Source organism: Pectinophora gossypiella, chromosome 12, assembly GCF_024362695.1.
Source record: "Pectinophora gossypiella chromosome 12, ilPecGoss1.1, whole genome shotgun sequence".
Lineage (NCBI taxonomy): Eukaryota > Metazoa > Arthropoda > Insecta > Lepidoptera > Gelechiidae > Pectinophora > Pectinophora gossypiella.
Genome location: NC_065415.1, coordinates 7,213,214 through 7,357,392, shown reverse-complemented (window position 1 = coordinate 7,357,392; position 144,179 = coordinate 7,213,214). Strand labels below are relative to the sequence as shown.

The 144,179-nt window shown below is 36.1% G+C and overlaps 7 protein-coding genes and 1 long non-coding RNA gene across 9 annotated transcripts; 5 read left to right on the top strand and 3 right to left on the bottom strand.

Moving 5' to 3' along the window:
• Positions 1 to 10,891: 10,891 nt before the first annotated feature.
• On the top strand, positions 10,892 to 12,280 carry LOC126371598 (uncharacterized). The gene is made up of 2 exons (XM_050016916.1): positions 10,892 to 10,962; positions 11,049 to 12,280. Exon 2 carries the CDS (start codon positions 11,132 to 11,134, stop codon positions 12,278 to 12,280), a length of 1,149 nt encoding a protein of 382 aa, XP_049872873.1. The 5' UTR covers positions 10,892 to 10,962; positions 11,049 to 11,131.
• Positions 12,281 to 21,217: 8,937 nt separating this feature from the next.
• Positions 21,218 to 38,276, bottom strand: LOC126371104 (circadian clock-controlled protein daywake-like). Its single transcript, XM_050016313.1, has 5 exons — positions 38,098 to 38,276; positions 28,480 to 28,702; positions 24,629 to 24,759; positions 22,727 to 22,882; positions 21,218 to 21,435 (listed from the first exon to the last, which is right to left on the bottom strand). Exons 1-5 carry the CDS (start codon positions 38,174 to 38,176, stop codon positions 21,269 to 21,271), a joined length of 756 nt encoding a protein of 251 aa, XP_049872270.1. The 5' UTR covers positions 38,177 to 38,276; the 3' UTR covers positions 21,218 to 21,268.
• Positions 38,277 to 42,397: 4,121 nt separating this feature from the next.
• Positions 42,398 to 59,327, bottom strand: LOC126371105 (circadian clock-controlled protein daywake-like). The gene is made up of 5 exons (XM_050016314.1): positions 58,979 to 59,327; positions 48,991 to 49,210; positions 45,608 to 45,738; positions 44,174 to 44,329; positions 42,398 to 43,512 (listed from the first exon to the last, which is right to left on the bottom strand). Exons 1-5 carry the CDS (start codon positions 59,055 to 59,057, stop codon positions 43,346 to 43,348), a joined length of 753 nt encoding a protein of 250 aa, XP_049872271.1. The 5' UTR covers positions 59,058 to 59,327; the 3' UTR covers positions 42,398 to 43,345.
• A 22,096-nt stretch (positions 59,328 to 81,423) lies between these two features.
• LOC126371597 (uncharacterized) lies at positions 81,424 to 98,261 on the top strand. The gene is made up of 10 exons (XM_050016915.1): positions 81,424 to 81,520; positions 82,367 to 82,592; positions 84,387 to 84,538; positions 85,935 to 86,090; positions 86,578 to 86,751; positions 91,401 to 91,523; positions 93,038 to 93,263; positions 95,191 to 95,342; positions 95,992 to 96,147; positions 97,919 to 98,261. The coding sequence occupies exons 1-10, from the start codon at positions 81,457 to 81,459 to the stop codon at positions 98,098 to 98,100; spliced, it is 1,611 nt and encodes a 536-aa protein (XP_049872872.1). The 5' UTR covers positions 81,424 to 81,456; the 3' UTR covers positions 98,101 to 98,261.
• A 2,695-nt stretch (positions 98,262 to 100,956) lies between these two features.
• LOC126371103 (uncharacterized) lies at positions 100,957 to 107,380 on the top strand. Its single transcript, XM_050016312.1, has 5 exons — positions 100,957 to 101,093; positions 101,240 to 101,462; positions 103,275 to 103,420; positions 105,563 to 105,724; positions 106,351 to 107,380. Exons 1-5 carry the CDS (start codon positions 101,027 to 101,029, stop codon positions 106,518 to 106,520), a joined length of 768 nt encoding a protein of 255 aa, XP_049872269.1. The 5' UTR covers positions 100,957 to 101,026; the 3' UTR covers positions 106,521 to 107,380.
• Positions 107,381 to 108,104: 724 nt separating this feature from the next.
• LOC126371102 (uncharacterized) lies at positions 108,105 to 121,272 on the top strand. The gene is made up of 5 exons (XM_050016311.1): positions 108,105 to 108,266; positions 108,832 to 109,063; positions 119,031 to 119,182; positions 120,145 to 120,300; positions 120,801 to 121,272. The coding sequence occupies exons 1-5, from the start codon at positions 108,203 to 108,205 to the stop codon at positions 120,974 to 120,976; spliced, it is 780 nt and encodes a 259-aa protein (XP_049872268.1). The 5' UTR covers positions 108,105 to 108,202; the 3' UTR covers positions 120,977 to 121,272.
• A 2,414-nt stretch (positions 121,273 to 123,686) lies between these two features.
• Positions 123,687 to 131,831, top strand: LOC126371101 (circadian clock-controlled protein daywake-like). 2 transcript variants are annotated; one of them, XM_050016309.1, is made up of 6 exons: positions 123,687 to 124,570; positions 125,834 to 125,959; positions 126,251 to 126,488; positions 128,762 to 128,892; positions 129,245 to 129,394; positions 131,648 to 131,831. In XM_050016309.1, exons 2-6 carry the CDS (start codon positions 125,887 to 125,889, stop codon positions 131,797 to 131,799), a joined length of 744 nt encoding a protein of 247 aa, XP_049872266.1. In that variant the 5' UTR covers positions 123,687 to 124,570; positions 125,834 to 125,886; the 3' UTR covers positions 131,800 to 131,831. The 2 variants fall into 2 exon arrangements, with proteins under 2 accessions (XP_049872266.1, XP_049872265.1); XM_050016308.1 differs by lacking the exon at positions 123,687 to 124,570 and adding an exon at positions 124,596 to 125,513.
• A 6,970-nt stretch (positions 131,832 to 138,801) lies between these two features.
• LOC126371130 (uncharacterized) lies at positions 138,802 to 139,659 on the bottom strand. Its single transcript, XR_007566963.1, has 3 exons — positions 139,592 to 139,659; positions 139,190 to 139,323; positions 138,802 to 138,921 (listed from the first exon to the last, which is right to left on the bottom strand). It is a non-coding gene; the product is annotated as an uncharacterized LOC126371130 (long non-coding RNA).
• Between the last annotated feature and the right edge of the window lie 4,520 nt (positions 139,660 to 144,179).

Here is a 144,179-nt window from a genome sequence, read left to right as displayed (position 1 = left end):
TCTAAATGTGATTTTGGGTACCTCCTAGCAGATCATTGTTTCAATCAGCAGATTCCTGACATATCTCAATCGAAGCATCTTAGCGAGTTGATGTTTCTAAACCCGTGGGGGGTTTTGAAGCTAAATTTACCAATTAGGTAATCTTTTTATACATACTAATAAAACTTCTTATAAAGTATCTGTTGGAAGCTGGGGTCTTAGACAATTACAGTAATTGTCCTTTTTCTTTAAAACTAACCGCTACCAGACTAAACAATACATTTTCATTCATCAGATGTAGTCATTGATAAAAAAGTATACCTTTTCTCTCTTAACCAACATTTCATTTGCTGATAGAAGTCTTTACTTCTATAGCCCAGTTTAATAGGTAAGTACTCTCATCTCGTTGCCCGGGGTATTGACGGAGCGTGTTTCCGAACATGGGGCCTAATTAAGAAGTCAAATAGCAGGACCCACCGCAAGAACTGGATTTAATTAATTCACTGAGACTTTCCCGACCTCACGCTTCCTGTAAATCCACTGACACTCACCATTGTACCTATCCACTTGAGTCATATATGTTTATATCTATTAACTTCTACCTATCGCTTTTGTTTAGTATGCACTTAACTAATTTGGGGTTTGATGCTTATGCGCAATAAATAAATTGATTTCGCACAAAGTAATAAGTACGTATTTTTTCAATAAGTTAATTAATTCTATAATTTTGAAGTCGGTGAGAAGTAAATGCTACAACAACCCTACTACAATATCAAATTACTATGTACACACAATATTGTTAAATACCTATATCAAAGCAATTACAAAACCATGTCAAACAAAAAATTACAAAACAATCAGTATTTGAAAAACATAATATGAATCGGTACCTCGTTGTAGCATTTACTTGGCACCCCGACTTCAAATTTAAAAAAATAAATATACGGTCGATTTGAGAATGTTCTCTTTTTTTAAGTTGGTAATTATCCTTATTCTACATCACAAAGAGGACCTGTAATGGGCTCTCTCTTGACACTCGTTCTTAATTCAATCAGCCAGTGAGTGAATCAAGAATGAGTCAGAAGTTTCCCTTTCAGAAAACTTGCCATGTTACAAGCATTTAACGTAGGTAACCTAAATAGGTGTACGAAGCTCTATTAAACTTAGTCATAATTTAGTTTTGATTTGAACAATTTTGTTGCATAATGGAAACCTAAGGAATATTATGTTGCGCATAAATTACGTATTCACTTTCAAGTAGGTATGTCCACGGGTCGAGACTGAGTGAACTGAATATTAAAGGGGTCAAGAACGTCAAGACGTTACGAGTTATAAATGGCCCTTTTAGGGGACAGAATTGAAGCTTGTGTTCACAAATCACTGTCCTTAGTTACGGTTTTCGATAGCCGAAACCATACCTACACATGGATTTGGCCCTTTTATGGAGTTTAGTGCTTTACTTTGGGAAGGGTTTACCTTACACTCTTTAGAATGTAAATCTCTTTCAATGAAGGCATTTTTTTAATATATAGTTTTCGTGATTTATGTGTTCCAAGGGATCTATTTCATTAAGAAAACAAAGTGTATGCAGTTATTTAAAGGGTTACCTACCTTACTATGTTACCGGCCAACGAATCCCGAATAATTTCCCGCACAGGTTGAAATAACAGTTTTTGCAATTATTTCAGTAAGCTTTAGTTGAAAATTAACAATAATTATGGATATTTTGTCTTCTAGTCGAATACATCGCGACGTACATAACTCTGTTGCCTGCCAACAACTATATAGCAAAAACGTACACAAAAGGTTAAACCCGGTGTCAATAACAAGGCGAGTTTCATTGAATTCCAACTTTGAAGGTGTACGCTTACCTATAATAGGATTAGAGGGAACAAACAAGAGCGAAAGAAGATCTACGGTTGTGTCTGCCCCGAGGGGATGGAGTAATGAGTTTCACGAATTACGGTGACAAAGTTGTCTAATAACGACTCCAGTGATAATCGGAATATTCCTTCGAGAGTCGTATTTTGGTGCGACAAGATTGCCAATATATTTTTACAGGCGTTAGGATTTGTTTTTGATTTTTCGAGTTATTGAGGTATCATAAATTCGCTTACCCTCAAGGGACAGTTAGAGAAAGAAAGAGGGCAAGTTTCAAGGGAGAGAGCCTTCACAGATCGACATTTTGTTTACTTAATACTACATCAGTCGCTGTATGGAAATTGCGATACGTTTTATAACACAATCATTGAAAACATCTGGAATATCGTTTCATCTGCAGACTCGAAAATTATTGCATTGATGGATAAAAGTAAATATTGAAATTACCGTTTCTCATTAAGTAATAGCACTGATGATTCATAGCTTTATTTGGCGAGAGGACTTTATACAGCCAGGCAAAAAACTTTACCAAATTATGATTATAATATAATCATAACATAGAATAATTGAAATAAGAAGCTTACCGCCATCATTATCTCCGTAACATTATCCTGTTTTTCACAGGGTCCGCGTACCTAACCTGAAGATTTGACAGGTTCGGTTTTTTACAGAAGCGACTGCCTGTCTGACCTTCCAACCCGCGAAGGGAAAACCAGCGAGGTTAGGTCACATACTTCCGAAAATGCATTTCTCGGGAATGTGGGTTTCCTCGTGATGTTTTCCTTCACCGCTGAGCATGTGTTAATCATTTATGATCCAAACATGAATTTGAAAACAAATTCGACAATCATTGGCCTGTGCTGGATTCGAACCTGCGATCTCAAAGTAAGAGGCAAGAGTTTGAACCTACCACGGCTCCCCTATCGAAAAAGAAGCTTACCGCCATATTAATAACTATATAATATAATATAATATAATATTGCTTCGATCGTATAGATGAAGTCAAGCGCTTCGGTCGCGTGGTTTTTCAAGAGCTTATCATTCTACTTCGTCATACTGTATACACTACACTGTATACTGTACCTACACTTTGTACTATACTTCCTTAATTTCTCACTCATTCACTGGACGTGGCGAGCCAACAAAGTCCGCCAAAATGTATTTTCCAGTAAACATTTTTCCTCTAGTTACCTACAACGGAATCCGTCGGGAATGGAGTTGTAACTAAATTGTAAAACTGCGGCCGACCGCTTGCCAATTCCATTATTTCACTCCATAGAAGCTTTACCTTCCGTTTCTCGCAATATAGTTTTATTTGAAGCGAAATTAAACAAGATACCTATCCAGTATCAGAATGAATCTTCGCGGGATAGGATTCCCGCTTAGATAAAGTGTACTGTTTAAAACATGGTTTAAAATAAGAACGTAGTGGATAGTAAGGACATAATTATTATTAACAAATCTCAAACTTCTTAGATAAGTAGGTTAATTTATGTGGAAAAAGCTAGTATCAATATCGAAGGCAAATGGAAATCCAGAGTATTTACTTACCCTCCTTGATGGCGAGAAGATAATATAACACACATGCATTTATTTTTGTGTGAAAAAAAAAAACAAAAACAATGTAATTACAGGACAAAAAACAGAGTCAATAAACCTTACATTTTATTTCCTTGAATTATACATAAGCAATAAATAATTCTTATCTCTATTAACATACAATACATACTTCAACCATATGAGAAAAAATAATAATAAGTGTAATAATAAGATAAAATTAATGATTAGATTAAAATGTCTTAAGGGGCGTTTACGTGTTGGCTTCAGCCTCACACACGCCTTCCAAAAGTCCAGGCCTCTATAGGTCCGCGATATGGAAACGACATACAAATAATAATAATAATTGTTATTGTACATTAAATTATTGTATGTACCTCACATGGACCTACAGAGGTCAGTGTTACGATTAGTGATTTGTGGCTGTTTACACTGGCTGCTTTTCCTTTTCAAATTGTACGTATCAGATCAGTATCATACTATCGATACTAATATTAGCAGGGTATCGGTTAATATCGATATCGATACTATAACGACACTAGTTACAACACTAGTTTATGCGAGAAAAATAAAATAAGATTTTACTTCTTAAAACGCATTCAAAGTTTCCTGTTATTTATAGCGTACGCTGAGATCATTATCTTTATAACAATGTATTATTATTAGTTGCTCAAGGTTCATTCAAATATCTTATTAGTTGTAAGTATACCTAGACTGTAGTTTTGCCCATGTTCCCTTACTATTTTTTTAATATTTAGCCAATAACATAATTAAAAGAAAATCTTTTCGCTAGTTTTTATTGTTTCGTTTTCTAATACCTAAGAACCTATTTAAGTATGTTTGTGAATCGGTACTATCACCTAAAATCTATTTATTTACCTATTATCAAAGAAAAACTACGTACGGTCACGAGCATTAATATGTATTCACTTTGGTACCATGTCACAATAACTTTTTTGACTAATTGAACTGTAAGTCTCACTAAATGTCAAATATGTTAGTGCGACAGAGTCCTAAAGTGAGTACATTATATTGCTCATGACTGTACAGAACGGTAACTCTCCGCTCCGCTCCCCGCCAGCGGCTAAGCTAGATTTACTTCACCCCTCTCGGTCTTACTTTAGCCTTCAATCGTATGGGCGTTAGACGTCTAACACACACAGATGCGCGTGTACGATTACGCCATTATGAAATGAAAACGAGGCGTTTTGTATGAAGTGTCTGGTACGTTGCATATTGGTGACCCATAAATAAAACCTTCTGCTAATCGCTATCGCAACTATGGTTTTGGGTATAGTAGGTACGTATATACTTATGCATTGTACGTGTATAGTTTGAGCCGCAAGCTAATTAATTAGAAAATCCACTGGCCCGTGTGATTCCATCCTCAATATGCGACAGACACTTAATGATTTTCCAATGTAATTGCATCTTCAAAGCTACTCCGAAAGGCGTCTCCCTCAATTTCCTATGAAAAAGTGCGGTTTCTTCAAGCCAAGGGCCCTTGAGATTGGTTCACGTATGACTCTCATTAGGCTAGACGTTGATAGAACGGGAATATCATACGTCAAAGCTCGGTTCGAGGGAAAATTGACGTTAATAGAATTCTTATGTGGGGGTGGGCGAACGCTTGAATAAGTAGGCTCCACTTCAGTGCTCTGTAGAGGAGGGTTCATTATCGGTAGTAATTTATTAGTCCATGTTTATTTCTTCATAAATGGTAGTGAATCGGACTGAATGAAGTCGATTCTAGGTATAGTTTTGTACCGAGACGGGACGTTATTACTAAATTTGGCTGAAAATCGGCGTTGTATTGCTTCCCACGTGGGTCGATACGACATCAGCCGAGCTTTTAAGTTTTAAATTTCAAACATGCCCAAATTTTAATATTAACAAGTTTATGTAACGTCTTAAACATAAATAAAGATTTTATCTATCTACTGTCTGCGTTGTTTATCTACCCGCCAGTCTTTTCGTCCGCTTTATCTAACAGAACATCGACTATATTCCTGATTGGGTCATCGCAAGATGAACTGAGTACCGTCGTTTTATCGAGCTTTGTGTTAGACCAATGTGATGAAGGCCGTATAGTAGTCTATGGTAATTAATGGCCTAGGGTAAGAGAAATTAATAATTCATTGGTGCAGGTCCAGCAACCGGGGATCGAAGCAGCGTTCTCCATTTATTGAGAAGCAAGCCGGTGACACACAGGATCACAGTAGTCCACTTTGCCTACCTTTTAATACTGATAAGGTAATCATTTTAAATTAAATCAAAGAGGGAGTCAAAAAACAAATGGAGGGAGGCATTAGCCCAGCAGTGGGACACTTCAGACCAGATAAGACAAGAAAAGAAAAAGAGAAAAGATTTTCATTCGTTGTCGCTCAGAACGAGGCTTGACAGACGAACAGATAGTCAGACAGATAGTCAGACAGATAGTCAGACAGATGGTCAGACAGATAGTCAGACAGATAGTCAGACAGATAGTCAGACAGATAGTCAGACAGATAGACGGAACGGACAACAAAAATGTTTTGTTCTTAAAGTACGGTATCTTAAAACAACATAGCAACCAAAAAAAAAAATGATTTTCATCAGATCCAACCGCAGAGATTTTTCACAGGGAAGAATACTAAATACTGGGAGCCATTTTGCAAAAAAATTCTTCATGCATTGCTAACAAGATTAGGCTGCCATTAACATAATTGAACTGACTAATTTTATCCTTGTTTTCCTCGTTTGACACGGTGTCTGGGCAAAAATTACAAAATAAGGATAAGTGCCCAAAATTTGGTAAAATACATTTTGCAATGGAAGATTCTTTTGGTAGTGGCACGTGGAGGTTAGTGTTGGCTTAGCTGTAAACTAATGGAATTGAGTCGGAAATACTCTGTTTTGTCAGAAAACATACTGTTAGCATAGTCATGATGTTGGTTTTAAAGAAACAAGGTCGACAAGTTAAGTCATACAATCACGTTATGAGGGTCTTGGAACTCATGTACAAACAATAACGCTTTTGTTAGATGGAGAAAAACTAAGTATTTACAAGATTTTCCTCAATTATGAGCGTGCAAAACATATTCGGTAGATATCCTAGCATTGTCCAAATTTTTTTAGGTCTGTGTTTACCATTGCCTAAAATCTCATTATTCGGTTGGAATTCAAATCCCGGTCCCTCTCGGATCTCATTACCCTTTATGTGAAGTCACGTAAGATTGTTCTGTTCATTAGTTTCATCTGGAACAATTTTAATTGTTTCGAAATGTAAATGAACCGCCTACATTAATGACGCGGCCAAACGAAATTTGTCTATTACATGAAATATGAGCATTTCATGAAATGGTCGAGCGAATCATGAAGTAATCGGTTCCAAGTTCTGATCACGACATATGTATAAATATTATGTATGCTTGTAAACACTATCTACCTTCTCCTCGTTAATCTTTCACCCTCACAAGCCTACTGGAAGAAATTTCTGTTAGAAATAAGTTGTGCTTTTTGTCCCTCTTCATGTTGCCATATTGTGTTTCTATGTTATGGTGTCTACAATAAATTATTCAAATAAACAAAATGAAACTATAATCATTTCGCTTGGAACATTATTCTGTGATGTTCGTACATCAATTACATCCACATTCAGCTCAGAAACGTTGACGTTAATCACCGTGTCTCGAACAACTTGGCACGTTTAGTTGTGAAAAGGCCATTACTGACACATAGTAGGAAGTTGTGTTGACTAATATTACGACTAATCAAGTTAAAACTTCCAGGAGGGCGAACCCGGCGTTAAGGTCTTAATCGAGTTTGCTAGAGGTCTGTGTAGATGCGAGGACATAATTTGTAGCCAAAATGTAAGGGACATACAGACTGGTACATAAAAAACAAATACATGCCGCTGTATTTAATAAAGAACAGGTTGTAATTAGGAAAAGCTCGTGGCGTTTTTGTAGCTACAGGAAGAATTGGGTTCTGAATAAAGTCTACCTTTTCAAAAGTAAAAAGCAGCCATAAACCTGGAAACAAGCTGTAAATGTGATCATTCTTCTTGATGGCATACTTAAGTTGACTAGCTGATAAGGTAAAAGGATTCGCCAATCTACGTAGGTTGTTTGTGCAGATTGGCAGCACCTGAGGAATACTTTGCACCTTAAAGGCAAATATGGCACTGATAAATTTTTCATGACGCGACATTTAGATGCGCAGTAAAGCGTAGTCATAACGTTGTTAAGCACAACTTTGTGTCATAATACTAAATAAGTATATAAAGGGAAATAATATTAAGAGAACTTCATTAAAACAATTGCGCAACTTAATTTACTAAAGCACTCGGACAATACAGCAATGTTAGGCCAGTTGTGCCAAGTTGAGGCGTACTTGGACCAACAAGTTTAACTCGGACGCCTTGAGAGTTGTTCCTGGACTGTCCTCAGAATGTCCCCGGTTCATTGTGGCTTAGACTTGATGCAGTTTGCTGTCTGAGGATAGTTGGGTGGATTCCTAGTAAAAAAACATGTTACGACTTGAAAGGAATTACATCACGCTTATTTCCCATTGTAGTACACGTCACGGACTCCCACCACCATGACTGGTCTTTGGAACCAATATTTTAGCTATATAAAGTTTACTCCAGTCATCAATAAGACAATGCTTCTTCTTCTTTTATCGTGTGGGTTGTGAGGTGAATTACCAACCTCATAAACCCTGGAGTCAGTGTTACTATTGAGCCGCCAAAGGCCCCTGACATGACTCATATAACGACTACGTACTTACATAAGTAAGTAGTAACCGGGACCAACGGCTTTACGTGCCTTCCGAAGCACGGATCGTCTTACTTTCGGACAATCAGGTGATCAGTCTGTAATGTCCTAACCAAAATAGGGACCACAAAGTATTTTTTGTGATATGTCCCCACCAACAATGCAATGAAAATGCTGATACCAATCTTGATATTCTTTGTAATTGTACATCATTTAGGAAAACGTGTGGCCACACGAAAATTACATATAAGTCGGTATAAGCATGAGAAAATTATTATAAGTATGAGTTAATATAATAAAACAAATATTAGTTATCGTGAACGCACCTTTTAAAAAACTTCAAATATAAACTCACGACTATTATCTCATTGGGGTAGTCAGAGGTACCTACATTCATTGCACATAGATCTATAAGGTACCTCTATGGTTATGTTAGACATGATAGCTATGTTAGACAATAATTAAATCATTTTCTCAGTTAACAGGAACTATTGGATGGAAAGTGTGTAAATTTCTTATTCGACTTTTGCGATATTTTCTTTAGTATTGTTATACTGTTATCTAGACAACTTGAGATCAAACCATCGTGAGACCATCCAGAGTGCAGAGAACGTTTGCTTTTTTGTTTTTTTTTTATCATGCCATAAATTATTAATGCATCTTTTTTAAGCTTAGAAACTTTTTATAGCTAAGCCATTAAGCTGGTTTTTCTTAATTTTTAACACACGTTTTAGGTTTAATACGCATAAATTATAAAGAGTTTGACGTCATCAAATCGAAATGTCAAGGTTTCAATTTTGTGCACGACGTATTTTTTCTTTTTTGACTTCTAAAATATCTTTGACGAAATTTCACTAACTCCCAAGAAATGGGGATTTTAAGACAACATACCTGAGGGTTTTTGGAGCAAAGAAGTGTATGAGATATTTATGAAGTCCATTCATAATTCTCCTCCGTATCAGACTTCCAGACATAATAGTTAAACAATGGGGTTTGAATTTTAGAAAGAGTTTTTAAATCCTTACCATAATCGCCTTCAAAATCACCTTTCAGAATAGGCAAAGCCACAATGCCAGTCAGAAAAAAACAACACGGGAAAATTTCCAGAGTTAAGAAATATTGTGGCCAGCCAGGTTAAGAAACATACTTAGTCCTGTATCTTGTCCATGATTTCATGTCCAAGGCTCGTTACCAACTGACTGTATTTAAACAGCAGGTTAGCTGTAAAATAGCAACAGCAGCAGTTTTTAAGTGGTTAGCATAACTGCAAACCGACTGTTATCCAAGAGTTACACACATACATACATAAACTCACGCCTATTTCCCACAGGGGTAAGCAGAGACTATGGAATTCCGTTTACTTCGATCCTGACACACTTCTCTAGCTTCCTCCACATTCATCAATCGTTTCATACACGCACGCCGACTCAGAGTACAATAATCCAAGAGTTCGTATGATGTATCATCGTTCGTCTTTTGTTTTTTTGATATAGATGAAAAGACAAACAACAGATGACTAACGCCAACTTACAATACGCACACCATGGTTCAGGTAAATAAGTTTATGAAGTATTTTACACAATTTTTCACACGAACTGGCGTTAATCTTGGTATTGAAACAGAGTTTGAATTAGACGATTTTGAGCATACCTATAGGTAACAGATTGTCGGATAATTTATCATCAGTAAATATCCTTTAAAAGATCTTTTAATTGAAAAAAAAAAATGCGAACTAAAAAAAGGATTGTGTCAGCAGAAACCAAAAATTACAGTTACAATTCAGTGCTTTTTGTCCGAATGATAAGTACTTAGTCAGCTCTGTTCTGACTATTAAAGGATTCTTAACGGCCTCTGTAGTCCAGTGGTTGAGCGTTGGGGTCATGTTCCTGAGGTTCCGGGTTTGAATCCCAGTGGGGATTCAGCGAACATTCATATAAGTCGCCACCTCGTTTGTTTTTTATGTGTGAATTCTCCAAATGCTCAAGGTTATTTCTAAAGTCGTTGCGTGCTTTGCCACCGGTGCAGGTGCCATCTAGAGCAACTAGTTTCGAGTGCCATTGGGCACTAGATTGGCAACATTCGCAATAATTAAGATAATCTGCTGATTTAATAACATACTTGACCCTTACCAAACAACATTTTTATAGTTGCTCTATACCTTTAATAAATTGATCGTTAAGATAGGTCAGTTCATTGGCGAAATCGGTCATGAAGTAATGAAAGCCGTACGAAGTCTTACGAGTAAGTTAGTACATACATACATACATAAACTCACGCCCGTAATCCCTAATGGGGTGGGCAGAGCCACAAGTAATCAAAGACAACTTGCAGCCACTGTTGATACGATACGACGAGTAAGTTAGTAATGTTGATAAAGATAAGAGAAGCATTTGCAGCCGAATATTTTCGTTGTAAGAAAAGAAAATTCAAAGAAAAAGTTTATAAATATGGAGTCGGTCTACATTTTTGTAAAGACCAAAATATAAAACTATAAAAAATTCGAATGCATAATAAATTAATATTTAAAAAAACTTAAATTATTTTCTAAATATACAGAATTATACGTCTCACGGGATTCATGCATATGTAAAGAGATTAAATCTCTTTAAATAATCTCCTTGAAATTGCCGCTGGCTGTAACGCAATAATTGTTTTGTTTTTTTTTTTTCAAGTGTCAAAGTTGACATCTGACACTTGATTATTTTAAGTTACGTAGACTAATTTGTATTTTATATAATATTTCTAACTGGCTTAAAAATAAGCATAAATGTCGTTTCTTTGATTACAGGTATGTTCTTAGTTAGCATGTTTAATTATTAAGTGTATTTTGTTATGATAACATTATAGTAAAGAAATAAAATTCTTTGATTACAGAGCAACACATAATCTTATTATATTAGCCAAAATCCATATAAATCTTATAAAACGACATATTTATATACAAAAGTCGCTTAGAAATGGAGAAATTACGATTTGAATTTACATTACTGCCATCAGAAGACCGAAAATCAAATATTTTGTGCATAACCTCAATCACTACAAGTGAGAACAAAATATATGCTATACCGCTGGAACTTCAAGCTGCTGCTTATCATAAAGAAATAACAAAAACAACTGCTTATGCTAAAATTAAAAACAGTTTGGCAAAAAGACATCAGATAAGAAGAGTTTGGATAACAATGACGGAAGAACTAAGTAAGATTTATATGGATGAAGACGGTAATTTACAGTTTGGAAATCAGTATTTAGAAGAACTGGACCATCAAGAAAAAATTGCTGTCTCACATCAAGAAGGAACGAGTACATTAGAAAAGTTATTAGAGAAATTTATGGAAAAAACACAGGAAAGTAAACATCAAAGCTTAAAACATATTGCAGAAAAGTTTGTAATTGAAAAATTTACAAGCAAAAATTCAAATGCAAACCTGTGGATCGATACTTTTGAAAAAGAATGTGAACGTTTCGAAGTAACAACAGATGAGAAGAAGATTGAGATATTGAGATTATTTATGGACAAGAGTTGTGCAGACTGGTACAGTTCCATGCTAATAAGATTTACAATGAATGCAGAATGGTCAATGTGGAAAGCAAAATTTTGTGAAACATTTACAAACAAAGGATGGAACCCAGTAACATATGCACTATTATTTAAATATAAAGATGGATCATTGTTGGATTATGCTATAAGGAAAGAAAAACTTTTACTGGATATGAGAAGAACAATAGATACTGGTACCTTGGTGGATCTTATTGCAACTGGTTTACCAGAATTTATACTAAACAAGATTAATAGAGAAGCAATTAAAGACACCATTGATTTATTCAATGAGGTAAGCAAGTATGAAAACATGATAAATAAACAGAGTTATGTTGTAAAAAGAAGGTATGGATATGCCAGCCAAAGCCAAAATCTAGCAGAGAAAATTGAGGAGAAAAAAGCATGTAAAATATGTGAGAAACTTAACAAAGGCACACGTTATCATCCTGAAGCTATATGTTGGTTTAAAACAAGAGAAAATGAAAAGATAAAAAAGAACTTCATTAAACACGTAAACAATTCGGTGATAGAAGCGGAATTAAATGAAACTGAACAAAAAAACGAATAATAACACCATTAATTAAAATCAAACTGCTATTAGAAGATAAATTAGAAATATATGGAATTTACGATTCAGGCTCAAACGTTTCTCTCATAAATTCCAAGTTATTGAAATTAAAACGAACAGAAAATAATTTAAACATAGCGGATTTAGTAACGATTAATGGTGTTAAAAAGACAAGTGGTTTGACGAAATTAAAAATAAAAATATTTGAGGTAGAAGAAACAGTTGATGTATATATTATCGAAGAACAAAATTTCAAATATGATTTTTTGATAGGATTGGACATGATAAAAATGTTTAAACTGACCCAAAATGAAGACTTAAAAATTACCCAGAAACAGTACCAAAAGGACCAAAACGAAAACGAAGCGGAAGAAAAACATACGAAAATAGAAACAGTACATACAGAAATTAAAAATCTGGAAAATAAAAACAAGTCAATAAAGGAGTACAGAATAAATTTTAATGAACATTTTAAAGAAGAAGATTTTGAAATAAAAATAAGACATTTAAATGGACATCAAAAAGCAGAAATAGATACGCTGGTTAACAAATATAAAACAGTGTTTGCAAAACATAAATATGACGTGGGCACAGTGAATGGATATGAAGCGAGGATAGATTTAATGGTTGACAAATATTGCAGTAAGAGACCGTACAGGTGTACTATGGAAGATAAAAAAGAGATAGAAGAACAAGTAGCAAAATTACTAGACCATCAGTTGATAGAAGAATCCTGTAGTCCATTTGCAGCACCAGTCACTTTGGCTTTTAAAAAAGAAGATAACAGAAAATCTCGATTATGTATAGACTTCAGAAACTTGAATAAAATAGTAGTTCCTCAAGCGCAACCATTCCCTTTAATTGAAGACCTAATGACGAAAACCAGAAAATGCAAATACTTTTCAACTTTGGATATAAATTCAGCATTTTGGTCTATTCCCTTAAGAATAGAAGATAGACAAAAGACAGGATTCGTAACACAAGAAGGGCACTTTCAATGGACTTGTCTGCCTTTTGGACTTAAAACTTCACCGGCAATTTTTCAAAGGATATTAAGCAATATATTGAGAAAGTATAAACTTACTAATTTTGCCGTGAATTATATTGATGACATTCTTATATTTTCAAGAACGTTTGAAGAACACATTGAGCATTTAACAAGGTTGCTAGAAGCCATCAAAGTAGAAGGTTTTAGATTGAAATTCACGAAATGCACATTTGCAACAAATTTAGTAAAATATCTAGGGCATATAATTCAAAATAATACAGTTCAACCATTAAAAGATAATTTGATTTCAATAAAAAATTTCCCAGTTCCGAAAACACAGAAGAATGTTAGACAATTTCTAGGAAAAATCAACTTCTATCATGAGTACATACCAAAGAGTGCAATAATTTTAGATCCATTGCATAATTTACTCAGGAAAAATCAAAAATTCATTTGGTCTGATGAATGTCAAAAAGCATTTGAAATGATAAAAAGCTTGTTGTGCTCCCAACCAATCCTAGAAATTTATGATCCTGATTTACCAATTAATATTTATACAGATGCCTCTATAGAAGGAATTGGAGCCATCTTGAAACAAACACAGACAGACGGAAAAGAAAAACCTGTGGCATATTTTTCAAAAAAATTAAATGAGACCCAAAAAAAGAAAAAAGCAATATACTTGGAATGTATAGCTATTAAAGAAGCGGTAAAATACTGGCAATACTGGTTAATTGGTAAATCATTTACAGTATATTCTGACCACAAACCATTGGAAAATATGAACCTAAAATCAAGAACCGATGAAGAACTGGGTGATCTAACTTACTATTTATCACAATACGATTTTAAGATAAAATATGCACCAGGAAAACAAAATTTAGAAGCAGATTGCCTAAGCAGGAACCCAGTATTGGAATCAAATGAAAATACTGATGAACAATTAAAAGTTGTTAATATAATAAAACTGGAAGACATTATAAAAGATCAAAATGAAAACGAAGAAATACAGAGAAATAAAAACAAATTAATAAGAAGACACAATTTATACTTTAAAAAATACAAAAATAAAGAAAAAATAATCTTATCAGAAACATTTAGCAAAAAAATAATAAAAACTATACATGAAGATTTATGTCATATTGGCATTAGACAAATGCAGAAGACGATTAGTCCGTTCTATACATCAGAATGTTTGATAAAAAATATAAAAAAAGTTTGTAGAAACTGTGAAACTTGTATAAAAAACAAATCTAGAGGACATCACAAGTATGGTCTAATGTCCTATCTCGGTCCAGCTACAAAACCTTGGGATATTATCTCTATAGATACAATTGGAGGTTTCGGAGGTTCAAGATCAACAAAGAAATATTTACATTTATTGGTAGACCACTTTACTAGATACGCATTTATATTAACATCTAAGACACAAAATGCAGATGATTTTATAAAGTTGGTTAAAAACATAACAGACACGGAAGGCGCAGACATTGGAATGGTTCTGACAGATCAATACCCAGGGATTAATTCGAAAGAATTCAAAAAATTCTTGAGTCAAAAGCATATACCAATTATATTTACAGCAGTAAATGCACCATTCTCAAATGGATTGAATGAGAGGCTAAATCAAACTATAGTGAACAAAATAAGATGCAAAGTAAATGAGACAGGAAAAAAGAAGGCCTGGACAAAAATAGCTCAAGAGTGTGTAAAGGTTTATAACCAAACAATTCACACATCTACTGGTTTTTCACCAGGATATCTTTTATATGGTACAGATGACACGGTTTTACCAAAAGAACTAAAACAGGAAAAAATACTCAATAATTGGATCACAGACAGAAAAACAGCACTTATAAGATCAATTAGAACACACAATTACAACAAAACACTATTTGACAAAAACAGAAAATGCTACGAATTTAATATAGGAGATATGGTATATGTGGAAAATGGAAACAAGCTAAATAGAAGGAAATTAGATGAACTCAAAATTGGTCCCTATGAGATAATGGAAAAAATTTCAAACACAATATACAGAATAAACACAGGTCACAAGAAGACGGAATCAAATCTTTTCCATGTTACAAAACTTATTCCAGTCCCAGCATCAGAAGGACTTCAAGATGAAATAAATATAATGGAAGAAAATTAAAATGTAAATTTTCTTCTCCTTAAGGGGGGAGATGTAAAGAGATTAAATCTCTTTAAATAATCTCCTTGAAATTGCCGCTGGCTGTAACGCAATAATTGTTTTGTTTTTTTTTTTTTCAAGTGTCAAAGTTGACATCTGACACTTGATTATTTTAAGTTACGTAGACTAATTTGTATTTTATATAATATTTCTAACTGGCTTAAAAATAAGCATAAATGTCGTTTCTTTGATTACAGGTATGTTCTTAGTTAGCATGTTTAATTATTAAGTGTATTTTGTTATGATAACATTATAGTAAAGAAATAAAATTCTTTGATTACAGAGCAACACATAATCTTATTATATTAGCCAAAATCCATATAAATCTTATACATACATTAATATTTTATTACATCTACACTTATTATTTATGATTTTATTATAATTAATCTCAGAGGAATGACGCAAGGAGTAACTTTAATATAATACCTAAAAAATTCTGAACCCAGAATTAAGTTTTTATAATAATTATATCCATAAATAAAATCATTGCCACATTTTATTAAAATGTTTATAAACATAATCTTGTCTTGTTATTTTTTATAACATGCACTTAAACATGTTTTAAGTGGAGTATACGTAGTCATAAAATATCCGGGAGCGTTATGGAATTGTTTCATATGTCTCAATTCCCGATACAAATCCTCTAGGTATCACTTAAACCTAGGTATAATGACATTGGCCCCGATTCCTGCAGACACATCCTAATTTTATTTTAAGTTATACCTGTCATTTTCTTATCCACTAGAAAGGAAAGGAGCGAATTGACAACTCTTAATATAAAATGAATGAGAGACGTGGGCGAATAAAATAAGCATTACGCTCATAAATGCAACCCGTTTGACGTGTGCTGTCAACTTAATTCTGTCGGGTTATTGGCAAATATAAAATATTGGAAGGGTATTTTTAAATTTCTGCCTAAAATTGACGTGTGTTCCGTAAATTTTATGCCTGTCGATTACCCGTTTCTTTCTTTTTCAGCGGATAAGAAAATTAGAGGTATAACTTAAAATAAAATTAGATGTTGTGTACTGGAATCGGCACCATTGTGCTTATATCGTAGTAGGACGATTGTAGGCTGTTTGTGTTTTATATAATGTACTTACGTGCAAATAGGTAATTTTAATGGCCAATAAAATCAGTCTATTTATTCTGCTATAATAAGCCTTAGGCTGTAACTTGTTGAGTTCTTGACTCTTCTCCTTCACCTTTAAGTGCATACAATTTTGATTGCAGTAACATTAGGTGTTATTTAACATAAATATGCTAATGTTTGCAAACATTTACTTATAATTTAAATTCTTACCTAGTATACTGGAAAATTCTCAGACCTTTAAAATGACCGGTTGATGGCAATATTGTTTTTCAATACAAATTAAAAAACACACGATAAGAAGAAGAAGAATGTTTTCTAGGTATTTAAAATTTCAGGCATTAGAAATGATTTTACATGGATATTTCTATCTCTAAATCGTCTATATACGTATACCACAAGTATGGAATTAGAAATAATGCTACGTATAGAACAGCAACGCTCCGCCCCCCACCAGCGGCTGAGCTAGGTTTACCTCACCACTCCCCCTCAGTCTTACTTTAGTCTTTAATCTTATGCGCGTCAGACGTCACACACACAGATGCGCGTGTACGATAACGTCAATGCGTAGTGTCTGTGTAAAACGAAGTGTTTTATATGAAGCGTTCAGGACGTGTCACGAGTATGATAAATGCTTCGAAGTGGCTAGGTACGCGGTAATCCATAACAAATAAGAAATTGTATACTTAATCTCGACTTAGAATTGGTGATTTAACAAAAAAAATAATTCACAAAGCCACTGTGCGTAAATGACATGTAGCTCAGTATTTCATTTGAACGAATGTCATATCGAGATTATTTAAAGAGTTCGCGGATCGTCAAAATCGGGATGTCGTAAAAATCAGATGTCAGAAATAATAAGCGTTCGTGTCAGATTGACGAAGACGTGGCAAAGGCGTAACCGACTCCCTGACTAACAAAGATAAATGATTGTACGTGCTACATGAGATTTTCCACCATCCCCTATCTTATGCGAATGACTGAAGGATACATTTTTATTGTTAGCCGTGTAAAAGTAGTTTTGTTTTCCGCACTGGGGATGTACGGAATAATGGTAGAAGCAATTGTCGGGAAGCGTAAACGATCGAGTCTATAGTGTTTCTTTTTTGTTTTTAAATCCAACGTTATAGATTACACAAACTTAATATATTATAAGCTGGCATACGTTACTATGACTCCTTGCCCCGCATCCGCAAATGAGTTGAATTGACTTGCAAAAAAAACTGTCCACACATGGCTGTTAAGAATTCAAACGCAATCAAAACGATAGCACACAATAAAGAATAATATTACGTACAGAATGGACACTCTCCGCTCCGCACCAATTCGTATCGGGCGCTATAGATTTACCTCACCCCCTCTGGGTCTTACTTTAGTCTAAATGGCCGTAAGCCGCTAAGGAGTAAGGGGGAGCGCACGTGGATTCTCTATCTCGCTCGCATTTAAGCGGTAAAGCGGTACATGGTAAGAATGGGATTTTTGTACGTAGTGTGCGGGGTGGAACTATAGGAAGAAAAATACTGATGTCCGTGGTCCCTACCAGAGTAGGCAGAGCAGTTGAGTAAGGTGCCTAAAGTAAACATTCTCTCATCCACAGCTGACTAGATCACCATCGAATAACACCCGGGTTGCGGTGAACCTAAGAGCGCTTCCCTCTATGTCTGTCTTGTTTTTTTTTTAAATAACACAAGTATTGAAAAAAATATATTAAAGAGTGTATCTTTAGATTCATATGTAACCTACTTGTATTTTTTTCAGCCAGATCTGACAAAAGAACCCTAACACTTTCTATACCGTATTCATAAACTACAATGTCTAATTTAGAACCACCACAAGGTTAACATTGACAATAAAGTTTTATAGCTAAACAAAACCCAACCGTATTTCAGACCCTTTTTCGTATTTACAAAATAGTAATATTAATATATTAGCTTGATTATAAAACAAGATAATTGTTGTACGTGTAAATTATCTCGTATCACACAGAAAATGACACTGTATTTTCAATGCTGAAATCATTAAAATTTTATAATCAAGCTGCAATAATTATTACATATTATATTAATTTTAATAATATATTATATTTTTTTTTTAAGAAGAGAAGAAGAATTTTATCAGTAAGAAAACAGTTTCTGGTTTGTTATTATCCTTTGATGAAAAAAACAATGTAACATAAGGTGTTAAATACTGAAACACGAGTATTATTAACTGTTATTATTGTTATTATACAACGTTACTTACGAGGTACTTGTTACTTTAATAACTACGTAATATGTGTTCTTTTATAAAGTTAAATACTTATGTAATGAATAAATACCATACCAACTTACCTACCCACCTTGTGCAAGGATTTTTTATAAAAGTATGTTTTATCACTCCGTCCAGAATATAATAACATATATTTATGAATTTTGTGTCGGGAAATAATATGACCGGACGAGCACTCAGCGCTCCCCATTTTATTGAGTCCTGGTCAATCTGGTGACCGTATTCTGATGCAAATCTAAAATCGAGTCAAAAAGTCTCATTGAATATAAAATAATTATGTGCCTGCAGGGCGTGCATGACAAGCACGCCGCGCATCACCAACTTAAGAACCACGCTCTTGTCGGTGTAGCATTCTCCATGCTACTTTTTAGAGAAAAATAGGGCAGTGGTTTCCCTCTTGCCTTACGACCCACAGTACTCAGTCTGACGCGAGTGGGATGGCGCCCAGAGTAGTTTATTTCAAAGCCGTACTAGGACTCCTGTCCTCCGCCTCTTAATAGTACTGACAGTTACTGCTACCCTCTGTCAGCTTCCAGGTTACAGTTCCTGTGACTCGTCTCTTCCGTCCTGCATTACCATTCTGCAAGCGTTGAGGTCTTCACCCGTATCCCTGGGCAAGGGTTCTACGTTATACCACGTAGGTCTGGGCCCCTATCCGAAGTTAGCCACCATCTCACTCTGGCCCACTGAAGTAAGAACCACCCACCCCCGCTGTAAGGACGCGCTGAACAGGAATTGCCATAGCGGAGGGCAGAGAAAGCGGGTTAATGATCTTGTGTGAAACCAAAACTATAGGATTCAACGAATAAACGCAGTGAATGCTATCTACATAGATAGACGTCGAACGGCTATTGGTCGAAGCTCTCGATATAATTCGCGCGGTTGTCATGCTATGTAGGCTAATATTTTGTATTAAGGACGGCTCGGTTACAATGTCGTGAGAATAGCCTGTCAAATGGAAAACACTGCCTATACTTATCTATCTAAAGTAGGTAGGTATTCAATAAATTGAACATGCGTTTGTTCGAACTCGTTTTGTTACTATGAAAGAATTTACCGTACATTCTAGAAGATTAAGTTTCGTCATATATAACTCTTATAACAACCTAATCAGGTAGGCATTATACCAATTTTTATATTGCGAAAAGACGTAATAGAAAATTAGTAATATTAAATATTGAGAAATACCATTCATGGTATTATCGTTCACGCACGATCATTGAAAGAAATAACGCCCGGACTCTACTAGAGGCGAAATTTATAACATTTATAAACATAATAAACTCACGCTTGCCATTCGTAATAGGGTGAGCAGATACCCAAGTCTAAGTAATCAGAATTTTACGCTTGTGTGTATCAATTATATTCCTCTACCTATTTATGAAGGGTGGACCAACAAAGGCATATATCTACCTACCTATAATTAATGTATCTCTGACACCAGAGTTGATGAGGTTGGTAATTCACCACACAACCCAAACGATAGAAGAAGAATGTATCCGACCATAATTTGTTTCCTTCCATGCTCTATACTCCCGATCAATTAACTCGTGCTTACCAAAAGTTGTTTTTAAACAAACATTGCAAAATTGCCAAGGTTCTTTCTAGAATAGCTTATTAAAATTCATTATATCAATCAAATGGTAAAAATATTTTTGTTCATTTATGACCATTTATATTAAGTTTGTAAAATTCCATTATTAGTTGATGGTTAATTTTGTATCTTAATATTGAATCACAAATTCACAATACAATCCAGTTATTTTTAGTTGAGTGTATTTATCGTAAGTTTTTTTTGTAGAGATGCACGTTAAATAGTTGTAGTAACATACTTACGTCTAATAGCAACAAGGTAAAAATTATATTTTAATTCCAATATATATTGTGCTTTGCCAAAATGCATGTAAAATCTTGAAAAGTACAGAAAAGCGTAAGTAGTTATAAGTCACTTTCGGGTTACTTAAGTGCAGGTGCTAGATAGTCAATCATGAAAAGGCGTTTTATAAAATGCTTACCACGATCTAGCCAATTGTACTTTGTTTAGTGACAAACACTATACTATCCCGGTGGGGGTATATCACAAAAATTACTTTGTGAACCCTAGTTTGGTTAGGACATTACAGGCTGATCACCTGATTGTCCGAAAGTAAGATGATCCGTGCTTCGTAAGGCACGTTAAGCCGTTGGTCCTGGTTACTTGTTACTAATGTACGTATGTAGTCGTTACATGAACCATGTCAGGGGTTTTTGGCGGCTCAATAATAATAATGAGGTTGGTTATCCACCACACAACCCACACGATAGAAGAAGAAGAAGTGACAGACACTAGTGACACTTTCTGTTTGTAGGAAACTTTTACCCTAATCCGGAGAAGAGAGAAAAAAAGAAACACAATAAAACTAAATAACAATTTATTGTAACATAACCTAGGTTGTTCATGTAGGTTCAGAATTTAGGTATAGGGATGTTAACCAGTTCCTCATAAGGCACCGCTAGGAAGAATTTCTCGATTGTTTTTATAGCTAAATCTACAGCATAATCTACGATGGGCTTCCCAAACTCCTCGGCCACTGTTCTCCAATTTTCATTCAGGAAAGCTAATACTGTGTCACCTGAAAAGAAAAATAAATTTTACTGCATTATAGACGTCACATTTTTTAAGTGATAAATAGATTTCACTTTAGTCCTGTGGTTTACCGGTTTGTTTTTCAAAATGAGAGCGGAGGTTCGAACCTCGGTACCATACTTGCACCAATGAGTTATTAATTTATCTTAAGTACCTACAGTTTTCACTAACACAGTTGGCTCGACCATTATACAGACGTGATTTATTGTAGATTTTCCTCAAATGACATTAACTACTTGGCCGGAAAAATGGGCAGCGCTGAGGGCTCTTACCCGGTACAAAATTTAAGACAACAGGCCTGAGGGTGCCCAGATGGGTACGAACCGAAACGCACGACATCTAACGTTGGCTTTATCAGAAAGCTCGGAGACATTAAGTTAGTTTAGACTTGGTACTTAGTTCATATTGCGATGGATGTACCTCTTACTACCCTAATTGGGTCTAATCGTGAGTTTATTATGATATAAATCAATTTGAAAAAAAATATAGACTCAGAAAAAATAACTTTACTTACTCTAAATTTTGTATCTCGTACTTTTGAAGGCCAATATCAAAAATGTACTTTGCCATAATTTTAATAGCCACAACATTCAAATTATGCAATCAAATATCTATCTATTAAAGTATGATAAAATATCGAAATAACTCGAAAATAATGTTTAAATATGTAATCAGAATTATCGTTGGCCGCGACTCGATTAAGTAATCGTTCAAATTATATTCACAGTCTGTGGGAATTCGATAATTAGGTATAACCTACCTATACTAAAATTTTATGCGTGCATACGTTCGTTTAGTAATAATATTACCTATACTTATATACAAATTAATAGCATTTGACACAAACAAAAATATTCGCCGTGAATATTTTTGTCTACAAAATACAATTTCATCTCGTCTTACTAGGCGGAGTTGTGAATATTTTTATAAAGTAAAGGAAGCATTAACCATGGCGATGATGTCGTCTTTGACACCATCGTCGATGGTATGTAGGAAAGGAACTGCTCATAATGCACAAGTCGTCAAAAAACATCTTGCAGAGCGTGTCTAAAGCTTAATGTATTCTTTGATTGATGGTAACTAGGTCGCTTACAAATAAATCTGTCGCGTGAAGGCAGCCTATAGGCGTTTACAGACTAACGACGATGCCCTGTAAGCGTACTATGATCTTTATTAGTGATACGTAGATCTATAGTCTCTGACAGGTATAATATTAAGCATAGAGGAAAAGATTCTCTAAATGTTTCGAAACTTTTTATATATAAGTAAATACTTACTGAGCTGTTTGTTCTCTTTGAATAGATTCTTCAAGTCGAAAGACACTCTGTCACCGTAGTCAAACGTGTACTTGTAATTTCTAAGCGCGAAGTGGTTCACTCCATCGTTATCCTTGATGTATTTTGTGTTGATATCCACTTTCATTCTGAGGTTAGCTGAAAATAAAAAAAATAGATTAAATCTTGCTTCAATACTGCATTGGAAGCAATTGGGAGCGAATAAAATCATACAACTAGTGAATTCTCAAAGTATAAACGTTCTTGTTGTAAAAGTAACCTCTGTCTTTAATAGTAAGGATACTGGCTGCATTTTCTTTTCAAATTGTTTTTTCTTGTACTCCGATTATATCTGCCTAAAGGCTAGGTTATAAGGCTCTGAATCAGAATCACTTTTTCAATGTAATTATCATGGATAAACTTGTTGAAGGTCACTATAACATTTTTGTATTTACGTCATTTCGCAAGGTGTTATGGCAAATGACATTAAGAAGAAATGACAAGAAACTGCAACAGCAACACATCTTTTAAAAACCAATGAGGGTATACTATACATTACAAGTTATTTAATAACTAGAGGAACACATTCAATACCAGACATTTTTATCATTTAGGTAGTCATTAATCTTAAAATAAGTATTTTTACATAAAGTAAGCTTCACATGAACTTTAAATTTATTTTCTGACTTTAAAATATTATCTGGTATTTTATTGTAAAAACGTATACATAACCCCAAAAAAGATGAATTTAATTTACTTATTAATCTAGAATTTTGAATAGCAATTTTATTTTTATTTCTTGTATTGTATGTATGCCTTTTCACATAGTTTCTATAGGCTAGCTCTTTTTACATAGTTTTTACGCCTTTTTTACTGCCGGGAATTTTTCGACTTTGGGAACACACATGACTGCATAGACCATGTTCAGGTGCTTACCTTCCTGGGTCAAACTCAACAAAGATATGTGTTCTAATAACATAACATAAATAGCCTATTATACCTCACGCTGCTAGGCACAGGCGTCTCCTCAATCAGCCGGAAGGGTTATGAAGCATACTTCACCACGCTGCTCCACCTCAGGTTGGTGGAGTTCTTTAGCCTTTGGGCCCAAGCCCAACGACTTAATGTGCCTTCCAAAGCGTATTATCTAATACGTTTGACCAATATGAATGGCCGATACTACAATATTAGGGATTATTACAAAATTTCTCGCTACTTGAACTCTCCCGGTTTCGCCTCTGTGTACAGTGGCCTTTAAATAAATTATGACGGCTTTAATCGGAATCAGACTAGTCTAATCTACATACACTTGAGGACATCCGTATCTTAAGCAATCAATTATGCATTTTAATCAGCATATTTATGTCTTTTTTGATTCGTTAATATAATCTATAAATTATACCGCTATTTTGACCTTTAATTTTTTCCATATACATCTATTCTAAATTTAATTGCAAATATTAATGATTTCTAGAATTCACTCAGAGACTCTATAACTAGAGTTACGGAACATAACCCCCCCTCCGGTTGATTGAGGGGAGGCCTGTGCCCAGCAGTGGGACGTATATAGGCAGTTTATGTTTATGTTATGTTACGGAACATAGCAACATCTATATTCAATCGGATATTAAGAAGCTGACTTCGAATACCTTATCGTAGTAAGCAGACATCGAGATCAACACTTTTTTTAGATGTTTTGCTTCAATTTCCCCTTTTTAATCTCTAAGTTATCCCTTTTTCCGTTTAACACGTGGAAACTAGGTTTGCAGGTAAATCTTCTTCTTTGCGAGTCGATGGCGATCGAAACTAAATTTTTGCTGACCAATAATTGGCTACGCTTACGGCATTGTCAGTGGCTTCGTAAAGGTCGCAGGTAAATGATAACAAAAAGGAAGCAATTCTTACTGAGTTTGACTTTGGCGTCGCCCTCTCCGTTAATGGGGAAGAGCAGGACTTGTCCAACAGCGTCATACTGCCCCCTGATGGTCAGGTTGCAATGGAACTCCAGTACGAAGTGGCGTTTCTCCAATTCAGAACTGAAACAGATGACAATCGTGAGTCACGAAGATACCGGTCATTCACCTCATAGCATTCGTATTTTAATTACAATTACACCTACTTAAATCGTATGCTTTATTTTACAATAGGCGCTAGTGTATATAGTGGTTTAAGGACTATTTATTTAAGAACATATTTACGTAGTCGTTACATGAACCATATCAAGTACACATGGTTAGTATACGGTTTTTTTTTAATTTTTATTTTAACACTTTGTGCCTTCCCACTTTTAATGACTTCTCATACCATGCGGTTGGCTGGAAAAGATCTCTATTAGAGATAACTCCATTTGTAAGTACCTATTTTTTTTTGTCACTAATTTAATTATTATGTACAATGAAGAGTTTAATACTAATCAAGAGGCTCTGACGGCTCAACAACTCCGAATAACCCTGTTGCTAAGGTAAATGAGGTCATAATCCACTATAGACCTAGTTAAAGATTTAAAAGGGAGACCTCTTTATATATTAGGTACATAACTTGAAGCCCGCCGAAGAATGTTAGAAATGTAGTTTTAGGATTTGAAGGTAAAGTAACGTTTACGTAAAGCAAGTATAGTTTTTCTTGCAATTAGAAAAATCATCACTAATTAAGTAATTAGCCATTATATATATGGTAGTCCAGTTGATAGAACGCTTGCCTCTCACTTTGAGGTCGCAGGTTCGAATTCAGCACAAGCCTAAACCAATAATTGTCGATTTTTTTTCCAATTCATGTTTGGATCATAAATGATATTATCACGTGCATAACATCGTGAGGAAACCCACATTCCCGAGAAATGTATTTCGGAGGTATTTGACCTAACATGTATTGGACTGGTTTTCCCTTCGCGGGTTGGAAGGTCAGACAGGCAGTCGCTTCTGTAAAAAACCGAACCTGTCAAATCTTCAGGTTAGGTAAACGGACCCTGTGAAAAACAGGACAACGGAACAGAAGAAACTGGAAAATATTTAAGCAAGAACCTAGAATTGCAAATTGCAAAGAAACACGGATTAAGGACATTTCCTGGAAGAGAATAATTCTTGTTACTAACATAACAATTATGTATGTTGATCATGTGAAACAGGTATGATGGGAGGTCAGAACTAATTACCGTCTTATTGCTAATCGATTTGGACATCGCATCACGATATGGAAAATATTGTCTTCGTGACAAATGGCAGTATAATTTTAGACAGTAATTTAATAGTCGTTGGGACGGATATCTTCAATGGCAGCGTCTATTATCTAACAAACACGTGATGAAAATTCATAGTTCGTTAACGCGTTTTGGCTGAAACGGAAACGCTAGCAATTTTGATTTGCATTTATGTCGGTTCTTCGAGTTTGTACTTTATGTGATTCAAATTAAGTAACTACTCATTGCTACATTTACATATAAACCACATAACTGTCAAAAGACTGAGATAATGTATGTATAATAAGAATTAATAATAAGAATTATACATACACGTATAAATATATAATAGTTTATTTATTTATTGCAAAGCCACAGGTTATTATAAAGGGTGTTACATAATTAATAAAGTACAAGTTTAATCTTATCGTGTGGGTTATGAGGTGGATTACCAACCTCATCAAACCTGGTGTCAGGATTATTGAGCCGCCAAAGACCCCTGACATGGCTCATTAACGACTACATAGTAGTAGCCGGGACCAACACCTTAACGTGCCTTCCGAAGCACGAATCATCTTTCTGTCGGACAATCAACAAAGTGATTTTTGTTTTATGTGGGATTCGAACCCGGGGCCTCCGGATAGTGAGACTAACGCTCGACCACTGGACCACAGAGGCCGTAATGTAATGTAATTATTTCATGTAGGTAGTTCTTTTTAATTATTTATTATGTTAGAATGTACTAACCCGCTACTATTATATTAGTACAAAATTTTCCTACACCCAAAGGTTGCCTGGAAGAAATTGCTGCATGAGCAAGAAGACCGCCTGTTATGCTTTTGTATATGTTGTCCTTATCGCTGTATTTTGTGTCCATTGTGCTCTATCTACCTTTTACCGGTTTTTTTCTCAAATAGTTTGTATAACATGATAATGCCCAGAGAAGCTTAGGGCCATAATGTAAGTATCACTAGAATACCAGAGTGACATCGTCACAGTCGCGTGACTTATTGCTTCTTATTGGTTGCGCTGCCAAGGTGTTCTAGTGAGATACGACCCTAAGACCTTCAACCCATTGTCCGATCCTGCCTACTATTTACTTAAGTAAGTGTGTATTCGTAACATGAATCATATTAGGAGCCTCAGGCGGCTCAATAGTAACGTTGACACCAAGGCTGATGAAGTCTGTCATTGATCTCATAGCCCAGAGTAGGGAATAAGGTAGTGCATATTAAAAAGAGACAAAAATAACTCTGAGTACAGAAATAACTAACTTAACTGTTTGTGAGTACATAAACATAAAAACATAAACAGCCTATATACGTCACACTGCTGGGCTCATACCTCCCTTCAATCAACCGGAGGGGGTATGGAGCAAACTCCACCACGCTGCTTCACTGCGGATTGGTGGTGGTGTTTGAAAAAGAAAATATAATCGTAAAAATTTGACTAACTCGGACGGGACTTGAACCCTCAGCTCTGGTCAAGCCGGGACAAGCGTGTTAACCATTACACCACCGGGTCCTTCTCCTGTCCATGTGAAATTCTATTGTATCGTCATTAAGCCCATGCCGGCGCTATCTATCTAGAATACTGAGTACTAATTATTATTATTAGCCTATGTGATCCCACTGCCGGGCAAAGGCCTCCCCATGACTTTTCAAGTATCCCGGTTCTGTGCGAGCATCCAGTCTTTTCGATAACCGTCGAGATCATCACGCCATCATTTCCAGGGTCTACCACGTCTACGGTGTCCGTCCTGAGTACTAATATTACTTTCGACCTAATTTTCTCTTCTTGAGTTTCCCTAAGCACGAGTAAAAACAAAAATCATATAAATAAATTACAGTTATTGACTTATAAATAAATGTAGATATAAATATAGTACTACAAACATTGGTGAGTCTATATACTTTTCTTGTCAATCTACATAATCATATGCATATATACGCTCGAGCAAGTTTTCATACATAATTATGGTCTTGCTTCAAGCGGATATTTCCTATATTATGAGGAAGTGTTCTAACATGTTCCATATTATAAATTAATAATTAATTACCGTAACCAACTTGCATGAACCAAGGTTTCAAATTTTGACTAATTTATTTACATTTACATAACAAAAGATTTTCATGACTAGTTTTCCCATTATAATAAAAAGCAGTCAAGTAGGTATTTATGTACAAATTGGACGTTAAATTACCATAACTAGTAACCTATTCTAAAACCATTTTAAAAACGTTTTCTAAATTCGTTCATGGAAAGTCCTTTATACCCATTCTGAGATCTCGATCTATCTGTGCCGATTTTCATCCAATTCGGTCCATTGCTTTAGGCGTTGTTTTCATTTTTTTATTTTTTTTTATTAGGAGAGCTCTCTGCTCTATTTAAAAAACAGTTAACACCTGCGTTTATAATAATTTCAAATTAAAAAAAAAATATATTTTTTTTAGTTCGCGTAAGAGATGTGTTAGCATCGTAGTAAGTGGAATTCCGTAGTTTTTATCTACCCCAACGGGAAATAGGCGTGATCTTGTGTATGTATGTGTATGTATGATAAATACTATGGATATACACTTACATAACATCATCGACAATGCATTTCTTGAATCCGGACACTTTTCCCTGGTAAAAGGTGACTTTGAGTCCATTCAGTGGGATTGCGAGCTTCTCAATAGTGAAGGGGTCCAGAGTTGGTACTCCAAGCTCTGGGCTCCCTTTGACGAATTCTGGTACAGCCCTCTGGGTTGACGAGATCAGGCATGGCTTCCAGTTGGACGCGTTGCAAGGGATGATGTAGTCAGCTATACAAAAAAAAAAAACAAAAAAACTAATTGATTAGATGGAAAACTAAAACCATCAGCAACAATAATTCGTGTAGTTTTCAAAAGAGGGAGGGAGGGATTTTCTTTTATTTTTTATCCTATTTGCTGGATTGCAGTTCGAATAATTCTATTCAGTTGGCGCTGAGTTTTTTGATTTTACGTATGTTTTTAAGTATGTATTATTTATTGTAAACTAATGTAATTGTATTTAGTATTCTATTTAAGACACCAAAATATTAAATAATTAGTACAAAATTTTGTAACGTACATGTCACATTATTATGTTTTGAAATAAACAAATAATGAAGAAATAAAATAGAATCTTATCAGAATGTCCCGAGAGAATGAAAATAAGAAGAGATGTACAGGCTGATCACCTGATTGTCCAAAAAGTAAGATGATCCGTGCTTCGGAAGGCACGTTAAGCCGTTGGTCCCGGTTATTACTTACTGATGTAAGTTAGTAGTCGTTACACGAGTCATGTCAGGGGCCTATGGCGGCTGAGTAATAACCCTGACACCAGGGTTGATGTGGTTGGTAATCTACCTCACAATCCACACGATAGAAGAAGAAGAAGAGATGTCTTTGTCTCATTTATTTATTTCCTAAATTACATAACAGTTTTTTTTTCTATCATTGGCATCTTGTCAATGGCCCAGTAACGTAGTTGATAAGCGCCATCTAACGAGGTCTTAAGAACTTTTTTTTAAATTCTAAAAAAGAAAACCTCCCATTGTTACAGGTATTCCTTGAGGCGTCCGTAGGGCTTATCTGGACATAAGCAAATCATGTTTTCGGTAGTTTATGTCAATATATTTTTCTATTCTATGGCATTACTGACAATTAATAATTTTGAACGGGCCGCACGTCTCATTTCATAAGCTAGCTCGAAATACTTAGGTTAGGTTTTAGTGGGTGGAGGGTAGTTGTTGTAAATGCTGGTAAACAAAATTAGGGAATGAGCGCGACGCCAACAAACTACGGTTGTAGTTTGGCGATGGTATTAAAGTGTATATGTAAGTATGTAATTTTGTTTATAAATAAATTAAAAAAAAAACATATTTCACGTAGAATTCTACTGCATGTGATGTATTTTCCACATGACGAAGAAAAAATAAGGAATGTTGTGAAAATAAATCCATTTTACGTGTATGTTATTTTTTTTTTTTGACGTGACTTATTGTAGATTTGCCGCAGATGGCATGAACTACTTACCTGAAGAATCTACTGTTTATTTTGATAATATTTTGCTGAATTCGATATTTTTGTAACTGGGAATCATCTCAACACGAATTACTAGAGCTAAGCTGCACTTGAACAGCGTGGTGGTATATGCTCCATACCCCTTCTGATTGATTCAAGGGAGGCCTGTGCCCAGCAGTGGGACGTATATATGTGTTTTTAAGTATGTATTATTTATTGTAAACTTATGTAATGTTATTTAGTATTTTATTTAAGACATCAAAATATTGAATAATTAGTACAAAATTTTGTAACGTTATAGTACTTATGAAGGTTGTTGTAATCCTAAATAAATACATTTTATGATCATTATAGTAGTTTTATGGTCCATAACTCTACAATACGAGTTTAGCTCGCATCGCTTTGTTTGTAGTATGTATCTTTCCTTTTGAAGTCAAAGGAAACGATCTACTATACATATTAGGTTATCTAAGGAGCTTTAATTAACTTAGTAACTTTTTTACTCCTTATTTGAAGTTGTAATATATCGGCATTATATTACAGACATTTCGTATTCTCGAGAGTCATCAAGGATCGTAAGTTCCGTGCTTCGGAAGGCACGTTAACACTTTGGTCCCGGTTACTACTTGCTGGCGTAAGTACGTAGTCTTTACATGACTCATGTCAGGGGCCTTTGGCTCAATAATAACCCTGACGCTAGGGTTGATGAGATTAGTAATTCACCTCACAATCCACGCGACGGAAGAAGATTGAGGATCGTATACTCGGAATGTACAGTGCTTATATTTTCTTTATGTCTTTATGCCAATAATCGAATTTCCAAATGCAAATGAACGCTAGTTTCTATGTCCATCAATTACTTAATTATTATGTTTATCGTGTATTTGAATTTAGAACTAAGTATTAAGTACATTGAAATATAGTAATAAAGTAGGAGATAAGTTAAAGTTAGGTAAGGAAAACATAGAACAGTTAACGAGTGACATACATAGGAGATGGAATAACATAAGAGATATAATTAAATCTAGTGCAGAGGAATGCTTACAGAGAGAGAAAATAGTTCCCAGAAAAAAGTGGTTAAATGAAGAAATAATAGATATAATGTTGGAAAGGAGAAAGTACAGAAATAAAATCGATGATAAAAGTACTAAAGAATATAAAAGGCTAACGAATACAATAACTTTAAAGTGTAGAGAATACAGAGAGAAAGACTTAGAGAATGATTGTGATAATATAGACAAATATATGAAGAAGGGAAAAATTGATAAAGCATATAGCATCATTAAAAGGCTAGATAGAGGACATAAAACTAAGAGTACCGCCATATTAAATGAAGCCGGACAGATAGAAATAGAAAACAAAACCATAGTCGAACGCTGGAAGAGGTATATGGAAAAACTATATGAAGGGGCAGGACTGCAAGAGGAAGATATTGAGAAAGAAAGTGAAGTAGAGCAAGATAAGTTAGGACCAACGATATTAAGAAAGGAATTTGACGAAGCTATAAAAAGTATACAGAACGGAAAAGCAGCAGGAGTAGATGGTATCTATATTGAGCTCATAAAATACGTCGTATGCCCACCAATACTTGACGAATTGTTCGAAATTACACAACTTATGTATAAAGAAGGGAAGGTGCCAAAAGACTTTAAAGTGAGCAAAACGGTAACATTACCTAAAAAACAGAACACTCTCAAATGTGAGGAGCACAGAACACTGAGTCTTATTTCTCAGGCCGCCAAGATACTTTTGAAGATAATACAGAATAGACTAAGACCTAAAGCAGAAGAAGTGGTAGGAGACGACCAATATGGGTTCAGACAACAAAAAGGTACAAGAGAGGGTATACTAGCGTTGCGGATGATAATTGATAGAAGAATGGATTTAGGGTTAGACACACATATAGCATTCATAGATTTAGAGAAAGCGTTCGACAAGGTGGACTGGAAATTGATGATGAAAGCACTTATGGACATTGGAGTGGATTACAGAGACCGGAAAATAATAATGGAATTATATAGAGAACAAGAAGCAGTGATTGAGATTGGAGAAGAAAAGGGAATAGCAAGAATACGTCAAGGAGTTAGACAGGGTTGTCCCCTTTCACCGTTGATATTCAACATATTCATAGAGTGCGCCATTAAAGAAATCAAGGAAAGTTCGGAAGGGGGGGTTAAAATCAATGGGGAAAACATCAAATTTGTAAGATTCGCAGATGACATTGCTGCATTCGCAGAAAATGAAATAGCATTAGAAAATCTGATAACAACCATGGACATTGTAATCAAAAAATTTCAGTTAAAGATAAACGCGAGCAAAACTAAAATAATGACAACATCCAAACATCCAGCAAACTATAGACCTGTTAAACTGAATGACAACATATTAGAAAGAGTTGATAGTTTCAAATATCTTGGAAGTATAATAAATAGTGACTCTAGATGCACACAAGACATAATAGCCAGAATTGCAATAGCCAAACAAGCATTTAACAGGAAAAAATACATTTTGAAAACCAAAAACATATCATTAAAAATAAGGAAACGGTTTATTAAATCATATATTTGGAGCATTGCACTCTATGGAAGTGAAACGTGGACTATGACACAGAGAGACAGAGAGAGATTGGAAGCGTTTGAGATGTGGTGTTGGCGAAGGATGGAGGGTATAAGCTGGACTGAAATGGTGTCAAATGAAAAAGTGCTGGAAAGAGTTGAAGAAAAGAGAACCATATTGAAGACTATAGAGAACCGGAGAGGAAATATGATTGGCCACCTGATACGACACGATTCATTTATAACAAACATTATAGAAGGAAAAATTGAAGGGAAGAGAGGAAGGGGTAGACCTAGGATAACATTTATGAAACAAATAAAAGAGAAGGTGCAGGTCGTGTCGTATCGGGAGGTGAAGGTTTTGGCGGGAAGAAGAGAGGAATGGCGGTTACTCCACCGACAAGAGCGCAGCTCTTAAATAGAGAGAGACATTGAAATAGATACAAAATGTTACCTAGATATGTTGTATGTGTGTGTGTTGTGTTGTGTTGTGACTTATTTTCATTATTCAAAAAAGGGCAGTTCGCGCTATTTATAATCTGCGTTGTCGGGACTCTTTAAGGGAGCTGTTTAAAGAAATAAATATACTGACGGTCGCAAGTCAATATATTTATGAAAACATTATGTATGTGCGTAAAAATGTATCTCTCCTTCCGAGAAACTGTGAAAGGCATACTTACAATACAAGGAATAAAAATAAAATTGTTGTTCAAAATTCTAGATTAAGTAAATTAAATTCATCTTTTTTGGGGTTATGTATACGTTTTTACAATAAAATACCAGATAATATTTTAAATTTGTCAGAGAACAAATTTAAAGCTCACGTGAAGCTTACTTTATGTAAAAAAGCCTATTATAAGATTAATGATTACCTAAATGATAAAAATGTCTGGTATTGAATGTGTTCCTCTAGTTATTAAATAACTTGTAATGTACCCTCATTGATTTAAAAGATGTGTTGCTGTTGCAGTTTCTTGTCATTTCTTCTCCTCAGCCATAACACCTTGCGAAATGACGTAAATTCAAAAATACCTTCAACAAGTTTATCCATGATAATTACGTTGAATAAATGATTCTGATTCTGATTCTGTGTGTTGCGTTTTGTGTGTTGTGTTATGTTGTTGTGTGCCTTTATGAGTTTCCCAAAGCACGGGGAAGTGCTATAAAAATAATAATCATGTTGTGTTTTGAAGAATAATGTTGACCTTAATGTAAGGCTGTGTGTCCGGTAGGACGTGTTGCATCACTGCACATCCTTCTTCGTGTATATTTAATTTGGTGTAGAATGTGTGAGCCACATACATGCCGCTGTGGTAAGCCGGTTGGCTCTGATGGGCGGCACGGCCTCGCTTGCCTAAAGTGCGCGGGAAGACACCCCCGGCATCATGCGCTGAATGATGTCATCCGCCGTGCACTGGCGTCGATCGACGTGCCGTGCAAGTTGGAACCGCCGGGTCTAAGCCGTACAGACGGTAAGAGGCCTGATGGGCTCACGCTCATACCCTGGGAGAGGGGGCGCGCTTTATTGTGGGACGCCACCTGTGCTTGCACGTTTGCAGCAACGCACCTGCCCCGTACTACTCGAACCGCAGGGGCAGCTGCCGAGTGGGCTGCTAGCCAAAAGCTGGCGAAATACGGGGACTTAACGCGGACCCACGATTTTGTCCCTTTTGCCGTCGAGACTTCGGGTGTGTGGTGCTCGGCGGCCAAGGATTTTATTCGTGTTTTGGGGAGGCGCTTGAGGGACCGCGGTAGTGACCCCCGCGCCAGCTCGTTCCTGGTTCAACAGGTTTCCTTGGCAATAGTGCGCGGTAACGCGGCCAGTATAATGGGCACCTTTGAACCGGGTACGAGAGGGGGCGGTATTTTAGACTGACTCACTAGTCATAGTTTGTGTTATAATTTTAAATGTTTTAATTATTCGTAATTTTAAGCGACAAATTGTATAAATATTTACGTTGAATAAATGATTCTGTATTTATTTTGAATACCTAATTAATTGCTTTAATAAACCGTGTCACTGATTCGGTATTTAATGTTTAATTGCTTAAATCACGGCCTCCGTGGTCCAGTGGTTGAGCATTGGGCTCGTGATCAGGAGGTCCCGGGTTTAAATCCCGGTGGGGACATATCACAAAAATGACTTTGTGATCCCTAGTTTGGTTAGGACTTAACAGGCTGATCACCTGACTGTCCAAAAAATAAGATGATCCGTGCTTCGGAAGGCACGTTAAGCCGTTGTTCCCGGTTACTACTTACTGTAGTAAGTAGTCGTTACATGAGCCATGTCAGGGGCCTTTGGCGGCTCAATAATAACCCTGATAACAGGACTGATGAGGTTGGGAATTCACCTCACAACAATAGAAGAGGATTGCTTAAATGTTCGTGGTCTTTTTTTTTTATTTAAGTTTATTTTATTTTTACGACCACGCATTAATCATTTGTTACTTATTGCACAGCGTTTTATTACCTAACCAGAATAGTTTACAAAAAAAGACATGCGGTGAATTTAAAAAAAAAAAGTATTTTTTTACTTCCCTTTTGACCGATTCATGTTTTTAGGTTCACCTCCTGAGACGGCTAGTGAAGAATAAGTGAATTTACCATACATCTCTGCCTGCACTTTTGGGGATACACGCATGATGGTATGTTGTGTGTTACTAAACAGGCATTCCAAGGATGACTGCAGATGATTTACCAGTTTTATTCGGTACTTACAGCAATTTGTAGTCTTGTTTGATTTTACTTAGATCACAAAATAAACATCAACTCAATGCAAAATACTCTAATATTACTAAAACAAGCTTGTCTGTAGTTGACAAAGTCAAGGTTAAAAATATTTACGCCAATAATTCCCTAAACATCATTATAGGTTTGAGCCAAAAGTCGTTATTAAAAAAATTGCGACCACTTTTGTTATACTTAATTATTTTTGATGAACTTGGTGCCAATTCAATCAATCAATCAATAATACTTTATTGCACAACAACATATACAAAGGACATAAACATACGAATAAAACATAAGCACAATAGGCGGCCTTATTGCTAAACAGCAATTTTTGCCAGGCAACCTTAGGGTGAAAGAAAAAAAATCTAACAAACCAAACGTTATTTAAATTTTGTCTGACAGCTCTAAAACTAGTTCCATCTTCCACTTACAACGAGTACAAGACAGAGATCAAGCTAGTTTTAGAAATGACAAACTAAATTAAAACCAAGTCCCCAGCAACAGTACGTTTAATGGCTATATTATTATTATGTTATTATATTCTGTGTTATGCATAATTATGCTCCCCTCCCCCCAGTATAATTATACTTCGAGCAACGACGGGCGAGCAGTCACACGCATTTCACTGGAGGCCCATATTGCTCTATGTACCTAATTATGATGTGATAAAAAGCATTTTCCAATTTTTCATTCAGCGGGCCTAGCACTGTAAGCACACGACTCTTTCTCACCACGACAGAAATCATCTGCCTCTCTCTGTGTAGTACTGTGAGAGAGTGACGGGTGACGTAGGTCGAGGCGAGAAAGAGTCGCACGCTTACGGTGCTTACCCCGGTAGTTTATGATTTCTTTAAAGAATACGTATCTGTCTTTTACCTTAAGTCTTATAATTGGTCTTGAGTCTTGACTTAGAATTGGAAACAACCTGATATATTGTGAAGCCAAATGATCTTGAACTTCGCAGTAGTAATTTGATTACTTAATTCAATTTTGCACAACATAATATCGAGATTCCTGTAGATTGCCGCCGATTAATTATTCACGACCGTGTCTTTGACCTGGATGCTTAAAATAGTTTAGCGTTAATGAAATTTATGTGAACGCTTCTTTACGTTCATTAGTTCGCTATTTCTCCTTAGGAAATTGAGTTATACATAGGTATTACTTATTGTTCACGACATAAAATTTATAATCTATGCCTACTACATACTTTATGTACATTCATTCCATTCGTCCCTTTCAAAATAAAAGTCGCGAAGGGACTGCAAGAAATTTGCTTTTCTTTATTTAATTTCACTATAAAACTAAACGTCTCCCGGTTCACTTATAAAAAAAATAATCGCGTCCATTATAACAACAAAAAAGAAGATAAATAAAAAAAAATAGAGAAGTTCAAGTAGTAGATGCGTATTATAATCATGAACTCCTTCACCTGCTTATCTTAGCATGTTGTAACAGAAAGAATGTACACTCTACTTTTCTTCTTCTTCAGGTGCCTCTCCAACTAGTGGAGGTTGGCCATCAGCTCGGAAAATTTATCCTTATCTCCCGCGAGGCGGAACAGTTCGACCGCACTCGTGATCCCGGTCCATTTCCTGATATTATGCAACCAGGCCTTCTTCCTCCGACCCACTTTTCTTTTTCCTGCGTCTTTGCCCATCATTATGAGTTGCAGCAGCTCGTACCTTTCGTCACACTCTACTGATGATCCGTTATATGAACAATGTATATACCACCTGTTCTCATTTACGATCCATCACAGGGTTTACCAAACTACAGAGCGCGACCCACTGGTAGCGACGTTGAAACTTGAATTCAAAGTCATAAAAGTCGAAGTGGTTTAGAGCCCAAACCGGGATTTGAACCCGGGACACTACGATGTCGCGTCTTTTACGGGGGCTGAATGAATGATACTTAGTAACATACTTTTTTACCACATCATTAATACTACAACATTGATTTTAAACTCCGCTAAACGTATATGCATAGTATGAATTTGTGATTGGCATTTCGTAAATCGATTGCTAATTATGATACGAAATCCTAAACTGAATATAATAAAACGTATCGTATGATAAACCTAACAAAATGTGGGCGTTTTAGGGGAAATCAAGTCATATTTATATTTAGGTACTTGCCAAGGCAGCATTTAAACTTAGCAAATTAAAATCTTGTAACAAGAAAAATCCAACGTCTAAAATACCGGAAACCATAAGTACATGAATGTAATCTCTGCAAAATCATACATGATTACAATTTAGGCGTGCGTGTTACTAAATAAGTGCCTATTTATCTACGGCAGTAAAACTAAGTATTAAATGATAGTAGGTAGGTACATAAGTAACATAAGAATTAAAGAGAAAATGTTATCGGAAAAGTTTGACTTGGACGGAATTCGTACCCATAGCTTTTACCTTGCTCTTTAGTTTAAGGACTGTTGTATAAAAAAAGTACGGGTGCTATATAATAAATCTATACATAAATATATTTTTTTCACATTTATTATTAAAGTTAGGATTGCGTTTGACCACAATCTGATCCGATGTGAAGGTGTGGATTAAGGTGTTACACACCGACCCAGTATGTAAATGCCTATTCACTTTTAATTTTGAAGAAGAGTACTTTAGATATAAATGTTTATGTGAACATAAACAGATAGTTGTCACCATATAAATAAAACTGCTTTTAGGCACTATTATGTCTTCAATTGAATGGACTTTCTATGTCATTCTACAAAGTCATGTCTAATTTTTTAGACACGATGATGATAATGACAGATCAGTAGCAGAGATAATCCCACCTTTTGTTATTCGCTTTTCTTCTTTATTTTTGTGTGTATTAATAAATTATATAAAAACGAAATATTAATTTAAAAAATAAACTTACGCGCCAATTTCGCTTCGCCGCAACATAAATACAAAACAAAACACAACGCAACACTATACGATGTCACAATCGATCTCATGATTAATCGATTTATTATTTAGTTTTTTTTAAAAGCAGCGTTAGGTAATTGAAAGAGACTCCACTCCTACAGTGGCCGGCTTGAGAATAACTGCTTATATCGACTAAACGGAAAGACATAATACTTAGTTAGGCCTTCAAAGAGCCAACTGACATTGTACGTACCAACCGGTCTCTATCGTCGAAATTATCCGCCACAGGTTTGCGTTCTCGAACATCTAATCAAATTATCAAATAATTTGAGGAAAAGGAAATGATAAAATATAGGCAATAAAATCATGAAACTATACGGTTATATCCTTACATTATATTATATTGACAGTTATTGAGAATAGAAGAGACGAGATGATTGGACACTTAATAAGACGCGACGAATTTATTAATAACATCATAGAAGGGGAGGTAGAAGGAACGAGAGGAAGGGGAAGAACAAGAAGAGCTTACATGGAACAAATTAAAGAGAAGGCGAACGTTGTGTTTTATAAGGAAGGCAAAGAATTGGCCCTTGATACACAAGAATGGAGAATGCTAAACCGACACGAGAGTGGCTCTTAAATTGATGATGACAATGATGACGTATTATACTACTTTACGCTCTAAGCGCTTCTTTTCTTAACAATTAAGTACTTAAGTTTAAGTTTGTACAAGTGCCTACTATTTTCAACCGTCCGTATTTACACCGAAGCACAGAATAAGGAATAAAATAATAATATATTATAACGTATAGAACGCTATTAGCCTTAAAACACCTCCACCAACCCGCAGTGGAGCAGCGTCGTGGAGTATGCTCCATACCCTCTCTGGTGGATCGAAGCGAAACTTGTGCCTAGCAGTGGATCGTATATAGGCTGCTTATGTAACTCTCCGCCCTGTACCGATTTTTGGGCGTTGTAACCCGTCAAATAGTTAAAAAACGTGAAATTATAATTAAAATATAACTGTCACAGACCAGATAAGATCCATTTTTATGGTTAATTTGAAAAAAATAATATGACGTCATCAGAAGAGTTTGGCGCGTAATGTCACTGAATGGCATCTGACTTTATACTTCCGCAGTTATATTTTTAATAGCCAGAGGAAGAGACAATAATTATTATTCCAATTTACGGTGGCTAGTTGGCTAGCTACTTCATAATGGAATAGTTCCTACTCATCCCTATGGGAAATAGGCGTGAGTTTATATATGTATGTAGCAAAGTAACTACTTACCTACGTAAGCGAAAGAAAAACGAAGATCCGGTAAAACAATAATTGTTTATTGAACAATCGCGTGACATGGGAATGAAGAAGCACTTACTGTGGAATACTTAACACTAGCTATTGATACCATGGTATAAGAAGACCAGGTATGCTCAATCCTATGACAAGCAGCCATTGCTTGCCTATTGATGACGTAAGTGTTACCATTAAAGTGGTACCTATCTCCAACATTCCAAGGACGTAAATTTTATTATTGAAAATTAAGTGAATTACTGACTAATGTATTTAATTACTATTATTTGTCACATACATAAAAATCATTGAGGAGCTCGGTGGCGCAGCGGTAAACGCGCTCGGTCTGCGATTGTTGAAGTTAAGCAACTGTCGCAAAGGCCGGTCATAGGATGGGTGACCACAAAACAAAAGTTTTCATCTCGAGCTCCTCCGTGCTTCGGCAGACACGTTAATCCATTGGTCCCGGTTGCATTAGCAGTCGTTAATAACCATCAATCCGCACTGGGCCCGCGTGATGGTTTAAGGCCCGATCTCCCTAGTCATTCATAGGGAAGGCCTGTGCCCCAGCAGAGGGGACGTTAACGGGCTGATGATGATGATGATAAAAATAATTAAAACTGTACCTAAATCTTTTACAAAATTTTCTTACAAAGTAAATTAAAAACATTAGATGTGGGTATTTTTTTTTACGAAATGGCCACGCAGGGTGTGATGACGTCAGATGTGGTAACCTTGAAATGCTAGCTGTCAGTTTTGAGCATACCTGGTTTTCTTATACCACGATTGATACAATGTCAATGAATGACCGCTGAACCTATCACAACACAGTAACACTCGTATGAGTCAATTTAAGGCCCCATACACAGAACGATAGATCGTTTCGATCAATCGCGCCATTCGTGGTGATCTATTGTAAAGGAGATCATCGGCTTTCCATACTTCGCCCTGCTCAAATGTAATAGTGCCGGCCAAAGAACTATAGAGTAGATGCCTCTGAACATTTTTTAGTATGACATCAAACGTGTATGACCATTAGTTTGGCTTTAATTGGATAAGATCTAACGGAATATAGCAAAAATATTTTATGCAAAATTATATAATATAGCAAAATATGTTTTGCTATATTAATCATTAATTATCGGAATATAGCAAAAATATTTTTGAAAAATATTCCGATGATATCCTTTGTAAAGATACATCTTCAATGCCGTTTATAAATACCGTTAACCGCCTCGTGACAATATTTTTCATGGGATTGCTACAAATTTGCTCCAATTTCGGTTCTAAGCTAAATGTTTTGAGTCCTGTATGGTGGTCTATATGCATTAAGCGGATTTTGAAAATAAAAGGTAAGTACCTACTTATATCCCTTAATCCCTTAATTATATCCCTTAATTTTTTTACCTAATTTTAATTTCATCTTAGGAGTATCCGTGGTGATAAAAAATATGTACCGTAGTGAATTAGCACACTTGCTTAAAATTGTAGTGTTATAGAGGTTTAGAAAATATAATTATCCATAGGGTAGGTAATTTAATTAAGTAATAGTTTAGCTACATATATAACAATAATTGGAGCAGATTTGTAGATATCGCTTGTAAAAAAAACTGTCATGAGGTATTATTTTTTTTATTTTTTCACATGAATCCAAATACTTTTTATAAAAGTCAAGTTTTGTTTTTCGAGTTAGTTATGACCCAAGCTTCCAACATGTTTCGTTTAATTTTATAATATTTAATACGGGATATACTGTATACAAGGTGTTAGTTACATCGTATTTAAAATTGAGGGGGGGATTCAGCTCATGATTCTGAGTTAATATCAAGTGGAAATTTCCGTCTAGTTTAAGTTAGGTCTATATTTTAGACAAATAGGTGACGATGCCTCAAGGTAAAAAAAAACTAAAATTATCTATGGAGATTGTGAAATGCCCGGCCAACATGCTAATTTAATCGTAATTTTGATAGCTGGTTTCTGCTCTACAAATTTTGCCCATGCTTATAAACATTCAATGTCAAAAAGTTTCTCAACACACTTGTAACATATTATTTATAGTAGCCCTTCTCTATTTTTGTACTTAATAATCGCTGAAGGGCATAAATAGTAGTTCTCTATGCTTAGTTATGTCAGAATTAAGTAAAATGTTGTGTATTTTGCTCTAAATGCTTATAAATATACTATCAGATAAGCAGATCTGTTTAATTTAAGGTATAATTGTCATAAAAATTATTGGTTTTCTAAAATATTTCGTAATGCATGCGTTTGAGCGTGAATAAGGGCTAATTTAGAAAAATATATTGCTTATAGCAATACATCGATTGAAAGATTTGCTATATAACTTTTCACAGGCACTTGTGCAAGGCATTACTTTTAATTAAAATTCTGCTAATAAACACTACGGATCACTAATCACTAATAATCTTAGAGTGCAATTGACCTACCTGCTATGCGTTCGATAATAACTATAATTGGTAATCTATTGTAGGTGCTTACTTACCTAGATACTGACAAAAATAGTTTTTAGGTCTAGGACACAAGCTGGTTCCTTTCACGCAGATCTGTGCCCAACAGTAAGAGGTATTTATGTGGATTGTATCTGTCATATAATTTGTGTAACCGATTTTTATGTCTTCTCCTTTGGAGTAGCGTGGAGTATGCTTACCACCGGTTGTTTGAAGCGAGGGCTGTGCCCAGCAGGGTGAAGTACTCGTATATATGCTAACTGTTTATGTTACGTATGTTTTATTTTGTTAACCCTGTTAGGAAGTAGGGAACGAACAACTCGGTCTTTTAATAGATCAGAAGCTAGCTCTCATGATATGCCCAGAGCTTGGAGTTTTTCTCCCACCAAACGTAGCCTGGTTTTTTTGAGGCGTTTCTGCATTTTCTTAATTAGTAAATGTCCAGTTTCTAAGTTTTAAACTTATACTCACACTACAAAAGATCAGAAAATATTCACGAATAGTAGGTAGCTAGGATGGCCAGGATGGGTTAATGAAGGTTTAAAAGTAATGAAATGTATTTATTTCTCCTTCTAATTGTACCAGTACATCTTCTTGCTCAATGTGTTTATAGAAGTATCACATTATATTATAAGCAAATTATAACTTTCAGAAGTTATAAAGCAACCAACAGTATTTCTTGCTTATTAAAAAGTATGTATCCTTAAATTATGATTGTCCTTATAACCAATAATTGTTCTTACAGACTATTTAATAATATCCTCTTTAATTTATGGAATATTTACCTTAGAACTATGGTAACTGAATGATTACAAACATGTTCTTTGCCTACCAAGGGTGTCTTTGCTTGTTTCATTGTAACAAATAACAAAGGTCAACAATTTGCATTCTCGTGATGCAATTTAAGAAAGTTTTCAGAGGAATTTAAACATACACATTCCCTGGATCAGAATCTCAGCGACTGGACCATCTCATTTCTTGTTTTGTATTAATTCCTATAGAACTACGTTACCAGACCGGCACATCCGCGCTAGACGTTGCCATAGCAATTTATAAGTTATGTTCACCGTACAGTCCGTCTGCATCGATTCTGATCCAGAAGATTAGTTTAGTTATCCTACTGGAAAAGTTATACCTACTTACGGATAAAGGATTCGACATTCTATAACTTGGAACAATATCTGATATTTTATTAACTTTACAAATATTTTACTTATCCTTTACGAATGAATTTTAGATTTTGCTGTATTTTCTTATCTTCACCATTTTCATAAAATTACCATTAAATTAGGATACAGTAACAAATATATAAATTTATGATATTTTTAAATAAAATTTCGACGTTTTTGAAAAAATATTCTTCCTACATTTGAACGTTCATTTTTCTATAACAGTATTCAGTTTAATACAAATATTTGTATTAACAGTTCTCTCGGTAGGCAAGCCAACATGTGTGATTTGAGGTACTTTATTGATTACACTAGAACTATAAGCTAGTACTTAGGAATAGGTACGTAGAGTAGCTCGTCATATGGTACTGCGTCGAAGAATTTCTTTGCTGTTTCAATCGTTACGTTCATAGCGTAGTCGACGACTGGTTTGCCGAATTCTTCTGTCACAGCTCTCCAGTTTTCGTTTAAGAATTGTAGAACGGTGTTACCTAAAAAAAAATCATTTTTAAATTAAATACAATTTTATAGTTTATATTAATATATTAAACTGTATTAGCTTCATAATATTTATAATCTTCAATTTGTTATCAGCGTGTGCTAGAATATATTCATCATTACCTAATCGTAACAAGAATTTTGCTGTATTCTTGTACTTAATTAGCCAGTAGTCTTGTTTTTTTTTAAATTGTTTCCTTTGCTTTTAATTTTTTTTCTTCGTATTTTCCGTGTTACGCAATAATTGGACAATCGGACCACTGCAATATGTGTCTGATCTTGACTTTAGGTCAAGTTAGCTTGAACGTATGTAAATAATAATCTAGATTGACATCTAACCCATACAGTTCAGGATCAGGACAGGTATGATAAACAAACGATTACCTCGGCACATTTACATAATGGAATTTATCAATTATGTTGTGGATATAACTAAGAAATATTAGAAGGCATCAAAATGTCAGGGATAAAATCTGTCGATATCAAATATGCTGTTGTAAGATATAAGAAAACCTTGATTGAGCTTCTTACTCACTCACTAATTTTGAGTATAATACTGACAGATTTGAAGTCATACGCACGGGAGGTAACGGTTCATGATAATTATATTATTAACAAGTAAAATATATAAAATGTTGGTAAAATGATACTCACTTAATTCAGCATTGCCTTTGAAGAGGTTAGAGATGACGTAGTGGATCTTCTCTCCATAGTCGAAGGTGTATCTGTAGTTCTTGATACCGAAGTGATCACGGCCTTCTGCGTCCTTGAAATATTTCGTTTTGATGTTCAACTTGATGACGGAATTCGCTGAAATTATAATAAAAATATTATTGTTTGAAAACACAACGCAAAACATTTTATTGCACTTCAACACAACATAAAAGACAATTACAAAAAATAATGAAAACTATATAAAATATAGCGAAAGAAGCAGATTATTCTAATAAACAAATTGACGCAATGAGTGGTAGGAAACTAATATTGTAACACTGGGAGTTTTTACGGCTATCTTTCTTTTGAATGCTAGGCAATTACAATATAAATGATAGTACATTGTTGACTATTATCAAACCTATTGAGTATAGGTATATATATTTATTGTACGTCACACTTGTAATAGCAGCCTCTTTACTATTTCAAAGTATGGTAGCTAACTTTATGTGCAAGGCTACGAAGTAAGCATCTTCCATTTATATTAAGAGTGTCTTACTCTAAATTCAAGTCACAAAATATTTACATAATTTTAATTTGGTTCAACGCTCAATGGCACTTCCTAATATTTTGGGTCATGGACAATATTTTTACGAAATTAAAACTCGAGATTTATAAATATCTGGATTCTATATATAGATTAATACAAAACCGGCTTAACTTGAGTGTCAAGTTCAAATTGGTCAATATTTCGTATTTTATATACTTTCCCAAAGTCATTTTAGGTCTACAATATTTTTTGGCCGATGAGATGTTCGACAAAAAATATATTTATGTAAAAATTGCGGATTCAAATGGTAACTATGTTACCTAGTGAATAAATATATTTTTGAGTTTGGTTGCTCTATCCCGTCTAAACTATCACTGTCTTAGTCATTATTATTATCGTCTTGTTTTTTTACATTACTTACATTTTTTTGATGAACTGTATGGTGCTAGGTGATCAGCCTTTCGACCATTAGTCTATCATCGTAATGATGGTAGCGTTAAGCTTGTCTATAAATGTATTATCAGAAGCAACGTTCGGGAAAATACATTCTGTTAGTTTGGCTATATCATTAACTATAACACTGATAATTAATTAATCAATTTTGCGATAGTATTTCCGTGACAGAGCTCGTGTATCTAAGGTGGTATATCGTAAGTAGTAGTAGTAATTGGTGTTTATAAGAAAATATATATTTTACTACTTATTATTTTTACTTTTACTCATCAACCCTGGACATGGCTCATGGTAAAATTTTGGTAAGAGTCCTACAATGGTATTTTGTGATTACAAAGAGACCTTTCGGTTTTGTCGGTAATGTTCGGCTAAGACGAGAAATCTATTGTAAAATATTTTATAAATCAGGTCAAAAATAAAATAATATTTACTGATTTTAATCTTGGAGTCTCCTTCTCCGTTGATCGGGAACAACAGTAGCCTGCCAACCGCCGTGTATTTTCCTTTGATTGTGATGTTGCACTTCACCTCAAGTAGGAAGATATTTTTCTCCACGTAAGCCCTGAAAGCAAGGCAAGAGAGCTAAGAGAGAGGGGGCAGAGAGTCAAGAGGCAAGAGGGAAACCACAGCCCTATTTTGCCATATAAAGTAGCATTCAGAATGCTATACCGACAAGAGCGTGGCTCTTAAATTAGTGATGTGTGAAGCCCTGAAATAAGATAATCGAATGGCAATGAATAGGACGACTATGATAGATTTTAAATATATAAAGATAAAAGATAAAGATTTTTACTGTTCATAAATTAGATACAGTTATAGATAATATTGCAATTACAGTTGCAAATTACGAATTATGGATCAAACACAGTTTCTCCTAGCCTATCGTGTCCCACTGCTGAGCAAATGCCTCCGCTCTTCTATTTCATAGTTTTTATGTCAACAGAGATTTAGATACCATTATTATTTTTAGGATAAAGAGAGGCGCTAGTAGACTAGGAGACTATTTAAAAGACTATAATTTAATGTGGGACCAGCTTTTGTCGAACTTAGGAAGTTATTTACAGTGGGTATAATGTAGTCTGCAGCCTAGCATTTTATTTTCCAGAACTTGTGCAAGATAGGATGCGATGGACGATACATTTTTCATTTATTATTTAATTAGGAAACTAATTTTTAATAAAAAGAAAAGTAAAATACTTTTTATTTTTCGGTAATTCTTTCAGTACCTACTAATAATTGTAAACAAGGGTAAAGAAGTCGTGACCCCATTTGTTCCGTCCTTGTATTGTAATAACAACTCATGTCAATGACAGGATATCAATTTGTGAATCTCCACAAAAAGAAGTATTTTTTTTTCAAACCCATTTTAGTAAGCGCTAAATAATTTAATTGTGATTAGGTAAGTGTGATTTGTTTTTTTTGATACTTGTTTTGTTTGAACTATAAATAGGTAGATAAAATGAATGTTACTTTAGGTTCAAGTTTGATACACTTTGTTGCAACGAATTTGATGTGACATAACATCTGTCGACGATGATAATAGGGCTCAAAAGTTTAGGTAATATGCAGGGGTAGAAAATGCTCAGTAAAATCAGATGGTCAGCTTTTCAGAAAACATTAGCTTGACTGACGACACTTGTCACATATTTTTAATTAATAAATAATATACAAACTTCTGTTGTATTTCTCTTTCATTTCTTTAGGTGAGTGGACTCTGTCAAAAAAGGGATAACGCTAGAGAGACCAATCCGCAATGGCATAGAGTAGTAGAATATTATGCTCTATACTCGAAGACGTATCTACAGTAAATAGTAGCTATTGCATTGTTTAGGTATATTCTCGCTCATAGTGCCTAGTTGAAGGAAAGTCGCCTTTAGAGCAATATGGTAGCATAAAGCCAGGCGCGCACTACGAGGTTCGCCGCGCGGCAGGAAAAAGCAGCGGCATAATGTCGCACTGTAATACTGTACCAAACAGTTTTAAAGTGTATTGCGCGCATTTGACGGCAGAGCCACCGCAGCGGCGCAGTATTACAGTGCGACATTTTGCCGCTGCTCTTTTGTGCCGCGCGGCGAAAAACTCGTAGTGCGCGCCTGGCCTAAGTTACTCAACTAAGGTACCTATGCAGCTGGTTTGTAACAATGGTCAATATAATTTTATCCTTGACTCGTGCATTACCTCAAATGCGGCTACAACACGTAAACAATGATTTCGTAAAACTATATACCGTGAGAAATGTATGAAGTTTAACTTAGATAAGTATGGTTATTTATTTTCGAGCAGTGGTAGCCCTGTTGGTAGTACGCTTGCCCCTCATTTTGAGGTCGCAAGTTTGAAACCCAACATATTTTCGAATTTGTTTTCGAATTCATCATGTTTGGATCATAAATTATTATCACGTGCTCAGCGCTGAAGCAAAGCATCGTGAGGAAACCTACATTCCCAAGAAATGCATTTTCGGAGGTAGCTATGTGACCTAACCTGTATTGGGCTGGTTTTTCCTTCGAACTTATATCTTATCTTTACCAATCACTCGTAATGTTATTCGGTCAAATCGTGATTATATACTCGTATTGATTTATTTATATAGATTCTAGTTTCAAAGACATATATTTATACTTCTTTGTACTTTTAAATGCAGGTTATACAAAGGTTGAATAAACGAATAATTACATAGACGAGGTGTATCATCGTGTCATTCTTCTACCACAAGGTTATGTGTTGCCAATTTAGTATTATTTATGTAACTTTAAATGAGTAATAAAAGCTACGAGATATACGTAAATGTACGATAATAGTGCTGAGCTAAAAAAATACGAATGTAAAAAAATGGATGTTCTTTTTTTGTTTTAACTGATGAAGTAGCTCAGGATTTAGATAAGAGTAAAAAAACAGAGGCGTGTCTCGGTCACCCGTGGTGTGTGAATACTTCATTAAAAAATACGCGTGATTCTATGTCTACCTATGTAAAAAGTAGGGACATATTTTACTTTTTAAACATTGTAAAAATTATGTAAGCCTCTAAGTCCTTGACACCGTGGTTTATGTCTTCTGAGACCCCGACAGTAAAATAAGTATTGTTTAAATATCAAACCGGTTTGCCTGTTGTGCCCTTTTCCAAAAAGAAAAGATGTATCATTTTATTAAGTGTCATGCTGTAACTTCGTTAAAATATACGTAGTTAAAAAAATACTGGAACCTAATTTTTAAATTGCAGATGTGCCTCAAATGGTATTTACTACTTGACAAAACAAATGAAGAGCGTTGACGGCTCTCAACTCTTGATAATTAAATCAAGAGCTCTTTTTATCGTAATTAAAGTCCTAGATATTATTAATAAAAATAACTCACACCGAGATTTACGTTCTCGTAAAGAGCATTTGCAGAAAATCATGTTGTACCTATTGTTTGAGCATTTAGAAACAATGTTATTTTTTTTTAGTTTCCTATAATTTTCGCGGGTAGGTATAAGTATTTCGTCGGTTTGCGCAAATAGGTTTTTGCTCTATTGTTAATATTCCCAGAAATTTAATGTGAAGGTATTTGCATGTCTGGGTATAGATATACATAATTAGCAAAACTAAGCAGACGAGTGACGAAATAATAATTATATGAAAAAATAAGGAAGTAATAAAAAAAAGAATAAAAATAGAGTCGGAAATGTGGTGGTGTGTGGTGTGGGTTGTCTTATTGATAAACTTGGCTTTTGTTTTAGGTGCTTAAAATGTTATGGAGACAAGTCCACCGTTTTTATACTACGTAATGACGTATCTCAAATGTCTATGATATATGCAAATGATTCATAGAAACTTACTCGACATTCAAAACTTCGCATTTTCTCAGCCCGGTGACTTTTCCCTCCAGAAAGGTGACCTTGACTCCTGGCAGTTGTATGGGGAGCTCGTCAATGATGAAGGGGTCCAGTGAAGGCACTCCCAGCTCAGGAAGACCTTTCGAGAAGTCCGGGATAGCATCTCTCGTAGCTTTGATGAGGCAAGCCTTTTCTGTTGTGTTGCAAGGGTGTATGAAGTCAGCTGGAATGGAGAAAGGTTGCAAGTTAATATCAACACTTATAATAATAATAATAAATTAATTTATTCCAGATTACATATCTACATCTAATAAATTAAATGAATACAATTTATTATCATTCAAAATTTTGATTATAAATTTTGAAAAAATTAAATAAATTGTTATATTTTTCCAAATGGGGTGAGGAGGCTTCGCCAGAGCTCGTGTAGACGACGACGTTGGTGGAAGCGAGCAGGAATGGTGTAAATCTAGCAAGGTTACAAATGTTTATATGGTTACAATCGCTAATGTATAAATCGACCAAATTAATTGAACACCTAGCGTCAAGGATGATGCGCAACTGCGAGGCGAGTGTAGAAATAGGATCATTAACAACCTGGCTAGACACTCCGGACAATGGAATAACAGAACGCGCGCAGCTGGAACTTTCAGATTTGGCAATATTTAATACCTACCTGAAATTTGAACTAGTAGAATACTTATTTCACTACAACACGGTCGCGTTGACACCAAAATGTATGCAGTTAGTAAGTGGCGCTACTAAGAAGCGTCACCATGGTGTCCTAGATCTCAATAGCGCTATATCTCGGGCCCTTAAAAGTTCGGTGCCTTAATAACATTACAGTATCAGTATATTGCTACCGCACCTCAGCTAGGTACTGGAATATGAATGGCCTGATGAAAATCTTTTGGCGGACCAGTGATAACGTGAAGTGTACAAATGCCTGCAAATGTCTTTTCCTTTTACATAGGTTGGTTACTTTAAAACTTGTTCACCTCACATTTTAGGTTATAGTTTAGTGTTTATAATTGTCAATATAAAATGTACTACTACTATCGTGTGGGTTGTGAGGTCGATTACCAACCTCATTAACCCTGGTGTCGGGGTTATTATTGAACCGCCAAAGGCCCCTGACATGACTCATGTAACGACTACTTACATCAGTAAGTAGTAACCCCCGGTTAACTATTAGAGGCAGTGGTGTATAGTATATACACTCACTCCTCATTAGGTATAGCTCCATGTAACTTATTACACCATAATATTACAAAAGAAAAAACATTTCTTAAAAACGATTATTTCCAGAATGTTCTACCCGTCAGGACACCTTTGCATGCGAACGACTACTAGCTTCTTGACGCAAGACTTGTCGCGACTAGAATTCTATGTGTGCATTGCTTCACTCTCATTTAAGAGAACGGACACATTCTGCAATGAGTATGTATATGTCTAGTGCACCTACTGTGCAATCATTCATCATCATTTAGATCTGATAAAATGAAACCATTCAAATTATAATTCCTAAATTGACCTCAAACCCAAATTTGCGTTTTATTATGATTGCGATTTCATGTGTTTTCATCGTATTAATATTTAAATGTATATAACCCAAATAAAGAAGGCGTTTTTCGTTTCTTTACTCAATTTATATTATTTTTTATATTATTTGATCACCTGATTGTCCAAAAAGTAAGATGATCCGTGCTTGGGAAGGCACGTTAAGCCGTTATTCCCGTAAATAAGTAGTCGTTACCTGAGTCATGTCAGGGGGCTTTAGCGGCTCAATAGTAATCCTGACACCAGGGTTGATGAGGCTGGTAATCCACCGCTCAACCCACACGAGAGAACACTAGATTAAGTTGTTTATTGTTTGTTTGTTACTAACCTCTATGGGTCATGTTCGAAATAAATCTTTTTATTTTATTTATTTATAATTTCAGCTTGACGAAGTCGGTTACTATTGTGCGTTGGCGTGAATCAAGTTTTATGTCCTGTTGAGGAAACAGTATCCGAGTACTGAACGTTCCACTGCCTTTTGAGTCAATGTCAACCGAGCAGTCTAGTATATAAGGTCAATGACCCTCATTTATCGTCCAACCAGCGAGTGGTCAAAGCTCTCTTAAGTTTAGTCAAAATAATAGTTTGTACCTAATCAATCAAAATAATGTACATTTTCTATGACAACATAGCAATAGCCTGTATCCTCGAAGGGGTAGGCAGAGATGTATAGTGCACCCATCCCCACCATCAGTTCCATGTAACAGGAGGCGAGCCTACTGCCAGTCTCTCTCTCTCTTGGTCGGTCCCTCATATCCGAGGATCGTGGTCAGCATCAGGCTTGCACCTGGAGCGTATGATCTGCCTCCGATTCCTGTCCAGCGCTTCCCTTACTACTGTGTAGAACTTGGATGACGACGAGTCTTTCACTTGATCAGTCCATCTAGTCGGTGAACGACCACCGCCAGTAATCGGGCAGAAATCCAAGAAAATAATCAATAATTCTTTATAGGATGTATACATACGAATAATACTCTAGTCTAAAAATATTGATCATCATCAGCCCATTAACGTCCCCACTGCTGGGGCACGGGCCTTCCCTATGGATGGATAGGGAGATCGGGCCTTAAACCATCACGCGGGCCCAGTGCGGATTGATGGTTATTAACGACTGCTAATGCAGCCGGGACCAACGGCTTAACGTGCCTTCCGAAGCACGGAGGCCTTTGCGAAAGTTGCTTTACTTCAACAATCGCAGACCGAGCGCGTTAACCGCTGCGCCACCGAGCTGCTCTAAATATTATATTTAGTTGTACATATACAGCAAGTGAGATATGCAGGTACCTCCTACACTAAATACTAGGTAGAATGTTAATATTAATAACTTCTTTATTTATTCATACTGTAGCCTTACTTACCTATATTGGAAGTCGGATATTATTTGACTAGAATATCGAGTGAGATCGATAATAAGAATAGAAGTTGCTGGAAGACACATATCATGAAATACCTAATGAAAAAAGTCAATTGTTTCATATCATATTACATATACATTATGTATAGCTTGTACGCAAACCGGTACATAATTACTATAATTAAAAAAATGAATAGAAAAAAATAAATAAAACAGATGACAAGCAAGCAATCTCAGATTTTTATAATATTTGTGCAATAACTTACCAATTTTATTATTAAATTACAGAATATGATGATAATGACTACTAGTTTAAAATCTTATATTATATTATACACCTTTAGGTAAAATCCTATGATTTGAATGTTATTGATTGTTCAATTATCTTGATATTGCAAGGGATATTAGGTACCTACTTAGCAGACGGAATTAAAAAATATATATGATATAAAAATAATAAAAATGCAAATTGAAACAAATACTATGACACAATATATTTGCTGTATCATAGAGTTTAGTAACAGTATATACCCACTGTGGGTTGAGCAAGATTACTGAGGCTATTTCGCTATTAATGCACGCGATTTGTTAAGGCGATAAACTGTTATCATTTCGTGGTCTCATGTGTTTGTATATTTATTATGCACTTCTTCAAAAATAAAAATACATTTAAAATAAATAAACTACTACCTACCAATTTATTAGCCTGTTATGCTTTATGAAAAAAAAAAAATATTTTATGAAAAATGTGCAATGTCAAGTAATAATAAAAATATATACAGCGTGTTAGTGATATCGTAACGAATACTGAGGGGGATGATTCAGACCATGATTCTGAGTTGATATCAAGTGGAATTTTCCGTCGCTAAATTCATGATTTTTTTTTAGTTTTTTAAAATTATTTTCAATTCTATACTTTTGCGATGAAAAATTCCACTTGATATTAACTCAGAATAATCAGCTGTTTCATCCCCCTCAGTATTCGTTACGATGTCACTTACACCCCGCACAAGTACATACTGTACCCATACAAGTAGGTATGGGTGTTAGTGATACCGTAACGAATACTGAGGGGGATAATTCAGACCATGACTCTGAGTTGATATCAAGTGGAATTTTCAGTCGGAAAATTCAAGAAAAATTTTGTTATTCCTTTTATTATTTCTGTTCCATACTTTTGCGACGGAAAATTCCACTTCATATCATCTCAGAATCATGGTCTCAATCATCCATCAAAGTTTTCGTTACGACGTCACTAACACCCTGTATATAATATATAAATTAAAAGGGTATAATATTTTAATTCATTTACGGGTACGTGTAAGACCCGTTACTTTGTAGAAATAAATTATAATATATATACATACAGTCCATTCTCAATAAATACCTGTATTATATTAATTACCTTTACTTACACGGGTTAGACATATGACCGATTCAAAAAAAATTGAATAGAGTAACGTTTAGTTTCGCCTCGTATAACCCCAGTATTTATTTAGTTGTTTATGAAACCAGTTCAAAATAATTGGGCTGTTATAAATGCAAAGTAGCAATTAAAACATATATGGTTTTTTAGCATATATCCGGCCTAAGTATGGGATTGTCTGATTCCGGTAACCTTTGCACAACTTTATGTATAGGTATGTATAATTTAATTTGCTTTAAAGTAATATTTTGTAAAATAAACGGCTAATCAACTTAAAACCTTGGCCCATTACTTAAGCCAAATATGGAGAGTGTACAACATTCACGACCTAAAAATATAAAAAAAATATTGCAAATGAATAATATAAATAAATATATCAGTTGTAACCTTCGACGAATATTAAATTAATTAAAACTTGTAGCGTTGAACTTGACACTGGTTTTCATCACAATAAAATTACATGATAAGATTAAGTTCATGTAACTGTATTATTAAATGAAGAAGTTATTATAGTATATATTTCAGATGAAATAATAACATTTTATCTAGGTTTAAATTTTATTTCAATGACCAAATTAAACATTAGACAATTGTTGAAATATAAGTAGGCACCTACCAATTTAAAGTAATCACGCTGCGTCTATTGTTCAAGGTATCATAGTGTTCATTATTAAAAAATGACTCCTCCAAAGTTGGGATAATAACACCTACTAAAATTTATAGTTTTATTTTCATTTCTATAAAACTCTGTTTTGGTACCCTAATCGGGAATGCAATTTATTATTTATTTATTTCAAGTAAGAGGAAAATAAAAGCGTGAGGGTGAATGTATCACAAAACGAAGAGCATCCCCTTAATGGTACAGTCAATCCCGATGGTTACAATCGTGCAACGCACGGAAACACGTAACTCATGTCTATCTGTGTTGTATCGCCACTTTATTACACACAATGGCTCCACTGCACATGGCAATGAGCTTCACTTCAATACTAGAGACGCTCTCATAATATTACGAAAAAATCGACAAAGTATTAATGTTATTCAAGAAAAATTATAAGGTATTTCACGTGTAACACATACATGTATGTAAACATAGGTTAACTTACGCCAGAAATCCCTATAGGAGGGTATAGAAGCGTAAGTAAGAAGACAACTTTTGATACCTACAGGGTCTGCATGACAACCGCGACGCGCGCCAATGTTTATCTACGTAGATAACATTCGCTGCGTCTATTGGTGGAATCCCTCGATATAATTCGCGTGGTACGGTTGGCGTGCAGACCCTGGTGATCATCCCATCGCGTATACAGGTACATACATGTACATACATAAGTGCCTAGATAGGGTGTTAGTGACATCGTAACAAACACTGAGGGAGATGATTCAGACCAAGATCCTGAGTGGATTTTCTTGTAGGAAAATTCATAATTTTTTTTGTGATTTTTTAAATTATTTTCAGTTCCATACTTTTGCGACAGAAATTCCACTTGCTATCAACTCAGAATCATGGTCTGAACTATCCCTCAAAGTTTTCGTTACGATATCATTCTGTATAATCCGTCAGAACAGAAAAGACACCATGGTCTGTTAAGTTTTATGAAATGTCCGGATAGATAAGGAGCCTGTGTTTGTGTGAGATTAAAAAATATCAAATGCTTTTTTTTATTTCTTAATCTGTGGTATTAGGTAACTTTGATGTACCTACCACCGGAAAAACATCCATACTGCCAGATAAACCGGATATTAAAAAAAACCCTAAAATTATTATGTTTTACAAAATGAACTCCACAAATACAAGTAGTATTTAAATTCATTAAACTTAACCTTGTTTAAGTTCTGATTATAGGCATTTAGAAACTTTGCATTGAACACACAAGATTTATTGTTGTAATCATATAATTATTTCCCTTGCCCTTGTGGCCTTGTGGAAAGGCCCTGTGAAAATCTCACGCCCTTCTACTCATGTCTTGCTTTTAATAATAATAATGGATACTACTCGTATCTTGACGCCAATTTATGATAACATTATTATACGTATGATTTAAGTAGATTCCTTTGTTGGGCCAATGTTTTGGAAATGGAATCCTGAAATGGTTGGAATAACTCTTTATTTTGTAGGATAATGAGTGACTAGACTGGAAAAAAAATAATACACATATACAAGGCGAAATACATACATATATACAAGGCGAAAGGAATAAAGGTATATTAATAAAATAATATTTTATAAAAGTGAAGATATTATTTGAACGAGATTAATTTATAATTTTCTTACGAATTTTTTTCACATGACAGATGGCGTTAACTACTTGGTCGGCCAAACGGGGAGTGCTGAGGGGTTTCACTCGCTACTTACAATTATATGAGGCAAGAGGGTGTGCAGTTGGGTTAATTTGAAAGAGTAACCCTAGGAGGTCGATACCCGATAGCGATAAGCGCTGAATGAGGGAATTCGCCGACCACCCCAGCGGCGTCTGTACCGAGATTCTGACTGAAAAGAAATAACAGCTAATTCCCTATAGGAAATGACAAGAAATTAAGAGAAACTCATACAAGTAATACACAAATGAACTTACATATAATATTTAATTACACGATTAGAGAAAAAAAGACGCGTTTAATCAAGTTTGATTACGAGTTGTTGGGTCTAAGAATACTAAGAATTATGTTTCCAGTTTTGATACCTATGTTATTACTTGAAACTATAATAGAAAACGAGTTTTTCCATTGCTTTTTCTCTCATATCTAATACGTAAACAGCGTCTATAAATAGATATTATTAGTTCACAAAAAAAAAAAAATAGTTACTTACTTATGTCATTTATTTAAAAACTACTTATTAATAGAAGTAGTTAGTACGATACGAGTTCGTTCGTATCAATAAAGGAGGAAATTTTTGTACCTAAACATAACATAAACAAGATTTTATTACCCCCTCCGGTTGATTGAGGGGAGGCTTGTGCCCAGCAGTGGGACGTATATAGGCTGTTTATGTTATGTATGTAAGGTATTATTGAAAAAGAAACGGAAGTATAATAATTAAACATTATGTAAACATTCTTGTCTCTACCCAAAAGATTTGTTAAGCCCAGGCACTGTTTCTAAGTTAAGTGTAATTCTGAATATATTTTATTACTCTGAACTGGCGTGCGTGTATGAAACGATTGATGAATGTGGATTCCAAAGAAAGTGTGTCAGGATCGAACCAAATGGTTGATGAATTCCATAGTTTCTGCATACCCCGGTGGGAAATAGGCGTGAGGTTTAAGTAGTATATTATAGCCCACGAACTCTCCGCGTCGTTAGCGTTTTTTGAAAATTTTCTGAAGTTTATTTTGTAATAACTTTTTTTTTAATTATACATTTGTTAGTTTTACAGTTTCTTTCACCCTAAGGTTTCTTGTAAGAAATTTCTATCTAGCAATAAGGCTGCTTGTACTTTTTTGTCCTATTTGTAACTATTATTTTTATTGTGCGCTTGTGCATTAAAATGTATTGTATTGTTTATCCTACTGTATCTTCTGATGCAATGTCGGTAATAATTTTAGGAACACTGCAAGTATTGCTTCATATGACAAGGGCATGAAGGTAAACATGTGAAGGTAAGTCAAGGTCGTGGTCATGAAAGTGGATACGTAGTACGTACTCAAGACGTCATATTATGCCGGCAGCAGACAAATTGTGGGCAGTTTTTGGTATATTTTTTCACTCTTATATTATACTATAAGACGTTTGTAAATAAATACCCGTGATCCTTAAAAGGCTGGCTGGGCGACAGTGGTTGCGCTTGATTATTTATTGATGTTTGAGCCACTTGTTCTATCTTTTATATTTCTGTAATAAGCCTAGCTACCCAAGGGAAAGACACAAAAAAGACATTATTAATTTTAAAAACAAATAATTAAAATCTTTTTTCTTTCGTGTGATGACCCCGAACCAAGTGGTATTGACTTTTGTGCTTGATTTTGTTTCTCTGTGCATTATTGCTATTAGGGTTTCGTATCAAAAGTGGCTGCCAAACGTATCAGATTACTTGTGACTCTCCCCATCTCATTGTGGATTTCGTACGTTTGTTTGTATACGTATGTAAGCAGAGCCTATGGACTGCCATTTGCTTCGATCTTGACATGCCTCGTACTTCCTCCGCATTCATCAATTGTTTCATAAACGCACGCCGCGACGGTTCAGAGAGTAGACGGTACTATACCTGGTAACATAATATATTATACCTACATCAATAGTAGATGGTGTTTTCGATACAAGACTCAATGACCAAATGCCCTTATGGGTAATAGAAGTGGAGCCCACAGAATGTGGAAGATGATCTTGAATTTTAAATCCTATCGGAGAGATTGAATAGAGCACGCATAAGACCAGAAGACAAGTTAAGAAGACCACATCGAAGCAATTCATTTAAAAAGCAATATTGCTATTTGATACGCTATATTATATATTTTTTGGGAGCGCCGGTTCTATCCCTGGTACCGGAGTTGCCCCAATAAGTTATTCATTTATCTTAACTGCAGGTTTCACTTACACAGATGACTCGACCATTATTTGGCCTAACAGAAAGCTGGGAGAGAGTACTTAGATCGTTATGAGATGGATGTAGCTCTAACTACCCCAATTGGGATAGTCGTGAGCTTAAGTTACGTTATGCTATTTGACATTTGCATTTAAGAATAAATGAGCAACGTCGCCAAACAGCCTCCGTGGTCTAGTGGTTAGAGCGTTAGGCTCACGATCTGGAGGTCCGGGTTTGATTCCCGATGGGGACATTGTCGAAATCACTTTGTGAGACTGTCCTTTGTTTGGTAAGGACTTTTCAGGCTTGAATCACCTGATTATCCGAAAAAGTAAGATGATTCCTTTCTTCGGAGGGCACGTTAAGCCGTTGGTCCCGGCTATTAGCCGTAAAAAACACCTCCACCAACCCGCAGTGGAGCAGCGTGGTGGAGTATGCTCCATACCCCCTCCGGTTGATTGAGTGGAGGCCTGTGCCCAGCAGTGGGACGTATATAGGCAGTTTATGAGCAACGTCGACATAATGTCAAATAGCAATATTGCTTTTTTAGACGAATTGCTTCGATGTGGCCTTTTTAGCCCCTCAGGATGCACGAGACATGAAGGATGCTTTTGCCCAGCAGTGGGATTAGTAATAATAATAATCACCCTGTGAGTCACGTGTGTGTATCTAACCGTGCTACCGGTCGATAATTAAAATCCCGGATGATACACCCGGTCGGCCCACGGATGTTAATTCATGCTAAAATTATGAATTCACAGCTAAACGGACTATTAGTCGGTTTCTCCGACTTAAAATGCTTCTGTTGCCAGTCTTTATCTCATACTTGACATTTGTTTTTTTTTAATTTAACACAAAGTATCGTATATTGCATGAACACTTCATCTAAGTAATTAATTTCATCAACGAACCGTCTTAGAGTAACTTCCAAACATCTATTTAAGATATTTGTTTTTTAATAATTTGATTTCTGAGATTTTTAAAATAAAATATCAATTTAACGTCTAGAATCTTCTACTAACTTGAACTTTCACCTATTGCAAAAATAATAAAAATGATAATGACTTACCAAATCACTAGAACTCGTCAACAAACTAGAAAACAAGATTAAATAAAGAAAACTCACGCGCAATTTTCGCGTCGCACACCCCGAAGGAGGCAGCCAGCGCCACGACCGTTAGAAGTAAAACTTGTCTCAAACACATTGCGATATGTTCACTGACCGGCGAGTGTTCGAAAAATAGTTACGAAAACAAAGCGGCTGTCGTATCGAAACCCAGAGACACACTGCGGGTGACCCTCGAAGCTACACGCGCGTCTTATGTAAATTGAAACGAGTTCTTTCTCATTTTCGGTTGCATAAATTGGGCTAGCTCTTTGCCAATGTGAAGCCTGCTTTTCACGCAACACTGCACGCTAATCCGCCTCAAAACTATCGTACACACGCGGTTTGTGCGAACACCCACCTACTACTATGCAGGTGCGAAACAGCAAACTGCAGACCAACTTAAATTTAATGCGATTAAAAATGCCGGTCGACTGTGAAGGTTTGAGGATTCTGCGCAAAAAAATGATAGGCCGCAATTGGTTATTAAAAAATCTCAAGAGAACAGCTTTAAATTATCAGGTTTTTGTCACAGTAATTTAATCGTAACCGTTATCAAGGTTCCTTTACCGATAATAGTCAAGATTATATAAGTGAACTGGCCTAAAATATCTTAAACTTTAAAGGCTTGAAAACTGAGACTCATTTGGGTCAAGGCGAATTTATTCCCACATAACTATGAACAACGTAGTAAGTATAATCTGTTGCCGAGTATGTGGGAAAAATGTCACTCAGTGTAAGTGGTACCTAATTAGTTTTAGTTACAAAATGTTCTCAAGTATTTTCCCAAGAAGTACTTTACCCGTGGTAACTTGTTCTTTAAACTTGTGATAGTGGATATATATCCATCATAGACAGTTAAACTTCAACATAATCCTATAAATATTAGAAATGTAAGTTAAAAATGTAGTAAAATGTAGTAGTGTTACCTGGTTGTAACTTTCAATTCCTCTTGTTATTCCTTTTTTGTTCTTTAACTACCTATTCCAAATTCTACATGCATGTTAATTACACAAGTTGTGCACGTCTGCAATTGGTGCAAGCACTAGCACTAGCCTATAAGAAACTTACATTAACTGTTGTGTGTTTGTACTGTTGATGTGCCTAATAAATAAATAAATAAAAATAAAGAAATGTTTCTGAGTCTGTGGCGTCCTAAAATAAAATTAAAATATTATATTTTCTTTCTTAAAAAAACATGCGTTGTCAACGAGTGCAGGCGAGAAAGAGTATTATCATCCGCTCTCTCTCTTTCTCGTGCGTATTATAATATCTCCGCTCTCTATGGCTGCCATAAATTAAAACGACTTAAGGACCCCGGCTCGGTCCATTGCAGTCTTAAGTCTTATGTATATTTCACTATCTACCAACCAGACTATCTACCAGTGTTAACTATTTCAAGGAGACGTTACGGAATTCACGTAGAATCATATCTGGTATTTCCAGCATAGATTTCATTGTAGAAACTAGAAATGATAATTAGAGCGTGGAGTACCGGATACTTGGCGCTCCATCCGCTCTGACTAACCCAGATGGAGTAAAGCGTGAAGATGCAAATCTGTCTGATTTATTTTGTTTCAAAAAAGGGCAATCTTAATAATTGAATGAAAATCATAATTGCTTTGTATCCCTGTGTTTTAGGATGCGATTTCGTGGATTTCGGTTATCGCGCGGTATGTAGGTAGATACCCTAAGTTAGTCCCTGAGTAAATTTTGACGCCAATTTTGATACAAATTGGTTCAACATTATATGCGATTAAATGTAACAAGACAGACGGGCTGTAACAATACATAACGGGAATGTAACAATACATAACAACTGCAAACAAGATCCCGATTCCTAATTGGGCTAGCCAGAGGTACATCCATCGCAAGAAAAATTAAGTAAGTACTCACGTCTTACAGATTGTCTTAGAGACTTTTTGTATTTATTTCTTTTTATTTTGGTGCAATAAAGTGTATTTGTATTGTATTGTCTTACCCAGCTTTCTGTAAAGATAAATAATACTTTGAAACTCAAGTAATCTTACTTAATACAAGCTCTACTATTTACGTTCCGATAAAACCGAAATTAATTAGAAATATTTAATGTTTTATGCGTCATGCGTGACTTCATATCTTCATACTTGCGCTGCGTTTTCCCCACTTAGGAACTAGTACAGACAATGGAATAAATATTGCTGAATTTATGAGATATACCACAATACATTTGCTTCGGACGCTATTCTCAATTCATAGTGTAACCTTGACACAAGAGTCGATGGGGTCGGTTGGCGACCAAAGTGCAAAGGCAAGAGTTAAAGCGATAGAAAGATAATAATTATACCGGGTGTTAGTGACATCGTAACGAATACTGAAAGGGATGATTCAGACCATGATTCTGAGTTAATATCTAGTGGAATTTTCCGTCGCAAAATTCATGAAATTTTGAGTTTTGTTTTTAATTATTTTCAATTCCATATTGTGCTTTTAGCTGCATAGAACCCAAATTTCAATAAAAAAAACAATAATGACAAATTATCGAAAATTTTCGATGTAATGGAGACAACAGCTGCTCGAACGGGTCAACGGCCACACGCACCGCGCCGCGCGCCCCGCTCCGCGCGCCCCGCGCCGCACGCCGGCGGCGCGGCGGCGGCGCGGCGGCGGCGCGGCCTACAAAGTAGGCACTACGAACCGATCCTATTTCTTTCTCTGTCTATCGTAAATTATAAATTTATTTTATTCTTATTCTTAAATGGACGGATAATCAACAGGCATAAAATTTATGGAATACACGTCAATTTTAAGCAGAAATCTAAAACAACCGACAGAATTAAGTTACCAGCGAGATACCTTTTTGATTCGACCGGGTTATTCATTCATTTACTCATAGGAATCAGGGCCATTATCTACCTAAAACAGTTGAAACAGTAAATAATTGTATTCTTTGTTGTCATTAGAATAACTAACAACCAACTAACACAACCACCACAGATTAGGTAATTAGTTACCTACTATGTCAACCATCCACCAACTTAGTATGTAAGTACCTACGCAAAACCTCGCTACACAAAAATCGAAAATAAATAAATCTTTTAGATCAATACCCATTATTGTTACAAAGCAAGACCTATCGGTACTATCGCTAGTATCGATCTAAATGTACTATCACTACTTTCGATAGTTTAGACAATTTTCAAGTTCAACAATTGATAATCTACCTATCGATAGTTCGGCAACTCCGCCGCGTAGGCAATGTCGGCATGTTCAAAGAAAAAAATTGTCCGAGTGGAGTGATCTTATTTTTCTTGTTACATGTTGGTACCGTACCGAGGTACTAAGTACTAAGTTATTCGTAGTTTTAAATCTCATTGTTAAATCATCAGTAAAGAACTAATTAAACCTATCCTGTTCTGTGTACAATATTCATGTAACGGCTACGTGCTTACATAAGTACCTAGTAGACGGGAGCAACGACTTAACGTACCTTCCGAAGCACGGATCATTTTACTTTCGGACAATCAGGTGATCAGCCTGTAACGTCCCAACCAAAGGCCTTATAAACAGATTTTTGTGATATGTCCCCACCGGAATACGAACCCGGACCCTCCGCATCCCATCGCTCAACCACTGGACCACATAGGCCAAGAAGGTTCTAAGACATAATTAAAGGATCCTGGGACGCAAGACCTCCGAGTTAGGGCTTGTTTGATCTGTCTTGATGGATACTCGGACGTGAATAGCCTCACGGATCAAGGGCAACGCGCGCCAATAAAGTAGGCATTACGAACAGATACTAGGTATTTCTTTGAGTTGATAGGTATCAAGTGAAGTTTCCTGTCGCCAAATTCATAAAAATAATAGATTTTTTTCAGTCCCATATTGTGTTTTAAGCTGCATAGAACGCACATTTAAAATAAACAAATAAAAATTACTAATTATTAAATTTTATCAATGTCATCAATAATAATAATAACGTATCTACAACTTCAGCTATGCGCAGGTGAATAGCCGGCGCACGGGTCAAGGGCAACGCTCGCCAATAAAGTAGGCATACGAACAGATACTATTTCTTTCTCTGTCACTTGCACCATAAACATACTTCTCTCTCTCTCTCTAGTCGTCGGCTCGACGCGGCCGCGGCCGGTGCGTCGTCGGCGCCCTTAGTCGGCGCCTTTGATGCTTTGCGCTAACGCCGCCGCGCGCTTCCGCTCAGTCGAATACTAAGCTTGACCCGAATCGCGTGATGTTTTTCGAGGATATTTTTTTCGTGTTTGTGAGTGTTTGTTTCATTCTGTAAATGAGTATTTATTTATTTATTTATTTATTTATTTTCATGGGATAATAAACAATTATACATGATATATTAACAACAGGTGTATGATTTTTTCACATAAGTACATGTACAATCAACCACATTATCCACGTATTAGTTTACAATGTCGTCTAGTGAGTTGAAATAGGTTATGTTATAAATTAAACAAAAAATAAATCAGCTTAGGGCTTGAATAATAGATTTTTTAAATTTAGAACTAGATACATTGAATATGTCTATAAAATGAAATGAATCATTGTATTGAGCGAGAATACGACGTAGAGGTACTCGCCTGCCGGCGTTGGTGCGGCAGCGCACCGTTCTAAACAGCGGGTAGGATCGAGCCGCTCGTCGATGAACTCTCATAGGCACGTTAAATCCAATGTCATTAACAAGGTCTGGGCAGTCTATTAAGTTATGGCAGATTCTATAAAGTGTTACAGATTGAAGAAGCATTCGTCTATTGTGTAGTGTTAACATTTCAAACTTGGATAATAAGTTGTTGTATGGTGTTTTATATCTGTATATTTTATAATGTACCGACTTAAGAAACCTAGCTTGGATAATTTCAAGTTGTTCAGAATATTTCTTGTAAAGCGGGTTCCAAATTGCACAAGCATATTCAACCTGTGGTCGGATCAGAGTAGTATATAAATAGAGATAAGTAGATATACGAGAAAAGTCAGTGGTTGCTCTCATTACAAATTTGTACATTCGAAACCCCCTGGAGATAATTGAATCAATATGCAGATCAAGATGCAATTTACTATCTAAGATGACACCGAGATCGCGCAGATAGTCCACCGCAGTCAATGAGTTATCGCAAAGTTTGTAATTATATATAATTTTGTTTTTATTTTTGGTAAAACTGATACCGTGACATTTAGGAATACTAAGCTTGAGTTTATTTATATAACAATAATGAGTTAGGTGGTTTAGATCATTCTGAAGAAGAGTACAGTCAATATCACTATGAATGCTTTTATAAATTTTTAAGTCATCAGCGTATAAAAGAAAATGGGAATGTCGGAAACAATTTTTAATATCATTAATAAATATAAGGAATAATAACGGACCTAAAATAGATCCCTGCGGAACGCCCGATGTTACATGAATTAGATCAGAATGAAAACCATTAACGACGACTCTCTGCGATCTGTTGCAAACATAAGAAGAGAACCAGCGGAGGAGGTTCCCTCTAATACCATTATAGGCAATCTTTTCGAGTAATAGTTTGTGATCAACTTTATCAAATGCTTTCTGGAAATCAGTATATATGGCATCCACTTGGATGCCACGGTCCAAGTTTTCAAAAAGGAAGTCGGTGTATAATAACAAGTTGGATACCGTTGATCTACGCTTAACAAAACCGTGCTGCTCGGGTATTATGAGAGGGCTTAAGACCGGATATACCTCATTATGGACTAACTTTTCGAATATCTTGGCCAGTGCGCAAAGAATCGATATCGGCCTATAGTTTTCAATGTTTTGCTTTGTCCCGCTTTTGTATACAGGTATAATGTTAGCGCATTTCCATCTGATGGGAAAGATACCTTCATACAAGCATTTGTTATAAATGATATGTAGTGGATGTACAAGCGATTTTGCTATGCATTTTATGAACATTGGCGGCAGACCATCTGGGCCCGGGCCTTTTGTAGCGTCAATGGATTTTAACTGATGATTAATTTTATCAGTATCGACATAAAGATTACATAATACATCGCTATTATCAGCAAATTCCCTACCCGGTATCCACGAGATAGGATTGAAAGTTGACGTTTCATAAACAGACTTAAAAAACAATGAGAACAAGTTACAAATTTCATATGGGTCGCTAGAGCTCCGATCCTCATAATACATTTTTGCTGGCAGACTAGGTTTTTCTTTGCGATTATTTATGTAAATCCAGAAATTTTTTATGTTTCTCCTTATACTATCCTCTACATACTTTTTGTATTTTGTGTAATTTTTGTTACATTCACGACGGAATCTGTCGCGGTATAATGAGTATATGTGATAGTCATATTTATTGTTATAAACCTTCCATTTAATCCAGTATTTATTTTTGTTTTTGAACATGTGTATTAGTGATTTTGAAAACCAAATTGGAAAATGAGAATTTTTCGATTGAGACTGTGGGATGTGCTCTCTAATAATACTGTATATTACTTCGTAGAAGTTATCAAGGGCCTCTTCAGCTGGTAGGTTTACTAATAACGAATTCCAATCAATTTCTGTTAACGCTCGGTTGATGTTTTCATAGTCGGCTTTCCTATAATTGTAGAGTAGTGTCGACTATGATGATAGATCATAGACCATTTACTGCGCAAAAGTATGGAAGATTGTTGATGTTTATTAAAGAGCAAGGTGTTGTGTTTGTGAGTGCGTGTGATACCTACCTACCGCGGAGGAAACGCGATGTTGCATACCTACGTGACGTGACATGTTCTAGGGTACCTACCTAGGTACTTCATCCGAAGGAATAACAATTAAGGTAAGGCAAGAGTAGGGTTTTTATTGTTAATAAGTTAGGAACGTTTTAATAACTGGTAGGTAGGTACCGTGCGTGAAAAATCGTGGCAGTAGGTGTTCTACTTCAACAAACAACATTTTTAAACGTTGAACCACTACTAAGCATCTAAATACAAGAGAATGAAAACTCCTACCTAGATATCAACATCGTATCTCACACGCGTAACGTAGCCGCGCGTAAGTTTAGCGTCTGTGTGGCGCGTTGTTCGACTTACATTGCGGCACAGTAAAAATTGAAAATCTTAATTAAACATTTGCGACAAGAAAAACACCCACCATCGTTTTTAGTACAATAAAATAGGCGTTCCATTTTTTTTTTCGTTACGATGTCACTAACACCCTGTATATTATTTTTAGTGATTTACATACTTAGTCGATAAAACTTTCTTCTCATACGAGAAGTGTCGGTCCGTACCTCTTTGACTGGCTTGTTATAACTTGCACGTTATATGAAAAACAGTTGTAAAATTGTTCTTTCGTGCCTGGTATTTAATAAAATAACGATCACCATATATTACAAAATAACACCCTGCGTGGTCTAGTGGTAAGAGCGTTAGGCTCACGATCTGGAGGTCCGGGTTCGATTACCGATTGGGACATTGTCGAAATCACTTTGTGAGACTGTCCTTTGTTTGGTAAGGACTTTTCAGGCTTGAATCACCTGATTGTCCGAAAAAGTAAGATGATTCCGTGCTTCGGAGGGCACGTTAAGCCGTTGGTCCCGGCTATTAGCCGCAAAAACACCTCCACCAACCCGCAGTGGAGCAGCGTGGTGGAGTATGCTCCATACCCCCTCCGGTTGATTGAGGGGAGGCCTGTGCCCAGCAGTGGGACGTATATAGGCAGTTTATATATATATTACAAAATAGGCAATTTCATTGCAATATTATTTCCTCAGTAAATCAGAATTTGCAATAAAAAAATGTTTGCAACGAATACGACTCGTAAACAAGGTGCATAAGATGAAACAATGCATTCTGCTTTGGGTGTTTATTCGTCGATTGTTGATACTAGAATGTTGATCAAAGTAACGAGATTAACTTACGCATTTTACGAGCGTGTACTTTAAGGTAGGTAGGCTTGTACAATATTTTACATAGGTTGCTGCAATTCTCTTCTTCTATCGTGTGGGTTGTGAGGTGGGGGTACCAACCTCATCAACCTAGGGTTACTATTGAGCCATCAAAGGCCCCTGACATGGCTCATGTAACGACTTACATCAGTAAGTAGTAACCGGGGAACGGCTTATCGTGCCTTCCGAAGCACGTATCATCTTACTTTCGGACAATCAGGTGATCAGCCTGTAATGTCCTATCCAAACTAGGGACCACAAATGTTATTTTTGTGATATGTCTCCAACGAGAATCGAACCCAGGACCTCCGGATCGTGAGCCCAACGCTCAACCACTGGACCACCGAGGTCGTTACAAGAGTCTTTTCATGGACCCATATTATGTTATGGTCTACTGTAATTTACATATCATCACGCCCATCCTCAAATGTGTCATAGGCCTTTACATCTTGATCAGATGACTTATACGGCGTTTCTGTGGCAACGTCTTGTCAACACTAATTTAAGAGCTACGCTCTTGTCGGTGTAGAATTATTGGTGTTGTTCTGGTGTTGGCAACGTCTTGTATGACTGAAAAGTCCAATAGGAGAGCGGCAATACCGTCCGACTGGCATTTCAGCTGAGGGTCGTCAGATGGTGTGGATAGTGAATCCTCTCATTATTATGTCGTTTTTCCCAGCTGTCGTTTTAAATCTACCAGGCTTCGTCATGTGCCTTACAACCATCGACCAAAGACTTCCTCCACTGGGGAAAGCAGAAGGGGTAGGTAGAGGTAAATAGTCTACGCCAGCTATGTTTAAGCATAGAATAAGGAATAATACTGTTGTAAGTCCTACGTGGTCAGAAAACTTGAGGAGCTCGGTGGCGCAGCGGTAAACGCGCTCGGTCTGCGATTGTTGAAGCAACTTTCGCAAAGGCCGGTCATAGGATGGGTGACCACAAAAAAAGTTTTCATCTCGAGATCCTCCGTGCTTCGGAAGGCACGTTAAGCCGTTGGTCCCGGTTGCATTAGCAGTCGTTAATAACCATCAATCCGCACTGGGTCCGCGTGATGGTTTAAGGCCCGATCTCCCTATCCATCCATAGGGAAGGCCCGTGCCCCAGCAGTGGGGACGTAAATGGGTTGATGATGAAGTCCTACGTAATAGGGAGCGAGCCAATTGCCATAAACCGTGCACAAATCTTGGAAGCCACGTGATAACAATTATTTGTGATCCGAACATTAAATCTGTTATGTAAATGCAACATTATTATGATCTATAATTACATCAATGGTTATTCCTCTCGATGTAAAATTTAGCAGTTCGCATATTGAAGGAGAACGCGAATTTAGGGGTTCAAAGAGGAGGATTGACGACCAGATATGGATAAAATCTTAAAATACCACACCGAGTTACGATACAGAAATGTCAGGGCATATCGGAGTGATAATCAGACAATGACCTAAGATCGCGCATACAAACGTGCCTAAACACTGCGAAATGGAATTTATATTATGGTACAGAGGTACCGAGCATCGTTAACTTAGTAAATAAGAATTAACCATAGCCTATAAATTGCTAACAACTATTGACTGTTACTTAAGCATGTCGTTAAACATGCTTGTCTGTTTAAATACATAATATTAATGACACAGAACTAGGTATTCTATCAAAATAGTACCATGCTCATGTTTATGGTAGACCATTCATCATCATCTCCAGCGTTATTCCGTTTCTCACGGGGTCCCCTTACTTAACCTGAAGATTTGACAGGTCCAAATGATATGGTTGTCGATAGGGTAGTTTCAACTAGTCAAATCTACTTAACGTCAAAACACGAAATTACTATGGAATTAGTTTGAAAATACAACCTGTGACGCACTTACATAACATAAGCAGCCTATATACGTCCCACTGCTGGGCACAGGCCTCCCCTCAATCAACCGCAGGGGGTATTGGGGTCGTTCTTCTTTTTTATTGACAATAAAAAGACATTTTCCCAATTAATCGGACTTAACATCTTTAAAATTATAACGGCAATAAATATTTTAAAACATAAAGATCTGTGCATTCCAAAAAATATTGTGACAGAGTGGCCCTTTTCATCGGAGACAGCATTTCAATATACCACTCTGTCACAAAATTTTGTGAAAAACAATGAAGCTACGTTAATAACTAATTGAGGGACCGATTAGTATTTTGCTTGTATTTTGAGTATAATAAGATAACTATATTTTTGGACAATGGAAACATGAAATAAAATTCTAAAACATAACTTATTAAAAGCAGTACGTAAGACAGATCATTGTCGATGAAAAAGAAGAACGACCCATTGAGCATGCTGCACCACACTGCTCCACTGCGGGTTGGTGGAGACGCACTTATTTTTTTTTTTTCTTTATTAATCATAAATAAGTTACTTAAATAGAAAAAGGAAAACGTATTTGACAGTTTTAGATCTGTCTTTATTTAGTAATCAGAATTTCATTATTTACCTTTGACCTATGGCACTACCCAATTAAGAAGGTGAAATAATCGCTAGGTAATATACTTCTATCCATGAAAAGCCCAGGATGATTTTAGCTTATTACAAACGGACAATAAATAATGAATGAAATAAATTGATGAATGAATTTCATGAATGAATCGAGCGATACTACTATGCCCATTAATTGCTTGTTTGTTGTTACAATGTAGGTATCTTATAATGTGTATTTGTCGATTTAGGCTGCGTTTCCAACAAAGATGTGTAAGGACACGTAGCTAGGAAACCAATTTGTAAATGGATACAATCTTTGTTTAGATTAGTACCTAGTTACATAACTATAAAAGTAATAGAACTGCTACATATAACTTGCTCTGAGCTAGGCTATTGGCACACCCCGGACGCTTCATACAAACAATCTCGTTCTACACAGACACCACACATTGACATTATCGTACACGCGCATCTGTGTGTGTGACGTCTGACACCATACGATTCAACCTAGCTCAGACGCTGGTGGGGCGCAGAGAGTTGCCCTTCTCGACGTAGTATTATTCTTTATTCTATGCTATTATATTAGTTAAAAAAAACGCATCCCTTGCTATGCACCTTCGCACATCTTTTTTGTAAAAAAAACACAGCATGATGCTACTTTTACACTGGCACGCAAAACACTTTTAAAATATCATTTTTTCGAAACTATAGAGTTTTACAATAAAAACAAATTTAAACTCTTTTACCACTCTTTTTTATTTCGGAAGTTTATCTTGTGTTAAAAAATGTTCTCGTATTACTTGCCAAACACTTTAGAAGGAAACTCCAGTTAATTGTCACAATATTTTATTATATTATTTACTTTTACAATTCCGTTCTCTTTTTAGAATCTTCAACGATAACAACCATATTTGAATATCTGTCACTTACGCTTCAAACTAATTCTAAAATTGTACATACTAACGCCATCTAGTGTACATAAATCAATCTAAACAAAATAATGAACTGTCTTTTATAATTAAATAAGTATTTCTATAGATTTTACCTTAATTAAATATTAATTATATAATTTAATGAATTATTGGTAACTGGTATTATTAAAATCAGGCGTGATGGGTATAGTTATTTGCAACAACAGTAAAGCCATCTATCCAATGACAAACTAAAGTATAAATCAATCTTAACAAAGCAATAAACAGTCTTTTATAATCAATAAAGTATTTCTATAGGTTAAAACTTAACTAAATATTAATTATAGAATTTTAATAAATGACTGGTAATGTATTATAGTATTATGCTACTTAGTATTATTATAATTGGGGCGTGAAGGGGGTGGTACTTGTAACATTCGGCCATCCTGTATAGGCCGTGCCCCACGGACACCTTCAGCTTGCCCCTGAAACAAAACAAGCAGCAGTATCTATTGGTTTTCTTACAGAGAGAAAAAAAAAATACCTTTTTCACACTTAACTAACACACTCTTAACTATTATTATTTATTTTTTATTATTTTTTTTGTAATTAATTTTTTTTTATTTATTTTTTGTTTTTATTTTAATAAACCTTTTGCCTTTAATAACTAGATTTATTATATTTAAATAAAAGAAAGAAACATACAATCACACAGATTCAAATAGCAGTTAATTAAGCCGCTATTTAAATATTCACACAGTTTTCATATATTATTGATTTATATAGTAATTAATAATGGACGCGCCGACGTGATGCACACAGTGAGTATTGCAGTAAGCCTCATGATGCACACAGTAACTATTATGGTAGGTCTCATGATGCACACAGTAAGTATTGTAGTAGGTCACACAGATCTAGTTTATTCATATAGAATTACAACTTAGATTTTATTTTTAAGCACACAGATCTAGTGGTTTCACACAGATTAATAAGCTAGATTTATATTTGATGCACGAAGATCTAGTCTGGAAGAACTAGATTTTGTTTTAAAAAAAAATAAAGTTTTGATGAACTCTCCGTCTCTGACATAACATTTACATATTTTCTTTAACTTTGTAAATAATATGAATTAATTTTCGTTGTACGCCTATGTTATTGTTTAATTATAATAAATTAAATATACACAAGTTTTGTTTTTTTTTTTTGGTAAGCAATTAGTATTTAGTATTTTTAATCATATTTCCTTTTTCTATAAACAACCCATCCATTACTTATTATTATGTTTTAATGTGTATATATGTTGTGTGCGTGTGTGTGTGTGTGTGTGTGTCTGTTAGAGGGTGTTTGTGTGTTGAATGTGAGGCTGTTTAATGTGATTGTAGTATATCAAATAATGGTATTATAGATCAAGGTGTCTTAATTTCACGGCTAACTCTCTAGAAGGTCAATAAGATCATCCCGGTCTACTTCATGGTCTGACTCGGTGGAGCTATCAGACACAACTGGTTTATAAGGCCGGAGGGAATCTCCTGGTACAACGGCATTGAACTTTTTGTAGCCTTTAACGCCCTGAATACTATTTATTGTGTATCTATCAATTGTCGTGTCTGCCTTGGTGATCCTATAAGGACCAGTGTATAAACTGCCTAGCTTCTTTGTAACACCAGCTTTGTGGTCACGAGACAATCCTCCTTTCCATAGCACCATCTCTCCCACTTTATACTTCCTACATTTCTTGTGTTGTTTGTCAAAGCGGTTTTTCATAAGTGTCATAGATCTGTCAATCCTGACTTTTGCGTTTTGTCTACGATTGTCTAAATCGGCTCTTAATCCAGAGTGGCTACTCAGATCATCACTAGAATAGGCAGGTAGTAAGGCATTACTATGTGAGAACATCAAACTGAAGGGTGTTTCACCTGTGACCGCATGTGGAGTATTATTTATACCCCACACGACATCGGCTAGTTTCTCATCCCAAGTGCACTCGCTTTCAGCGGTAGTGTTCAGGCCGTTTATGATTGTCCGGTTAACGCGTTCCACCTGTCCATTAGAACGAGGTGACGCAACAGCGTTCAGAACGTGTTTGAATTGTTTGTTACTGGCAAACTCCTTAAAATATCTGCTTGTGAAAGCAACTCCACGATCGGTAATCATCCGTGTTGGATACCCAAAAACAGATAATATATCTTTCAAAATCCTTATAGTTTCAATAGAACTGGTACCTTTTACTGATCTGGCAAACACGAATTTGGTAAAAGAGTCTATTGCTACAAGAATGTAACTTTTTCCTGTCCGCGTTTTAATAAAGGGACCTAAGTGATCGACGTGCAGCGTATGCATTGGTACGTCAACCTTATGAATGGGATGTAATTCACCTTCCATCTTTCCATAATTTCCTTTGGCGTATGCGCATACTAGGCATGATTTTATGTACTTGCGTATAAAATGTGTCATATTTGCGAACCAAAATTGGGACTTAATGGTTTTCTCGCATTTTTCAAAACCAACGTGACCAATTTGGTCATGGTATTTCTGTAATAAGCCCCATTTGGCCAGTTTGGGTATCACAAACCTACTCCCATGTAATGTTTTTCGGAAAAGACAGCCGTCCTTTACTTCGTAATTGGTAATAATATCCGGGTTTGTTGTACCTTCACTGATTTGTTTTATAATTTGTTGCGTTTGTGAGTCTTGCAATTGCAGAGTAAGACGCCAATCTGCTTCATCTATTTGCAAAACAGGTGCTGCATGAACGGGATTGCGACTAAGCGCATCAACGTGACGCATCCTATCTCCAGGTCGGTACTCAATCTCTAAATCATAATGTTGTATCTCAAGCCACCAGCGAGCAATGCGTGGTATCAAATCCCGTTTGGACAATGTAGTTCTTAGCGCCTCACAGTCAGTCACAATTTTGACATGGATACCAGTCAAGTAAATACGGAAACGTTTGAGCGATTCCACCACTGCTAGTGTCTCCAACTCATAGCTATGATAAAATTGCTCCTCTTGACTTGTGATGCGGCTGAAATATGCCACTGGCTTTAACGACCCATCAGTTTGGTACTGAAGCAAGATGCCCCTAAGCCAATTTTGCTCGCATCTGTATGTAGCTCAGTGACAGCATTTACATCATAAATTGCGAGGATAGGTCTTTGTGTCAAAATGTGTTTGAGCTCATCAAAAGCATGCTGTTGTTGTGGTCCCCATGTCCATTCAACATCTTTTCTTGTCAGTTGCGTAATTGGCCGCGCTATCTCAGCGAAACCTCTAACATACTTTCTAAAATATGATGCGAGGCCAATAAATTGGCGTACTTCATGTACATTTTGGGGTGCCTTAAACTCAGAGACACTATCAATTTTTGCTTTACCTGGTCGAACGGTACCTGCCGTGATTTCATGTCCGAGATAATTTGCACTGGTTTTTAAGAAACCACACTTTTTGATGTTCAATTTCAAATTAGCTTGCATAAGTAGTTGCAAAACTCGTTCCAATAAATCTATTCCTTCTTCAATGGTAGCTGAAGGTATCATAACGTCATCGAGATATATAGCTATTTCATTTTCTAAGGGTCCCAAAGCTTTTCGAATTAATCGTGAAAATACGGACGGCGCGTTTGCAAGCCCAAACGGCATCCTCAAGAATTCGTACTGACCCGTTTGGGTCACAAATGCTGTCTTAGGGATCGATTCTTCGGACATTTTCACCTGATAATAGCCTTGCGCCAAGTCCAATGCTGTAAAATACATTTTGCCAGACAGACGATTAATTTGGTCGTCAATGTGTGGCAACGGGTATCGATCTTTTACAGTACATGCATTTAACGCACGATAATCTATACAGATTCGATACCCGCCCCCTTTTTTAGGCACTAAAATCACTGGACTCGCATATTCAGAGTTGCTTTCTCTAACAATACCTGCTGAGATTAGCTCGTCAACTTTTTGTCTGATAATCTCATTTTCTTTGTAAGAAACTCTATATGGTTTGCAATGAATTGGTTTCGCTGAATTGGTTTCTATGTGCATTTCAACTAAATCACTACAACCTAGTTCATTTGCACACTCCGCGAAACAATCGACGTATTTATTTAAAATGTTCATCAATTGGGACTTTTGCGATTCATTCATTTCTCCTACATCAATATCAAGTGAACTAAATCTTTCACTATTAGTGGGTAGGTCTAAAAATGGGGTGTCTGTATTTACTGTCAATACATCCCTGCACGCAAAGACTTCAGCTCGTATAATTAATTTATTAGCCGACCAGTTTATGCTATGTACACCGAGATTCACTACCTGTAACCTGTAGGGTGTTTTGGTTAATACAGCTTGTGGGATGAAATATGACACATTCCCCAAAGAAAATATCTTAGATTGGGTTACAATGACATGTGATGTATCTAGTTCATGATCTGTGTAAACATCTACCTCACACTGTGCTCCTGGTGATAATTCTACATCATCTGATAAAAATAATGTCACTTTTGATATAAAATCGGTGCTTGAAAGTTGCATCTCTGTCAAGAAGTTGTCTGAAATGTTATTTTTTAAAAGTGTCACTGACTTTGATGTCGTAACTAAGCTTATATCTGGATGATTTATTGTTGGCTGGCCAATAATTAAATCAATACTTCCTAAGTTTGTTTTTGTGGTAATTTCGGCGCAACTGTTAATGTGTAAGTCATCGATAAAAAGTTTGAAAGCTACTTTGCCTAAAGATTGGGTGTGTAGACCACCAAACCCTCGCATAATAACATTTGAAGGCTCCATTGAAGATGTTACATACTGAGCAGCTTCATAACTTATTATATTTACTTTGCTGCCAGTATCAATGTAAGCGTCAACTAAGTAGTCATCAATTAGAACCTTCTTTTTGTACAAATCAGACAATATTTCGATAGAGGTGAAGTAAGTAGTCTGTACCTGATTAAATTGCTGAGGAGGCCCCTGACCCCGTGAAGAACCGCTGCCTGGAGCGAACCAGCAGGTGGTCGCCGTGTGCCCCAGACGTTGACAAATTTGACAGCGTGAAGATCTGCAGTCGCGAGCTTCGTGTCCGGTCTTGCGGCAATTGTAACAAGTCTTTGGCAGAATGCTTGCAGGTTGAGTTCCACGGCGCCACGTTGTTTTGGTATCCGTAGTATTTTTAACTTCTACTTGTCTTGCTTCAACTTTCTTGAAATTCTCAAGTGATGATAAAAATCCATAATATAATTGTTCAGGGGAGTCACAAGAGTAAGCTTTTGCGTTGGCTTGTAGTTCAGCAGGTAAACCTCGTATTACACATGACGTTGCTGCTTCCCCATCGAGTCCACACTTTTTTAACAATGACATTTTCTCATGATAATATGTAGTCATTGTTTCGTTATTTCCTTTCTTTCGAGCCAACATTTCTTCTAAACGGTCAACGAATTCTGTGGATCTCGGAAAGGCCTTCATCAGCATTCCTTTCCATGTTTCCCACGAAGCAGAATATTCTTCCAGATCGTCGTACCAGTCCCTCGCCGCTCCACGTAAGCGTACCTGCATTGCAAATATTCGATCTCGCTCCTCCCAGTCGTACAAATTACCGAGTTGATCTATTTTATGCAACCAACCTTTCACATTAGTTGTTTTCTTGCCGGGATCAAATTTGGGAATTATTTCTGTTTCTAATTGTGTTACACGGCGTCTTTTAGTGGGTCCTGGGGTTGAATCACGGTACTCCGGGGACACAGAAGAAAAAAAATTTGCACTTTCTTCACTTTCATTTTCACTCCCGAAATCTTCGTCAATTTCTCGTTTTCCAATTCTCCGACGATAAGGTCCAGACATCTTCTCTATCCCACTTCTGAAGTATTACTTGCCAAACACTTTAGAAGGAAACTCCAGTTAATTGTCACAATATTTTATTATATTATTTACTTTTACAATTCCGTTCTCTTTTTAGAATCTTCAACGATAACAACCATATTTGAATATCTGTCACTTACGCTTCAAACTAATTCTAAAATTGTACATACTAACGCCATCTAGTGTACATAAATCAATCTAAACAAAATAATGAACTGTCTTTTATAATTAAATAAGTATTTCTATAGATTTTACCTTAATTAAATATTAATTATATAATTTAATGAATTATTGGTAACTGGTATTATTAAAATCAGGCGTGATGGGTATAGTTATTTGCAACAACAGTAAAGCCATCTATCCAATGACAAACTAAAGTATAAATCAATCTTAACAAAGCAATAAACAGTCTTTTATAATCAATAAAGTATTTCTATAGGTTAAAACTTAACTAAATATTAATTATAGAATTTTAATAAATGACTGGTAATGTATTATAGTATTATGCTACTTAGTATTATTATAATTGGGGCGTGAAGGGGGTGGTACTTGTAACACTCGTGCAAAAAAAGTTATTATAATATAAGTGTGAAACTTAGGTTTACGGACCAGTGTATATTAAATTACTGATTGTAATAATTAATGAATTAATATTTATGTCAACGACCTTGGATGCTATTCAAACAGTCTTGGAGTCAACTGACCGACCTATACAGGGTGTTAGTGACATCGTAACGAATACTCAGAGGGATGATTCAGGCCATGATTCTGAGTTAATATCAAGTGGAATTTTCCGTCGCAAAATTCATGTTAGTTTTTTAGTCTTTTTTAATTATTTTCAATTCTATACTTTTGCGATGGAAAATTCCACTTCATATTAACTCAAAATAATCAGCTGAATCATCCCTCTCAGTATTCGTTACGATGTCACTTACACCCCATACAAGTACATACAGTAGCCATACAAGTAGGTATGGGTGTTAGTGACACTGTAACGAATTCTGAAGGGGACGATTCAGACCATGATTCTGAGTCGATATCAAGTGGAATTTCCTGTCGAAGAAGTCATGAAAATTTTAGAGCTTATTTAAATTATTTTCCGTTCCATACTTTTGCGACGGAAAATTCCACTTAATATCAACTCAGAATCATGGCCTGAATCATCCCTCAAAGTTTTCGTTACGATGTCACTAACACCCTGTATTTTTTGCAAGACCTACCTCCGTCTCACTACAGGCGCGTAGAGACTGTGTTTTGAATACACGTAGTTCTTTATGATTTGATATATTGAGGCAGTTAAAATATGGTGATCTTTTCTAGACATGATGATGAATGAATAGAAAATCTTAGCATGGTTTTTGGAGTAGGTAATATAACAAGCTAGATGAAGTGGCATTGTAACTTATCATGATCTCCCTATTATCCCGTTATTCACAGGGTCCGCTTACCTAACCAGAAAATTTGACAGGTCCGGTTTTTTACAGAAGCGACTGCCTGTCTGACCTTTCAACCCGCGAAGGAAAAACCAGAGTGGCTTTGTGACTCAAACTCAAAAAATATCCTAATTCAGTTGGTTACATAGGATACACATAGAATCGTATATTTCCCTATAAATATAATACGCTCCAAGAAAATTCTTGGCAATTGGTACTTAAGATTATGTGTAAACTATTATATGGAATTTTTATAGGTCAAGTGTAGGCAGGTACATGATAGACATATTTTGTTATTTAGAAATGTTTCGACGATTTTTTTTGTAGTTGACGTAACTCCAAAGAAAAGCAGATTTCCGTGTTATTTAGTTCCGGTCTGTAATCTTGTCAGTCACTTCAATACGACTGTAACAAGGCAATATGTATATAAATATTACAAAAGAAAAATCCGTTTTTCGGCATATAACATAATTATGAGTGCCCGTCCCTCCGAAAGGAAATGGAACCTTCGCATTTTTTTTTCCAAAGAGGAAATTAAACACATATAAATTAAGCTGGATTTTTATTATTTCTCCGTAGTGAATGGAATGATGAATGAATGAGAACCAAAACTCGTAAGAAAGCGCCTGTATTTAAATAACAAGCAATACTTATTACGTATAAGTGAACAAAGTCTATAAAATATATTGTAGGCGCTTTGCTTAGATAACGCCTGGACAAATTGTAGAGGTTGAAGATTTTTATAAATGAATTTTAATTTTACCTCGACACGCATTAAGTCACAGTTTGCGAATCCTGTTGGATACAAGTTTAGTGTGAAGTTGATTTACGATTCGTTTAAAACCGTATTGTTTATTTTTCCCAGTGAGACAAAGCATACGAAAATAGTTTCAATATTGTAGACCACAGTTGTAGACAAAGCATCCGATATATACAAACTACACTGTTTGTATTGTATGCCTCAATAATCAACCGGGGTATGGAACCTACTCCGCCGTGCTTGTTCTGTTGATACTAAGTCTGCCAAAAACTACGTACATGCACATCGAATATACCTACTCACGTTTTTTCTCGGCATTTTCCTGGCCAAGTGATATGCTACGTTTGCGTGGTATCGCCTACCCACAAAAAACACCAGTGTGGAAGAAGTCTAAGAATTTCAATTTAGGAAATATAAATAACTTTGAGGAAACTGATAATAATATATATTTTACGATAAAAAAATAAGACTGTAGGTAAATTCATTTGAATAAAAAATGGAAAACAAAAATAGAATTTTGTGCTGGGATTTTCCTTCCATAACAAGGGGTGCGTGCATATTCAAGGCTAAGATAAGCCAAACTAATCAGATAACGATGCATCAAAACTTTCGTATGGAGTAAAGCCCTCTATGGATGTGAAACTTGGACACTTACACAGAAAAACAGAAAGAGGTTCCGCGCCTCTTTCTTATTTACTGAAGTAAGTAAGTAGTGGCTAAATGGGCCACGTCACTTATGGGCCTTCGTTGGCTCAGTAACAACCCGGACACCAGGGTTGGTGAGGACGGTTATCGACCTGATAACCCACACAAAAAATAAGTCATTCTCAGTTTCTTTTTTATTACTGCCCCAGGTCACTTGACGTATTAACGAAACTCCTTGATGAAACTTTGTTTTTTCTGCATTTTTTATTTCAGATTGTACCTTTAGTTTTTTTTTGTTTTTTTTCGACCCAATAGTGTCCTTTTAGTATAATATCATTTTATTTTATTCTCGTTTTGTTTATTATTTTAGAGCTTGGTATACTACTTACTGATAAATAGTATAGTTTTCCAAATTAATGTAGTCCTTTAAATTCGCTTTTATACTTTTGCTGTAGTTTCGAACTCATTACTGTATTGTACAACAATATACATACATAAACAGCCTATATATGTCCCACTGCTGGGCACAGGCCTCCCCTCAATCAACCGGAGGGGGTATGAAGCATACTCCACGACGCTGCTCCACTGCGGGTTGGTGGAGGTGTTTTTACGGCTGATAGCCGTCACCAACGGCTTAACGTGCCCTCCGAAGCACGGAATCATCTTACTTTTTCAGACAATCAGGTGATTCAAGCCTGAAAGTCCTTACCAAACAAAGGTCAGTCTCACAAAGTGATTTCGACACTGTCCCCATCGAGAATCGAACTTGGACCTTCACTTCGTGAGCCTTACGCTCTAACCACTAGAACGCTCTAACCACTAGACCACGGAGGCAGTACAACAATATATTTGAGAATAATAATACACAAGCAGGTAAGTAGTTACAGGCTGTCACATAATTATTGAGTCAGCTGTTGTCCCTTTAAGTTTGAAATCTGAACTATAATTGTAAGTAGCATTTTTCATAGTACCTACTTCCTTAAGTTTATGTCCAGGAAAAAGTAACGTGTTAACCCCAGGTGTATGTTAATATTTAATGTTTTAATACGTTTTAGCTCAGTTTCCTTGTGCCTACACTGCCTCCTATAGTTTGCGTCTTAATCTTTCAAACCGTTCCACTGAGAATCGAAAAAATAATGTGGCTATAAGGAACCGAGTTGTCTAAGTTTCTATATAGACTATGTTTTCGTACAAACGCAACCCGAAGATGAATTGCTAAAGTGATTGTCAAACATGATTGATTAAATATAAACAATAGGTTAGTGACCTGTTACTTAGAGGTCAGTAGGATATTTTTCAATACTAGGTTGGGAAGAAGTCGTTGGTCTTGGCAATTGACATGTGTCTTGAAAACAATGGCGAATAAGTTAGGTTAGGTACCAGCCCAAACACCTTCAACAAGCTGTGTGTGTGTAATGGAGCCATAGGCCATCTGGTTGATTTAAGAGAGGCATGTGCCCAATTGTGGGTAAGCGGACATTGTGAAAAACGGGATAATGCTAGGGGGAAGATGATGGTGTGCCCAATAATGAAACGTATATAGGCTGTTGACGTTTTATGCAAGTTGTATATAGCAAGTCAGTACACAATAATAGCCCCATCCCAATGTGAGTTTCTGAGGTAAGTTTATCTTCTTCTTCTATCGTGTGGGTTGTGAGGTGGAGTACCAACCTCATCAACACTGGTGTCAGGGTCATCTATTGAGCTACCAAAGGCCCCTGACCAACTACTTAACGTGCATTCCGAAGCACGGATCATCATACTTTTTAGACAATCAGGTGATCAGCCTGTAATGTCCTAACCAAACTAGGGATCATAAAGTGATTTTTGTTATTTTTGTTATATGTCCCCACCGGGATTCGAACCCGGGACCTCCGGATCGTGAGCCCAACGCTCCCACTGGACCATGGAGGCCGTTAGGTAAGTTTATATTAATGATATTTATGAACCTACAAATACGTACGTTAGTCAAAACTGTAAATACCAGGTCTAAGAATTATGAATATATCTTATTTATATTTTCAACTATGCGTGTCTTATTGTGCAAGGGATAACATGTAGAAACAATATGACAACAAGACACAAATAGTAACAGAAATTTCATTTAATTTGAGAGTCTTAAATTCAATCTGAAGGATGCCTTCGTTCTATAAAAGTGGGATCAACACAGGTTTTTTTTTTGTTCAATTACCTGATATATTATACAAACATGTTACTCGTATATTTACGGAACTGACAACTTTAGACTGACCCAAATAAAATTAACAATGAAGACTTAACAGAGTCCATGTGTATTGTTGTTGTTTATAGCGACGTACCTTTTTATAATTATATTCTTAACGTTGTTCTTATCTCATCTTAGTTTTGATTCCGCAAATATGTTTTTGGTAGGTATTACCTACATTCATTTCTTAGGGTTGTGAATTTATTGATGTTTTTCAAACCGGTCTTCCAAGTTTTTTAGGCTATCTGGCATTAATATAAATACCCTAGTGGTCACATGCGGTCGCCATTAGTAATTGTAGAGTAGAACTGCATCATCCAAAAACATGTTTGCCAAAACATCGTTTGTTTTGCTCATGTGCTCTGTGTTCAGTTGTGAATCGGCCTTCTGTAAGTGTTAAATGGTTGCATTTTCCTTCTAAAGATTTTAAGTGACTTTATTTTCTAAATACTGGTATCCTATATGGCGTACTAGGAAGATGCCTACTGTTGTTTGGGAATTTATTATCCAAAACAGGATATAATATATCTTAAATATATAGAGCGTTAGTGACATCGTACCGAATACTGAGGTGAATAATTCAGACCATGATTCTGAGTTAATATCAAGTGGATTTTTTCGTCTTTTTTAAATTATTTTAAATTCTATACTTTGCAATGGAAAATTCCTCGTGATATTACACAGAATGATGAGCTGAATTACCCCCCTCAGTATTCGTTACGATGTCACTTACACACCGTATAAGTACATACAGGTAGCCACAAGTGCGTATGGGTGTTAGTGACATGGTACCAAATACTGACGGGGATGATTCAGCCCATGATTCTGAATTGATATCAAGTTGAATTTAAAATGGAATGCATGAAACTTTTTGTTTTTTAAATTATTCGCAGTTCCATACTTTTGCGATGGAAAACTCCACTTGATATCAACTCAGAATCATGGTCTGAATCATCCCTCAAAGATTTAATTACGATGTCACTAACATCCTGTATAGTTGACTTTTTATTGGTTGTGAATTGGCTGTTATTGTAGAGACCGGGGCAAAACGGGATGTATTCTTAAATATATTGCGTCATCGCAAGGCGTATATTTTTTTTTATTTCATTGCCAGAACGAATTGGTTAATTCATCATAATTGTTTAAAATAACCATTTTTTCATCAATGTTGTATAAGTTGCTTCCTGTCTTAGTAAAAAATAACATTTTTATTGCGATTTCTTTACTTCTTTCAGTGGATACTTTAGGAAAATGCAGCATTTCTGATGGAGAATGTCAGAAGAGTCTCTTGCAGTCTGTCATAAGGGACATTGGCAAGACTGGCATCCCTGAATATGGCATTCCACCAATCGATCCCTTTGCAATCAAGGATCTGACCATCACCATACTTGATTTGGTTAATATCACCTTGGTCGAGGGCGTCGCTAAAGGTGCGAAGGATTGTGTTATTGACAGAATGGAGTAAGTTTGATTTGAAATGTACCATTATTTTTACTTTTATCACAATTCACACCTGTATAAACATCCTATATACAGCTTATTTGTATCGTTTGCCTCCTTACTCCGTTAGTGCAAGCGAGGCTAGACTAAAGCAAATAGGCCCCCTTCACACCCTCTGGGTTCTTACTTTCAACAAATACAACATGTCTTCAAGCGCTCTCCTCTGGCAAGTGTTTTTCCTAATACGAGTGAAAAACAACATTAGCCTTGAAACATTAAAACATTTATTAGGAAATAACTTTACCCATTTTTTTTTTATGAAGTCACTTATAACTTTCTCGTACACATAAACAGCCTATATACGTCCCATTGCTGGGCACAGGCCTCCCCTCAATCAACCGGAGGGGGTATGGAGCATACTCCACCACGCTGCTCCACTGCGGGTTGGTGGAGGAACTTTCTCGTACTTATAGTATAATGTAGTAGTGAAGTGGTGTAGTAGTAGTGTAGTGTAGTAGACAGTAGTGGTTGCAGTCATATTTAAATTGAGTAAATAATATTTTAGTTTTGTACTATTTCTGATGTTAACAAAAAATTGGGTCTTGAAAATAAGATCTTTCAAACACTAAGTACTACGTGGGTGTACGAAGTGTTGTTTCTGCCTACGTTTATAACTTTACACACGAATGAAACGACAACAATAAAAACACTAAATAAAATGATTTAAATAACATGGTACAAAGTTTGCGTGTATAAAAGGATTAATTTTATACTACGATAACATATTAATTAATACGATAATTCTAGCTGCATAATTTATAAAATCAAATTAATATTGTTATCATCCTTGAACAGGTGCAAATCTTGAAAGGTCAAAAGAATAATTGGAACAAGATCGATCTAAAAAATATGCATCACTGGAATATTTTTACATCGTTTTTGGTGTAAACGAGTAAAACTCAGTAATTAAAGTTTATATATAAGTAATTAAACTTTGTTAAAGTGTATAAAAATGTCTGCTTCCATTATGATCAGCTAAAAAAATCTTAGCTTCATTTGAAAGACATTTGTAGGGCAAAATAATATATAAGTACTTATATATAAACTTGATTTTTCTTAAATATAAAATCTTTCGACTATTATAGCGATACAGTTTACCACATACCACTATCACATACAATACCTACATACAAGGTGTTAGTAACATCGTAACGAAAGCTCTAATGGGTGATTCAGACCATAATTCTGAGTTAATATCAAGTGGAATTTTCCATCGCAAAAGCATAGAATTGAAAATAATTAAAAAAAACACAAAAAGGAACATGAAGTTTGTGACGGAAAATTCCACTTCATATTAACTCAGAATCATGGTCTGAATCATCACCTCATCGATGTCACTAACGCCCTGTATAATCTCACGCCTATTTCCCATCGGAATGGGAGAGACTATGGAATTCCATTTGCTTCGATCCGGAGTCATAACATCTCTTGGCTCACCACCTTTACCTTCAATCGCGTTGCGTTGGTTTAGTAATAAACCTCAGTACAACGCGGATACTTAGTTCCTCATGCCATGGATGTACCTCTGACTAACCTAATAGGGAATATACTCGTTAGGTTATACCTGTATGTTTTTTTTTTATAAATACATACATAAACTCACGTTTATATCCCAACGGGGTAAGCCGAGATTACGGAATTCCATTTGCTTCGATCCTGACATACTTCTCTATTCTGAACAGGTGAGCGTGTATGAAAGGATTGATGAATGTGGAGGAAGGAGGAAGTATATTTTATAAAATATGTTTTTTCCAGAACACACGTGGAAGATGAAATGGCAACTTTGGAGATGACGTGTGACCTAACTATTAAGGGTAGATACAAGGCATATGGTTCATCTCCACTGATCCAGAATGTTCTTGGAGGAGCCACAGTACATGGTGACGGAAAAGGAAAGGTTGTCATAGGTAACAAATATATGGGTACTCAATAAGTAGCAGATCTTATTGTCTTGCAAGTTGTGAGCAGTTTGCATTTGCGTCAGCAAGACCTATACAGTTACGCATCCTAAAAAATCTAAAGTAATTATAGGATAACGAATACTCAGGGGATGATTCAGACCATGATTCTAAGTGACTATCAAGGGGTACGTATCATAATATATAATTTCAAAATACATATGGTTGGAATATATAAAGTTAAAATACCGAAAATCAAAATATATAATGCATCAAAATGTATAAAGTAATTTTGCATAAGTTCTAAATTTCTAAGTTTGAATGCCATAATGGTCGAAACATATAACAAACACAATGCATAATGGTTCCTAAGGCTACGTTTTATAACATTACTTAGCATAATGTTTGTTAAGCCTAAAGATATTTACCCTGTTCTTGTGTAGCATAGTGGTTTTTGGCATATTGGCTTTACCTTTTTTTTATTATAAATAGTTTAAAATTATTTTTTTTTTTCTATGGAGCTCCGCGTTACGGGCACCCCGACACTGTAGATATAGGTTACGAAGGCTGTATGGCAGGGGGCGAGCAAAGCGAGCCCCCTGCCATATAGCCGAGTGGGTTAGGTTACTTGTGACCATCGAGGCCCGAAGGGCCGAGAGGCGGCGGTGAAGATTTTAGTTTAAGTATTTTATATACTTTGAACTTATACATTGTAAACTTATGCATTATGATATTTATATATAACGTAAGTTATGCATATTGATGATTATTTCTTCTGACTATTATACTTTTTGATTTTATATATTTTGAACTTATACATTGTAAACTTATAGATTTTAAATTTATGCATTATGATACGTACCCCTATCAAGTGGAATTTTCAGTCGCAAAATTATTTTTCTCTTTTCGTTTTTTTTATATTATATATTTGCGATGGAAAATTCCACTTGATATCAACTCAAAATAATCAGCTGAATCATCGCCCTCAGTATTCGTTACGATGTCACTTACACCCCGTACAAGTACGTATAGTAGCCATACAAGTAGGTATGTGTGATAGTGACACCGTAACGAATACTGAGGGGGATGATTCAGACCATGACTCTGGAGTTGATATCGAGTGGAATTTCTTGTCGGAATACTCATGAAACTTTTAGTGATTTTTTAAAATTATTTTCCCTTCCATACTTTTGCGACGGAAAATTCCACTTGATGTCAACTCAGAATTATGGTCTGAATCATCCTTCAAAGTTTTCGTTACGATGTCACTATCACAGGATATTATTATTTATTTTTATTATTTTTTATTATAATATTTATTTGTTTATTTCTAAAGTGTGTACATGATGGTGATCGTGAATGTTGGCTGGTATTTCTATTAAACTTTACTTTTCTGTTATTCCAGATAAAATGCGGATGAAATTCGACTTCCATTTCTTAGTCAAACAGCGAGATGGTGATATCTACCTTGACTGCCAGATCGAGGATGTGAAATACTCTTACACTTTGGGTAAAGTCACCTTTGCTGCCAACAATATCTACTTAGGAGAAAGTGATGCTAGTAAGTATGTCCATCTTATGTTTTTGCTAAATATGTCTTAGTTAATACGTCACTTGTTGTCTAAATTAAACACTTTTATCATTATGAATCTAAAGGTCACATTGACCAAAATAGAGATGTCCTTAAAAAATGTTTAGTGTCATTGAATCTGAACCGGCGTGCGTAGGTATATGAAACGATTGTTAAGTGTGGAGTAACTACGCCAGGGTCGAAGCAAATGAATTCCATAGACTTTAATTATCCAGGTGGGAAATAGGCGTGAGTTTATGTATGTATGAATCAAAGCCATGTCAGGGGCCTATGGCGGCTCAATAGTAACCCTAACACCAGGGTTGATGAGCCTGGTATTCCACCTCACAACCCACACGATAAGAAGATGTTACTTATGATGTAAAATGTGACCTGGTCACCTAAAACAAAACTTGCGAGTCAAACATAATTAATAGTTCAGTGCAGTGTGCTTTATAATTAATTTCATAATTTTCAGGCACTCTCGTCGTGGGTTTGCTAAATGACAATTGGAAATTCATCATGCAAAGCTTTGGGAAACCCTTCCTTGATAAGGCCATGGATATAGTGTACGAGCAGACTCACAAATTCTTCGATGTTGTTCCTACAAAATATTACCTCACTGACGACCTCACACCATACATCAGTAAAGATTAAAAAGTGCCAAAAAATATATAGAAATATATTCAAGATACCTGGTCTAGTATTAAGAATAAAATTGTGTGTTTGTACTTCTAACTTAGGTTCCAATATTACTTGATCAAGAAATGAAAATAAATGGAAATCGTTACGTTTATAATCTATTTTTTATTCAATTTTAATTTCAATGAGAAGAGTTTTATTAACTGAATCAATAAAGCATCTTATATTTTAATTATCATTTAAATCAAAAATCAAGCGCCTGAACTAAAACTATGAATGTGATATGGACACATATGTATGTTAAAACATCACAGGCGCTTGTCGTAACCATTTAAAATAATTATATGAAAATTTAGTTTACTTATCTAACTACTAAAACACAGGACAATATTATCTATGTTTAGTTTCATATTGTATCACATTGTATCATGACGAAACTTACCTCATTATTTGGAGTTTAACTGTAACGTAAGTACACAAAATGAGATTTCTCTATTCGCTTGAGTTATGGGATAAAAGCTAAATTACTTAGTTTATCAAATTAGTTTTCACACATGGAATTCCCGCCGGCAAACTGCCAGTTACATTTACAAAAGTAAACAGGTAAGTTGTAACTAAATTGGACGCTAACTAATAGAAAAATAACGACGACGTAAGTGCTCGGGAAAGAAATTGTGAATAGAGAGTGAATATGTTCTCAGTTGTAGAAGGAGTAATTTGGAAAAATAATTCAGAAATTCTCGTTTTCGCAATGTATTTCAATCTTCCATAGGACCAGAAGTACAATGACAGAGATAGAAAAAACAATATCGTATAAAAAAAGTAAAAATATTCTAAATAAAAATGTTTTATACAAAGAAGGGTAAAAAGATCTAATATCAAAAGTTAATTTAATATTAGCAGATTTTTGTCCGGCGATATTTAGGACGATATTAAGGCTTGATATTTAGGACGTCTTGTGAAAACATGTTGACTTACTTGTACAAACTGAGTTCTTGTTATTTTCCATGGTACTGACATTAAAAGTCCTTCAATATTTTCATTAACCGGTCATTTTCTCAAAACCAGTAGTATGTCGCACGATCTTAGTAAGTGGAAATCTGTGGTCTCTGCTTAGTGCGGGAACAGACATCATCTTATGTATGTATGTGTAATATATTCTTTTTAATGGATGTAATTGATAAGTATATATTATTACTACTTATACTATACTATATTATTACTTATAAAGAAGTAATAAAATCACAAATTGTTGTTTCTGATATCATTCTACTCTACATTGTTTCGATTACGATCGTCAGCTTCACAGAACATAGCAACAATATATAACATAATTATTTACTATTAGGTTACTACTTTGTAGCAAGATTATACGGCCATTTAATAATCGTGTTGACTTATTATGTTGGAGCTGTAATTTTAAAGCTATTTATATAATAGTTGACGTAAATAGATGATGACTATAAACCGTAAGCAAATCCCGGACACTTCAAACAAAATACCTCGTTTTACACAGACAATACACCTCGTTTTACGCATCTGCGTGTGTGACATCTGATGTTATATTGAATACTAAAGTAAGACCGAGGGGAGCGGGAAAGGCAGGTCGGGGTGTGGTAACTTTGCAACTTAATATAAAAAATAAATTCAAAAAATTAAATTAAATTCATTAAAACATTGTAAAACTATTACAGTACCTATTCTATCAAATAAACATGTCAGTAGTACTACAGTAAAATAAAGACCCAATAATTTAAAAAACTACATGTGAATGAGTATGGTAGGAGAACGTGGGTATACATGTTAGCTAATACTTTAAAATGATATTCCACTGAAGATATTTCAAGAGATACAAAAAGTGAAAAATAAATAAATGTAAAAGAATATTATTTGGGTGTAATACCAAATTCAAATAACTGCTTGGGTGTTTGATTACTGACTGATGCTGTGGGTGAGCGAGCCCATTCGCGCTTTTATGAACTTCATAAGGTTTCTTTAGCGAGTCGTAGAAACAGAAATTAAATATGTTGCTATACTTAAATAATACGTAGCAATTCTCGGGAGCGGAGAATTGCCGTTCTACACGTATTCTATGCCGCAAGGCAACTTAACAACACATAAAGTTAAGGATTTTAAAAGACCTGTTTGTTTTAAATATTTTTCAATGCGTTCCTCTTTATTGAACATATTGTAAATCATATCCAAATCGATAGTATTATTGTGACCTAGTTGTTTAATTTACTTATATAAAATCTCGAAGTGGATTTTTTTTTGGAAATAGAATGTTTGTGTCCAACTTTAATTTCAGCATATTGTTTTCGGGAAAAATAGCCTGTGAAGTCCTTCATAGGTGCAGGTAGGGACACCAATAGGTCTTTAGAGGGTATGCGGGTGACACCCGGGAAGTCCCATTTAATAACTCCCCCCCCCCTGCCGCACGGCGTTTTACGCATTTCCTAACGTTAAACTAGATGCTAGTTAAAATCCCGTCAGTAATTCTGAATTACTTCGTCGTCATCCGTGACCTGTTTTAACCCTATGTATACTAAATGACCAATATACATAATAATTATGTTTTACATAGATACCTTGACTATAATTAGCAATATCCTTGGTGACGTATGCGGAAACGACTGATAGAGAAGTGGCACAATCCTTATATGCATTATTTATTTTAAGTAGACAAGTTCTTCTTTGAATATAAATAATATTCGACTTGATCGTGTCTCTGCACACTTTATATGAATCTGTGATAGCCCTGTTTGGAAAACGCGTTATATCGTAGTGTCCCTGGTTCGAATCCTAGCTCGGCCCCTAGACAATTGAATTTGACTTTGTGAGTTTTAATTCATATTTGAAACAGTTTGGGTCATATACAACTGATGTTACGTGGTTTCTAAGATTTGTGCCCAGTTAATAGGAATATGTATGCCCCTATTACATTGGACTTAAACATAGCTGGCGAGGAGTGTGTACTATACAGGGTGTGAATGACGTCGTAACGAAAACTTTGAGGGATGATTCACACCATGATTATGAGTTGATATCAAGTGAAGCTTTTTGTGTTATTTTGAAATATTTTCAATTCTAGGTATACTTCAGTATTCGTTATGATATCACTAACACCTCTGCGTACCCCTCGGGGATCTAAGCGTGATGCTACGTCATGTTATGTGTCTTCACACTTTAGTAAGATCTGTTGTCAACGTCATCGCTCTGGGGGTCCACTTACCTGAAATAAGTGACAGATACAAAACTGCCCACCCAGGTTTTTCTACCTTTGAGTTGCATCACGTGCCCAAATATATAGGTATAATGCAGCAAAAATAAATTTCGGGGAAACTTAGCATATTATTATAGCATCAGCATCATTATCCTCAGACATTATGACAATTTCTTCGTGCATTATCTCTGTTACTGGAGTAGTAAAATCAGCTCCTAGGACCTTATGGTCCTAAAAAAGAATGAAGAATGGATACGAACTATTTTTAGAGATGCTCATATAGATGCTTCACCTGGAAGTATAAGATCCGCTGTCGCTTCAAAAGGCACTGGGCACCCTCAGGCTTGTTGTCTTAAACGTTGTACCAGATGAGAGCCTTCAGCGCTCCTCATTTGTCCGGCCAAGTAGTTAATGCCATCTGTGGCAAATCTACAATAAGTCACGTCAAAAAAAAAAAGAAAAAAAAGCTTCAAAAGGCTGGTTAGAGAATATACCGGCAGAAGAAATGTCCAGGTATATACCTATCGTTTAGACTCTCGTAATGTACGCAACTAGTGAGTCAACTACGCAGATCTTTAAATCAGCTTATGAATCTTTTAAGTATTGTAGTCTTTTATCTATTGTGTCATTACCAATCCAGACTGTGTCCTTGATTGTCGTGGTCTTTTGTTCAAAACATACTAACATGTCATATATTAATTACTAACATAAAATATTCATGTGCGTGTTTTTTTATTTTTATTTTCATAAATTTTGACGACGTCTTTTTTTAGGTTCACGACCTTTTACCCTTTCCTCCTTAACACGTATATTATTATCAACATATAAGTTACGAATACGCTGTACTTATTTTCAGTCAAGTCTTATCTGTTTATCGTCATAAAATAAAGTTTTCAATGGGCAAATAAAATAACAAAAAATAAAAGATATAGTTGTAACTTCTATAATTTTCCGGCGTAAATATTATCTTGTTGATCGGAACGATTAGGAGGATTCATCAAAGATCATTCTTGAATATTTTTTACAAGAGATATTATTTTGTTTTTGTTATAAAATACATAATCAGTGATCGGATATTTGGGTGCTTATTTATCTAAACTTCATGAAAGTATGGAAATGGCTTCTTAAAAATATTATTTTGGATAACAAAAATCCCTGAATCGAATAAAACATAACGCTTGTTTCAAATTTATAAAATAAAAAAAAAAACAATTTAACCCTCGGTTCTTGTCGCTCCCGGTTCCACGGGAATGTTTCACTGCAAAAGTGCTATCCATACTAGTCAACCAGCGAATTTTAGATAAACTAGCACCCACTACACATAACACAATACATAGTAATTGTTATAATTATTCAAAGGGTTTTAACCAAAATTAGAACAACCGGTTCTTCTAGTTAGTTTTTTTCTATAACTCTAGCATTTATAAATACCTAAGAACAGCTCTGTGTGTATCATTATAGTAGTAGAACAGCCGCCGCCAACGTAAGAACCATGTTTGCTAGAAAAGCGTTCGTTTTGTTTGTCTGTTCCATTTTCCTTGTTTGCGAGTCTGCCTTTGGTAAGTTTCAAAGTTTTCCAACCAATAATGGCTTAACCAAGAGAAAGTGCTTACTTACCTTTCGTTACTGATATTCTTTTCTTCTACCTTATTAGTACTTTATTATTTTCGAATATTTTTATTTTGAATTTTAATTTAACATTACCTAAGCTCACGGGTAGTCAGAGGTACGTCCATCCCAATATGAACTAAGTACCCACACCTCTACGAGTTTTCTGTTTACTTTAAGCGGGTAAAATCTTTTGTGTGGACCTACTTAAAGCCTTGTTATTATTCGTTGTCATATCTCTATTTCCAAGCTTTATACCTGTTTCCCAGGGTAGGAAAGCGCTATTTAGTATAGCATCCCTAACAAAATAAAATAAATAAAATATTGGACTTGAGGACCTGTATTGGGCTAGTTTTACCTTCGCGGGTTGGAAGGTTCAACAGGCAGCCGCTTCTGTAACAAACCGGACCTGTCAAATCTTCAGGTTAGCAAAGCGGACCCCGTGAAAACGCGATGATGCTTGACACCCATAGGAGGAATAAAAGAAAGACATTATTGAATAATATTACATACATTCCTAATTATTTTATTTATTTATTTTATACAGTGATACTAAATATAATAATATAATATTTTTGTACTAAATATAGTATAATAATTATTATAAAAAAATACCTATTCAAACTAAAACTCATAATTGTATCTTGGACTAAAATCCTATAAACTTTGAATGTATCTACTTACCTCTACCGACGTCATTAAAATTATACAGCGTGACTTGACGTTTTTGTGTATTGCATAATTGTTGTTACCTAACATAATATATCTAGCCTATCTGATCCCACTGCTAAGCAAATTATCTTGTATTGTGTGGGTTGTGAGGTTGATTACCAACCTCAGAAACCCTGGTATCAGGGTTATTATTGAGCCGCCAAAGGCCCCTGACATGGCTCATGTAACGATTACTCACTAAAAATAGCAAATTATTATTTTACTATAATAAGTGTGCAATAAGATATGGTTAAAACAGCAAAATGTGTATAATAAAGGAAACTAAGAAAATTATCTTTAATATAACAACGTAGTATAACATAATATTATCCTCTCCTCACCGAGCTTTCTGTTAGACCTTTAATATAATTATAGAGGGTGTTAGTGCAATCATAATGAATAATCAGGGGGATGATTCAGACCATGATTCTGAGTTAATATCAAGTGGAATTTTCCGTCGCAAAATTCAATATTTCTTTTATTTTTTTTTCATTTCAATTCTATACTTTTACAATAATAATAATCAGCTGAATCATCTCGTGGTAGTGGAATTTCCTGTCGGAAAATTCATGAAATTTTTTGTCGCTTTTTTAACTATTTTCAGTTCCATACTTTTGCGACGGAAAATTTCACTTGATATCATTTCAGAATCATGGCCTGAATCATCCCTCAAAGTTTTCGTTACGATGTCACTAACACCCTGTTTATCAATTATATTAAGATCTTACTTATATAAATATTTTTTTCCCTATAGTGGACAACTTAGGAAAATGTAAAGTGGCGGATTCCGCGTGCCAAAGTGACCTCTTCCAATCTGTCTTAAGAGACATTGCCAAGACTGGAATTCCTGAGTATGACATCCCTCAGATTGATCCGTTCCCTGTGAAGAATGTGACCGTTTCTGTTCTCAATATGGTGGATATTACCATGGTTGATGGTGTTGCTAAGGGTATCAAGGATTGCATCGTCCACAAGTTGGAGTAAGTAGACTACGCAACGTATGTTGGAAGCTTTCTTCTTCTACCGTGTGGGTTGTGAGGTGGATTACCAACCTCAGCAACCAGGGTTGCTCAAAGGATTCAGACCCCTTACATGGTTCAGTAAATGATGATCTACTTTAATCCTAAGGGCCTAACTAAGTTGCTATATTCCTATTTCTGCACTTACGAACGAATAAATTACTCAAGAATCAACTTAAAGGTGTTCGATTAATTTGAACGGTTTACTCGTTAGCGATTGTAGGAATAAAAACATTTCCAACTTGACTAGGGTTTCTGGCTACAATTATTGCAAATCACTTTTATAGACTCACATAGCTATTTCCTAAGATCTATTTTCTGGATTAGAATTTAAGAAATTAAGTGAAATATATTTTTTATATAAATAAAGAATCCATAGAATGAGATTAAGTGAGATGGCACACAATGTGTTGTATCTCTTTTGGGACGTCGGAACGTCACCGTGTCGTTGTTTTTACCCGACTGTGGCAAAGGAAAAAGGAGGAATATGAGTTTGACCGCTATGTATGTATGTGTGTATGCACGTCTGTAACCACTACTTCTACACCACTTGCCAGAATTAACAAATGAGGTGTCACTAGAAGCGTCCTAATTTTCCGGTGGTTATAGGCTATATAATGGTGCTAATTCCTGTAAATACCATCTAATTTTATTTTAAGTTATATCTGTCATTTTCTTATCCGCCGAAAGGAAAGGGACGGGTAATCGACAAGCATAAAATTTATGGAACACACGTCAATTTTAAGCACAAATCTAAACTAACCGTCTAAAAATTTTACATCCGTCAATAACCCGACACAGTTAAGTAGACAGCACGTCAAACGGATTGCATACCAGAGACGTACCTTTTGATTCGCCCGGGTTATTCATTCATTTACTCATTCTTCCTAAAATTAAGAGCTGTGAATCATCCGTCCCTTTCCTTTTCGACGGATTTGAAAATGACGGATATAACTTAAAATAAAATTAGGCGGTGTCTGCAGGAATCGGGGCCAATGTCACGCTAAATTTTATGTGGCGTCCTCTAAAGGGAAACTGAGGACGATCATTTTTTTTTCGAATGGTATCAAATGAATGGGCTTAATTTACATATTAATGTACATTTACATATCACTAGCTTCAACTTGCGGGTTAGTTTACGTTTACTCGATAATTACGTTGAGTTGATAACCATAACTGCTCAGTAATTCTTCGGATGAGTCGTATCTCCAAATCTTGCATAAATCACATAAAGGAAACACGTAATCTTAATAAATAAGACCCGAAAATAATATAGGTAAGTTGCAAAACTAAAACCCGTCTACGGAAAAATCGCGCTCTAAAAGAATATGAAACATGCAAATAGGTTATACTTCTCTGAAATTCTTCCGAATAGTCATATTTAGGAGACAGCCGTGGCCGAATGCTGTGGAAGGCAAATTCTTAGGTCGGGTTTAAGTTTTTCAATGTATATTTTTTACATTTAAAATCACAAGTTAAGTCAAGTCAGGTTTCAGGCTTGAATCACCTGATTGTCCGAAAAAGTAAGATGATTCCGTGCTTCGGAATATAATGATAACGTGCCCACGTTAAGCCGTTGGTCCCGGCTATTAGCCGTAAAAAAACACCTCCACCAACCCGCAGTGGAGCAGCGTAGTGGAGTATGCTCCATACCCCCTCCGGTTGATTGAGGGAAGGCCTGTGCCCAGCAGTGGGACGTATATAGGCAGTTTATGTTTTTTTTATGTTACATTTAAAGTACAACAATGCCACACGAGGCGTTGACGAATTGATCTGTTACCACGACGTGCTACTCAGTATCTATGTTTGACAGTCCGTTCGACTACGGAGCAAAGAGTATCTCGTTCACAAATAGCAGTACTTAAATAATTATTCTCCTGATTATTAGGACCGACGTAGAAAATGAACATGCAACATTGGAAATGACTTGTGACATCACTATCAAAGGACGTTACAAGGTATATGGGAAGTCTGATCTCATCAAGAGTTTGCTTGGAGGCAGTACTGTCCATGGTGAAGGAATTGGCAAAGTCTCACTGGGTAAGTTTTTTAACTTATTAATTGAGATCAAAAAAAAGCTGCCACAGAAACGCTGTTTGAATCATCTGATAAAGATGTAAAGGCCTGAGAGAGAATTGAGATCCATTACCAACACACGAATAGGTATACTGGTGCTGCTCTAGTACACATTATCTCCTTTTATTTTAATTTATATCTGTCAATTTCTTATCCGCCGAAAAGGAAAGGGACGGGTAATCGTCAGGCATAAAATTTATGGAACACACGTGAATTTAGGCGGAAATAAAAGCTCTCTCGAAATTTTATATTAGCCAGTAACCCGACAGACTTAAGTTGATAACACGCGTCAAACAGGTTGCATATCAGCGAGATGCCTATTTTATTTGCCGCGTTATTCATGAATTTATTTTATAATTAAGTTGTCAATCATCCGTCCGTTTGCTTTTCGGCGCATAAGAAAATAACGGATATAACTTAAAATAAAATTAGGAAGTGTTTGCAGGAATCAGGTGCAGTGAGAGAAAATCCCTAAAATATCGATTTTATACTTACATTTGTTTCTTTTTCCCAAATTCAACAACCGACAAAACCGACTACCAATCGACCGCGCTGAACCAAGTGTTTTCATCGAGTTTATATTAATTACTGATTGATATTTCATGCTTTACAGAGAAATTCCACATGAAGTTCGATTACCATATCTTAGTGAAAGAAATTGATGGGGAAGTGCTCATCCAATGCCAATATCAGGATCTGAAGTACACCTATTCCTTGGGCAAGGCTACTTTTGCTGCTAACAATCTGTTTCTCGGGAAGACAGAAGCCAGTAAGTTATTTTTTATCTTTCCATACACGCATTCATATTATAAGGTATCCGTATGGGGGTGAGCGGAACCCCAGAACAACAACATGACAACTCGCCGCCACTTTCGATGATTTTCTCCTAAGATAGACATGATGGACTGAATGGTGGTAAGAAGATTAACCTTAACTCATGTATTATTACATACCTACATGCATATATAAACTCACGCCCGTAGTCGCTAATGAGATAAGCAGACCCACAAGTCATCAAAAACAGTTGTCTACAAGTTTGTAGCCTCTGTTGATACGAAAATCAATCAGCCACAAGAGATCGCCCGTAATAATTGGCCATCATGTTAAATAAGACACAATCCCTCTGTCGAATTTTATGACATTTCCGGAAAGATAACCAGCTGAACGTGTTCTGTGATTTCACTCCCAGTCTAACATAGAAGCTAATAGTATTATTAGTCTAAAGTAATCACAAAAAAATACGAACGTCACAACCCGTCGGTTTTTGAAATATAAATACTTATTCACGGGTTATGATTTGTGAATTTATTCATGTTTTTCCAGAACGTTCTATGAGTATAATTATTGTGTTAAATACATAGAGTATAAAAAGATTATGACAGATTATGTGCTACGTAAGAACATCAAAACACCAGTCTTAATAAATGGGCTATTATGTTCATTTTGCTGGTGGCTAAAAAAATATAAAGATTATTCTGCCGATCATCTGTTTATAAACAAGTACACAGTTTATTTTTAGAAAATTCAAGATATTTTTAATTCAAATTAATCCAACAATTCTATTTAAATTTAAATTCATTTATACTCATCTTTTAGTACTCATTCTATTTAGGTATCTTTTGTTTTGAATTTTGTTTTTTCCTGTTTTGTGCAATAAAGTATTTGTTATGTTATTTTATATTAAATTCATTTATATTGGGCAAGAAAGACCCTTTATTCTTATTATTGGGGCCCTATCTCAACATATATCTCAATATTTGAAAGAATTAATCGACCCTAGTGGGTCGATAGCGATAAGCGCTGAATGAGGGAAATCGTCGACCACGCCGGCGGGGTCGGTGTCGGGGTCAAACACCGCTGTTGCGCCACCAACAAAAATGTATGCAATTGTATAAAGGCTACCTCACCTTGTTGCCCAACCAATTCATTGCTGGCAACCGAATCCCGAATAATTTCCATGGTGTCCTTGTGAGATAAGGCCCGTAATTGTTTAGATCCTAGTCCTGAGCAAAATAGACAAATGAGGAATGAGCTTCCCCCAGAAGTTTTCCTACTGCGCTATGATATGGGATTCTTCAAAATCTTCAAAGTTGGCAACACATTAGGTAATTCTCCGGGTTCTGCAAGTATCCATAGGCCACGGTGCCCATTTACCATCAGGGGCCTGTTTAATAAAACTTACAATTGTAAATTACATCGACAATTTGATGTCCATTACGTAGCTAATATGAAACTGCAAAATATTCGTGATCACATACTCCGCAATGTACATCAAATTGTCATTGTAATTTACAATTATAAGTTTTATTATACAGGCCCCTGGTGGCCTGCGCTTGTCTGTATGCCGTTCAAGTGGCGTAAAGAAAAAATCAGAACCGGAATTGGCATGGCAAATCGTTACAATTCCATTATATTTTCTGGTACATTATCTTTTTTGTTATTTTAATGTTGCTCTACCTGTTGTCATCATTATGTCATAATGAACGAATGAAAACTAGTGCTGGCAACATGTTGACACTTGCGCCATTTTTTTTCTTCAGGCGGCCTCATCACGAGTTTCCTCAACGACAACTGGAAATTCGTCATGGATACCTTCGGGAAGCCTTTCCTCGACAAAGCCATGGACATCGCCTATGAACAAAGCCACAAATTCTTCGACGTCGTTCCTACTAAGTATTATCTCCTTGACGATTTGACTCCTTATATCAAGAAATCGAAATAAATCTTCCTTGTAATTTGAGTCAATTCGATGATCGGAGCAAATGGTGGGAGCGGATGTGATTTTAGTTAATAAAATGTAATTATCTTTATCTTTAAAACGTAGAGATTAGACTTTCCTTCCTTGCTTTAATTTAGTGCAATAAAATAAGTAGGTAAAAGGAACGTTGTAGTTTTATTCTTTCAGTCGGGCTGATCAAAGTAAGAAAAATGTTTTCAACCTAAGGCTTTGAGTCAAGGCTTTACCTACCTTCTAGCTCATAGACGATCCTATCCCTAGTCAAATCAAATCTAACCAAAAACATAAAAGATGTTTCCATGTGGTAAGTAAACTTCTTGCTTTTTTTTAGATTTAAATTCCTCTTCGTATTATTAATAACAACCTAAAAGCCTCTGTGGTCTAGAGGTTACAGCGTTAGACTCACAATCTGTAGGTCCGGGTTCGATTCCTGATGGGGACATTGTGGAAATCACTTTGTGAGAATTTCCTTTGTTTGGTAAGGACTTTACAGATTGTCCTAACAAATAAGATGATTCCGTGCTTCGGAGGGGACGTTAAGCCATTGGTCCCGGCTATTAACCCTAAAACACCTCCACCAACCCGCAGTGGAGCAGCTGTTGTAGTATGATCCATGCCTCCTCCGGTTGATTGAGGAGAGACCTGTGCCCAGTAGCGGGGCGTATATAGGCTGTTCACAAGTCTGCCAAGTACTGCTACAAACACCCACGACTCTCATAACGCAGAAGTTGATTGCAATTCATAATGTACATGCCTACATAGTAAACATTATTAAAGGTACACTAGTTATTAATCTACATCATTATACATATAAACATTAACTATGAGTCTAGAAGAATTAAATAAATATAACTTTAGGTACGTACGTACCATGTTCTTTCGAACCACCAGGAAATGTCTTTCATGGTTATTAAAATAGAAATTATAATTATTATACGTACTTAAGTATAATGTTTGTCTCAAAAACTAAAGATTATTATTTTTTTAAAACAGTTAGGTATCTACCTAAATTATTTGTACTAAGTAAGTATACCTATACAATACAACTAAGTAAGAATACCTATAAGTAAGAAACCAGCCGTGGCAGGCCCGTTGGAAGAATCTGACTCTCATTCTGAGGACACAGTTTCGAATCGAGCACGGGCTTAAACTTATAATTTTCGAAATGGTTTTCGGATCATAATGATAATCACGTGCTCGGCGGTAGAGGAAAACATCGTGAGGAAACCCACATACCATAATGCATTTATGTATGTTACCTAGCCTGCATTGAGCAGGTTGTCCCTTTTAAATTTGTTAAAAAGCATGGACATTTGTTTAAGACAGCAGCTGATATTAATCCTAGAAGGAGACGACTACCACACGAACTAGCAAGGGACTACTGTCCAAAAACTACACTTTGTTTAGAAAGTCCTCATAACATGTGCATAAAAGTATACAATAAGATACCTGATAAATTTAAAAACGGACCCACTAAAGTTATGACTTTTAAATTACGCGAATGGCTTATTACTAATAGTTTTTATAGTATTAGAGAATTTTTGACATTTGCATGCTAATAATAATTAGCAGGATAGAGATGCTGTAACACTGCTTTATACCATATTGTGACTCTGTACCTACCTATCCTAAGCGAATAAATGATTTCTGATTTCTGATTTCACGTGTTGGAAGGTCAGACAGGCAGCCACTTCTGTAAAAGCCCGACCTGTCAAATCTTCAGGTTAGGTAAGGGGACCCCATGAAAACGGGATAACGATGATGAAGTAAGTATACCTATACTGGGTTATAGGATAATTGTTACAACACATAACACACATAAACAGCATAATGTACGTCCCACTGCTGGGCACAGGCCTCTCCTCAATCAACCGGAGGGGGTATGGAGCATACTCTACCACGCTGCTCCACTGCGGGTTGGTGGAGGTGTTTTTACGGCTAATAGCCGGGATCAACGGTTTACCGTGCCCTCCTAAGCACGGAATTGTTGCAAATAAAATCATTTTTTCTGATTAATATTTTAATAACCTAATAAATAATAATAATATTCAGCAAAAAATTGATAATAAGACCGTTTTAACTCTCTAATTTTCGTTTGATACACGTATGAAATGAATGGCTATTTACTACCTATACCTACTTTTAACCGACTTCAAAAACGGAGTTTTTAGTTATTTCGTGTGCGCAATAATAGGTCTTATTCATTAGTCTTGAAATCATTAATATTTTTTGTCATACTTACTTACAAATTGTCGCCCGTGATTAATTTCTAAATGGGGTAGGCAAAAACATAAATAATCTAACGATAATCGAAGTTTCTAGAAATGTAAGAATAGTCTGTATGCATTAGGATAAACAACTTTTTATAAAGGATGTGTTTTGAGATTCTTTACACAGTGAGGCAAAGAACTCTGAAGGTCAGATTGAAATTAATTGACAACGAATTTTGAATCTCGTTTAGTAAAGTCCCTAATGTTTACATATTTTTTTTGCTATACTGTGTTAGTGACATCGTAACGAATACTGAGGGGGATGATTGAGACCATGGTTCTATGTTTTATAAATTATTTTCAGTTGCATACTTTTGCGACGGATGATTCTACTTGATATCAGCTCAGAATCATGGTCTTCTTTTTAGGATGGGATTCTTTTTTGTGATTTTTTTTGTAATTTTTTTCAAGTCTTTACTTTTCCGATGGAAAATTCCACTTCATATGAACTCAAAATAATGAGCTGAATCATCCCTCAAAGTTATCGTTACGATGTCACTAACACCCTGTAGAAATACATTTTTATATTTTCGAACCAACTCAAAACGGGTTTCTTACATTGTTTATTTTCCTCTGAACCTATATAAAGGCACCGAGATTAAACACCAAGATATTTGATTTTGTGAATTTAAAACGGGAACATGATTAGCGCAAAAATTGGATTAATTTTATTTTTCAGTGCGCTTGCGTTATGTGAACCCGCATTTGGTAAGTTTAGTCTTATGCGTGATGTATAAAATTTAAAGCAAAAAATAATAATGGCGGCGTCCCACTTTTTTGTAATGTTCTAGTACGTCTTCTACAGAACTAATTTTAGTTTATTAGTCATTTTCAATATAATATTGACTTTTTAGTGGATACACTACCAAAATGCAGCATCAAGGACTTCGAATGCCTAAGGGGTCTCTACCAAGATATGATGACAAGAAGTGCGGATGGTATACCAGAAATTGGCATGGCTCCTACAGATCCCTTTATATTGAAGAATGAAACTGTATCAGTTCTAGATATGGTTCACATTACAATGGTCGATGGCGTTGCAAAGGGCGTTAAGAACTGTATAATTAATAAAATCAGGTGAGCGATCAAATGTTTAAAAACTTTAAGAACCACAAAATATTATTTTAAAAAGTGTTACAAAAAAGAGTACCTGTCTCTTGCTTTAAAGATCGCGAACTTATTTTTTGATCAGTCTTAATTAATATCCGAGCAAGACTAATTTGAATTTCAATGGATTCCAACCAATGCAGAGGTCCAAAAATTTTAAATTGAACGAACGCGTCATTCTTTAAAAGCAAGCTCGGTGCGAGGGTAACTGAACAAGTGAATGACAAAATAATTATAGAACATAATAGAAAATATTTATTATAGAGAGACACCAAAAACAAGATAATAACATCATTTAAAATTTCCACAAAACGTGCTAAATTGACCGCAGAGTAGTCGTATATTTTCTAGATTATTATGTTAGTGATTCTTTGTTTTCAATATTCTCATCTACCTCTGTTTTAACATTTTGGTTCATGCTAATATAGTAGCCTCCTAAAAAAATGAAAGTGGTCCCTAGCCAAAAAATGTTGAGAATCAGTGCTGTGTGTGTACATTAGGTACTGAGACTGTGTGTAGTTGGGTCCATGATAGAATTGTTTAGTTTATTACTGAGCACTTGTTTATAACTAGTTGCAGTATCATCGCTAATTACGTAGATGTCTTATATTTCACCTTTAGTTTCTTTAAGCGTCTTTTTTGTAGAAAAAAATATAACAAAGTAAATTAAGCAGTCATTACGATTCTAGACACGGCGAAGTAATTAAAAAATTGAATATCATTAAAGAATTCAGTTACAATATTATATTTCCCTAAACTTTTGAAATCTAAAAATAAATTAGTTGATACTTATTGACAGCCGTTATTAACATTTTTGATCTAGGCTTCAATGTTTAGGTTCTTGTTTGTCTATCTATCTATATATGATGCGATATATAATCTTCTTCGAGATTATTTTGACTTCATTCTTTAACATTCTACAAGTTGCGTTCAGTTCTATATAATCGTAAGTAGTGTACGGTGACGAGCATTAATATGTATACACTTTGGTACCATGTCACATTAACTTTTTTGACAAATTGAAATGTAAGTCTCACTAAATGTTTAATATGTTAGTGCGACAGAGTCCTAAAGTGGGTACATTATATTGCTCATGACTGTACCTATTATTATCTGCACATGTTACACCGGTCAAGTGAGATTTCAATGCTGAAAGAAGTCTGGGTTGTGTGATTGCGATTTTTATATATACATACATACATAAACTAACGGCAATTTCCACCGGGGTAAGCAGAGACTACGGAATTCCATTTGCTTCGATCCTGATATGTACTTCTCTTGCTCCCTCCACATTCATCAATCGTTTCATACACGCACGCCGGTTCACAGTAGATGTTCTCTTCTTCTTATCGAATAGAATACCTGCCAGCAGATCAGAATACGGAGCCTTTTCTAAGGACATCTCCAATTTGGTCAATGTACGTCCTTCTAGGTTTTCCTCTACCAGCCCTACCACCAACCTTCGCTTTATATACTGCTTTTGTAGGCCTATTATCCTATCTTATATTATTTTTCCCACAGCGCGTACGGTGCAGATATTTTTTGTTATGCTTGCAGCTTAAATAAGATTTCCTTCTCAGTCATTCGTACTTGCAAATTCCGACAAGTTAATTTAACAAACACGGGATTTCCACTTTTAAAATTCCACCACAAAAGTTTCAATTAATTAATAACTTATGGAGAAGATATATTATATATTTTACTGTTTTATTGTATTAGCCCGAACATTGGAGATGGTGTTTATAAATTTGATAAAAGCCTAATAATTATTGTTACTTTCAGGCCTGACTTAGATACCAAAAACTTCACAATGGATTTTACGTGTGACTGGGTAATCAAGGGTAAATACAAAGTGACATCTGAACCTGCAGCCAAGGCATGGCTCGGCGGAGAAGTGAAAGGAGAAGGTTATGGCAAAGTTGAAATCGGTAATGATTTACATACAATGTATTATTCAGCTTTCAAGCATGCCTCTTAAACCACAGTCATTTATTCATCACTTTTAGATAGAAAAGAATCGATCTCGACTATCTATGATAAAGAACGTCACAACACTATCTTACGTACTTTGACAGATCTAATTGCGCATTGAGGCTATTGTAAAGTGTTATCTTATTTGTTTAATAGTATTTACGTCTTTTGAAATCTGTAAGTAAATATCGAGGGTGGTAATTGTATTCATTACGATAGTCACTAAAAGCTTAGGACAGACATGTCTTAACGACGAAAGCCGGATACTAACTTGTCACTTTAACTCAAGAATACACTGAAACCTAAACTAGTTTGTTTTGGTTTTCCCCGAAGGGTAAGGCAAAGGGAACTATGCCCATACAGCCATGTTTTATGTATGTTTTTTCTTGATGATGAATGAAATGATGAAAGTTGATGGCTTGTTGGCACGAAGCGAAAATAGATAGGTACACTTTGTTGATCGAATATTCCGATATAATACCACTGTCGCGAATGTTATCCGACTAACTTAATGCGATCATTAACCACAAAACACCACTTTGTATTAATTATTTATATTATTACAATGAAGAAAGTAACTATCCCGTTCCCGCCAAAAAGCCACAAGTAAACTAGTAATGTCTAATGTTTTGTAAATTATTTCTCCAGTGCCCGCGCCTGTCTCTCCGCAAGGTTAATGTGGCCTTAAAGTTGTTGTAATTGTGAGACCTCAACAGAAGCATTCTCCTACTATCTAATATTATACCTAATAACATCCTATTTTTAACCGACTTCATTTAAGTTATACGATATAATCAAATAAATTTCGTTCATAAACCTTGCAGTAGCGTTTTATAAGCGTATTATTTTGATTGATGATATCACTGTGTCGATATAATTCTGATTTACATAAAGCCGAATAAAATAAAATATTTTTATTTCAGGCGTATACAGGGTGTTAGTGACATCGTAACAAAAACTTTTAGGGATGATTCAGGCCATGATTCTGAATTGATATCAAGTGGAATTTTCCGCCGCAAAAGTATGGAAAGGAAAATAATTTAAAAACACACTAAAATTTTTATAAATTTTCTGACAGGAAATTCCACTTGATATCAACTCAGAATCATGGTCTGAATCATTCCCCTCAGTACTCGTTACGGTGTCACTAACACTCATACCTACTTGTATGGCTACCGTATGTACTTATACAGGGTGTAAGTCACATCGTGATGAATACTGAGGGAAATAATTCAGCTGATTATTTTGAGTTAATATAAAGTGGAAGTTTTCATCGCAAAAGTATAGAATAGAAAATAATTAAAGAAAAAAACTAAAAACAAATCATGAATTTTACGACAGAAAATTCCACTTGATATTAATTCAGAATCATGGTCTGAATCATCCCCCCGAGTATTCGTTACGATGTCACTAACACCCTGTATATGTATAATATTTAAGGCCCATATAGTGTGAATACAAAAAGGCTTACAAAAACTATTTTAGCAACACAAAAAAATGATTTTATTTTAATTCAAATACCGCTTGTTCTCTCCGGAGGCACTAGGCACCAACACATGCACTTGTACCCAATGCCTCAGGATGGAGCAATTGGGCTTATTAACGACCCTCAGGATGGTGTTGGTGCTCCCTCGTACCCTCCACATTAGCAATGCGACTCTTTTGCAAAAAGATGAATACAAATCATCTGTCTGCGCGTAGGCAAACATAGCTGAGGCGCTGCAGTCTTATTACTTGACATATAAGCGTAGTATTATTTCTTATTCTATGATATTAGATTCGATTTTGAGCATTACGTTACAGCTCGTGGCACTGAGAAAAGAGCACTCGCTTTTGTAATGTTATCAACAGTCAACGAGTTTAATGTTTTCCAATGCTTTTGTTTGTTGCTCGATTTGACACACTCTCTGCTGTAATGTTACAAAATTTATCATTACATGTAGTGCGTTACTGTAATGCTTCCACAGATGTAATGCTCGAATCTGTTCTGTTACATTACAAGTGAATGCTCCCGGTGAGTGATCACTTTTGATCAAGTATGTTTTGTAGCTAACTAATGTGACTCAGAAAAAAAGAGTAAGTATCTATCCTTTTTACAGAGAAGTTACGCATTAAAGCCGGGTTTGAGTTCTTCGTGAGAAAGGATAATGGTGAAGTGTATCTTGACTACAGTTACCATGGTATGAAGTTTGCGTACCAATTCGGCGGCATTCGACTCCACACACAGAACGATTTCTTGTATATTGGCGATCAAGAACTAAGTAAGTAAAAGACTATTATGAATGAACTAATATTTACTTATAAATTTCAAATTAATGATGGATAATTTATAGCAGAGGTATTTCTGAATAAACAAAACTGAGACAGGTTATATCGAGAACAGTTAATTGATGTCGCCTGGATCTGAAATTGCGAATGCAATTTTGTGGAAGGGAATAAATCTATCGGTAACTCTGGCTTAATAGTAAATTCTCAATGACACAGTCAACTCAACAATAAGTTACATCAAAAAGTGTACCTATTTAAATAAATTGTTAGGAAAAAATAAGGGATAAAAATCATCTAAAACGACTACAGACTGTGATTGTATTATTTGCCAAAGTGGACTATTGATTTTACCTAACAAGTAAAGTTAACAGATACAGACAAATTTTACACCATTAACATTTTCTTTTATATTTGGGTTATATTATTACGTGGTTTCCAGGATGTGTGTCCGTTTAATGGGACTCTATTACCTACATAGGACTGCAACATAGCTGGCAAGAAATATATATACATTACTTTTCGGGAATTCACGCTTTATGTTATTATGTTATGTTACATAATGTAAATGTGTGTATTATTGTGTTGTTACATATGTAAAATGTTACTTTTTTTGTCCTAGGTAAATCAGTAATAAGCATTTTCAATGACAATTGGAAATTCTTCATATCGACATTTGGACGTCCGTTCGTCCTGAAGGGGATGGATTTCTTCTTCAACTTCACTCACATATTCTACGACAACGTTCCTGCTAAGCACTTCATCATCGAAGATTTGTCGTCTTACCTTTAAGAATAGATATTCTACAAGTTTTTAGTGCACCGTTGGCACTGACGGAAAATTGCACTGATATTAACTCGGAATAATGAGTTGAATCATCCCTTTAGTACTCGGTGCGGTGCCATTAACACCTTGAATAATAAAGTTAGGTTCGTTTGTTAGGTATACCTAATGACACTCGTAAATAAGGGCGTACTCATAATAAATGTGCGAATAATAGGCGAACATCAGCGCGTTTATGTAATTAATCAAATCAAGGTTGATTGAGATGAAAAGAGATTTGACGTCGAGATCGAAATGACGCGCGATATATATGTATATCGCGATTACGGAATTGTACCGAAGAATTTATTATTATAAATGCTATGAAGAAATTTCATAGATTTAGGAATTCCGCAACGCCAGCCGTCGTTCTATACAGAGTGTTAGTGACAACGTAACGAAAACTTTGAGGGGGGTGATTCAGCTCATTATTCTGAGTTAATACTTATCAAGTAGAATTTTCCATTTCAAAAGTAAAAAAAAATAAAATAAAAAAAAAACAAAATGACGTGAATTTTTCGATGGAAATGTCCACTTGATATTAAATCAGAATCATGTGCGAAATCATTCCCCTCAATATTAGTTACGATGTCATTAACACCCTGTATTGATAAACTGGGCAAATTATATTTTCGATTTAGACTTCCTTTAGGCAGTTGTAATAGGCAGGTAGTGCCTAATTATTATAGAGTTTAAAAAAATCCAAAAACGACATATTAATTGAAGTTATATAATATTTTTATTATTACTTACTTTACTTAAAATTTGTACCTTTTAGACACCATAAGTTTTGTAAATGTACAAATATTACATGGTGTGGTTTTGGGTAACAGTTTGTGTTTTATTTGTTTGAAAACCTACACGACATACAATTCATACTTAAACTCACGCCTATAATCCCTAATGAGATGGGCAGAGCCATAAGTAATCAAAGGCAGTCAGTGTTGATACCAAGTCATAAGCTGGATTATGTTGAACCTTATGGTACCAAGGGATCAGCCTATCACCCATTATAAATTGTCCATGTAGAAAGGACACAATTTTTCTGTCGGATTTTACGACATGCCCGGGAAGACAAGCAGCAAACATAATATAAACAGATTATATGTCCAACTACTGCACACACAAGAACATGTTTTCTTCAATTGTTTTTGCTCTTAGGGCGCTTACAGACGCACGACGATGGAGTCGACGACGTCGTCGGCGACTTGCCGCGGCAACGTTTGACGACGTCGTCGATAGTCTGTAAGCGCCCTTAGTCTAAACGAAAAACGATACTACATACCTACAGCGTGAAATTTGGTGAGACTGTAGTGAACTTGTATAAAGTAAAACTTCAATAAATAAAAAAACCTTCTAAGGGCGCGTCGCAGTTGCGGAAAGGGTTGCGAACTGAATGTATAAATAAATTCATTGTGCATAATACTCAACGCGCTAGTTTGCATCGAACTTGGCCGGTTATTTTTAGATTTCCTAAGGTCCTCTACACGGAGATCGTAATAAAATTTTAAAATTGCTAATGAAACCAGTTATTGCCGGTATACTATTTCGGCCTTAAGTTATACGCATGTTAGTAGTTTGTTGTTATTTATAAGGAATTCATTTAGTAAAACTGCATTCGTACGAAAGACATTGAAGCGATCACTTCAAAAATGTTTCGTAATTTTTCGTTTTTAGTTTTCGTCGCGGCATTCTTGATTTGTGAATCGGCATTTGGTAAGTTTTTTATTTTAAAATTCCTGATTCCCGGTAAAGCAGAATTTCAATGAAAACCACGGATTGTATCTGTTTTTATACCATGATCGGAAAAAGCCCGTCTACTGAAGACGATTTAAGAATATTAGCATCAATGCAAAAGTATTTTAAACCACGAATAGTTTTTCTAAACGTTAGAAAACGTTCAGCCTACTAGATAATAATAATAAATAGCCTTTATACGTCCTACTAAAGGGCACATGCCTCCCCTCAATGAACCGGAGGGGATCACTGCTCCAGAGCTGGTTGGTGAAGGTGTGTGGGCTGGTTAACCAAACCAAGAACAGTCCCACAAAAGTGATTTCGACAATTTCCACATCGGGAATTAAACCCGTACCTCCAGATCGTGAGGCCAACGCTCCAACCACGAGACCGTGGCAGCTGTTGTGATGTTATGACGTCAAATTATAAATAATGTCTTAAGATACTCTTCTTAGAGCCCAATCCCCTACAAAAACTAAGTACAAAATTGTCATTTCTAGCTAAATAGACAATGAGATTACTTAATATTGATTATAATTTTCAGTGGACGAGCTACAAAAGAAAAGATGCAGCGTAAAAGACAACGCTTGCCAGAAAAAGTTATATACGGAATCACTGCAAACTGTCGCCAAAACTGGCTTGCCTGAGAATGGGATCCCACCTTTCGACCCTTATGTGATTAAGAACATTTCTGTGTCTGTCCTTGGGCTTGTTAATATCACCATGATAGACGGAGTGGCTAAAGGCTTGAAGAACTGTTACTTCGGCCGCATCAAGTAAGTTTACATAAGTATCCCAATGTCAAATGTACATCCAACGCAAGGTGAACTAATTACCCACATCTCGCCGAGCTTTCTGTTAGACCAACTTTGTCCGGCCAAGTAGTTAATGCCATCTGAAGAAAATCTACAATAAGTCACGTAAAAACATTAAAAATGTTAGACCAACGTGATGGGTGAGTGAGCCGTATCGCCGTCTCTAATGGTCCGGCCAACTGTGTCAGTGAAAACTGCACTTAAGATAAATTAACAACTCATTGGTGCAAGTCCGGTACCGGAGATCGAACTGGCGCTCCCCGTTTGAGAAGGCACTCGGTGAACCACTAGACCGCAGTGACTTTTTTTTATTAAACATGCTTATTTCATAATGCTTATTGCATAATACATGGCTTTTCGGCGGGAAACGGGAACGGGACAGTTGCTTTCTTCGTTGAGTAATCTAAATAATTAATACGAAGTGGTGTTTTGTGGTTAATGATCGCATTAAGTTAGTCGGAAGACATTCGCGAGTGTTATTATATTGGAGTATTCAATGAACAAAGTGTATCTGCCTATTTTCGCTTCGTGCCGGGAAGCCGCTTCATGACTCAAAAGTTTATGCGGACTTTTGAGTTAATTCGTTTGGGGTTCGGAGTAGGAGTCTACTCCGAGGGTGGGGGCTTAGGTTTCATCATCATCATCTTTCATCATTTCATTAATCATCAAGAAAAAAAATACGTCAGACATGACTATATGGGCATATTTCCCTTTGCCTTACCCTTCGGGGAAAACCAAAACAAAAAAAAAATTGCATAATACATAGTGATAAGTTAGTTCATTACAATTTATGGTTTTTGTTTAAACTCGGCTGTCAGACAGTCATGAGTTGAAACTCTTTGGCAAATTATAAACATTAGTAACATAACATAACATCAAGCCTGTATCCCCGAAGGGGTAGGCAGAAATGTATAGCATCACCCACTCCTCGCCAGCTATGTTTTTATTGCCATTAACCGGGCACAAATCCTGGATACCACGTGACTTGACTTCAATCTTCTTCTTCTTCTATCGTAGAAGAAGACTTCAATAGTTGATAAATAATAATTTAAGTAGGTACTTTCAATAAAAAAGGAGTAATAAAATGTTATGCCCCGAAGGGGTAGGTTGAGATATAAGTATACCTGTACACTCGTCGCCAGCAATGTTGAGATCCCACGTAATTTAGGGCGAGCCTATTGTATTTATGATGATGACTTCTATATTGTTAAAGGTAAAACTAATTTTAAATTGGACGTCATTGAAATAACATCAAGTACTTGTTAAAGGGCACGGGTCAACATAATCTCAAACAGATGTGGCACTTAAATGGTTTATGATTTACTTTGACCTCAGTTAATAATAGCCTCTAATTAAAATCTTATACAATATTTTCCTTGATATACATATTAAATACCTGTGTTAGTCGCTCTGGTCCTGTCTTATTCTTATCAAACAGGGAGCGCCAATTCGAACCCCGGTACGGGACTTTACCAATGACTTAGTAATGCAGTGTTTACAAACATAGTTGGCTTGAGCATGTTACGCGACAGTACCTAAAGGGAATCGCTGACATATGACGACACTGCACACGGCACCATTATTTTGCCTATGCTATATAATTTCGCAATATGAAGTAAACTGCTGATGCTGCGCCTCGTGCCTCGTGCCTGCTGGCCTACGTGACGACCCCGGCGCTTCACTTCGATACTCACATCGGTCGAGTCAATAGGCTTTAGTTATAAGTTAATAATTAATTACTTTGTAATACATTTAAATTTAATTAAATAGTTTAGAAATCTTTTCGGTTTTTTTTGAGTCCTCCGGCTACAGCCTACGTAATTGGCGCAGTCGGTAGGATACTCGGGTTAGTGCGCGAAAGACTTTTTCTCACATCGAAACCGTCGTCGTCGCTAATTGACTATCAAGTCTTCACCGAGATTCTACACCCACGAGGTCCACGCCGGAGTTATCCAGACATCGATAGCCGCTCAGAGAAACCGAGAGAAATGTTCAAGTAAGTGCACCGCTAATTTTCTTCATAGTGTTGCTATTCCCTTTTGCCCTTTAGTATCTAAGGAAAATTCAAAATTTTCCACCCTAGTAGTAGAACCCCTCGGACTGTGAATAGGCAGTCTAGGGTCTCGCAAATTGATAGGTTTAGAAATATAGATTTTGAATCTGGTAGTCCAGATAGTATAGAGGACATTATGGCAGCTGATCCTGATGTCATATATAAGGCCCTCCGCCTGGTACCCGATTTTGACGGGAACCCTAACGTGTTGACGAGGTTCGTTAGGCTCTGTGATGAGTTAGTGGAAACTTACATAATTCCAGGTAATCATTTAAGTAACCTATGTTTGTTGAATGGCATCTTAAACAAAATCACCGGTCCAGCAGCCAGGACAATTAATTCAAATGGCATTCCAGACAACTGGTATGGGATTAAGAATGTCCTTATAAATAATTTTACTGACCAGAGGGATGAGACCGCCCTCTATAACGACCTCGCACTCCAGACACAAGGGAATCTCACCCCGCAAGAATTTTATGCTAAGTGTCAAACGCTTTTCTCGACTATCATGACTTATGTCACCTTACACGAAACCGTTCCCACCACAATCGAAGCTAAACGCGACTTGTACAGGAAATTAACAATGCAGGCATACGTGCGCGGCTTAAATGATCCGCTAGGGTCTCGTATAAGGTGCATGCGTCCTAGTACTATAGAACAGGCACTGGAATATGTACAGGAAGAATTAAACGCCCTGTATCTTAAACAAAAGAGCGAAGGGTTTCCGAAACAAAATTTTAATTCACACAGTTACAAACCTCCTGTAAATATGCCAATGCCCAATGCATACATACCCAAACCATTCAATTTTAATAACCCCATGAAACCTCCTGTCATGCAACATCAACCCGCTTACTTCGCTTTTAACCCACCAAAACTGCAATTTAATCCATACTTGAATCAACCGCGTATGCCGACCCGCACCCAGCAAATGTTTAGTGCACCCCCGCCAAATTATAACCCGCGTAGTAATGTATTCAAACTGCCCCCAAGACCTTACAGTGGCCCGAAGCCCATGAGTGGCGTCAGTCACTTCCAACCTCGTGTATTACCCCCGACCACACACGATTGGTCAAAACACGGCAATCCGCCTCCATCAAATTATTTTAAGACCCGCGACGTTAATCTTCACGCCATATATCCTAACGATGTAAACGTAAACGAGTGTATGCCATATGACGATTACGCAACCTACTATCAGCCGGAGTATTACGAGCAGGGATCTTATTACACGGCTTATGATTCGCATAACGGTTATGAGTACGATAATACGAACTTTGTATATGAAGAACAATCCGAAGTAACTTACGAGCAGGGTGAGCAGTCGCAGCCTTCAGCTGACGATAACCAGGATTTTCAGGTGGCTACGACATCAAAAAAGTCAAAATAGAAGTGAATCTTCAGACCCAAAGGCAACTGCCATATATTGAAATTTTAAACCCACCTTTAAAATTACTCATAGACACCGGGGCTAATCAATCTTTCCTTAGCCCTGATGCTGCAGAGAAATATTATTCTCACATCCAACTCAATATAGATCCTTTTGAAGTGACAAACATTCACGGTACCAGTAGAAATAACTACTCTTTGACAATGCCCTGTTTTTCCGAAATTAATGATGAAGATGACATCAAGTTGTTCATATACAAATTTCACGATCATTTTGATGGCCTCATTGGATTGGATTTACTAACTAAATGGGAAGCTAAAATCGACCTAAAAGAATTAACCCTCACTACGCGCAATACGGTAAATAAAATAAAATTATTTAACTCGCGAAACGTAAACTTATATGAGGATATTATACCTGCTAATTCTTCTAAGTTGATCAGATTACCTATTAACGCTTCGGACGGCGATGTCATCGTCGAGGAACAGATGTTGTGCAATTGTCTGATCCACGAATGCATTACGAATGTCAAAAATAATCGTGGTATCGTAGAGGTCGAAAACCAAACGAATAACGATATAATTTTTTCATTAGATCGCCCCGCTGTGGCTGAGATTTGTAATATCGAGTGCAAGCGCACCGAGGAACGGCTAACGTCACGCGCTCGCGACGTAATATCGCGCCTACGAACAGAACATTTAAATCCAGAAGAAAAGGCTAACCTCACCCAACTATGTTCGCGGTATTCTGATATATTTTATATAGAAGGGGAGCCTTTAACGTTCACGAACAAAATAAAACATAACATCAAAACTACTGACGAGATTCCGGTTTACACAAAAAGTTACCGGTACCCTTTTGTGCATAGGGAAGAGGTTCGCAGTCAGATAGGCAAAATGCTAGAGCAAAATATAATCCGACCTTCCGCCTCCGCATGGAGCTCACCAATATGGATAGTTCCCAAAAAAACGGATGCGTCAGGTAAAGTTAAATGGCGCTTAGTAGTGGATTTCCGCAAACTAAACGAAAAAACTCTGGACGACAAATACCCTATCCCGAACATTACCGATGTTCTAGATAAGTTAGGTAATTGTCAGTATTTCACCACTCTCGACTTGGCCAGTGGATTTTACCAAGTTGAAATGAACCCATTAGACATACCGAAAACGGCGTTCAATGTAGAACACGGACATTTCGAATTTCTAAGAATGCCCATGGGCCTCAAAAATAGTCCATCTACCTTTCAAAGGGTAATGGACAATGTGTTGAGAGATTTACAGAATACAATTTGTCTCGTCTATCTAGACGACATAATCGTTTTCAGTACATCCTTACAAGAGCACATGGTCAATCTAGAGAAAGTGTTTCAACGGTTACGCGAGTCCAACTTCAAGATCCAAATGGACAAGTCGGAGTTCCTTAAATTGGAAACTGCTTATCTAGGTCATGTCATTAGTAGGGATGGTATTAAACCTAACCCCGATAAAATTAAAGCTATCGAAAGTTACCCCTTGCCAAGAACCACCAAGCAAATAAAGCAATTCCTTGGACTACTTGGTTATTACAGGAAGTTTATTCCGGATTTTTCCCGAATAACTAAAATCCTGACACATTGTCTTAAAAAAGGAAAGCACATTACTTTGGACTCTAACTATATTAACTGTTTTGAAAAATGTAAAAGATTGCTCACGAATGACCCGATATTACAGTACCCTGACTTTACCAGAGAATTCGTTTTAACAACCGACGCATCGAATTTCGCAATCGGAGCCGTGCTGTCTCAGGGCCCTATTGGCTCAGACAAACCAATTTCATACGCATCCCGTACTCTTAACGAGAGCGAGATAAACTATAGCACAATTGAAAAGGAATTGCTTGCTATAGTCTGGGCGACTAAATATTTTCGTCCCTATCTCTTTGGGCGAAAATTCAAAATTATCACAGATCATAAGCCTTTACAGTGGCTTATGAATCTCAAAGAACCCAATTCTAGACTGACACGATGGCGTTTAAAATTAAGCGAATACAATTATACTATAATTTACAAGAAAGGAAAATGTAATACAAATGCCGATGCTTTATCAAGAATAGAATTAAATAACGAAGAAACGAATTCTATGGTAGCCAACCCGACAGACCACCCACCAACCCTAAATAATTCCGACACCAATACTGTACATACTGACCAGGAAAACCCTATATTAGAAATTCCAATAACAGATGAACCTCTTAACAAATTTCATAGACAGTTATGCTTAACTATTGTGGGAGATATTAAAAAACGACCTATAGTAACCAAACCCTTCGAAAGTCATACGCGCATATCGATTCAGCTTTCAGAATCCAATCTCGAAGACGATCTTATAAACGCAGTTAAAGAATATGTTAACCCTAAGGTCAAGACCGGTCTCCTCATAAACCCTCCACAAGGTATGTACAAATTGGTTCCCATATTACAAGACAAATTTAAAAATTCTGCCATGTCTCTCGTCCTTACCAAAACTGAACTGGAAAATGTCAAAGAATACCTTAGACAACAGGACATCATTAGGCACTATCATGACGGTAAGACTAATCACAGAGGCATCAATGAATGTTATTTGGCCCTTTCCCGGAAGTACTTTTGGCCAAAAATGAGGGATCAAATCGCCAAGTTCATTAACGAATGCACCATTTGCGGCCAGGCGAAATACGACCGTAATCCTATTAGACAACAGTTCAATGTTGTACCACCGGCAACCAAGCCCTTCGAGATAGTGCATATGGACCTGTTCACTGCACAAAACGAAAAGTACGTTACTTTCATAGACGTCTTCTCTAAATACGGTCAAGCCTATCACTTAAGAGACGGTACTGCTCTCAGTGTCTTACAGGCTCTTCTCCAATTCTCCACACATCATGGATTACCTCTTACAATAATCACCGACCAGGGGACAGAATTCACTAATCAAATGTTCGCTGAGTTTACCAGGACTCATAAGATTGTACATCATAAGACCCTTGCAAACGCCCCCAATGACAATGGAAGTATAGAACGCTTCCATTCAACACTTTTAGAACACCTTCGTATCTTACGCCTTCAGCATAAGAACGAAGCTATTATTAACCTTATGCCATACGCCATCATAGCATATAACAGCTCAGTTCACAGTTTCACTAAGTGCCGTCCCTATGACGTCATAAACGGTCATTTAGACGCAAGAGACCCACTCGATATCGATATATCGGCTCATCTCATGCAACAGTATATTCTGTCACATAAAAACCAGATGTTAACCGTATACAACATAATCAACGAAACAAGTTTAGGTAACCGAACCGCCCTTATCGAAAATCGTAACAAAACGCGCGAGCCGGAACAGGAATACCAACCCCAACAACAGATATTCGTGTCGAATCCCAGTGCTGGCAGACAAAAAATAGCTCCACGATATACACAAGACACAGTCTTAGCCGATCTCCCGATACATATATACACGTCTAAGAAACGTGGCCCTATCGCTAAGTCTAGACTTAAACGTGTACCGAAAACAGCCAAATTGTTGCAGGTTCCTGATAGCCCTGATTCTGAGCGTAGTAACGGCGAACGAGATAAGGCTTGAAAGTTTGGATGACGGCCCAGGCGTCCTACCCTTTAAACTCGGCCCTACGAGATTGGTGACACACTACCACAGCTTTTTGCAGTATATAGAATTAACTAAAATAGAAGATAGAATAACTTCAGTTAGAACGCAAATTTCAAATATAAAAAACATATTACGTAACGATACTTATATGCTTTATGAGGTGCAACTAACATACTTAATTTCAAAACTAGATAAAGCTACTTACCAACTAACAAGCTTAGAGCCCCATAGGGAGAAACGAGGTCTTGTAGACGGCCTAGGATCCGTTATTAAAAGTCTTACCGGTAATTTGGATTATACTGATGCCCTTAAATATAACGATGCTATCAATACATTAAAAAATAATCAGGATAAATTGTCATCCCAAATTAACAATCATATCAGTCTTAGTAAAGAATGGATACTTCATCAATCTAGTGTAATTTCTCAAATAGCTAATAACCAGATTAAAATTAATGAAACGTTACATTTACTTTTGGATAAGGGAGTGTACGCAGAGAGCACTCTGATTAAATACGCTAAGCTCGCTCAATTCCTAACTATAATTAGTGACAATGTAGACGAGCTATCTAACGAACTTCGTAGGATAGAAGATATAATAGCTTTTACACGTACATCGAGTACGCACCACTCCATGTTAGGCATAGATATATTAGGTAAAATGTTAGATAAACTTAAGGAATTATATAATAAGGATCAGTTATTAGATATAGAGCTAAGAGAATATTATGACGTAATGGAAACTGGTTCATATTACACCGGAACTCAAATTGTAATAGTCTTTAGAGTTCCTATTATATCTCATTTTAGTTACGATTTATATAAATTACCTATAGCACCGAATAGGAATAGGCAGGTCCTTATCCCACCTTATCCTTTAATAGCAACCAATGGGGAATCTTACGTGTACATAGAGGCAGAATGCCCGAAGCTATCAACTCGGTACCTCTGTAAGGAAAAGGTCAACCAACAGATTAGGACCGGCCCAGATTGTATCCAGAAGCTTATCACCGATCAAACTCTAGACGACTCCTGCCGCAAAACAACTATAACTCTTCTGAAAGAAACCATAGAAAAATTAGATGATCGACATTACGTTGTAGTACTCCCTCGACCGACGAAAGTTCAGCTTACCTGTGAACGAGATGAATTTAGAACCTTAGACGGAAGCTACCTAGTGAACATCCCATACCACTGTTCACTACGCACAACGGAGTTAACTATCTATAACTCTAATGATCGCGTGGAAGGACAACCTATTAAAATACTGAACATACCTATTGACATTCAGACGAATTCGGCAACCCAGCCTCCAATCACTCTGGGATCCATCAACCTGGACGAGCTTCGCGATATTCAGGACAAAATAATATCTCAGACGCCTACCCAATTGGACAACCTATCTACATTATCGCTCTACCATACTACAATCCCTCTCTATGTAGTAATGTTGAGTGCAGTCGTACTGATCGCCATAATACTTTATCAAAAATATGCCAAATGTTCCCAGACGCCAAATAATCGACGTGATCCAGCACACACATATGAAGATCCAGAGAATACCAGCGCCCCGCATCCAGATACCACGAAGAGAGCTGCAACATTTTCATTAAACATCTTAAAATAGTTGCAGATCTAAGGGGGGAGATGTTACGCGACAGTACCTAAAGGGAATCGCTGACATATGACGACACTGCACACGGCACCATTATTTTGCCTATGCTATATAATTTCGCAATATGAAGTAAACTGCTGATGCTGCGCCTCGTGCCTCGTGCCTGCTGGCCTACGTGACGACCCCGGCGCTTCACTTCGATACTCACATCGGTCGAGTCAATAGGCTTTAGTTATAAGTTAATAATTAATTACTTTGTAATACATTTAAATTTAATTAAATAGTTTAGAAATCTTTTCGGTTTTTTTTGAGTCCTCCGGCTACAGCCTACGTAATTAGCATTATAGACGGCGATATGCCTCACCAAATATCACGTTGGTATAACAGAAAGCTCGGTGAGGTGTAGGTGCTTAGTTCATCACGCGATGGATGTACCTTTGACTACCCCGATTGGGATATAGTCGTGAGCTTATGTCATGTTTTAGTCAAAGACCAATGTGAAGGTGCTCCGCGGATCAATTTGTCTATGCTAGGTTTGGTTTGGCTTCCGGCAATCACCGTGATACATTTTTGTTTCGGTTTTTGATTTATTTTATTTTTTTATTAAGTATTACTTCATCTCATATAAATAATATATAAAATGTAGATTGATTGATTTATTTTTAGTTTTACTCCTAGGAGTAGGTACCTAAATTTAGCAAAAGCCGAAAGTAAAATAATTCGTACCGGTCTTTTCCTAGTTTGTCTAATCCTATACAATATGCCCAGGATCTGATGATGGATAATAAATCAATCGCGCCCAAACATACTCAACATACGGTTGCGTGAGTTCGTTCAGTTTATCACAGAGTTCGTTCGTGAGCCCTCTTCAGACCCTGGATATAAAATGTCATCAATTGTAGCTACAGCATGAAAAAAAACTGAAAAGACTAGAAGAAATGGTCAAAGTAAAAAAAAACCTTAGTACTTAACTCTTTTGCAATTTAGTGCTAATTAGTTAGGTAAGCTACTTATTTAAACGACAAAAAAAATATGAACCTTGATATGAACCGGTAATATTCTCGAATAATATGGGTATTTGAATAATTAATTTAGCATCTGAACAGAACAAGGCTAGTTAGTTTCATAGGTTAAAGATAAGGTCATCTTAAAATAAAATCAAAACTGTTATAAAATCACTTGTTTTATGGTTCTGCGGTCAATATTTACATTATTAAGTTCTCGTTTCATTTTTGTATTTTTAGCACTACCATAGAAAATTACCACTCCTTGATGGAGATCATTTGTGACGTCACCATCAAAGGGAACTACAAGGTATTGGCTAATGGCCCTCTGGTAGAGAACTTGCTGGGCGGCAGTACAGTTCATGGTGAAGGCTTTGGAAAAGTTAAAATTGGTAAGTCTTTTGTTATGAAATTTGTCTAAGAGTTATACCTTGTTTGTCTTCTGCATATCATCATAGGTAGAACTATTATTTATTCTTTTGCAGCAACTTGCGCTTGAAGTTGTTCTTGGACAGCCAAAGGCACCATAATGTTCTTTTTAATACTTGTTTTATTTTTTCAAATAATAAAAACTTAAAAAACTTTAAGGCTGATTTATATTGAGTCAGTTGCTGACGCCAGTAAGGTGTCAGTGCTGGCGCCAGGAACTGGCATATTTACACTGTTCAGAGACAGTCAGTACTTGACACGAGAGCGCTGTACTAACCTGAAATTAATTTTCAATAGCAGTACAGGGTCAGTTCTGATCACAAAGTTCTTATAATAGAGAGATTTCACGGAAACATAGCCTTAGAGACCATTACAATGCACAAAACTTTCCATATCATTCACTGCTTCTTTGATATCGTGCCATCACAACTAGAGCTCGTGTTACTGCGCAATGAACAGCAGGTAAATCAATGTAGCAGTCCGGTTAAAGTGTCTTGGTGCGGCCACGTATAATTTAGTGCTGAGGGTATCCTCTGTTTTTATCATTTGTGGTCCGTACTTGATGGTGGACTGGCTGAGGGCGTGACTGACTAAATTTAAATCGGCCTTTATTTAATTTAATTAATGACAATTAACATTCAACAGTTAATTCAAACATTACCACCCCAGCAGCTCTATAAAACGTTAATGGTGATGAAACCGACATTTAGAGCGCTACATTTGTTATTAGCAAGACAAGTATGAAACAAATAGTTTATAAAAATACGGAACCATGACGCGTTGCGGCGCGCTTCATTTCATAAACAAGTATTATTATAAACGCGCGTGACAACGCTTCTACGAGAATGACTCTTATACCTATATCGATACATGTTTAAATTCCCCGTGAATGGAAGCATAAATCCCAATAATTTACTTTTTGCAGAAAAATTCCGCGTCACATTTGATTTTGACATCTTTTTGAGAGAAGCCAACGACGAGATCTACATTGACTGCAAGTACGAAGACACACATTACAAATACGAGTTCGGGAAAATTACATTCGCAGCCAATAATTTGTACATAGCCAACCAGGAAGTCAGTAAGTAGCATTTTTCAACGCATAATGACGAAAAGTAATTTTAGCTGTTGAAGTTGGGAATTGTTAATTTGATATTATTTATAGCCATATCATAATTTAATTTAGAGCTTTTTTGCTTGTGATCTGGTTTCGATTCCTGGTAATCAGTCTTTTGTTTAGTTGGGGTATTGCAAGCTGAATCGCCTTGTAAAGTAATATAAAATAAAGTAACATTATATTTGATTATGATTTTCAACTATAAAAATGCAAGAAAAATAATATTATACTATATTAGTATAAAATGAATTCGTGCTTGAAAAGTCAGATTGCTTGCCCTTATATTTAATTATGCACGATTTATCAAGTATTTCCTATTTTATACATGTAGTCAAAAATTGTCTACAACTGAGACTATTTATTTCACTTTTACTGCATTGCACACTCACAGAAAACAAAGAACGTAGTATAGATACTTATAAAAAAGAATTTTGAATATTACCATAAACATTATTATTTTTCAGGCAACCAAATTGTCAACTTGCTGAATCAAAACTGGAACTTTATAATAACCACTTTTGGAAAACCTTTCGTTGATACTGCTATGGACATCGTGTATGAACTTACGCATAAGTTCTTTGATGTAACACCCACTCGATATTATCTTCTTGAAGACTTAAGACCTTACTTGAAGAATTAAGAAACTTGGTTTTTGTTTTAATTCATTATAATTTTTAAATACTCACTGTAAAAAATCATACAGTGATGTATTAGGCATTGCTGAAAGACCAAAATAGAACTATTATTGTATAAGTCATTCATAATAAAGTGATATTTCTTTTTGAAACAGAATTTGTATGATGTTATGTGCTGAAGCACCTAAGGATATTTTACTTATTTAGTTTTCATTTATCTGTCATATCATGTTTTCTTAATTCTCTATTTGTAAAATATACTTACGTGGCTTATAAAGAAATGGGAAAACAACATTTACTATATCGCAGTTTTAATACAGATTTGATGCCCTTTACTTACTCTGGATATAATACCAATTTCACATTTGCAAATTTTCATTACCCAAACAATGTTCTCTAACATGTTCTGGTTTGTTAACCGACGTTTGCATAAATATGATATACAAACGTCGGTTGGTAACCAGAATATCATCTTCGCATTTTCCAAATAAAATGATTTTCAAGTAGAATCAGTACGCATTACTTTTATAACAGTGAAAATAAGTAAACTGCGGAAGGAAACGGGGCTGGAAAAATAGTAGTACCTATAGAAAAAAAATAGGTTAACTTCATTACAAACGGTTAGTATGCTGATAATAGCATTGCATGAGCCGAGCATAATGAATATAATGCGTATTTTAAAAAGCAAGGTGATAGTTTGGGTAGTGGATAATTTCATAACGAAAATTATGCGTTTATTCTATTTCGAGAAGTGAACTATTTGGGAAATGAAATTATACCAATAATTTTAAAGTGGTCTAATATTTTTCTGCGAAAAGTTATACACAACTGTGCACCATTTCCACCATTTATAAAAACTGTCGTAAACGACGTTTTCTTATAATGTGGTATTAGTTCTGACTATGCTCACGTTATTTATTGCTCTATAAGAGGCCTCGTTCCAATTACAAACTGCAACAATGTCCCAGGCTGTTGTAGGTTAATAGTGTTTACTGGAATTAGTATTTCTTAGAATAAACATGCTACCACACACATCAAGGTAATTAATCAATTACAGGTGATCTTCTGGAAATAATTGCCCATGACAATTGCTCATTTTCTGTTGTTTACAAACACAGACAATATTTAGGTAATCTTTTGCAATGACTGACAAAGTATTGCAACTTTGTAAAGAAGGTCACGTACATGAATCTACGATTATTGAATGATTATATTATTTCAGGCGATTAAGATTTTTTTTTCATTTTTTAAGTAGTTAAAATGCTTAATTTAAAATTAGATAAGTTAATAACTATATTATTATTAACTTACTTATACTAACTAATATAACTGTCAAAACTACATTCGCCTACTTTAAAATTCAATTAAAGTCCAAATATATTATTTTCGAGAAGCTAAAAAAAAGCAAGCTAATGCTATGGGCGATAGGCTGATCCCTTATCACCATAAGGTTCATCATATCCAGCTTACGACATCGTATCAACAGTGGCTGCAAGTTGTCTTTGATTACTTGTGGCTCTGCCCACCCCATTAGGGATTACGGGCGTGAGTTTATGTATGTATGTGTATGTATATTATTTTCGAATTTTTTACATTATATTTATATATAATAGTGTTCTACAATAAGTAAGTAGTCGTTACATGAGCCATGTCAGGGGCGTTTGGCTGCTCAATAGTAACCCTGACACCAGGGTTAATGGGGTTGGTAATCCACCTTATAACCCACACGATAGAGGACAAGAAGAGTGTTCTACAATATACCTATAATTGACATACCTTTGAAAACATAATTTATGAATGTTTTCAGAAAATAACGTTTATGTAAATAAAAGAGCGAAAAATAAATTTAGGGGGAAAATAGTCATGGAAGGCAAACAACTTCTCTTAAGAAACATTATTTTAATTCTCAAAAAAGTGTTCTTTCTTACAGGACACTAATAAAAATGCACAGGGTACAGGGGACTGCAGGGAGCATAGCTCCCTGCTAGGGAAGCTCAGGGGGCGAAGCGTTCCCGCAGTAAAAATAACCCACGCAAATAGAATCGTAAGAATTTACTTATTTAAATTATCTCATTTTCTTGACAAACTCGAAATATACATCGACTAGTAAAGTAACCACGTCATGTACCTATATTACTGAAGAGTTGTCAGTTTTAGAATTCGATTTCCGTCGCGGCAGACGTTCCTCATCAAAAATGCAGCAAAGCGTAGGCAATGTTTATGCAAGTGCTTTCATCTGCATTTCCTCTGACTCGTGACAAATCGAAGCATAAATTTTTCATATCCCCGATTTGTATGTGACGTCACATCGATTGTTTCTATCAAGACCGTAGTTCTTGAAATTGACGTGCAATGTGGAATTGTCTCGTGGTTCAATTTATCATTTTGTTATTATTGATAAATACATACAAACATGGATTGATTTGGGGTAGGCCGAGAGGAGACAACTTGCAGTCGTTCTCGATGCAAACTCCTGAGATGGATGAAATATTGATGAGATGAAGGATATTGTTATGGTAACGTTATAAGTAGGTACAAGTGATCAGCTCAACGATATACGTAATGTAAATATTTTACTTACTAATAATATTGTTAATAAGTACGACCCAAAATTCGTACTCAATACAGTTATTACGCAAAAGTCATAACGACAACCGAGCGAGAGCCCTTAACGCTCCGCTCTCTACTTGTCTAATTAAATCAAATGTACACTAAGTCAAGTCAAATTAAAATTAACTAAATGATATTGCGATAACTAGTTACTTTAACGGCCTCCGTGGTCCAGTGGTTGAGCGTTAGGCTCACGATCCGGAAGTCCCGGGTTCGAACCTCGTTGGGGAAATGCCATAAAAATTACCTTATGATCGTTAGTTTAGTTAGGACATTAAAAGCTGATCACCTGATTGTCCGAAAGTAAGATGATCCGTTTACTACTTACTGATGTAAGTAATTAGTCGTTACGTGAGTTATGTCAGGGGCCTTTGGCGGCTCAATAGTAACCGTGACACAGGGATGATGAAGTTAGTAATCTACCTCTTAAACCACACGAGAAGAAGAAGATTAATGACTTTGCATTTTGCTTCAATACCTCAATGTGCAATAAACTCACATATCAGCATGAGATATAGGTAGGTAAGTACATTATTCTTTTTGATGATAAATTAAAGCCATCGTTTTGTTTCGCATCGTCTCCTCTTTCTAGTAGAAAATGTGCCTTAGAAAAGAACAGACAGGACATAATATGGAGGCGATAAGCGTTGCAAGGTAGCAATAGGCACAGAGCCAAGTTTGCTATCCAGAAAGATCTATTATTATTTTATTTTTTGAGCTATTATTATTTTTTGTGCTCCTTCTGTTCTTTATTAGTTTAGTACAGCTTTAGAATTAAACTTGACTGTTTTTATTTTATACTATTTGATTTGCGCTGTTATCCGCTGCTGTCAGTTTTTGTATATTTTCTTAGTATGCCTCTTTTGCACTAGACTGTACTACACAGTACCTACTGATGTACAGTACTGTACTATATTTATGCCTGTTGCCATTCGCACCGTGTTGGAGCGCTAAATAGTACCTATATTTCTAATTGTGGATAACAACAGGTAAGTTTATTTTATTTATAATATCGATATTAAAAAATGTGAGATTCGTTTCTACTGTTCCTACAGCCTCTCCGTTAGTCCGACTTCTTAAACAGTGAATAAAATTTGACATAAATGTGCAATCACTACAAAAAAGCTGGTTGCAAAATTTATATTTGTGTAATGTAGCTGTGTGAATTTTAGACAAGACAATATTAACAAAATACATTATTCAATAAGACGTTCAAGCAACGAGGGACTTTGAATAATTATGTAGCCGAGCAATGAGAAAATAGGTAATTATCAGCGCCATCTATAATTTTTTTTTTGGAGAACGTAACCTGGAAAATCTCTCATTGGGACAAAGGGCAAAAGTATAAGTATAAATAAATAATCGTTGTTTCGTCTTTACGTAGTAATTTCAGAGGATGTAACTCGCCAGACATTACCATTATATTACGAGATCCCACGTCACTGAATGCATAACAACATTTACTATCAGAAAGTTATTTACGTCACATGAGTCTATCTACTTAAATACTATTTATTGCTTTGCTTACTTAAACATAATTGTATGAAATACCATCTTACGTACTTATTTAACCGACAATTTGTTAATTTAATCCCATTTTGACATTGAAATGTTAGCGTAAATTACCTAGACTATTTTTATATTTTATTTTGTGACGATCATAGTGGAATTAAGTAACACTTTAACGTAATTATAATTAGGTACCGTCCACATGTCTTTTGCTTACTTGCACTATTTTTTTAAGGTAGAAGATATACATATATGTAACTCAACCAACTCAGTAAGTCTTTTTGTGGGGGTATTTTTTTAAAGTCTTCGTAATAGATGGGAAGAATGGTGAGTCGAGAGATGGCTAAGTTCTCTTAAACATGAACAGCACATGCGTCGATAGCGTTTGTCGATCGAGCTGCGTAGACAAATTTCGTAGGGCGGGTACGTAGAATTCACCTTTATTGAATTTCTTTTCATCACAGTTGAAAGCCTAACCTTCAAACTGCATCGACAATTTCGTTAAATTTTGTTCGGTTGTCGACTGGATTCAATATAAAAATTTAAACTACAGTACAGAAACAGTAATGTAGGTAGATTTAGCCTCTAGTGTCGTTTTTAACAGTACTAAAAACGTGCATTCATTTAACCTCACGTGTCTAGTTTATTAGAGGGCGTACTTTTGCCGCCCTAATGAGCGTTCAGTACCGTACAATTTTTAGCCGTTTGTTTTATAAAGCGACATGAATACTTGTCCTCCTCAGAACTGAATACAACAGCGGTCTGGCCAAGTGGTACTGCCAGGATTAAAGTGAAAATGCTGCAGTTTACGGTCGTCCTCTCTTTAGTGTTTGTGGAATTGTTGCGTTTTAGCATCGCAATGGAATTACGTAAGTAAACGAGATAACTGTTTTTACTTTTGCTCTTAAATACAGAGGTGAAAATGTTAAACATTTTTCTACTTTCTAAGAAAAAAATATTTTTGAAGAAACTTCTTAAAAATATTGGTAGTGTAGTGAGGAATTGCTTTTATTATTGAAAAAGTTATCCACAGTAAATTAGATTCTTTACTCTACACATTAAGAAAAATACGTCAAGAGCCACCCCTTGTCCACTAAACAGAAGAATTCAAGTAAAGAATTGTGGTGAAGATACTATAATTTAATTATCATAATTTCCAGCGTCATACATAAAATCGTGCTCACGAAATGACCCGGACCTTAACGAGTGTGCTTTGAAGTCTGCGCGTGAGTCGCTACATCAGTTCTCTCTCGGAGACCCGGCCCGAGAACTGCCGGCTCTAGATCCTCTATACGTGGAAGAAATGACTGTCTATGTGCCTAATGAGAATGGACTGAAACTGACTTTCAAGGAGAATTACTTTCACGGCCTTTCCGTATTGCAGCTCAATGATTTGAAGTGAGTCTTTTTGTGGGGATATTTTTTTGAAAGTCTTCATAAAAGATGGGAAGGCTGGTGAGTTGAGAGATGGCTAAGTTCTCCTAAACATGAACAGCAAACGCGTCGATAGCATTTGTCGACCGAGCTGTGTTGATAGCTGCAGTTGGTTTCGTTGACAGCAAAATGCTGCTCGTTTGTAAAACGCCTAAATTTTGTTTTCTAAGAAAGCATCGTTATCATAGTCATTACTTACTCAATTTCTCTAGAGGATTCAAAGAGTGTTACTAGAGAATTATATAATTTGAACATGCCTTCCTGGTTATTAAGTACTTGCGCCTATATCTTTCCTTTTCGGCATATTTTACATGAGCGATTGAAAATCATTTACGTAAAATATCTTGTACTTATAAATAAGTTCTCAATATAAATAAATTCCGCCGATTATTAAAATAAGAAATGTTCTGTCCAAACGTGGAATTAAGTATTAATTCCATTAACAATTTGCAGTCGGAGCGGTGCGGTGTGATTACCATAAAGAGTAGAGATAGCAAACAAGTGTAATAGAAACACACTTAAATAAAAAAAAATACTTAAAAATATAATCCCACTGCTCTATTTTATTTACCCTATAAATATAGCATGGAGAATGCTACACCGAAAAGTCGCTCTGAAATTAGTGAGGGATGATTTTTCTGGAATGTTTTGCTGTTGTTGTTAATTTTGTTTGACATGAGTATTTATTTTAGTTTTAATAAAAATAATTATTTATTGCAGAATTAATAATAATATTTCTACTTATTTTCATACACATTTCAATCAATTAGTACAAAATCTTGCTAAGTTAGTTGCCATCCCGTTCGAGATATCATGAATTTCCAATTGGCGTAAATAGGTACGGTGTATCTATAATTTTGTCTTAATCACTGTTTAATATAATTCGAGTAGTTAGAGAGAACACCCTACCAATAGAATAGAAATAGCGAAGGTACGTCCATAAACTATTTGGGTAGTTGACAAGAATCAAAAAGATTACCTGCAAGTCGATTAATGCGAATAAATATCATGATATGGCAAATAACATGTTCTTACTTATACAACCGAAGCAGTAACTCACAGATTAAATTTATTCAAAAATAGAATATAAAATACACATTCAGATAATAAAACTACGACGAGGGAAGCAAAGAGAATTTAAATTTTGATTATCTTTTAAATTAAAAATGAATTCCAAACTGTAACCAGCCAGAACGTTAACTCTGATGGAGAATCTCAACAAATAAGGTTCACACAGTTACGTTATTGATTTTGCACGTCTGAGAACGGCAGCCCTCGGTCTTTCCCTAAAATAATTTCGTCTGCTAACCCTACTTAAAGCTATAATGAACTATGTGCCCTAACGACGACGTCATGACTCACGGACAATTAGCTTCGGGCTTTTAATTACGAATAATATTATGACGACGCCTTAACTTAAAGGGAGGCCAAATAATTAGGCAGGGCTTGATTCACCGAGCACAAAAGGAGTAATGGAGTGAAAAACCTCCCACTGATCCGATGGTATTTGTAAGGAAATTGATCTAAATAATAGAATACCTATTCAAATTCAATTCAAATTCCAAAATATCTATAGTAAGTAGGTATTATTCAATAGTTACACTTTGAATCGTAATTTTTTACATAAGGAACGTCTCTCTATTTTAGTTACTTGCCATTTTTTTATATATACGTACTTATGTGATATTGTAAGAAAGACTGTGTTAATATTATTTGTTTTTGTTTTTATAGCAGTTAGATATATACTTAGGGTAACTAAAAAGATAAATTCTGACTCCAGCGGGATACTGAATTCCTGTACTTATTGATAAATTTTAGATCGTGCAATGAGTAACTATAAGGGCCCTATTTCACTAGAAAATAACGGTGGCGCCACCACGGATGCGCTATTGTCAAAATTTATGCATAAAGGGTAAAAGTAAGCTCACGTACAAATACAAATCTTAACGCACGAAAATCTCAATCTCTCTCTCTCTTAATCTTATCTTAATCTTCCACGTGGTAGCGCAACCATTGTGTCCTAGTCAGATAGGTCTCTTTAATTTATTTAAATACAAAATTACTTAAATATAATTTGATAAAAAATAATTAAATTATAGGAAATTTTAATGGAAATAAAATTGTCAAAAAATGCTTTTATAAGATTTTAGAAGATTAAATTAGCATAATCATTGTTGTCTTTCTACTGTATTTTAAATGCGAAGTAATTAATGTAATTATACTTTTACATTTTACAGGTTCGATTTAAACAAAAAGATAATAACAGCAGATGCCCTAGTGAATTTGGACGTGAAAAACAAGTATGATTTAAGCGGGAAAATTTTGGTTATCCCGATAAAATCCAATGGAGATTCCTCAATAAAATTAAGTATGATTGATAATATCAATTATAATATCTAAATTATAGACTCCAGTGTATCACTAATTCCCGCACCAAGAACTTTTATATGGTATATTCGCTCCTGACTACTCTATACCTAATGGAGCCAGACTTGACTGTTTAAGTAAAGACTGTTTAATTTGAGATTTAATTTTTATGTATTGTAAATAATAGTCATTTTTATAGGCATCGCCTGAATCAAATACTTGCCACACAGAGAGCTCGGTGAGGTGTGGGTACTCAGTTCCTCTTGCGGTGTATATAACTCTGACTACCCCAATTGGGATATAGTCATGAGCTTATGTTATGTTGTAAATAATAGTAATTCTTTATATTTCAGAAAACACTGTTCTTCATATACGGTTTTGGTACGAGCATGTCGAAGGCTCAGATGGCAAGATCCACTGGAAAATTAACAAACATGACATCAAGTATGAAGTTGAAAAGGCTTACTTTAGATTGGAAAACCTTCTCGGGGACAAAAATGTTGGTAAGTGAAAACTGACGAGTCATCAGATTTTTTTAAATTTACAAAACATAATATCGACCGTATTTGTTCAGCAATAGTAATTAATAATTATTCTGGCAGCACGCACGATGCGGAAAAACCTGATCTGTTTGTTAATAACAATTGAATTCAATTGAAGTTATTTTTTTTTTCGACAAATATTCTTATTTTTTTTCTTTTGTTTTTGTTTTGTATCGAGCCGTGGTAGTCCAGTTAGTAGAACGCTTGCCTCACACTTTGAGGTCGCAGCTTTTTTTGACGTGACTTATTGTAGATTTGCCGCAGATGGCATTAACTTCTTGGCCGGACAAATGGGGAGCGCTAAAGGCTCTCACCCGGTATAACGTTTAATACAACAGACCTGAGGGTGCCCAGGCGCGAACCTCGGCTCAGGGCATTGTCTGAGAGGGAAAATAATTGAAAGAATTAATCGATCCTAGTGGGTGGTTAGTGATAAGCGGTGATTGAGGGATTCGAATCCAGCACAGGCCCAAACCAATGATTGTCGAATTTGTTTTCGAATTCATGTTTAGATCACAAATGATTATGACGTACTCAGCGGTGAAGGAAAACAAAGAAAAATAGTGATGGATATTTGGACTAAGTTACATACAACTTAGGTCAATCTCCTTTAGTAATAAGGGTTGTATATGACGTAGTCGTGTGTTCGGCCTTGTTTGTAGCTAGTATAAACATGATGTATGGCCAATTAGCAATGTATGCTCACACGATACGGTGTTTTGTCTATCGTAGCAAACAATTTCGGCCAGTAAATTTTCCAAATTTATAGCGATCCAGTTTCAAAAGCGAAGTCAACTATATTGTGTAGGATATCTAAATATATAAAAGGAGAAACTGACTGACTGACTTATCAACGCACAGCTTAAACGGCTAAACGTAGGCACTTGAAATTTTGAAGGGACGTAGCTTAGGTACCGTAGAGGTGCACTAAGAAAGGAATTCCCAAAATTCCCACGGGAACGGGAATTAGTGGGAAAATCCTTCCACGCGGACGAAGTCGCGGGCAAAAGCTAGTTTTTATTATAAAAAAGAAATAGGGATTTTAGGGAATGAACTAAAATTATGTTTTATTATCATCATTATCCCGTTTTTCACAGGTCCGCTTACCTAACCTAAAGATTTTACAGGTCCGGTTTTTACAGAAGCGATTGCCTGTCTGACCTTCCAACCCGTGAAGGGAAAACCAGCCTAATGTAGGTTAGGTCACATACCTCCGAAAATGAATTTCTCGGGAATGTGGGTTTCTTCACAATGTTTTTCTTCACCGCTGAGCAAGTGATAATCATTTATGATCCAAATATGAATTCGACAACATATTCGACAATCATTGGTTTAGGCCTATGCTGGATTCGAACCTGCGACCTCAAAGTGAGAGGCAAGCATTCTACCAACTGGGCTACCACAACTATTTACCCAAAAACAAAGGTAAAAGAATAATTTTGTCTGTTATCCATGTTCTTATTCTTATTCTAATTAGAAGGTTAATCGAACACAGAACTGTACAGCGCCATCTACAGTTTTTTTGGACAACGTAGCCTGGAAAGTCCTTCATTAAAGAACTGGAAAACATAGGTTGCCACCCCAGCGTTTGGGTTGCCACATATAAACCCCTTTTACCTAGATTGATTTCAGGTATTTCTATGACCACTTCACGTCAATTTTACATACCTACCTAAAACCAATGGACCGTAGGGTTTTCTATTCAAAGGGTCAATTCAAATAGGATGTGTTATTTTACTTAGATAAATGGTAATTACTATATTGGGGTCCCTGTTTGTATTTTATACCTATCTAGTGACTGTTAAGGTTTCAGCATAATATTGCTAAATGGGAATACTCTGTCTAACGCGATGACGCCCAGAGTAGTATTTTAAAGCCGTACTAGGACTCCTGTCCTCCGCTTCTGAATGGTACTGACAGTGCTGTCCTCTGTCACGTCCCAGGTTACAGTCCCTGTGACGTGCCCTTTCTGTCCTGCGCTATGATTTCCATCTCCGCCTCTGCAATCGTTGAGGTCTTAACCCGTATCCCTGGGAAAGGGTTCAGCGTTACACCCGTTCTTTTCTTTCAATCACTCGTAATTCTTTATTACACAAAAACATGAACACAGGACATGTACAGCTGAATAAAATAAGCACAATAGTCAGCCATTTTGGGGGGGATTCTTTGTCTATCGCTAAAAGGTATTCAACTATTTTACATTCATCTTGACAGGTGACCAAGTGAACAAAGTCTTAAACGACTTTTGGAAGGAGATTGTCGCGGACGTCGGTCCTGCGATCTGCAAATCCCTGAGCGAAGCAGTCGTGAAGAATCTATCTGTTCTTCTAGAACAAGTATCCTATGACGAACTTATGCCGGAATAAATATAATATAGTAATATAAGAGTACCTAATAATGCGTAATTTCATTTATCGTCAACCTTACATTTATTCTCTTTTTATGGTGAACTTGTATACATACATAAACTCAAGCCTATTTCGCACCAAGGCAAGCAGAGACCATGTAATTCTATTTGCTCTTGATCCTGACACGGTTCTCTTCCTTCCTCCACATTCATCAATCATTTCATACATGCACGCCGGTTCGGAGTAGATCGTACTGAACCTTTTCTAAGGACATCTCCAATTTAGTCAATGTACGTCCTTCTAGCTCATCCCCTGCCAGCCCTACCACTAACCTTCGCTTTATATTAAAATTATTTTAAAACATCTGCACGCCGGGCATATAAATACTACGGAGTGTGATAATTTTGACGGAAAGGAGTGAAAGAAGATTAAAATGGATAATTGCTAACTATCAAACTTTTGGAGAATTGGAGATGTCCTTAGAAAAGGGTCAGTACGATCTACTCCAAACCGGTGTCGGGATCGAAGCAAATGGAATTCCATAGTTTCTGCTACCCCGATGTGAAATAGGTGTGAGTTTATGTACGTATGCATCAAACTTTTCTTGAATTATATTGTGAGTGGCTAAAATAAGAATATATGCATTGTTTGAGGTTTACGTGGTTATTATCATATGATTAAACACATAATAGCGGGACGCACTTACCCCACCCACCACCCACCTACCATCTACCCAACTACCACCTACCTACTCCAATCCAGTTTCATCAGCCATCCCGTGATCATGGCGCTTGCAACAATGTTGAAATATCGGGAGTCTCATATTCCTGATTTAAACGCGGTAAAAACCCGGTATTTTGTGTTTTAATTATAAGAAAATATCAATTTACACGAACCGATTAATTTGCTTCAGTGCAAATTATAGGCCCTTAGTTTTGGTAAGTAGGTACCTATCTATACCTATAATAAAATTATTGGAAGTCTGAATGAAATCTACAAGGATTTATTGTTTACTAGCTTTTGCCCGCGACTTCGTCTGCGTGGCGTGTTATATAAGAGAGAGATCTTTGTGTGTGTGTGGGAGTGCATACTTATGCAGTTTAGATTTTTTCATACAATTTTTTTCCTAATAACTCCCATTTTTCAAAATACAGCCAAAAATAAACTTTATATTTACTAAGGTATGCATGCATGCTAGATTGAATTGATTTTTAATTTGAATACACACTTCCTCTCTTCCCTTCAACGTTGCTGTGCCCTACAGGGTCCATGTTTTAGTTCCTATGCCTATGTAACACCCCATTGTACTACATGGAATGCAATAAATAATTTAATTGAATTGAAAACATCTATCTTACGCGGTTTCGATTTTTTCATACAAATGTTTTTTTTCCCGCTAACTCCCGTTTCCGTGGGAATTTTGCAATATCCTGTTGCAACTAAGCTTTAAGTTAACTAAGGTACCTGCATGCCAAATTTCAAGCGTCTAACTTAAGCGGTTTAGATTTTTCATACAAAAGGATTTTCCCGCTAATTTCCGTTCCCGTGGGAATTCCGGGAATTCCTTTCTTAGTGCACCTCTACGGTATCTAAGGTACCTGCGAGCCAAATTTCAAACATCTAACTTGAATGGTTTAGATTTTTCATACAAAAGGATTTTCCCGTGAGAATTTCGGGAATTCCTTTCTTAGTGCACCTCCACGGTACCTAAGGTACCTGCATGACAAATTTCAAACGTCTAACTTGAGTGGTTTAGATTTTTCATACAAAAGGATTTTCCCGCTAATTTCCGTTCCCGTGGGAATTCCGGGAATTCCTTTCTTAGTGCACCTCTACGGTACCTAAGCTATGTCCCTTCCAAATTTCAAATGCCTACGTTTAGCCGTTCAGGCTATGCGTTGATATGTCAGTCACTGAGTCAGTCAGTTTCTCCTTTTATTTAGATTTGATTTTTTCATACAAATGTTTTTTCCCGCTAACTACCGTTCCCGTGGGAATTTTAATAATAATAATAATAATGTTTATTGAATAGCTCAGTTACAGTTCTCGTTGAAACCCTGTCTCCCAAACTAGGCGAACCTGTATTTTGGAAGACAGTGTCTTCCCAAAATAAGTACTTATTAGCTACAATAACAGTGGTGACAATACGGTATTAAAATAAACAATAAGTAATAAAATAAATAAAAATAAAAGTGTTCGTGTGTGTGTGTGTGTGTGTGTGTGTGTGTGTGTGTGTGTGTGTGTGTGTGTGTGTGTGTCGGTGTGTGTGTTTGTGTGTGAGTGGGCGTGGGTTTGCGTGCTAGTGTAGTGAAAGATGTCATATCAGTGGATGTAGAAATTTTTCCGTATGTTCATGGTTTAGCTCTAACATTATAGCTTTAAGTTTCTTTTTCAGGTTATATCTGCTAAATTTTGTTATATTTACTATCTCGCTACAGGTTCTATAAAGATACGGACCTCTGTAACAGTATTGTCGTCTAGCAAAGCTCGTTTTGTAGGATGGTACAGGAACACGAGGCCTTCGTTTTTGGAGAAAATTTGATGGTAGCGTTGGAAGGACAGATTTATGATGTCTTAAAACTGCATTGTGTATGTACAATTGTCTTACTGATAGTATCTTAGCATCTTTGTATATCATCTCCGTTGAATATCTCCTGGGTTTTCGAAACATAACCTTTAGTATAGAACGTTGTGCTCTTTCCAGAACCTCTAGGTGTGTTTCAGCTGCACCTCCCCAAGCTGGCAAACAATATGCTATTAACGATTGACACAGGGCTAAATATACTTTTATAAGGAGAATAGGATCAGCAACTTCGCGTAGATTTCTGAACACTGGTATCAATCTCCTTATTCTGCTAGCAGTTGCTATTATATGGGGTTTCCAACTCAGTCTTTCGTCAATCATGACTCCCAGATATTTCATCGTTGATGTTTGGGCCAGGCGTTTACAAGTACATGTGCCGGGCAAGCCCGTTTGCCTGTTGCACGGATAGGTATGAGCTGGTACTTTAAAAGATACTGGAGGTCTGGTTGCCGCTGTTTTGCCAAAACAGATATATTTTGTTTTGGGCACATTAATGGTAAGGAGGTTGTCTTCCAACCAATGGGTTACGGCCTTAAGTCCTTTTTCAGTGCTAGTTTGGACATCGTCCCAAGAAGGACCATGGAATATTAGGGCCGTATCATCAGCAAACGCAAGCAAATGACCATTCTCAAGTTGCAGTTGACAAAGATTGTTGGTGTAAATCAAGAACAATGTTGGTCCTAGAGTACTTCCTTGTGGTATACCGTACGTTACACGGGAGTTGCTACTATTAATTCCAGACACTCTTACTGCTTGTTCTCTAGACGATAGATAGTCTCTTAACCATTCAAGCGCTACTCCACGGACCCCAAGATGCTCAGACTTATGGAGGAGTAGTGGTATTGACACGGTGTCGAATGCTTTCTTTAAGTCAAGAAAAACACTTACGCATTTTTCGCCTGTATCAAGATAATTAGTCACCAGATTAGAGAGGGTTATAACAGCATCCTCAGTGCACTTGTTCGGACGAAATCCGTACTGGTTGCATGCTAGGAGCTCCTTACTTTCGAGAAATTTTATAAGTCTGATGTTAACAATTTTCTCCAATATCTTGCTAATCGTACTGAGTAAAGAAATAGGCCTGTAGTTCGACACCGTGGCTCTATCACCTCCCTTATGAACCGGTATAACAACCGCCTTTTTGAAGAGTCCTGGAAAACTTCCAGTAGCCAAACTTAAATTGCACATGTGGGCAATCGGATTACAAAGTATGGTATGGAATTTTTTGACAAAGTCGGAGGAGATTGAGTCCATGCCAGGGGCGCTTTTGCTCTTCATATTAAGAATTATCTTGTCCACTTCTAGATAGTCAGTTGGAACCATCATTATCGAATGGATACTATTCACCGGGGTCGTCTGTTGGGTATTAGTCAGATCCTGCACAGATTTTCCTAGATTTATAAGTATTTCGTCAGCTAGCTCACTACCTACTGACGTAAAAAACTTATTCACCAGATCAAGGGATTCAACTGGTGAATCTGTTATCTGAAGCAGATCAGAGGCGGGTGCATTCTGAGTGGTAAGATTACAGATCTCTTTTATTGTGGTCCAAGTAGCCTTGTTGTTTCCAACGTTTTTATAGAGTTCCTGCCTATAATATGATACTTTTAAAGATTTAGCTGTGGCGTTACATATGTTTCTATATGCTTTATAATTGCTTTTAAGAATCTCATCATTGGGTTGTTTTCTTGTTAGTTGGTGTAGGCGATCCCTTTTATGGAAACATTTTAGTAGGCTGTTTGAGATCCACGGTTTTAAGGGTCTTTTTTTACGAGTAAGTGTAGTCGTTTCGGTGTTAGATGCAATGATTTCTTGAAGTATGGAAATTAGTGTTTCTGCTGCTTCAGTAGCATCGGTGATATTTAGAAAGGAAGTCCAGTCAAATTCTTTAAGTGCTTTGCTGATCGCGTCATAGTTTATTTTAGTTCTAGTGAAGGGTCCTAATTTTGGGGGTTTTATCTGATGGACAGGTGAACCAGCTATAGACAACATCAGAGGAAAATGGTCGGTTATGTCTGTATCAAACACGAAGCATTCAGAATTTCCTACTAGCTTACACATGACATGGTCAAGGCAGGTTTTATCGTGTGTAGGTACATTCACAACAGAAATTAAACCATGCGAGGACAGAACATCAAAGTAGTTTAGGGTGTTAACACTGGTGGGAATAAGCACATCAATATTGATATCACCCGTAATTACTATATTCCGCGTGCGACAGGTGGTGAGGACGGTGTCTAATGATTCCAAAAAGGGATTTGGGCGGTCATGAAAACAATATGGCCTGTAAATACCAAAAATGGTCAAGTTACCAATTTTGGCCGCCAGGCAATTAGCTTCTGTTAGTTCCACTTCATTAACCGAACCACCAATATTCGTTTTGAGGTACATGATAACACCATCATTTTTATTATGACTTCGCTCTGTAGAATACACGGCGTAGCCATCTATGATTGGTGGAATTGACTGGTCATCACACCAACACTCTGACAGAACGAAGACGTCTACGTCTACTTTCAGGCGCATAATATAAATTAGAAGGGAGTCAAGATTTTTGTTAACACTTCTGATGTTAGCTGAGAAAATGTTAAATGTTTTACTGTTGTTTAAAGTGGTTTGTGTTATAAACATATTAGGGTTAGAAATATTTTTACATGGTATATTACATGATATTTCAATGTCGTCCACTAGTTGCATGTTGTCCATATTAATCCACAAATATAGAATAAACGATGACGTATCTCTTTTCCCTGTTAATCATTATAACTAGGTATAGTCTAGTCATGAAATTATGGTATGAAGGGTCTATGTATCGACGAACATCCACTAATGTGAGGGAATCAAATGTTGTGTTTAGATGATTTATGTGTGTGAGATTGTGAGTGTATATCATGTATTTCGGTGTGTGAGGGTGAGGTAAGCTAAAATTAGAGCATGCAGATACATAAAAGATTATAAGCACTACTATTAATGAAATAAACAGATTGATGGAAAATGTGTCTAGTCACATCTGTGTTTTCAGTTTCTGCAGGTCTTCTTCACTATTGATTCGACATGCAGTTGCTCCTTCTTTTTTACGCAAATAGATGTTACCATGCGAGACCCAACAAAATTTGTAGTCGTAAGTTTGAGCAACGTCTCGGGCAAGGAAGTGGAGGCGCTTGCCTTTTGTTGTCAGGTTTTCGGAAATGTAGATCGGAGTTTCAGGTCCATCAAACTTAAGTGTAGCTGTTGTCAGCTTTTTATTATCATGACGGATTTTCTTGGTTGAGTTTAGTAAACATTCTTTCTTCCATACCGACGTGAATTCGGCTATAATGGGTTTGGTACCGTTTTTGGCAGGGATGCGAAACACATCTCGTATTTCAGTCTGTTCTATGGGTACATTTGAACTGGATGCAATTTTTGTTACGATCTTGATAAGGTCTTCCTTAGACTCGTTCGGAGTTTGTGGAAAATTTCTTACCTCGACACTTGCCGAACGGGAATTTTTCTCTAGGTTTTCCAATTTTTGTTCCAAATTCTGTATGTACATCATATTATTTCTTCTATCGACCTCCATCTTATCCAATTTTATTTTGATATCGTCATATTTACTCGACATAAACTCTAAAGATTCGCGTAACCCTTTATTTTGTGTTTCAATTATTTTCAGACTTTCTTGCAAAGCGTTGAGTTTGGACTCTTGCTGTATAGTAGATGTAGACAATAAAGTTTTCATTTCCTCCATGAATGAGCTTAGATCTTGCTCTTCTCTTTTTCGCTTTTGGCGCCTGTCCGAGTTAACAAAGCTTTTCGCATCCGATGATAGCTCCGATAGCTCAGGTTCGGAGTTACATGTTTGAAGTACATTGCTGGCTATTGGAGAACGGAGAATGGACATCGTTGTAGTTAGATAGATATGCGTGGATTATTGAGTGTAATTTCCAAAAGTACCAGGCTCGGAGAGATAAACGAAGTTCTTGTGCATTGAGTGTTGCAGGGGTCAAATTAAAGTGGTGGCTCGCGAGAGTTTCATACGTTTTGGCTTTCCATCCAGTATAACAAGACACTTAGTACGATATGCGTACGCGCAATTGATTGATGGATAGCTATCTCTGTTTGTTGTGGCTGCTCGTGAGCATCTAAGCGTCCTTGTCCGTTATATGGCAATAATTAGAAGGATCTACTCACACGGACAGCGGCTATCGTTGAGTAGGTATCCGGTTTCCGGTTTCTGCGCGATTTGCACTCGATCTTCTGTGGCTTGCTGTGCTCCTATTATTTGCGATGAATTATTTTCGTAAAAATGTTTAAATTTTCATTTTAATAACGTATATTCACGGAACAAAATGTGCATCCGAGGTGCTCGGAGGTCCGGGGGGAAGAAAAAAGAATTTTGTGATATCCTGTTGCAACTAAGCTTTAAGTTTACTAAAGTACCTGCATGTCAAATTTCAAACGTCTAACTTGAGTGGTTTAGATTTTTCATACAAAAGGATTTTTCCGCTAATTCCCGTTCCCGTAGGAATTTCGGGAATTCCTTTCTTAGTGCACCTCTACGGTATCTAAGGTACCTGCGAGCCAAATTTCAAACGTCTAACTTGAGTGGTTTAGATTTTTCATACAAAAGGATTTTCCCGCTAATTCCCGTTCCCGTAAGAATTTCGGGAATTCCTTTCTTTGTGCACCTCCACGGTACCTAAGGTACCTGCATGACAAATTTCAAACGTCTAACTTGAGTGGTTTAGATTTTTCATACAAAAGGATTTTCCCGCCAATTCCCGTTCTCGTGGGAATTTCGGGAGTTCCTGTCTTAGTGCACCTCTACGGTACCTAAGGTACCTGCATGCCAAATTTCAAACGTCTAACTTGAGTGGTTTAGATTTTTTATACAAAAGGATTTTCCCGCTAATTCCCGTTTCCGTAAGAATTTCGGGAATTCCTTCCTTAGTGCACCTCTACGGTACTTAAGGTATCTGCATGCCAAATTTCAAACGTCTATCTTGAGTGGTTTAGATTTTTTATACAAAAGGATTTTCCCGCTAATTCCCGTTCTCGTAGGAATTTCGGGAATTCCTTTCTTAATGCACCTCTACGGTATCTAAGGTACCTGCATGAGAAATTTCAAACGTCTAACTTGAGTGGTTTAGATTTTTCATACAAAAGTATTTTCCCGCTAATTCCCGTTTCCGTGGGAATTTCGGGAATTCCTTTCTTAGTGTACCTCTACGGTATCTAAGGTACCTGCATGCCAAATTTCAAACGTCTAACTTGAGTGGTTTAGATTTTTCATACAAAAGGATTTTCCCGCTAATTCCCGTTCTCGTAGGAATTTCGGGAATTCCTTTCTTAGTGCACCTCTACGGTATTTATGGTACCTGCATGCCAAATTTCAAATGTCTAACTTGAGTGGTTTAGATTTTTCATACAAAAGGATTTCCCTTCACTACTCTGCTCCTATTGATTGTAGCGTGATGAAAAGTATACTATAACCTGTCCAGGAGTGTGAAGAATAATTGTACCAAGTTTCATTAAAATCCGTCCAGTAGTTTTTGTTTCTATAAGGAACATACAGACAGACAGACAGACAGACAGACAGACAGACAGACAAAAATTTTACTGATTGCATTTTTGGCATCAGTATCGACCACTTATCACCCCCTGATAGTTATTTTGAAAAAATATTTAATGTACAGAATTGACCTCTCTACAGATTTATTATAAGTATAGATTTTAGCCACCTAGACAACTTTTTAAAGGTATACCGAACCTTTCTATCTAATTTTAGCACTTTGAAAGCGTTTTTAATTTGAGAAAATCTAATTTCTGACGGCTTGAAATTGCCAGTGAAATGCCCTTAATTAAAAGTTAAGGGTCAAAATATGAATAGTGGTTTCTAGGGAGACTATTTAACACTAATTGCGGATGGGCTTATATCAGGTTACCTATTAAATGTTGCTGACTTTACCAGGCTTGAGGTTTCGTTCAAAGCAAAGGCTGGAACGTAATGAACGAGGTAAAGGTATGAAAATGCATAGTTACCATTCTTCTCTTTTTCTTCTTATCGCATGGGTTTGACAATAAGTCACGTCAAAAAAAGAGGTGGAATACCAACTTCATCAACCCTGGTGTCAGGGTTATTATTCAGGCGCCAAAGGCCCCTGTCACGACTCGTGTAACGACTACCTTACATCAGTAAGTAATAACCGGGTCTAACGGCTTAACGTGCCTTCCGAAACATGGATCATCTTCGTTTCGGACAATCACGTGATCAGCCTGTAATGTCGTTACCAAACTAGTGATCACAAAGTGATTTTTGTGATATGTTCCCACCGGGATTCAAACCCGGGGCCTCTGGATCGTGATCCCAACGCTTAACCACTGGACCACGTAGGCCGTAGGTACCATTAATGTTTAGGGACACCGTGACATTTATAATAGGCTACTTTCCTGATGTTTTTTATTATCACTAAGTACATGACAAAAACAATTTTTTTAGTAAAATAACTATTATAAATAGATGAAAAAACAGCATAATCAAATAAAATCAATTATTCAAATCAGTTACTTTTACTAAACAAGAAATGACAATAGAGCTTTCATGAAAACGTACACCATGACGTCATAGAAAATATCGAACTTATTGTTGCTTTTTTAATAAAATTATTATAATTAAATTATATAGAAAGAAAATGTTCTTTTATTTGGTTTAAACTTACCTATATAGTAATTTAGTAAGTACATAAATTATTTATGAAATAGGAACGTACAAAAATGCTTTTCCCTGCGCATCTGTTGTATGCCGACGCCCATACGATTGCCACATACATACATATATACACATACATAAACTCACGCCCATACGATTGAAGACTAAAGTAAGACCGGGGGAGAACCTAGCTCAGCCGCTGGTGGGGAGCGGAGAGTTGCTGTTCTATACGGACTAAGTATCATTCGTTATCCTATGACTTAAGTTAATTCTCTCTCGACGGATAAACAATTTTACTCTTCATGCGATCTCCACAACGTAAACGAATACGTATTTACTTTACGTCGCTCGTTATTAATAAAGATAGTGGCAACAGATGAAACACACAATTTAATTAAATTTTAAGGCCAGTGGGCTGAACACAACCGCCATGATAAGATCATGAGATGCCAGCGCGTTGTGCATTGTTATTGAATAAAGGAATATTAAACAGGAGGGGAATAATTCCTGAAGGAATACATAGGAATTTCACCTTATTCAGGTAGAGTAAGACCATCTCGCGCCTTCTTTAATAAAATTGCGGGACTTTTCTTAAGAAATTTAAACTGATATTAAGTTATTTAAATAAACTGATATGACGTAGCAGCCTCAGTGGTTAGACCATTAGGCTCACGATCTGGAGGTCCGGGTTCGATTCCCGATGGGGACATGGTCGAAGTCACTTTGTGAGACTGTCCAAGGACTTTACATGCGTGAATCACCTGATTGTCTGAAAAATAAGGTGATTCCGTGCTTTGGAGGGCACGTTAAACCGTTGGTCCCGGCTATTAGCCGTTAAAACACCTCCAGAAACCCGCAGTAGAGCTGCGTAGTGGAGTATGCTCCATACCCCCTCCGCTAGATTGAGGGGAGGCCTGTGCCCAGCAATGGGGCGTATATAGGCTGTTTATGCATGTATGTATGATATGAGGTAGGTACACAAGTAATGTGATGAACGCAAAGTCTAGTTATAACTTGCATCAAAATAGCCTGTTCCTCGGCGCGGCGTATTGAATTATTTTTTTTTAAATTTATTATGCATATTACTTTTTTACATCATAATAACGTTCACCAGCACGCAAACCATTAAGATTTATCTGTGCTAGGGAGTCGTGTACTAAACTAAGCACTTAAATAACATAACATAGGCGTAATAATATGAAAATATGAAAAATAAAATAATAATAACAAAATAAAACAAAGGATCTTATTCTAAAGTTAGTTTTGTTTTGTTAGTTTTTTTTTGTTGAAATGGTGCTCTATCATTGCTTCTGGCGTTGCTGATTATCACCAAATATTTGCTTCCAACGTATTTTTTAATAAAAATAAAATTTAAAGGTGCATTTAGTCAGAGAAATATTTGTACCAAAAGACAACTTGCAGCCACTTCGGATACGAAGCACTAAGATGGACATCATTAACCGTATGGTGTCGGTTTCTACGACATTTCAGGGAAGATGATGTTTTCATTTGGTACCAATTCAACATAGAACCGGCCTAGAAGTTTGGAAAACAAACAGCAATTTGCATTATATCTACCTTTGATCAATCTAACGGAAGTCATATAAAACTTGAACGTATCATTTGTTACAGAGACAACATCTTTATCGAGCAACCAAACATACAAATAAAATAAAATAAGCAGAAAGAGACAAGTAATGATTGAATCTCAGTTTTTCCTCAAAGTGAAAATGAAAGTCGGAAACTAAGTATTTTCGTATTTATTTTGCTTCAGAGAAAACGAGAAATGACAGTATTTCTATTGAAGTAAATGAAACGAAGGGATATTTGTGATAGATGCTTTTAACTGGAAAAGTCCCGGTAAGTAGGTACCTACTTCGGGTTCTAAATCCAAGTTCATCTCGTGAAAAGCAGGGGATTACCTCGCATACATACGAATGTTACGCTACTTTTGATTATTTTTCGTGTTTGGAAGTTGGTTTGAAAGGAAACAATATTTTTGATTAAGTACCTTTGTGATCTGCAGGTACCTACTACATCAGCGATAGGGATTAACGGATAATCATGCACCAATGTATAATACAAATATTTTAAGGCAAATGATTGACATAAAAATTAAAGTTTTTTTTTTACTTGAAGCAGAAAACATCACCAAATAGATTCCTACGTAAGTACTACAAAAAAATACATTTTTATATCCGTAATTACTAGGCATTGAACGCATTCTATTGGGTACTTTTCTTTAAACACATTTGTTTGTTGTTACTTATTGTAGATATGCCGCATATAGCGTAAACTACTTGGTCGGGGTTCTACAGGCGTGATGATAGATTATGTGATATTACTTGATACTGTGGGCTCTCATCCGGTCTTTACACACATAGTTCAGAAGAGAAGTCCTTGTTACATTTTAAAACGAAGGTTTTACCGACGTAAGGAACAAACAGTATACAAACAGGCCGATAATCGCCGAGACGGGTACATTGTCTTCTTTATCTCAGGTAAATTACATTTAGGCTCGGCAGTGTGCTCCTTGTCTTTGTTTCGCATTTTCAGCGATATAAAACGGGCCTCAGCCCTTGCGGCATAGATAACGCATCGCGCGTGACGCGACTCATATCCCGGGCTTCGGCCAATAGACGTACCACGATTATATGATATAAGAAGATCAACAGTTGCCTGTTAGTCGCAGCGCGCGTTTTTGTCGCGTCTTAGTTAATAACGTAATCCATGCATCGGAACGGAAAACAAATCTCTTACGATCATCTCATCGTTTTATCTTTGTTCATAAGGTTAAGTAGAATGTTTTTATTTATTTAAAAGCTAAAATACGGAAAGATTTTACTCGTTAGTAAACGTAACAAGGCCATCAAAGTAGCTTGAGGATTGCGACATAAGTATGCATGGTTAGATAGAACAGAATCGATCGATTTGATCTCGACTGAGTCATCACTATGATATTGAACGTCTCAACACTGGCTTCTGCACATTGACAGATCTAACTTATACCGCGCAATGAAGCATATTATTGTAATACATTATCTTTATAGAAACCCTTACCTTGCATGTACGTAAAGAAGGCCTGCTTTTATGTAAAATCACAAAAAACATTATTTCAAGAAA

What these genes read in the sequence shown, in the direction of transcription:
- LOC126371103 (XM_050016312.1), top strand. Translation starts at nt 101,027, where the DNA reads ATGATTAGCGCAAAAATTGGATTAATTTTATTTTTCAGTGCGCTTGCG. An exon ending in GTTATGTGAACCCGCATTTG is followed by an intron (nt 101,094 to 101,239) that starts GTAAGTTTAGTC and finishes TTGACTTTTTAG; the next exon opens with TGGATACACTACCAAAATGC. An exon ending in TGTATAATTAATAAAATCAG is followed by an intron (nt 101,463 to 103,274) that starts GTGAGCGATCAA and finishes TGTTACTTTCAG; the next exon opens with GCCTGACTTAGATACCAAAA.
- LOC126371104 (XM_050016313.1), bottom strand. Translation starts at nt 38,176, where the DNA reads ATGAGATCGATTGTGACATCGTATAGTGTTGCGTTGTGTTTTGTTTTG. An exon ending in CGGCGAAGCGAAATTGGCGC is followed by an intron (nt 28,703 to 38,097) that starts GTAAGTTTATTT and finishes TTTTTTGTATAG; the next exon opens with CTGACTACATCATCCCTTGC. An exon ending in CGACGCCAAAGTCAAACTCA is followed by an intron (nt 22,883 to 24,628) that starts GTAAGAATTGCT and finishes TTTTATTTTCAG; the next exon opens with CTAACCTCAGAATGAAAGTG.
- LOC126371102 (XM_050016311.1), top strand. Translation starts at nt 108,203, where the DNA reads ATGTTTCGTAATTTTTCGTTTTTAGTTTTCGTCGCGGCATTCTTGATT. An exon ending in GATTTGTGAATCGGCATTTG is followed by an intron (nt 108,267 to 108,831) that starts GTAAGTTTTTTA and finishes TATAATTTTCAG; the next exon opens with TGGACGAGCTACAAAAGAAA. An exon ending in CATAGCCAACCAGGAAGTCA is followed by an intron (nt 120,301 to 120,800) that starts GTAAGTAGCATT and finishes ATTATTTTTCAG; the next exon opens with GCAACCAAATTGTCAACTTG.
- LOC126371598 (XM_050016916.1), top strand. Translation starts at nt 11,132, where the DNA reads ATGGAGAAATTACGATTTGAATTTACATTACTGCCATCAGAAGACCGA.
- LOC126371105 (XM_050016314.1), bottom strand. Translation starts at nt 59,057, where the DNA reads ATGTGTTTGAGACAAGTTTTACTTCTAACGGTCGTGGCGCTGGCTGCC. An exon ending in TGCGAAGTTTTGAATGTCGA is followed by an intron (nt 45,739 to 48,990) that starts GTAAGTTTCTAT and finishes CCTTGCTTTCAG; the next exon opens with GGCTTACGTGGAGAAAAATA. An exon ending in CAAAGGCAATGCTGAATTAA is followed by an intron (nt 43,513 to 44,173) that starts GTGAGTATCATT and finishes ATTTTTTTTTAG; the next exon opens with GTAACACCGTTCTACAATTC.
- LOC126371101 (XM_050016308.1), top strand. Translation starts at nt 125,450, where the DNA reads ATGAACAGCACATGCGTCGATAGCGTTTGTCGATCGAGCTGCGTAGAC. An exon ending in TTGCAGCTCAATGATTTGAA is followed by an intron (nt 126,489 to 128,761) that starts GTGAGTCTTTTT and finishes TACATTTTACAG; the next exon opens with GTTCGATTTAAACAAAAAGA. An exon ending in TCTCGGGGACAAAAATGTTG is followed by an intron (nt 129,395 to 131,647) that starts GTAAGTGAAAAC and finishes TCATCTTGACAG; the next exon opens with GTGACCAAGTGAACAAAGTC.
- LOC126371597 (XM_050016915.1), top strand. Translation starts at nt 81,457, where the DNA reads ATGTTTGCCAAAACATCGTTTGTTTTGCTCATGTGCTCTGTGTTCAGT. An exon ending in CAGTTGTGAATCGGCCTTCT is followed by an intron (nt 81,521 to 82,366) that starts GTAAGTGTTAAA and finishes TACTTCTTTCAG; the next exon opens with TGGATACTTTAGGAAAATGC. An exon ending in AATTGGCAAAGTCTCACTGG is followed by an intron (nt 95,343 to 95,991) that starts GTAAGTTTTTTA and finishes CATGCTTTACAG; the next exon opens with AGAAATTCCACATGAAGTTC.